We start from the raw sequence: 141928 nt of genomic DNA, 5'->3' as shown, positions 1-141928 counted from the left end.
TGCTCTTTTGGTATTTTAATACTTGCCCATAACCATAAAGTTTTTAGAAAGAGCTTATAAAGGTTTTAAAGGATTGGCGGTGAAAAGCACTTTACAATGAGTCATTTAAGCTTATAATAATCATAACGAGGCGGCATATGCCAAAATGAAATAAAATTGAAAGCTAAACATCTCAACCGTATTTTGCAAGGGCATTTTACCTGGACACTTTTGTCAACTAAAAGTTTCTGTCGAAAAAAAGGGCGCGCTAAACAAAATAGTGGTCTCGCACCGCGCGCGCCGGCCGCGCCGGAGACAAACGTCTGCTTATATTTTCTTTCAACAGACTCGTTATTTGGGAAACAACTCAAGAAATACTTCTGTTTATTATATTGAAAATTCGTCCAGTGATCGGTCATGATGTGTAACATTATGAGATTTCATGAGAAAACGTCAAACGATAAAAAATAATATGACTGAAACGTTTTAAACACACCACCGAATGAAAGTAAATTTTCATGGAACAAAAGCAACACATTCTTCTTGCAAATGACGAAATACCCGTTTTACTGAATTTGAAGTTCGTTTGCTTCAAGAGCAGTTTTACCCGTACATTTTTGTCAACTAAAAGTTCTGTCGACGGAAAAAAATGCGCGCTGAACATACTCTCCTTTAATTTTCGTTCAATAGAGGGCGCGCCGCATAAACAAAGATGGCGATATACATTCTCTAGGAAACGAAGTACACAACTTTCATATTGTCACGCCCCAACTATCGCATCGGTCCCAACTATAGTTGGGCCTGTCCCAACTATAGTTGGGCCTGTCCCAACTGTAGTTCCACAGTTGGGCTGGCCCAACTATAGTTGGGCCTGTCCCAACTATAGTTGGGACGGTCCCAACTGTAAGTTCCATTGTTGGGCTGGCCCATCTATAGTTGGGCCACTCCGATCTTTTTATTTTGCGGTGTCCCAACTATAGTTTACATTGATGTACAACCATAAAACGTTCCCTACAGCTCTGATACACGTCTGACTTTACTGGGGACAACTGAAATTAGCTATTGATGGGGCGAATCTATAGTTGGGCCACCCCAATCTTTTTATTTTGCGGTCCCAACTATAGTGTACATTGTAGTACGATTATAAAACATTCCCTACAACTCTAATACACATCTGACTTTACTGGGGACCAATGAAATGATCTATGGGTGGGGACCATCTGTAGTTGGGCCACCGCAATATTTTTATTTGGCAGTCCCAACTATAGTTTACATTGATGTACGATTATAAAACATTCCTGCTTACATGTCCGACTTAGGACCTTTGACATTAGCTATGGGTGGGGCCCATCTATAGTTGGCCGACCATGGCAATCTTTGAATTTTGCAAAATGTTGCTGGATAATAAAACCCAGCAGCTGGACAACTCGTCCAACTAGGCAGTACCACGTGACCGGCCAGCCTTGCGGCATGCATGCACGACCGTACACGGTGCCAGCGCGCGGCCGCGGAACATTTAATCCAACAAGATCTATCAAGCATGAAGCATCCGGTGCAATTCCAGTCCTAACTATAGTTGGGCCGACCCAACTGCCGCACTATAGTTGGGACAGTCCCAACTATAGTTGGGACCGATGCGATAGTTGGGGCGTGACAATATTACCGCGCTGCCAGCGATCGTCACTGTACGTCGCCGACTGTCATCGTAAGATTCATTCATCAAGTTCAAACGTTGGTAGGTTGAACAATGATCATTGCCTTTCATTTGACTCCTTGTTAATTTACATGTATCGATAGTCAAAGCCAGCCTAAAACCGATCATGCCGACTGCAGGATCCAACGGGCGCGGCTGTGACCGTGCTCCCGGCCGGCCATGCCGGCCGGCCGTCCGGCCGGCCGGCCGGCCGTAACGCCTGGCACATGCACGCCGTTGGCCTAAACACGGTATGTTGCAGCGGGCAAAAAATGATGCAGCCTCAAAAAAGGAAGCAGACCTAATGAATGTGATAGTTGACAGCTAGACATTTCCATTCAGACATTTAAAATTGAACAAAACATTTCTGCCCTTGTTGTTTCCTTAACTAAAGCATGTTATTTAACTTTAAGCTGTCCTTGAAGTTGAGCTACATACTGATATCTGGAAGCTTGTGACCATGTCATCATTGAGTAATCCTCCACAAATCTATGATGCTCTCTGGGAAGATAGAGACGTCAGGTTTGACATCAGCACATCGTAAGTAGTATTAGTAAAAAATAATTGGGACTCTCAATAGATTCTTTCCATCAATCGGGCACCTTGGAAGGTTTTAGATTATATTGAATGACAACTGAATGCGCAAGAGATCTACCCATGCATATATCCACATGGAGCAAATACCGTACCTCATCATAGATGGCTGCTATGCAATTTCAGTAGGGGTGTCAGGAATCCTCCAATATTTGATCATCAACTGAACATTTCAATAGCATTTTGTTGGTTTGAATATTCGAAAACAAAAAACTACGCACATACACACACGACTGTGATGTGATTTATTATAAAGTTGCAGGTTTTATTGTCAGGATCAGCTTTTTTTTTCGACGGTAACTTTTTTGTCGACAACAGTTCATCGTTCACATCCTTTTAGAAGGTTAAAGCTCTTTACAGTTATAAAATAGGACTACTTGCTGCAAAACAGTCCAGTGCCACATATCAATTGCCGCAGTGTACCATGTTCTAAAGGAAAAGAAAATTACAAATGATTATCATTATAGATAATGTCTTTTCAAATTAAATTTCAAGTATGATGATCTTTAATTGTTGTAATTCACAGGCAGATGAATATGCGATCTGGGGAGAAGCGGATTGACCTGTTAGACTCAGTCGAAGACACCAAAGGAAATAATGGAGACAGAGGTATATACAGATAACCCTGGTGCACTAAATGAACATTTGCAGGCACTTGGAAACAAGACTACAGTCACCCTGCCTCCAAGCACCCCCAACCCCAAACCTTATATTTGTAATATATTTTTATATTTTCTCCGACTTTATTTTCCGGACTTGTCTCACTAAATCACTGAAATGTAGGTTTTTGTTTGTTATTCTTAATATTTGAATGCTTTCGTTCCAGGTCGTTTGATTGTAACTAACCTGAGGCTCATCTGGCATTCCCACACATTACCAAGGGTTAACTTGTGTAAGTACAATGTAGGTAGTATTGATAATGTGGTGCTTATATACATGTAGCGCCTTATACCAAAGGTGTCGAAGCGCTTTACAATTATTACCCCTGTTCATCAGGCCACGAGACCACTTCTTCAGCAGCTCAATATCAGCGCACATGGCCCGTACCTTCGCAGGTACCCATTTACTCCTGGGTGGAGAGAAGCAATGCGTGACAAAGTGCCTTGCCCAAGGGCACACGCACCATAACCCCAGGCTGGACTCAAACCCTCAACCTGTAGATTTACCTGCAGACCACGAATCCAATGCCCTTAACCACGAGGCCACAACACTCCACAAAGTAAAAGTATTGATAAAAGTGGAAGAAGGCAAAGTCACGCTTAATTTCTCCTATTGTGATCCTTTGAGCTGGGAATTAAGTTCAAAGACCCATAATGTTCCCTCTTGTACAATAAACAAGACACATAAGGAACTGAAAATGACCTCGCTATCAGGGCTGCTCCTGTTGGATTCGAACCAACACATTTCAAATTAACAGGTTTTTATATTTGTTCATCTTTATTCATAGCGGTCGGTTATACATGCATCATCAACATCACTGTAAGAACTGCTCACTCGGTAAGTTTTGTAATTCTTTCTGTGTTTTTGTTTTTTTGTTTCTTTAATTGGAAATTACCAAATTATTGGAGATAAAATGTACGTTTCTGTGATTGCAATGAGACTGACTTGTGTTTTTTGTCTGACAGAAACTGCGAGGTCAGACAGAAGCTTTGTACATCTTGACTCGATGTAACAACACTCGGTTTGAGTTCATCTTCACCAGTCTGGTACCTGGCTCACCTAGGCTGTTCACCACTATCATATCAGTGCACAGGTGAGGTTTAGTGTGGTAGCTACCAGACTTATTTGTTAAACATTTTCCAAATTGTCAAATCAGTTTTGACTTCAGAAAGAGTCAGAACTATTTGACTGTAAAGTATGTTAATTTGTTCTTTTCTATAGAGCCTACGAGACATCCAAGCTGTATCGAGATCTCAAGTTAAGAGGAGCCATTATTCACAATAAGAACCTGCGTTTGTTACCGCTGGAGCAGGTGTATGATAAAGTCAATGGTGTTTGGAATCTATCTAGTGATCAGGTATGTTGCAGAGATACAGCTGTTGACTTAAAAATTGTTCTTTTTTGTAAGGGGGGTGCCACGCACAACACCTACTGATCTTAAATTCTAAAGTATTGAAATTGAAATACAAAAAAAATCATTCCTATTTTAGATTCATATGGAATTTTTTTTCTAAAATTAAAGAATCTGGGGGAGAAACAAAATGTCGAATTTGTAGTAGTGTGCAACAAACGATATCAGTCCAGTCTTTCTTGAGCATTTTATGTGCGTGGTGGTTAAGATGACTCTTTGAAATCTTGCTGAATTTGAAGTGTATGTGTTTTCTTTCAGGGTAACCTAGGCACCTTCTATATCACCAATGTGCGACTAGTTTGGCATGCCAACATGAATGAATCATTTAACGTCAGCGTGCCATATCTGCAAATGGTGAGTCAACCTTTAGGATGTAATTTTTACATAAAATAATCAAGTATGCTATTCCAGCGACAGCCATTTTCTGAGGTGCCACCAGGCTGGTGCAAGTTGCGCTCAGGTAGTTTGTGTGTTCTTGTTTACAGTGTGTGAAAGATTTTGATGTACAGAATTGAGTGAAATCACTCCCTCAATTTTCCTTTTATTACAGAAAAGTGTCAAGATCCGAGATTCCAAGTTTGGTGTGGCACTCGTTCTTGAATCTTCTGTCCAGGTAGGTGCGTTACGTATGCCTCAAATTATGCAAGTTAAGAGGTATTTTATTTAGCATAATCCAGGCTTATTCTTTCTCATAAAGCCCATCAATATTTCACAATTACAATAATTGTGAGCTTTTTATTTCTCCAGGAAGCTCTGAGAAACCAAATGGTCTGGTTAAATTGCAGCCAACCCCATTATTGAATACTCATATCATCTTGCTTTTCTTCTTCTGACAGAGTGGCAACTATGTCCTAGGTTTCCGCATCGACCCAACAGAGAAGCTACATGAGGTTGTCAAGGAGATTCAGAGCCTACATCGTGTCTACAGCTCAAGTCCCATCTTCGGTGTAGAGTTTGAAACGGAGGATCGTCCACAGTCACTGGAGGAATCGACTATTGAGAACCAGACAGATGATGTGGATATCGTCACTGAGGATGAACAGTCAGACGCGTTTGCTGTGAGTAGACTAATGATCATAATCACTGTCTACTGTCCTGCCCTTGATCAGCAGGCTTATACATACATTTTGTATTTCTGGTTAGGAGTTGATATTATGCCTTAGTTCCTTTTTTCCCGGCCACCTCCTTTTTTCTTTTTTATTCATACTTGTGCAATATATTTTGCATATATACAATGTATTGTCAAATATCAATATATTGTTTTTTATTTGTTTCCAACAAAATTGTAGCTATGTAGAAAGGCTTATGGCTCCTTTGGACGCAATTTTGTATCAGCAAAATAGTCAAGGAATTTTAAGAATCCCTCCACCATATTGGAAAATCCCCATCTTGGGGAGGAAAAAAGAAGAAAAAAAAAGCGCCCGCCTCCTTTATTTGTTTTTAAAAAGACTGGATGAGCAACTTCCATTTTTTACTCGGCCTTATTGAAGTGACTCAACTGTACCTTTCCATTTCCCACACAATTCTTCAAACCCCATTTAATGGAATGGCTGTCAGGTTGGGTTTGAGTTCATTTCTTGCAGAAGTTTTAACGCAGTCCTACTTCCTGTTTTGCTTTTTCTTTTGTCCACAGGCGTACTTTGCTGATGGAGACAAGCAGAAAGACAGGCCACCAGTCTACTGTGAGGAACTCGGCCTGGCAATTGAGAAACTCAAAGATGGATTCACGCTGTCCAACTTATGGGAGGTGGTGGAACAGAAATAAGTACATGTAGTTTGACCCAAGAAGCATTGAGTTTTTGATGCTGGTGTGAACACTGCCTCAAACACTCGGTTTCTAACTCATATTATAGAGTCAAGAAACAGCCAGTGTGGTGTTGTCTTTATGACCTCAGCATGGGGTCAATTTATTTACATGCACACAGGCACTGTATTTGATGTTTGTGCGCTTTAAAAAAGTAGGCCAATCCGATTTCAAGGAAGGCGATATCATCAAGGCACATTATTTGTGTCAAGGTAATAAATTCAGTTTTGCAAATACATGTACATCTACTAGGATCTCATTTGTTTGAATTTGTTTCTTGTCATCACCAGAAATACTTCATTAATTGGTAAGACTAGATGTATATGTTTTTATGTGCACATGTTCTAAAAGAGTGTATATTTGAAATTATGTGAATAACCTTGTAGATGAACAGTGAACAGTTAGATGCCATTTGCATATTGTGCCATAGGAAGCGGCGTAGTCAAGGGAGACATGGGGAGTGCTTCCCCCCCCCCCCCTCAAAAAGGGAGGCCCCCGTCACCCCCACTGGAAATTTGTTAGTCCTAAGTGACCATGGTTAAGGGGTCTAACATAAATTGGATGCCCCCCACTGTAACATCCAGGCCCCCCCCCTCGTCCCCCTATATGGGGAGAAGCCTGGCTACGACGCTAGTCACAGGAGTGAATTGGTTTGTAGTTAAGATCATATTTAACAAAAAAATAAGAGTTATGAGAAAAAGTGATCTCAATACCACGGTTTGTAGCAATGCAACCAACAGTTGGCAAAAAGATTTCAATCTTAAATTTTTATAAATATAACTTCATCTTATCACATTCAGCTTAATATCGTTACCTAATGTCACTTGCATGAAAGCGTTTCCTTGTGTGGTTGTGAACTTTAGTGTAAATTTGTATAATAAATGAATTGCAGAGAAAAGTATTGGCATGTGTTTTATTCACAGTATTTAATTTCATAATTCATAGATTACATGTCAACCATTTAAATGAAACATTCTTCTGTGAAGGGTATACTTTATCATGTTTCATATCAACTTGAATACATGTACATAATTTGTCATAAAATAATGTATTACTAGGCAATTCATATTTTTTTGCATAGATCTGGTGCAATTATATAATTGTGGCAACTTTCATTTCAATCAAACAAAATACAAAAATATTGTTAGAAACCACACCTTTTAAACGAAATTCGACATTTTGAACGTCTCTATTTTAACAACTTATTCACACATTTGAATAGAAAAATTGGAAAATATACAATAACTATTCACTACCTGATATAGATGTATAAAAATAAACCTCTGAAAGACGTACGAACAAATACTCAATACGTTCATGAAAGAGCAAAGTGTTCCAAAATCATGGAATATTTCAAAATCTCAACATTTGAGACACTCTCTTTAACTGACACAAATTATAAGCTGAAGACTTTAAGCAATTACTCCCAATTTACAACATATGTACAGTACATGTATTTACAACCTTAATATTTCTTGCAGATGAGGAATTTTAGAGACCAAAACAATTAACAACCCAACTTGAGAGGGCTTATTCCAATTTTGTGCATAGTATGAAACCTTTACTGATCATAACCTGTTTCATCATTTTTAACCTTTCCCTTGTTCATCCTCATTAACTGCAGCAGTTAAAGAGACTACACTTTCTGATCTCACATACACTTCTGTCCTGTAATCCTGTCCTTCACTAGTTTGCCCACGTCTATCCTGCCCAACCGACTCCTCACCGCCCCTATCCTTGCCACCCTGCTCCCCAATCCCATCTACTTGTGGCTTCCTGCTGGCCGCCTCCCCTTCTTGAACCTCCAAATTTCCATCACCAGCCTTTATCTTACAGTCATCCTCGATGCTGCCGTTCTGCAGGTCTCCATTTGGGAGGTCCTGCTTTGTCTTACGCTTACCCCGCTTTTGTTTTACATTAAGGTTTTTCTTTTCATTCCCCTGCTGACTCATTTGATCACTTTGATCACTTTGTTCATTTTCAACTGACTTTTCAGTTGGAGTTGCATCATTCAAAGGTTCTACTTTGCCCTGTTCCACCTTTCCATCAACACCTTTGTTCTTATTCTCAATGTCTGATTCCACCCTCTTCTCTCCTTCAAATTCCTTTTTAGACTCGTTTGTTTCACTTTGTCCCACTGTTTTGTCTTCATCTACCTCGTTCTCACTCTCCCTGCAAGCATTCTTAATTTCACTGTTTCCATCAGATGGGTTCTTATTTGTTTTATTACCCTCATCTTTAACATCCTTCCTCATTTTTTCATTATCCTCGCATTTTCCTTCTCTACTTGTTTCATCCATTTCATCTTCTCTGATTATCTCTTGATGGTCAGCTGACAAATCTTTCTCTTCATCAGTTACTTCTCTGGTCTCCTGTTTCTGTTCCTCTACCTCCCCACCTTCTCTTGCCATCTCCTGACATTCATCTGATGAATATCCATCTTCTATTTCTTCTCTAGTCTGTTGATTCCGAGGTCTGTCTGACTTGGCTTCTCTTTGCGCTTTTTCCATTTCTACCCTAAAATATGAACAAGAAAAAATATACAAAACGCATAAGACTTTTGTAAATTTATGGTGGACACATAGGGTGCTTTTTCTTAAATTGTGGTAAACGTTGGTATTTAGAAAACACAAAACCAAACAGCGCCCTCTATCAAGTCCACAAAATCTCAGAGGGCTAATTATAAATTATTTAGTGTATCGATTGGTGTCCGGCCTATTATTTCTATGTCTTGACTGGCTGGCAGCAACATAATTAAAGTGGAGTGAGCAGCAGGTGTAGCCACGTGTGTATTTGACAGTCATAGCCAAGGAATGCTCATGCAGTCTAACGTCGTGTCCATATTACTTGCCTACGGCTTGCATTTACACACGACTCATGGGAAGTGGCTGCAGCTACTACTATAGATACATGTACGTATGTAATTTCAAGCCATAGCCGAAATGTCATGAAACCAAGCTACCTTATTGCAGTGGATTATGAGATGAGGTGACCATTACCTGAGCCATAACGGAGTTCTCTTCCGTTGGCTTCCAGTGTCTTCTGCCTTCTCTGGCTCATCTCTCTGGTCTCTCTCCTTCCTTTCAGGCTGTGAGATTGTAGACGGGTGAAATGACAGCGATGTGTGAATGTTGAAATGGTTTCGTGTTTGTAACATAAAGTTTCAGTGAAACTGTTAAGGGTACTTGTCAAGAATATGAATGCTGAACCTGTGTGATTATGATCTACCTGTCTACTCCGGTGCATGCTATCGCAGGATCAGAGGATTCCATGTGGAAAACTGGGAAAAGCTCTAGAACACAACTTAAAACAATAAATTGTATGAAAGGCGCATAATTTACACTTACATCATTTTTCTCTTCTACATATTTTCTTGCTGCCTCACGATCATCTGTAAGTCGAATTACCAGACAACAAATAGAGCTCTTTAGTAGCTAACATTGAGCTTAAACTTATTGTATAAACTCTACAATAAAAGCACAATACAAATCTCTTTCTGCAAGAAAAGAGCGTTCATTCTTTTGACTATCTCTTACCATTTTCCTCTGCACAATCCAAGGCATGCTCCGTGTTCAAGATGGCGTCCACATGATGAGATACACGGGCTACTTTAATCTATGTGGAAATGAAAGTCTAAAAATTGGATATTGCACACTATATGTACTTGGATATTGTAAAAGCCAGCATTTCACAGGAATATACTGCACACGTATTCTTTAAATCACAGCCATCTGTGAGGCGATAGCAAACACCCCCAAAGATGGCTGCCATATGCAAATGGTCTACAATCTCTACAATCAGCCTGACAGAGAAGGAAAAAAAAGTGATGACAAACCACAAACACGGTTGATTTTGTAATGAACTTACTATGTCCAGACGCTCACTAAGTATAAGATGTGGCCGGTAGCGATGAACACTCTGAATCTTGTCCACTGAAACTTGATCCTAAATAATTAGAGAAAACAAAAACTACTTCTTGATATAGGAATTATAAAGTGTGGGTCCACTATAGTAACCCATGAAAGTAAATTGCAAAATCCTAGTTTTACAGGAAAAAGAAGTACCGAAACAACTGGAGACAAAATGCCCAGTTGGTAGGAAAGACATACTGACCAGTGTTGTCTGAGCGTTCTTTGTGATGCGATCAATCTCAGAACCTTTCACCCTGGATTTTATCCTGCTGTTTTTAGTCACTCTGGGTGACACCTCGGGTGTGGCCTCGTTTCCATCGTCAGGAGACTCGTTCTCCCTCGACTGACTTCTCCACCCATCTCCCTGCTCATCAGTAGTTTTTTGCTGACCATTTTTACTCTTCTTCTTTTTCTTGTTTGCCTTCCACTGTTGCTCTGCTGCTTGCAGATAACTCAGCTCTAACTGCACCTGAGAAGTATATTAATTAGTTTTTTGGGGATAGTAAACTGATGGGATATAGGTATTAAACTTAGGGTAGGCCTATATCCTTGTTGGGATGTACAATTGAAGCAATTTCAAAACAGCTAATTTGAATATAACAGTAAACTATGTTCAAGCTGTTCATTTCAATCTAAAAAGGCAGGGGAAAAACTTGTAAGTTGCTACCCAGCAAAACTTATGATTTATATTTTTAAAGGTTCCAGCCTACTTCTCCACAATGTGTCCAGTGTGTAGGTCTATCACTAAGTTAAGTAGAGGGGGGGGGGGAATCTACTGGCTGCAGTGCCAGTACTAGATTATCATCACTGTTTTAATTTAATTTAAAAATTAGGCCTTACCACTGCTGGTGTAGTTGTGTGAATTCCCTTCCCAGATGGGTCAAATTCATTCTCAACTCGCTGCCTGTTGAAATAGTCCTCTCTAGGTTGAAGTAAATAAAAAAAAAACCAATGATTTAACTTAAGTCAAAGTTGAACTTTGAAATGAAGCATCACAGTGTCATTTTACGGTACGGTACTTATTGGGTCAAAAACTTACAATTTCTGTTGAACAAGTTTTGCTACTGCTTCAGAATTCTTTGCCATATCATCGGTAACAATAAGATCAAAACCAGAACCACAGATTTTCAGGTTTTTGTAGATCGCAATTTTCTTTCACTTCGGCGTCACCATTGCCAAGTGTTGTCAAGTGGTTTAACCAGCTGGTAATCGATTATATTTGTGCGTCAAAATACAACACGGGTACCAGCTGTATTTAACCAATGAAATATAAAACCAAATTGATGCGGCACGAAGTTTAAAAATGGCGACTGAAAGCACGACAGTGAGTTCGTTTTTTTAGTCAATTTCGTTCGTTTTTTGTATTTCTCCTAATGAATTTTATAAGAAGTAGACTTAGTATATTTTGCTTGTTGTATGGTCTTCTTTAGGGCGTAGTCCTATCTCATAGTGGTGTGCAATACTGAATACTAGACTAGGCCTAGCTATTGTGTTCACGTACATGACGTACGTACGCAGTACGTTGCCTGTGCCGTGTGCAGCGCAGCATGTTCAGGGAGCCGGGAGGGGTGTCGGACGCTTCGCCCCATTTCCACGTCGCCCCATGTCACTTCGCCCCTAACCACTTCGCCCCATCCCCACTTCGCCCCATCCCCACATCGCCCCATCTCCGCTTCGCCCCATCCCCACTTCGCCCCATCCCCGCTTCGCCCCATCCCCACTTCGCCCCATCCCCACTTCGCCCCATGTAGTATGAAAAAGGTGAAGGCTAGGGGTGCAGACCAAATAAACTGCCAAAGACCCCAGATAATAAATGCTCCCAATTCTAGAAACTCAGGAAAAATACAAACGCTCTGATGAGGTGCTCGAGACACAGATGAGAGAAATGATGGCTCTATCCCATTCAGAGACGCCTCTCCTATTGGCTTGTGAATACAATCATCAGCCGCTGGATTCAAAGAATCCCGTACATGTGTATGGGTCAGTGAGTTAAAAGGAACTCACTGCCTTGAGGAAAATGTTCCGTCAAAATTTGTCTGATATGTGACACTTACAACTTCATTGATGAGATTGGTTCCTCCAAGAGTGAAATTAGGATGTCAAAGGTATTGTCGTTCTCAGATAAGTGGGAGACGGGTTGGTATAGCCGCCGGGGTTGGGAACAAAGTTGGATCTTTTACAAAGCTTTTTACTCGGTAGGGGAGAGCCTAGCTTGAGAGGTTGGTTATGAATTGTTCATTTGGTGATGGGCTAATTCTTTCCGTTGGTTAGCAATTAGTGAATCTATTGAAATTGGTTTTTTTAAGCCAAAAAAATAGATGAGAATTTTTTTTTTTTTTTACATGTAACGGCTGGGGCGAAGTGGGGATGGGGCGAAGTGGGGATGGGGCGAAGTGGGAATGGGGCGAAGTGGGAATGGGGCGAAGTGGGAATGGGGCGAAGTGGGGATGGGGCGAAGTGGGAATGGGGCGAAGAGGGGATGGGGCGAAGTGGTTAGGGGCGAAGTGACATGGGGCGACGTGGAAATGGGGCGAAGTGTCCGACATTCGCCGGGAGAACCGTTCTAGTTGGCCGCGCCGCGACACGGACAGGCCGTACGTTTGCACGTCTCAGAATGCTGGTCAACTCGCCCCAAGTGTGGTACAACAAGACTCATTAAATTTTTCATATCAACTTGTAGTCGTAACTCGCCCCTCGATGGGCGAGTAGGCCATGGTGCGTGTTGGCCTTTGACGTTTGGTTTGATTTGATTTGATTTATCGCAGTGGCTATTGTTACGGCAGCCGTAACGCATTTCCCATTTTCTATCGTTACGGTAGACTGCAACTTTTATAAGAAATATAAAATTACAAGGAAAAAAGTGAATTTGAACGTTATGAAATTCGGACTTTATTTCCCGTTTAAAAAAAATCCTCCAAAGCCTCAGGTTAGAAAAGGAAAAACATTCGAGTGCAAAACTGAGATTCGAACCCGCAACCTCGCGGTGCAAAATCCTACCTTCTATCGACTGAGCTGCCGCACTGCTCGCTAAAACGTGTGGAAACAAATAATTATATACCTGCGTGCGTATCAAAAAAGTATCATAGAGGGCGCTAAACAACGACTGCCGTAACGATAGCCACTTCGTTGATTTATTATTTGCAATTTCCACATTGGCCTAGGCCTATGGCATGGCATGCATATGAATGATACAGAAAAACAAATTAATTACTAAATAAAATTAGTCTGTTGGGCTAGTTAAAATTTAACACAACCACAAAAACGAAAATAATAATTATCGGAAAAAAATGTTGCAACCTGACGCCACTTTTTTCTTCATAGGGAATCTGGGACTGAGCCTTGAACATTTCCAATTTTTTTTCAGGAAATATTCATAAAATTTTCTTGACTCTCCATCTATTATACACAATCGCAGAAGTGGCGTCAGGTTGCAACATTTTGTTCTAATTATCTAGAACTGTAAATTAACAATTAAATATAGAGTAGAGAATCCCCCAAAATTTTTAAAACTGATTTCCATTGCGGTACCCAAAAAATTACCCTATAACTATAGGCCTACCTCTTAGCAGAAAATTATGTACTCTCAACTATTTAATGTCTATTTGACAGACTTCTTCACTTTAAAACTTTCCTTTGTGACTACTCAATCAATTTGTTTTTTCTTTGTTTCGTTTCAAAGGATAAAGACAAAGACACCATGTCACATAGCAAGGGCAACACCAGCATTGAACTGATCAAAGAAAAGATGAAAGAAAAGCGACGAAAGAAAGCTCTGAATGACAGTAATACATCGTGGTCCAGGTCATTCTCAAAACGTAAAGGTAGGAAGACCCGGATGATATCCAATACACGACAATTGGCTCCAATGATAAGTAGGCCTATAATTGGCCCAAAGTCTGTAATTCATCTCAATTCATTGTCAGCTCCAAAGAATTGTAATTACCTAAAACTAATATTTAAAAAGCAAATCAGACAAGTGTGAATGTACTCAAAGATTGAAATGTTTACAATGGTGCATCTCATTTTGCTCAAACTTTATGAAATGCATGGCTGTGGGTGTAGTAAAGCCCCTGCTGATTCCTTATGTTACTTGTAACAAACCAGTATTCTTTTGTTACCCACAGGAACAACTGCATCATACGTCCTGAAAGCCAGCTTGCGTTCTAACAATCAGTCCCTGGCCAAGGCCCTGGCTGCTTCCAAACACGATGCTCAGCAGGCTCATCAGAATATCTTGGAGCTGCAGCGAGACAGACAGTTCCTTCTGCAGCAGGCCAACTCTAAAAGGATGGCAGAGAAAGAATGCATTGTGAGCATGGGACTCTTAAACATGACTTGACTTCCAGAAAAATCCTACCTACTTAAAATCAGACAAAAATGAAAACAAACTGTTTTCCTGATTACTGACTAATAAGCCCTAATAGATTTTAAAAATGGTTTTGAACTGTTCTATCTTTCTTATCTGGCAGCAACGCTTTGGAAACATCAAACAAGTTCTGTCCAAAGTGACTCACAGCTTGTTGGATGGCGTGAGCTCGCTTGGACAAGCCATTGATCTCTGCTCTTCCTTACCCTTGCGGGAGAGTAGCTTGGGACTTATTCCAAGGGCCTCCTTGACATCAGATGATGATTCCTTCAGGATTGTGCAGAAAGCTGATCAAGGGTGAGTGCGGAGTCCTTGCAGGAACTGCGAGCTGCATTGAATGAATTAAGCACTTCACCAAGTACTTGGTGAAGTGCTTTTTGCTTTAGACAAGGGGTTTGCATTTACAGGTAGTATGGGATCAGGTACCCGATGGAACAAAACAAAATACAAAGTGTGTACAGTGAGCTGTGGAGCCTTGCGGTGTAAAAGGCATTTTCATAATCTTCATAAATGTGAATCTGTGGGTTTTTTTTCATGTAGCCTGGTTTTCATTTTGAAAATTTCCCATAAATGACATTCAAAACCTTTCTTTTTCATTGTCTGAGAAGTTACTAAGTAATTTGTAAAGTTGGTTACGGGAACTCAATTCCATAATCTGGAACTGGTTCCTGACATCATCGGTCGAGTTACCGGGTACCCGGTTCCGATGCACACCCCTACTTTAGACTGGATGACTTGTGATGGACTTGGGAGGACTGGCAAGGACTTGTGATGGACTTGAATACATACAGCATTGCACTTTACAAGTGAAAGACACATTTGGTATAAGGAATATTTTGTAAGTTAGACTAACTTTCAACTGAAGTGCAAAAACACCTGTGCATCTGACAGACAGACTAAATGTAGTAGGTGTAGGCCTCTTGAAAAGTACACAACTAGAGATAATCAAAAGAGTCCAAATACACATTTACAGTCACTTTTGTTCCTTCTCAAAAAGGGTCAATGATAAAAATTTGAAAAGATGGATGTTTTTAAAAAAATTTGTTATGTAGATCTGCCACGTATTGTAGGCAAGCTCAGCTCTCCTCGGCCATTGAGAGTGCAGCCTCTCATGTGATGCAGGCAGCGGATACCATGGCAACAGCTACCATCAACCAGTCAGAGCCGTCATCGGTGCGTCAGTCACAAAATGAGCAAGCACAGGGAACTAGCACATCAGAAGAACTCAAAGGTTCCGTCCAATCAGAGCCAGTGTGTGATGGTACCAGCCAATCAGCATCCTCGCTCATTGGGGTCCCCTTGTCAGACAAATTAAAGGATTTGGCCAATGAGGAGCTGGATTTGGAGTTTCCGTCATTAGATGACTTAGACATTCCTTTGAGATTTATCGATGAAACTCCTGATTCCAAAGGTATTTAGAAAAGAGTACGGTTACTGTAATAGCATGGTAACTGTAATAATCGCTTCTTTAATTTTCTTCTTTTGAAGAGAGTGTATCACAATGGTTTGAAGTACATTTTATTTGTTATACCCAAAATTATACAATTTTCTCAAAAATGATAAACTGTCATTGTGCCCCGTGATGTCATTGGGCCAATACAATGAATTCTAAAAGTGTCATTTACAGGTTCATGCTTAGGACGTGGGAATTATTTTCAAATAGTTTTTAATAAATGTTTATTCATGTTGTTCATGCCTCCTCAGTTAGTGGTAGTTCCAATGCCAGACGTCAGTCCAGCCGCCTGGAGCCACCAGTGAAGCGTTCCCGCACAGCAACACTCTTGACAGACCCAATTGCGATCCAAAAAGCCTTAGCAGAGGACGCAGACTATACAGCATACACAGAGGACCCGGATGAGAACAACCAGACAGTCTTAAGCCCAGAGCCTGAGCAAGGGTTCCGACAAACGCCAAGCACAACATTCCTAGATCCCAGCCCTTCAATCAACCCTAAAAACCAAACAGTCAAAAGCACCAACAAGCGACCTGCTGTAAAATCAAGACGTGCCACCTATAACATCTCCCCAGTAAGATCTGAAGCAGCTGGCAACAAAACGTTTGAGGTATCGGGCTCTCCCCAAACCCCAGGGGTCCCAGATCAACAAACAACTGGAGTGGTCAAGGAAAGATACGTATTTATCCATACACCACCGGGTAACGTCTCCAACTACAAAACCATGGACATGGAGCTAACTGGAGTGACTAACAACTCCACATCAACACAGGATGAACAGAACAAGAGCCTGGCCAATAAGTCTCGCTTCAACCATGATGAACAGGTTATCCGACCCTGGGGTAACATCCACATGGACAAACCAAAAAACTCTCCTGCGGCTAAAGTAAATAAACAGAAGAACAAAACTAAGCCTCCAACAAACACCTCCAAGAGTTTGCTACCAAAGCCTCAAAAGAAGATATCCAAAGAGTCTGGCAAGATCCTCACGGGCAAGGGCATCAAGAAAGCTGGCTCCAAGAAACCCAGCAAGAAGACCTGTCTGATGTCAGAATCCTTCAGGAATGACCTGGCAGTCTTTGATCTGTCGGCTGGGGATAGCTTCTCACTAGCTCCACCAATATTCAACCGAGTCAAATCTAAAACAACTGATGCGCTAGCAGGGTTTACTGGGACAAATACCGCCCGAGATGCTGGTAGCTGCTTTGATGATGAGGTAAACTTGATAATAATAATTTTCTCACGTAATTTTCAAGTTCTATATTGAAAATCAATCTTTTTTTTCTTTTTCTTTTTTTTCTCTTTTAATCCCCAAAGGACAGGACATCTCATCCCTTTCTGCTTTTTCTCCTTTGGCCCACTTTGTAGTCCAAAAAAAAACCCTTTAAGAAATATTGCCAAATGTATTTCATTTTCTGATTTGTTATGTCACGTGCAGAAATCTACAGAAATTCCCATCGTTTACCGATGTCCAGAACCCATGCCACAAGGGGAGCAACTCCAGCCAATCACCGACTCCAAGCCGAACACTGACCGAGATGCTGGTATTCACTCTGATAACGAGGTCATTTTGATACTTTTCTTGTGGATTTGGCGAGTTTCATATTAAGAAACATTCTTCACTTTTTCCTGGGGAGGGGGGCTCTTTCAATTCCCAAAGGACATGACATCTCAATCCTCACTGCTTTTTCTCCTTTGGTCTACATTGTAGACCAAAAGAAAACTTTCAAGAAATCTTGCCAAATGTACTTTATTTTTCTGATTGTTTATGTGGCTTGCAGAAATCTACAGCAGTACCCAGCGTTTTAAGATGTTCAGAACCCATGCCACAAGGGGGGCAACTGCAGCCATTTCAACAAGAGGAATTGCTAGATTCCTTCCCCCTGGAGGAGCATTTGCAAGCTGAGTCATTGAAACTAGTGGAGTCTGTGAAAACCAACAGAGGGAGCAAGATCAAGCGTAAGAGCAAGAAAGCCAAATCAGTTGAATCTCCTGGTGTGGACAAGATGACAGGAGGTGTCCTGAAGGCGAAGCCAAATGTGGCCATCGTAGACAGCGAAGTCAATGACATCTTCGAAGGGACTTGCCTAGCCAAAATGGGCAATACACAGCCCACCACTTCTTGGCAGCCTGCTGAGGATATCAATGATGCCATTCCAGTGTTGACATCAAATAAGCCCACTAAACGCCGCCCAACCAAAGAAAAAAAAGTCAAGGTTAAGTCCTCAGATCCTCCTAAGACTGAGATTTTGATTGAAGACACCAAATCTGCATTCATGCCAAAACAGCATCCTCACAAGACCCTGTCTACTGACAAAGCTGTGCCCTTTGTCACTTTTAACCTATCCAGCCCAGCACAGATGACCAACGATGATGGTGATGACATCCTAGGGGACATCGATGTTCCTAGCCGCAAGAAGAAATCTACATCCCCTTCCTCATCCACCGTGCCCATCTCAACATCAAAAATGGACACAGAGACAAGATGCAGTCCACCATCTATGGCCACTAAGAACAACTCACAGCCCCCCATTTCAATCCAGCCTGCCATGGACAAAGCCTCCTCCTCTCGGTCAAGGCGGGGCCAGAAGAGGATGGCTGATGCCCTCAAGGAGGAACCCACAGCAGAGATGGAAGAAGAGGGGGCGGGGTCACAGGAGACAGGGAGGACGAGCCGTAGAGCTGGACGAATCAGCTACAAGGAGCCATCATTGAGGGAGTAAGTAAACTTATGTTGTCTTGTACACAAGATAGTAACCATTGATCATCTGTTCCTCTCCCGTCCTTACCACTTTCTACTGGTAGCCCTCCTGGATCCCCCAAATCCATCTTGTGCAGTATACCTTATTCTGCAAGTGGGGTTGTATTCCATAAACTAAATTTGAATGTGTATAAAAAGACAATCAGATGTACATGCCTATTTCAAGCTTTTGTTTTCCTTTTCTGCAGCAAAATGCGGAATGATCATTCCTCGCACATGGGCAAGAAGAAGGCCACACAGAAAAAGGTGAGCACTCGCATTACTTATCAGTACCACATGTGCAAAAATGACAAACATGTTGATTCATATGTGTTCACTCGAATGCATTCAAAGTGGGCACGATCAAAAGAAATTTGGGAGGGAATACAATGATTTTGAGGTTCTTCGTTTTCGTTCCTAGTTTTCATATATTTTCTCTCGAAAATGCCTTTGGTATTGATCAGATTTCAATTTTTCTAATATTTTAAGTCGTCAACAATTCCAATTTTTTGCCTTCCATGTAGGTTAAGAAAAGCAAACGTGCAGCTCTCGAGACAGTGACAAATGTGACATAAGGTAAGGCTCTGGTTTTTTTAACATGCCCATATTTGTCAACCAAGAGGGTAAAAATTGAAAATATGTTAACACACTTGAAACGTAGTTTTAGCATCAAAACTATTTATATTTATGAGAAATGTAAAAGTTGGAGCTTAAATCTAACTCTAAACTTGTGAAACATCCATGAACATAACACCATTTATATATTTTACTACGAACTGTTACACATCTCAAAATGGTGATATTCAACACATGCTTTACCAACTTCTTTAGCAATGAATGTTAATGTTAAGAGCATGGTTCAGAGATTATTTATGCCAAGTTTTGAGTTTGCATCACAAAAAATTACGACTTTACATTGCTTGAAAGTCAAAAATAGACGAAAATACTGGGTTTCACCATTTAAAGTTTTTGTTTGGTATGGAAGAATGGGGTTTTCTTGGGTCAAACTTATTGCATGTAAACCATGGATGATACAATATAGTTACATGAAAAAAAATTGGAAAAAGTACTTGGCAGATAATTTTCATACCTGTGTCCCCTGCTATGTTTCGGACGTTACACTTTGTTAACATCTCAACTTGTCTCACATTTTATGGCTTTGCTTTGGTATCATTGCCCTGTTAGCTTATTTGCAGGCAGAAAATATACTAACATATTAACATTTATGCAAACTCTGTATCCAAATTGCCACAAAAATAGTTTAGCAGTGTGTTCTATCACCTTAAATACCGGTATATGCAGTACGGTACATGTACATGTATGCACTTGTTGCAAACTGGACCTGTCTAATTTATCTGTACTTCAGAACGAGTATGTTGCATATATGGAAAATTGCAAAATATGAACTTAATTGCAGTGGTAATCATTAAAAAAAACCCTGAAAACATACTGAACTGCATTTACTACGGTACAAAAAGACAATACATGTATGTCATTTTGTTTCGGATGTTACATAATGTTAACATCAGATCATCAGTTTCTGCAAACTTTGCTAAGGTTTGATCTGTTTGCTTTGTTATTTTTGACTAACCCACATCAGTACAGTTACAATATCCCATGTAATAATTGAAAATCAATTTTGGAATGAAACCCGTAGAAAACCTTGATATTAATTGTAAACTGATGTGATTCGTGCTCATTCCACAGTTAGTTTTGTTACATTTTAAGCAATGTAACACCACTGTTTGGATACGTATTTCAACATGGGTGGCTATCAATTTTCCATTTTTGAACTGTTAATACATCTTTATACAAGGACTTATAACACAATCATTGAAAAAAATTTGTATTTGTACAGAATTTTCACCTTTCTCTAAAATTCAAAACTTAAAACATAAATACCACTTAAGTTTTGCATGTTAAACAAGGTGTCAAACTTTCTACCAAAAAGCCATGATTTTATCAAAAAATACCAGGTTATTTTAACCAAAATTCACACTTTGCTTCATTTCAGCTTGCTGCAACACCAATAAAATAGATCTTGTTGTCTCCTTTGATTTGATACTACACTTATTGTTGTTATACTTGGAGTTCTAAAGATATAACAAATTTCATGTTTTTTATTTGTCCATCTTTTCATGGAATTTGCCTTTCAAGTTCTTTGAGCACTGCATATATATATATAATTTCAAATCAAAGAATTTACATGTGATTGAAATACTGATCAATTAGTGCAAACAATTACACCTACCTGTAAGCTGTATTCATTGAGGGAATGTAATATTTTACCTTAAAAGTCTCATTTTTGTTTGTTTCGGATGTTACATTATACATGTTAACAAACTGAACATGTCCATCAAAATAGAATGGTACAAGTACAAAGTAAATAGTCTCCCACCATACAGTACATGTGGAACTGGAATCATCCATTTTGTTAATAGAGGTGACCAGCATGCATGCAGAAAGTTATAATCTAGATCTAAATTCCGTGTACTATAGTGTAAAATTGCCATACAGGAATTGAGAAATAGACTTTACTTTAATATATTGTATAAGTTGGAATTACCTTCATAGAAACAAGACCTAATAAAATATAAAAACAAAACACAACAGTGGGACTTAAAATGTTGAAATCTATTTTTTTTAATGTAAGAGTTTTCCCTCATTTAACTTGTCAGACGTTAAAAATGTTTGTCAACACTATGCTGTAACATCCGAAACACGACAACAATACCCCAGAAAGTATTATTTATATGGCTCAAGAATTCTGATGAGTAGTTGTGGTTATCATTGTTTTAGTTTAAGTAACAGTTTATTTTTTAACAATCCAGCAATGCCATGCATCACATACAGTGTCTTTAAACATTTCATTGTTACCAATTTAATATAGTAGAAAGCTTAGAAAGTTAACAGTAAATTTGGATTTTGGCTTCAAATGCATGTTATATTTACTTTTAAAACTGAATAAAATGATTCAAATAGTTTTCTTGACAAGATAAAACAATGAAAGAATCCCAAAATATTGATATAATAAAAAAAAATGCATGAAAAATGGCAATTTTGTGTTAACAACAACTGTGTAACGTCCGAAACGAAGTTCCTGTGCTACAAGAAATTTGTTGGATATCAATGATCTAATTTATGTATAGATTTGTTTTAAAACTAACAGTGATTTATTTTATGAGGATTGATTCACTTCAGGTACCCTCTACTTTGAGAAATGGTATTTTTTTGTTTCGGACGTTACATTTGTTTCGGATGTTACAACTGTTAACAGAAAATTTGTTTTGCTGATATAATGATAATGTAACTAGATACTGCCTTATGTTATGCTGTGATGGGAAGCTGCCTTGAGTCTCTCCCAAAGTGAAATAAGAAATAGGTTCTGCGATTCCTTTATTTTTTGAGACTCCAAAATTAAAATTGTTTCGGACGTTACAAAACTGTTAACGGAAAATGAGATAACTTTTTCATTTGATGAAAAAAGTTTTAAACAACATCACTGCAATAAAACAATGTTACTTTCTTTTTAGGCATAGGAATGGGGTAACCAGAAAGTGTATCTTAATACTGATATCATATAAATTAATTGTAGTCCTAGTGTGTCAAATGAGGGGCAAGATTGTTTACGGAAGATGTAACGTCCGAAACACCATTTTCAATTGCACCATTCCATGAAAATAATCAAGATAGTTCCAATTAATGTTCGCTTTCTTAAAGTTCCACTCATACTTATTCATTATATATAGGAAAGAAAATTATTGTTTCTGATTTTTATTTTTTTCCAACCAAAACGAAATTGTTTCTTGTTTTGGTTGACAAAATTCCGTTAACATTTGGCTCACAGTTACATGTAAATAGTTACATATGCAACGTGTAAACGTTCAGTTAGTTACTATACTCCATATTGCTTTGTGTTGATAAGAAAGCCACAAAACAACAAAATGCAAGTGATGCAACTATGTGGATGGTGTAAATAATGTACATAAACAAAATGGTCACAATATGGCCTTTGTCAATGTAAATGTACGATGTTTGTACAAAATATGGGTTACTTTATTATTTATCCATAGTGAGAAAATGCGACAAGTTGAAAGATGTTCTGCAGTATTTTTATTTGGTATTTATTCATGGAAATCCCTTAACAAGTTCGACAATAAATTCCTTTGCTGTGTTACTCCATGGTGTTTTGACAGAATTCTATTATTCAGTACAGATAGAAACTGCAATGATGCAAGAAAGCAAGACATATTTGGAATTTTGGCAGTTTTAATGCCAATATAAATACCAAGAAAGGAAAACGATGACAAATAATAAGGTCAGTTCCAAAAAAAATGATGGTGCATAAGTGCAAACTCTTACTACACTGTTGTAACTTTTACCCCCCCCCCTTTCCTAAAAAATACAGAGATATCCAATATCAGTTCAATTTATACAGAAATGTAAATTAAACTGTGCATGATTGTACCTCGAAATAAACATCAAGTCATATGACCAATTTGTCCAAAAAAAAGTAAACCTCTGGTCCTGCAAAGAAGGGCTTAGAAGCGTCCAGTCTTATTGTGGCACAAAGCCTTAGCAGCAAGCCGTCTAGCCACAACGCTATCCACTCGACCAATGGCTAAGGCTAGGTCCAAAAGAAATTGACCACTGGATGTATTCAACATTTGTGACATCTGCAACAAAAAAGAAACAAAAATCAGCGAAATAGAAATTTAACCATAGCTAAATTGTTGCTCATTCTCATGCACACAAATTAATTTTTAATTATTAAAACACAGATTGTTAGTGGTACAAAGAGTTAAATTAAAAAAACTTAACTGACCTACTTCTTGAACATTTGAATTTTTGGCAAGGGATATGTTTGGATAATGAACCGACCATTGTGATTGGTGCAAACTGAAGCACCCCAGAGGCAATGTGTTCACTGCAGTGTATGATCTCTGTCATGAAGGAAATCACAAACTCTGTCCTCGGGCCAATCATGCTACTAGACATCAATGACGAAAACAGCTGAAATAAAGAAACTGACAAGACGACAAAAATTCTCACTTAGTTATGTTAGAATACGGAAAACCATGTGGAGTGGTTTTTTTTGGTCGGGTCCATACAAGTTCTCACAAGTCCATCACAAGTCCATCACAAGTCATCCAGTCGTACATCAAGTCGTAAGCTATTTAAGTAAGTGACAAGGCACTCGTTTGTTATCATCTTTTGTTTCTTGTGACTGTACTTGTTGACTCCAGTTTACTACGACACTGTCGTTGTTTGATACTAGTTTGTTGTATGATAGGTATCATCAGAGGTAACGGACATTGGACTGAGTAAAGGAAAGCTTCTTTTCAGGGAAAAAAAATGATATTTGTTCTCACCGAGGGCTCTGGGGAACGGTTCATTCAACTGCTGTAGAGTCTGAGCAACCAGAAAGCCAGTGCTGTAATTGACAGAGCCTGTGGGAAGAGATCAACACTGATGATAACCCAAACTACCAACAATCTACCAACATCCAGCAACTGGATGGCTGCAGAAGTGTACACGCCAACAGCTATTCATGCTTAAATACCTTAGATTATCTTGGGTTTTAGTTTGGCTCAAATACTATGCCATTGCTTTAACCCATAATTTTGAAGAATTCAAACTAAAAGAAGGCTAATAAATTGAACTATACATAGTTACATGTAGCTATCCACCTCGCAACTTCAAATATAAAGCATGGTTTTGTTTTGATGTTGGTTGGATGCCTGTTGAACTGACCTGTTAGTGTGCTCGTTGCGTTGTCTTCATCACCAACACTCAACAATCGTCTTATCTTAGATGGTCTGGCTTCATCCTTCAAAACACTGGAGTCCTGTGGGTTCAGTAACAGTAAAACACATTGTTGACTCTACCGAAGAGAATTACAGCAAAAGTTGTGAGGCCATTCCCATTTTGCTTGAGTGTTTTCTGTGAAGGTTTGGAATTGCAAGCCAACATCTTAAAATGTTAAGCCATCACACTAAAGGATTAAGTTTTAAAATGTTTAAAGCACGTCGATTAGAGTATATATACAACAGGGTGAGTCTAATCCTTGTCAGTTACTAGCCACTTATTTTTCATGTAAAGGTGGTGGTTCTTTAGGTGTAAGTCATGAAGCTTCTCAGACAAACTGACTTGGAAGTTGATAGCTGCGTCTGGGTCCTCCCTGTATTCCTCCCGCTTACCTCTCTGTCCAAGTCCATCCGAGGTCTCTTGCGTCCTCTCAGAAGACGGAATGGACTCTCCTTACACTTAGAATCTACAACAGTAGAACAAATTACATCATCAATATCTGTTGGGGACCAAGCTCCAGTGTAAATGTACTTTCCATGGAATCTCTTTACCTTCAATAATGTCCTCGCGCCTTGAATGGTTGAAAAGGACACGTGTGTTACTCTAAAAATTGAAAGTTTATGAAACAACACGAAGGTGTAACAAAACATCTGTTTCTTTTTGTGATATAAGTCGATGGGATTTGTACAGGCGGAAAAATGCCATGGACCACCAGACTTCCATTGTATACTGTATTAAATACCTCTTGAGCTGGTGTGGTTTGTCAGTGTTGCCGCAATGCACCACACGGTCAGTCTCGCCAACGCATGGCCTCGCGGGTTACTCAGCTTCTCAAAATTCAACGGGTCGGCGAGGATTCGTGGCAGAACCTTCCGCGTCAGCGTCAGGGTCAGCTGTTCGATGTCCACTTGGAACAGGGCAAAAGCCACCTCAACTACAAAACGAAAAATTCACCCGATGTGTTTAAGATCCACAGAATTATTTGTGGTTACTTGACATGTCCCAATCGCTTGTCTAGGTCTTTGATAATTGCAAGTAACTGGTATTAAACATGTTGACAAAAGACATAGCCATAGCTCTGGAAGCCCGTCTTGGAAATTGCCTCAAATTGTGAATTCATTTCAGGCTTACCAGCCATGGTGAGGTCATTCTTGCAATGCAAGGAGCAAATCTCCAACACCACCCCTCGGCAGAACCACAACACCCCTCCACAAGTAATCAACTGGTCCACCAGGGCCAGAGTCCTCCTATCAACACAACCCTTGTCCATGATCTCAGCAAAGACGGATGACAGCACTTGTGTAGCGGGGGTGGCAGGGGGCAAGGAGGGGACATCTCGACTGGTTTTGGCCATCGGGTTTGTGACAGGACTGGTGCTACACATCTTCCTGATGATAATTTGCATCATGGCATTCCTGTGTAATTAATAAAAACCAAGAAAATAGTCCCCAGCACATTACTTCATGCCACACAATGAGCTACACATAGTTGCATTGTTTCCCCCTATATTGTTTTAAACCATGCTTTCGTTAATCATACTTTTTAACCTTACAGGCATGCAACTTTTCCTCGGATCTGCCGATTTCCTCTTTTTTTTTTACTTATCATGAATGCCATTACAAATTGAAAAACACTGTACAAAGTCTTGTGTGGTCTGGACTTTCCTCGTTTTTCCTAATTTTCCAGTTGTATGCCTGACCTTCACTCACTCATATTTTTGCTTGAAGAATCTTTTAATTCTACACATGATTAAAAAAAACAGAAGAGAGATTGTGTCTACCTCTCATTGTCGTAGATTTGCAGCGGCACACCCAACTGACTAGAAGCCTGATGAGAGCAGATAATTTGTAGTAAGCTGAGGGCCCTGTTCCGCTCAGTAGATGCCAAGACGGCTATGTGACTACACAACCAGGCCACACAGCAGATGGGAAGACAACATAGCTTGCTAGCAACATTGTCAATCAGCTTCTGTGGATAGAATGGAAAATTTGTTCAACGTTTTTAAATGCAATGTTACTCTTCCTCATAACACAGAAACAAATGAAATTCTGCAGTTACATGTGCAAGTTTGAGCAAGAATCAGTGTGATTAAAACATTGTCCGTTACATTTGCTCTTATCCATGCTAAGCGATCACAGACTAACACACTGAGGTCAGTTGCATCGCTGTAAATGTTCACCAGAGCAGGGTGCATCATAGTGCACGGCAAGAAGTTTTGTTATGACATTTTGACCATTGTTTGAAGGTCTCACAAATATTAGACAACGAATGATCCTCAATGGAACCAGCTCTGTGAGTTCCTTGCCTATTCTGATTCACAAGTACTTACTTGTATCTGATCCACATTTGTAGCTCCATTCTCCCAGGCAAATAGGACCTCCTGCATGATGTATGGCATGGTGTCAATGACCTCGTTCCAACGAGCTTGCCTGCAACCAATCAAGTAAAAACAGCCTCAGTTGTGCATACTGTAGTGTTTTTGCCAATTCTCTGCTTAACTGGAGACAGCGACAGTATTTGCAGCCTCACGTGCTTGTCGGACAAACAAAGCAAACAGGTCCTTGAGTTCAACATTGGGTTTTGCCCTTTACCGACGTATTTGTTTTCATAAACACTGTCTATTCAGTGTTATCTGGAGTGATTGTGAGAAAATATCACTTGGGTGGGACTCGAACCCACGACCCCCTGCTTACTAGTGCAGACATCCTTGAGTATTGGATTTGCGCACATGACTGCCACATCACACACACATGTAATACACAATTATTTTTATTTTTAGAAAATTCATCTCTTTGTAAAGTGGACTGGACCAGATTTCACAATAAGCTCGCCCACTTTGGTTTGTGTACGTTTCTCACACTGCGTGTGTCCTGGTTTGACTGAGGTAACGTGGTCACCTGACCAAAAGTCCTGATCTAATTGGTCAATGTGCACTATTTGATTGACAGGCAGGTGAGTGTCGACGCCTACTCACATTGTCTTGATGTCCATTCCTGAGTGATACTGACTCAAGAGTACATCTCCCTTGGATGGCTCCACAGCTGGGAAGGATCCTAGTGGCTTAGCACCGTTATCATCAGGGATACACTGCTGAACCCATGTCTCAAAAAATGAATCGCCACCGTTAGACGTCACCATCTGATTGGAAAAAAAGTTCACTGAATGCTGTCGTTGTGGCCTTTTATTTTTTCAAAGGACCGAAGATGTGAATAATGGCAGGTCGTGCTATGCAGGATACAAGAACCTGACATGAAGTTCCAAAGTGCCGCAGTGGAGGGGAAATTAAACTACATCAGACGTGGGACTTTGGTTGAAGAATCTTTTACAACTGATGGGCCTTATGTAGGATTTACCTCGGTGCCGTAGAGTTGAGCGATGTGACACAGCATGAGGAAGGAAATATCAAACAGAGCTGCCCTGACCTGTGACCCCTTGGTGACCTCGGCTTGAGTCTGCTTGCATGCCTGCTCATTGAACCTTCACAGAAAATTGAAAGTCAACTCCACAAGATGACTACACAATTATTATGGTACTTGTATATCACTTTAAACTGGGGACTCAAGGCACTTCAAAATTATTGCCCTGTTCATCAGGCCACGAGACAAGTTTTCGGAAGCAGTTAAAAATCAGCACAGTCTGGCCTCTACCTTCATAGGTACCCATTTATACTCCTGGATGGAGAGAGGGAACTGTAGTCAAGTGTCTTGCCCAAGAACACAAGCACCATGTACCCTGTCAGGGTTCGAACCCACATACAAGATGACAATTGGGCCTCGGCACATAATGACATGAACAGTCAAAGAAGGAACCATCATCATTAGGTTTATTTCTTGCTTCTACCACTGAAACTTACTTGATTAGTTTGGCTGTGAATTTCTTCAGTTTTCCCGTCGTTGCCAGCACGGCAATGATTAATTCAAAACTCTTGCCAGACATCATGTGACCAAGAACCCCCAGAAGCTCATCAGGATTCTTGGAATAGTCCATGTCCCATTTCTACAGGGGGTTCAAAAAGAAGTCACATAAAAGTAAATGAGAGGACACTCTTCAAATACAATGTAACAAATTTTGCTTTTACTTGCCACTTGTATGAAAGAGTGCTGGCAGCAGTTTTTCTTTCAGCTTTTAATTGAAAGGGTTAATATAATGTCCCGGGTCAAATGATGTGTGGTTGACAGCGAGAGATGGTTGCGTGGGTATTTTCAATTTCATGTAACAGACACTGTGAAACTAAATTGCTGAATTGAGTTTGACCTTGAGTATGCTGGTTGAGGTAGGTTCTGCCCTGATGACCAGCGTACTGTTGGGAAGTTGTTGGGGTGATTCATGAGATCCATGGCCACTGCTTCTGCTCTGTACTGGGGCTCTACGAGTTGCTGATCTGCAAGCGATTTAAAAACAAAACCAAATGGGCCATAGTTAAATATTGTCACTCTGATCGCCTGCGTTTGTCTCAGGGAGGTGGGCAATAGTTGAACATACATGTATACAATTTGTAATGTGTTTGTCTAAGGTTGTGGGTAATTGCTCATTTTAACCCATTAGCACCTGAACTACTTTGTATTACATTGTGTTTATTCACTGAAGAAGCAACAAAAACGTAGATTGCTCAGATGGTTTGGGGCGCTATAGTGAGTAATTGGCAGGGTAGTTTCAGCACTACAGTGACTGAAAGGTTTAACAATAGGAAATATCTTCATCTGGTAGGTGGGCAATAGTTGAACATTAACAATCTGATATCAGGTGGGTAGGCAATAGTTAAATAGTTACCTTGCTGCCAGTAGTTCTCTGAGCTGGTTTTCTGTGATCAGTCCCAGCTTACTGCACTGTTGTAGTAACTGCTGCATGCAATCACAGCTGTACAAGACAAAAGACAATGTGCAGTGCACGTACATACAGATTGAATATATGCAAGACAGAACAAATGCAGTATCCGAGTCTAACTCTTCTAGCTCAAGAACAAAAAAATAAGGATATGGTGAAGTGGTGGACCTACTTGTGTTTAGTATCGGCCTGATCGATCAATACATTGAAGCGCAGCAACTGCTCAAAGCAACTGATGAAATGCAAAGCACTGTCTGTTGAGTCTCTGGGAGATGGGCTCTGCTTCATACGGGCAAGGATCTGTGGCAACTGTCAGAGACGGAGAAATGAAATACAAAGGTATCTACAACACATGCAAATTGTTGTCTGCTGTGGTGTGGTCCATGGTATGTTGCATCTCCAAGGGGCTGTCACATGCCCTAATATGAGACTGCTGGGGGGTCATTAACCATTGGCGTTTTCATGGAAACGGTATGCTTGTCCTACAAGAAGTTGGTGTGTACAAAGGGTGTTTTACCCATTGTTTTTTTGGGAAAAACGTGAATCTTAGCATCAATCAACAACAAAGATGTTGTATACTGCTTTGTACTGATAGTTTCTGGTCTTACCTTTATGAAAGTGAATGCGAGCCATTTCAGTTCTTCACACGTATCTGGTAGATCAATCAGGCCCAACAGACTGGCTTGGCATAACTCCAGATACACACTAGCTCTTGGAAGGTTCTGTCAAGTACAAATACTCTAAACTCTTGTGGAAATGTCAACGCAAACTCGATACTTTCATCTAACTGTGACAAATGATGACAGATTTTATCAAGAAATTTATATGCCAACGGACCATTCCAGATTCAGTTGAAGTCCTGCCCACCATTAGTTTGTTTAGATTTCTTACTGAGCATGTGACCGAGTTTGACTGAGCTACCACTGTCACCTGACAAAAAGTCACGATCTAATTGTTCAATGCTAAACTGTTTGACAGACAGGAAAGCTCCATACCACTGACCTGTAGTTGCTCTACTAACAGCAGCTGATCAACAAAAGGTTGAAGGTCACCAGTCACATTGAGGGCTGCCTCCATGAAGGTCATGACCCCTATACAGCTACTCATAGTCTTTAACTCAAGGCTGTTACTGCATGGACTGGGACTGCTGTCTAACTGGGCTAGCCTGCAGGAAATAAAACACAACCAAGTGAAGGTTTAAGGATAATGTTCGTAGTTGTGATATTCTCATTTTGCCCCACATAGCAGCCCATTGACTGTAAGTCTCCCTGAGCAAAACAGGTTTCTCTCCTACAGCCAACGTTTGCATAACCCTGCATATTATTTCCTGCTTCAGCTTCATGACTCGTGGCCCAGGTGTACTCCTACCTCAGGACTTCTTGTAGACTCCTTTCCAGTCGTTCTCTGATAGATTCTGTTGTGCGTTCTCCTTTGTCTTTCTTGTTAGCTCCTTGAGATGCATGTGTTGTCCTCGGTGCGCTGAGAAACTGGTCCAGTTGAGAACTCCCACCTCCCAAAGACATCGACAAAGATTTACAAATTATTCAAAGGTCATTTGAGTTTTGTCACTGCAATTTTGTCGGCTTTAACTGCAAAGCCAAATATTAAAGTGTACTTCTATGTTGCTTTACTTTGAATTTCATCTGTGAGCTTACTCCTAGTTGGTTGTTCTTGAGACTGCTGTGACTGGATTGCAAATAGTGTAGTCCTGATGCTTGACACTGTCTCCTCAATCTCTGTCCATGTTGCTGAAAAGGAGAGGGAAATGTGACATATAAGCATGAGAAAGTATCAATCCTTGTGACCTTCTCACAATGTGGCCTGCTTGTCTCATGTAAGAGCGGCATCTCAATTTTTGACACACACTAACCTTTGTCCTCAAGTTTGGCAACGAACAGCAGCAGTTTATTGACCCTACTGGTGCAAGTGATGCGTAGAATCTCACTGATGATGTCTAGATTGGAAGCCATGACTTGAAGATCTCTCATGTCTGGCATCTTATCCAGCATTAAGGTGATGGAATGAAGCAACCAATGAATGACTTGAAGAAAGGATTGGCAGAGGGTTAGACATTCCTCCATAGATCCCTGGCAACTGGACAAGAAAACACACCAATAGTTGCTGGAAGATTTGTCTCTAAAGCCCAACAGAGGCCAAAACTGATGAAAAGTGAAGCTATGGTGCTGAGTATCTACAATACTAAAGCAGTAAAATTACTGCCAAACCATTTGTGGGGATTTAGGGCAGTTCAGTCCTTTAGTTTTCATAATCTGATCCTAATAATACAGTTTATATGTTGTAATTGTTCACTGTTGACACTTGGAGAAAGTCACAACTTCTTAAATCAGGAATTGCTCTAGTTATATGGCATTGTACTCTGATGGGCCCATGCACATACATACTTGATTCTGTTGATACATCCATTCAGTATTTCCAACAGGCCCCTCATACAGTAAGGTCTGGTAATGCACACCGTTTCATATTCAATGATAGTGGAAAGCACTGCAGTGTGTGAGACAACCTGTGGAACGAAGGAACAACACTCAATGAGTTTAAATACAGGTTTTGATAAATGAGGCAGAGAGCTGACTTTTTAGAAAACTTGGGAGCTGAAAAAAAAAGAAAACCACAGAAAGACAGACTCATTTTCTTACCTGAGATACGATGATGTGTTTGAGATAGGACAGCATTAGACTGTTTGGGTTTGGTCCAACAAAGGCCTGCGTCAAAATAATATCTGTAAATGAATGGGGAAAAAAGCTTTGAACAAGAGAGATGTTTATAATTAATAAGTTGATTTGCAGGGATACACTTGCACTATTTAGTATTTGTTAAAAAATATAATTAATCAAGTATGTATAATGTGGAATGAGGAAGGGTCAAGATTAAAAACATAACAGACCCCTTGCATAGAGTGCCCTCACTGAGAACAAATCTTTGTTCCTCTGTGATACAATGATTAGAAGCTTTGTACTTTCATTGTCACTAATTTCAATAACAAAACTTGTCTTCAGTGGGAGATTTTGAACCAGAACATTAATAAAGGCCTATTCACACTAGACAAATCTCTGGGTTGATACGAGGTTGACGCAGGGTTGAAAATATGCAGCATTTCACACTTGAAAATGTTCAATCTTGCGTCAACCCTCAGCCATGAGATTGATTCCACCCTGGCTTGAACTCAACCCTGCTCCAGACCAGGGTTGAGATTTTCAACTAGGTTTGAAACTCTCGCCAGGGTTCAAAACAGTAGTAGCTGAGCGTGTAGTAGCTGAACAGCAGCAGCTGAAGAAATGTGAAATGAACGCGGGTTGAACAAACAAAAGCTCAACTCACGGCGGCACTGGGTTCACCCAGGGTTGAGTTCAACCTGGGTTGAAAGGCTCTAGTGTGAAAAGGGCTACAGTACAATGACTGTCCCCCACCTGTAAGTTTGTAAGCATCTCCTGACACCCCTGGTGGCAGTATTCGCTTCATGTGGGTGCTCCATTGGACATCAGACCAGCGTTCTCTCCAAGCTTTCAGTAACAGCTCTTTCAGAGATTGACTTCTCTGCTGTATGGTCTCCATGAATCTCAGCGATCGATGGCTGGAGGTACACCCTACTGAAACATTCCACAAGAGCCATATTGTACTTTGTTTTGAGTAGTTCAGAATTTTCATTTTCTTTGTCTTTCCCATTCAAAATGCAAAATAAGTCAAAAACAAGTAGGACATAGAGATAGACGTTCGCAAATATAATATCTATAACTGCACTATGGACTACCCAACCAGAGTGCTTTGGTAGCTGGATTGGTTAAATGATTGACTACCGACAACCATGACAAGTCAAAGACTACCAGGCCGACTCGGCGATTGTTGCTTGACTTTAGTACTGGGCTAGCTAGTCAACAATTGTTCCTTGATCCTTCACGATTCATGCTATCTTTCTTGATTCATTTAATATAAGCTAATCGGGGCAGAATAATAATTGCAGAAGGCGTGATCTTGTTCCTGTGATTATTAAATACCAATACTGAAAATCAAATAACTCAGATACTTAACCAAGTTACGATTTATTGGAGATTTTAACAGCGTTTACTCACACTTCAAAGCATGCAAATAGGAATAGGATAATGGCAAAAATCGGTACATGTCATGAATAGCGCCACCAAGAGTCAGACACTCCAACGTTCATAATGTAAGTATATTGAACGACTTTCAATTGTAATCCAGTGCAGGATGACCGTAAGGCCAAAACAAAAAAGTCTCCGGTTTCTGGTATGCGCGCGCGTCGCCGTAGCCATGCGCGTCGGCAAAATGAAACAGTTTTTTTTGTCAATGAAAGATGATGTCTCAAAACCGCCAAACTCACTGGTTTGACTGGAATCCTGCTGCTGCACAATTTTAACGTGTTTTTAGATTGGGTTATGATCGAGAATAAGCTTTATGGCCTCTCTGGACTCCCATATATTTGCACTAAGTTTAGTCGGACACCATTTGCAGTCATCAGGCGACATTTGAAGCAAAAAAGTCAGGCAAAAAAAAAAAAGCCGCGTGGCCGCACCACTTTTTTGGCAAGCTCCATACCAGAAACCGGAGACTTTTTTTTTGGCCTAAAGTATCTTACTATTTCTTAGAAGTAACCATTTCCCAATTATGGTAGAGATATTTTTGATCTAAAACGAGGAATATGAAAACCAAGTCCCAAAACCCATACAAGACGCCCTGAAAATGGGCACATAATGTATGTTTAGCATATAATCATTGGTTTTGAAGAGCGCCCCCCCCCCCCCCCCCCCCCCCCAACGAAGGAGATATTTGTAGAGCAAGCATAATGCGTAGCGGCGCAATTTCATCGTCGTAAAACACTGCTGGCTGGAACACATTTTAGCCCGGGTAGGAGTGCTGAAGCATATTCCAGCACCCCAATCCAAAAAGTTGGGGGTGTAGCCTTTCGCCCAGGCCATCGTGGCTTAGAGCGGCGGAGTTGCGAAGACCCGAAGCGACTGGAGCAAAGATTAAGTCAGCACGCACGAGTGGCAAAGCCTCGCGGCTTTGCCACTCGCATGTGTGGTCTCCATCTCCAGTCGCGGCTTGTTTTCGCCGCTTTGAATGCGGGCAAGTTAAAACACGATGGCCTTGGTGAAAGGCTATTGGGGGTGCAGCAGCAACCCCCCCCCCCCCCCCCCCCAATGCCTCCTGATGTAGTCAGGTTCGCTATTTTCCCGTCAAAATCCTGCAAACTTCTCTTTAAAAGAGTGGGGGAAAATACTCAAAAAGAGTTGTCCCGCCTGGCTCTGTACTGTAAAAGACGGGGTTTTTTTTGGCACTCTTTTACATTTAGAGAGATATATGCTCTCGGTGAGACTTTGTGTCCTCCGATATTCACGTGAGGAGTCTACAGCCCCCGCCCACTCCCACGCGACTCTCTCCAAAATGAGACAACCAATTTGTTTAGAGTGCTAGCGACTTGTTGATGGGAGCTAGTGCGATAACCTATAATAGTCAGCATCGCTTAAAGGGAATATACATCATTTGCTTTTGCTGTAATGTTCAGAAATGGATGGAATTGGGGGGTTGGTAATATATAGCAAATATTGTTACACTGACTTTTTTTAAGTTTTGGGTTCAAAAATGCTATAAAAGCCAAGAAAAACAATCATTTTCCTGTAGTCTGGTTCCCTGACTCCGTTTAAGAAGAAACGGAGCAGTTTATATACATTGGGGAATTGTAAGGTCAGGGAACCAGTCTAGCTAGCTTGTACCCGTTCATAGGTGTGTAATCGATTGCAAACAAATGCGATGGTCAATTGGGGCAAGTATTTGAAAAAAAGCCAGTTTTTTTCCAACGCTGATCGGCCGACCAGCGTTGGAAAATGATACAAAAAAACCACTTTTTTAAAAAAAAATGACAGTATACCAGGTGCCATGATTTTACAGGTTGCTTTACACTGTCTTTCACTAACAGTCCAGTGAGGTATTTCATAATAATTTGGTAGTTTTATTTTTTGATGTTTGCAAATGTTGTATATTCCCTTTAAGAGAGCAGAACGGGTCGTCGTCACACCGCTTCAGCCTCACTCAGGTTAATGAGTACTTTAAACTCATCACTTTCAGAAATAACTACTGCAGGGAAGCTTTAATACGTTCCATGCTATGTGTCGTCGCCCCCATCGGGTATCGGATTTGACAACCGTGCTTGCGTTTTCACAAACACAATTGTGAAAAAAAGTTGCGGCATCCCTATTTTTACAGGAATAATAATTCAGTAGCAGATGGCCGAAACACCTGTCTCGTCACAAGGCGAGCCAATGTCTAACCCCCCCCCCCCCTATCAATTGCTTTAATTCTCGTGCCGGGAGTTTATAAAGCAACGCCTATCTGTAGATTATTAACAAGTCGTAAAGCTATTCAAGTCACGTGCCCCTTAGTTCCGCGGCTGGCTGCCACAGAAAAGGATCGGCCCTAAAAAAGAAAACATAATGGATATTTCGCGCCAAGACATTATTCGCTTGGTTTCTCCAACACGACGAGAAATGAATTTCACACACTGGCCGTTTCAAGGCGATTTTTTTTAAAGTTGCTTGCACTCTAATCATTGACTCATTGCGCCGAGGACAAAATAATAGGCCTAGAGGTTTATAGGATATCTTCGGAAGACGCCGAGGTGCTTTGCCTATGCTTTTGTGAATTGACCAACTGAGTGCGGGATTTTTCTCCTGCTTTCTCACTTTTAAAATATCGTTTTATTTAAATATTTCATTATGTTTTTGTAACTGATACAAAATGCTGTCTGTCTGAAGATTAATGATATCAGAATCGCATGTCATAGAGAATCCAAACACTATAAGTGGAACGCGCGTGTCCCTCGAAACGCGATATACGCAACACCAGCATGCACGGTTTTCAAACGATGTTGCTTATTGTCACTAAATTTTATTAACGTGTCCCAGCACTACCATGCAAATGTCATTTTAGGGTGCTTTTGATTTTTGTTTCATCACCAGAAATCGGTGATTTAAATGATGTTCCTGCATGTACTTGTAGTCGTAGTCAAGTCCATCATTTTCAAGCGGTGGGAATTCTATGTGACACCGGTTGCCATCGATCGTGACAGCTGGTAATAAGAGGAGAGAGAGAGGGACGTTAAATTATTCCTTTTTCGTCCAGACTTCATTGATAAATCAATGACAGAAGCTGTTAACACACATGTACATCGTCACCATAAAACACGTAGTAGACTGTTAATAATAAAACTGTCAAAAGGCTGTAGGCAACTATAGCTACTGAACAAAACAAAAAACAGGCCTTTTTGTATTGAAAAAAAACCCGGCAAGCTTGAAGGCAACATTTTTCTATGAGACAGTAAACTCATAGGCCCACCCAAGATAATTATACTCTGAAGTTGTGTTTCTTCCCAGAACACAAAACTTGCGGGCGAAAGCAGTGTTGTAGGTCTCGAGACCGGTCTCGGTCTCGGTCTCGGTCTCGAGACCACTTTTTGCCGGTCTCGGTCTCGGTCTCGGGAGCTGTGGTCTCGGTCTTGATCTCGGTCTCGGTCCCCTTTGGTCTCGATATTTTGGCTGGTCTCGAGTCGAGACCAGCCAAAAAGTGAGGGGGGGGGCGGATTCCGCCCCCGGCCCTTTTAGGGTTAAGTAAAGAATCAGTTTAGGGCAAATGTGACTGCAGTGTGATGCTAATGGACATGTCTCTCTTCACTTTCTAGTGAGTGAGGCATAGTCCAATAACCATTGCTCCTCTTCTTATTTCTCGTTTTTATTGTTGGATGATATGTTGAAACAAGCACTATATAGCCATCCTCATTGATTCCAAATACAACTGAGATTTAAATCTTATGAATCAAGACTGAAACATTATTTTTACCGTCAGATTTTGTATTGTGAATATGGGGAACAATTCAACTCTTTTTCCCTAGAAATATTGGTGATTTTTTTTCGATTTTCCTTTTCAATTTTTCCTTTATTCGTGGAGGCGGGAAAACGTTTTTTAAAATTATATTTATTAATTGATATTCATCAATTCGTAGACCGTTAAATTGGTATTAGTGGTGGACAGCTGAATTTTGTGATCTCTTTATTAAACTAGTCACGACTTGGGAACACTCTAAAAATTAATTTGTCATTTTGACTAAAAAAAATTGTCCAGTGTCTCGTACGACTTACCTAAATTAGTCACAGAGTATTGATGACTAATGACTATAGATTAGTCAATAGTCAGACTCAGACTAGAAAATATAGTCATATGACAAGAATAGAAACCTGCTTGATACGACTAATCTGTAGTCAAGCGACTTGCGCGATTTGTAACTGAATTTCTGACTAATCACACTTTAGTCCAGACAATATCCACTGAATTAGCACTTTTTTGTGTCCGTTCTAGTGTCCTTAATGGTACACCATAATGTGTACATCTCCGGGTCACAATGGGGTCACAGCTGACTTGTATCTCACTCGTTGTGCAGTTGGATCACAGGGCCAGTGTTTAGCTCCTTGCATCTACCACTGCATGATCATGATCACACCTGCAAAAGAAACACACAGAGAAAATCTTTCTTTATTTGTTGCATATTATTTATTTTTCTCCTCGTGTCTTTTTTACTCAAAATTTAATGTCCATATTTCAAAATCAACAAAATCGTGGAATGTTCTTAATCATGTATAGTTCCCCTCCTATCTTTAGTGTATTTAGTTTGGGAATTGGTACAAGAATTGTTTGGCACAACAAACTCACTAGTGTGTTGCAAAGAAATTGCACAACGACATGGCTGATACGTATCTATTAGGCCTGCCGCATACGGTTTTGCAGCATAAAGATGTGCCTAAGTACAAGCATAAAATTTGTAAGAGTCTCACTCGGTATCTATAGGCTACAGCTTATTCTTCCCTCACAACCGTACTCTCATTTCATAACTCATGTCAATTAACAACTTCATATGATATCATAGTTTTCCTACCTTCGTCATTGTTGAAATGGAGGAAGGAAGATGTCCGTTTAATGGCTGCCTGACAAACTGAGTGTAACATATCCGTATACACGTACGCCTAACAAAGCATCATCGATGAGTCCCGCTTTTTTTAAACACATCAACGGCGGGAAAATAACAAACTTCATTAGTCAGAAGGAATATATGACTAATTTTGACAAGTATTCGATCTTTCTTCAGAGACATTGACTGCGCGTCATTTGTCAAAACCACCACTGATGGCTAATTTAGATTAGTCAAAGACTTTCTTATACACGTAACTAATGTACATTAGTCAAAATGACAACTTATTTTAGTCATCACTGACGGCAAATTAGTCTTCCATAACAGATAATTAGTCATTCAGCAATTACTAAACAAAGTTATTCATTTTGACAAACAAAGAGGCCTCAATGACGAATTAATTTTTAGAGTGAATAGTACGCAAATTACGTGAAATGTTCACAGTTACTACTCAATAACATGTTCTTTATCCCAATTATATTTTTTACAAAATGGAGCGTGCCATTTTTTTTTTTATCATACGGTCACTTTCTTTTTGACTCGCCATGTATTCATCTTTTCATCTGTGATAAACACAAATTGAGCTACTGCCATGGTCACACAAAAATAGAGTCTTATTGCCTGCCTCGTCTCCTTCCTAAATGTCAATTGCGTTTGCATGAGTCGAGAAGACTTTTGTTTCATTAATCGCTATATGCTGTTTACGGCCATCACAATAAGCGATTAGAATATTGGCAATGTCGTACTTGTCACTAAAATACTCATTCCGGCAAAGTAGCCAAAGTAGAGAGGCGTGCGCACTGAGCCATGCATCCTAAAAGTGCATCTCGCCCACCACATTCAGTTTGTTACAGCGCCCTTCTATTGTGTCGGCCATATTCTCTAAAAGGCTTATGACGATGATGACGGCGGGCAGATGAACAGAAGATAGATCAGGCAAATATGGTTCATCGATCTTCTGTAGTATATGTAACGTTATTGACATTAAAGAAAAATAAAGTGGCATTACATTTCAGCCTTAGCCAGGCCTTCTTCAGAGGTAAATGACAGAGGAACAAGAAACAAACATGTAGGGGACACACAAACATGCAGGGTTGGAAGGAGAATCACAAAGAGGGATGGGGGGGGGCAGACCTATCCATATCTGGCTACCATCTCTCAAATTTTTGGTCTACATGTACAAATCTATATTCCATGACTGAAATTTTAAAAAATAAATCAATATTTTCTTGCTCCAAATTGTTTTCGAATCAGGTTTACAAGGAGGTCCAATGTAAAATTAAAGTTGCATTTAAATATCCGTTAGTGGTCATTGCTGAAACCAAGGGCTGGCTCTGGAGTTTAGGGTCCGAGTTCCTATAACAGATGAAACATACACCTTTAACTTTTTACTTTTGTCAAGTTTCAACATGTTCAAGTTTTGCAAAAACTAGTACAAATTGTCGTACTCCTAAGTTAGAATCTCTTCATCAGATTTACACTTTATAGTAGTTAAACAATATTTTTTTAATTGATTGTGACAATAACAAATTCTGTTGCCATGTTGTAATTTATGGCATGAAGCAAACACGAAGAGCACTCGCATGACACAATTAAGTAGGTACAAGTGATTCCTAACTTTCAATCACTTCCTTCACATCCCCATGAACATCAACATCTAAAGGACAGACTGTTCAGCTGTAATTAGTGTCTTGTTGTTTATTTAGATTATTATTTATTATCCCCGGTCTCGGTCTCGGTCTCGGTCTCGGAACGTTTCGGTCTCGGTCTCGGTCCGCCTTGAAGGGGCTGGTCTCGGTCTCGGTCTCGCAGCTTCAGGTCTCGGTCTTGGTCTCGGACTATCCGGTCTCGACTACAACACTGGCCGAAAGCGATCGGCACTGTAAATTGTATAAAGAACATCCGTGATAAGTCTGTTCAAGTCCTTGTGGCCGGGTTAAGGGTAAAAGACGGGCATTATACTTTGCAAAGTTAACTCCATCCCGACATAAGTTATGCCATGATTAGTCACGTGATACAGCCAACTGAAGACAGCAATAGTAGGCGTACACTGACTGGTCACAATTTTGAGGTCAACACGTTGGGGGAATGCATTAGTTAACGCCAGATTTGCACGCCTGTTCAGGGGCGGATCCAGGTGTCTTTACAGGGGTCAGGCCCTTCATATTTTGTATGTCCGATTGTCATCATTTGCAGACGGGCAGAAATACAATACATGTAATTATTTAATTATGTGGGGTTTTTTTTTGGGGGGGGTCCAGAGCAGGGGGTGAAACACCCCCCCCCCCCCCCGATCTGCGCCTGCATGCTGTTCGACAGACTCAGCTTCTCGTGTCGACATTTAGCGCAGAATTACAGCACTGTGCGTATTCATTACAATTAACATAAAATGTATTCGAAAGAAAACGATAAATTGTCTGCATAATGCCGTCGTGTTTGAAGACAAAAATGGGTCAGCGCATGTTCATATCATGAACCATCTTACGTTTCAACAAAAGAAGGTGTTAATAATTTATTTCCATCCGGCATTTTTGTCGGAAGGAATCATGAATTACAAAAATATAAAGCTTCCCACCGACACTCGTCCATAGGGGCGGATTAAGATATAAAAACAACGTTACACAAAGTGCTTGTTCATCTACATTGGGGACTATACTCTATCTTAATCGATAAACGGTATACGTGCTGAACCTTTGAAACATGGGTGCATTGTGACCATCTGACGAAACCACTGTACATCTTGCTATCGTTCACGCTCTACCTGAATAATGCTTAATAGAGTTATTGAATTTTCAACCTAATGAAATTTATCATCTGGTTTCGTAAAGATAAAACAAAATTATAGTACTTTTAGGGTTTCAAAGTCCACGGGGTTGTTTTGAAAGAACAGACTCTGAAATGTAGATAAACAAGCACTTGCTTGCCCCGTTCCAAATGCAAACAGTTTCGGCTGATTGTACTTCGAGACACGAAAGATTATCAGGTCATGCGCCAAACACAAGAAAGGAAAATGGGATCGTATGAGTTCGAAGTTCATTCCCTAAAAATGATTTTCATCAGCTTTTCAAAAGTTATGAATATTTTATTAAGTAGCGATGCAAAGAATATGATACATCAGTTCTTTAAAGATAATGGAAAGTAAATGAGTTAAGAAAATGTTCGACCTAAACAAAATTAAAAGATAAAAAAAACTTGTTATTGCCTTAAAGGTTCATGAAATGATTTTTTTTCTCAGGTGAACCTTTTTTTTTCATCATCTACTCCTCTCAAATGAATAAAAACTATTTGAGATCCCATTTTGGTTTATTCTTAAGTGCACACTTTCAAACATTTCTGTTGCTGTGATGTCATTTCAGAATGACACTGTTCCGTTTAGGGCTTCTTTTCAAATTGTGAGCCCGAAGGAATTTGCTCATTAAAATCATAGTGAGAAAAGTTTGCTCACTGGCTTACCGTCATGTACTGACAGCGAATCACCAACACAGAACAGAACATACGACAGCAAAATATCCAACATTCTTGCAAGTTTTGTTGCTGAAATACATTAAGGTTTCTACCTGAAATGATATCACACTTTCACCGTGAATGTGGAAATTTTCATTAGCATAAAAACCAAAAAAGCACCAAAATTAAACAACTAATAATGTTACATGTGGATACGCAGGTGCATTTAAAAAAAACACACTGCACGGCCCTTTAATGGCACTTGGTTGACATGCAAACACGGAATATTAAAGAAAGCAGATGGGTCAGTTGTAGAAATACACACGACAAGTGTGCTTTTATTGGACGACATGTTTAGTTTCCAGGACTGAATATAAACTTTCATTTTTGTGTCATTGAATAATTTCGATGAATGTTTTCGATTTAACGGATATGATAATGGGTGTGGGTCTGAATACACTGCCGCTGGAACAAACTTTTGTCAGGGGGTGCTAGAATTTAAAAAGGACGGACAAATTTAATACGTAAGCTGAGCACAAAGCCCTTACGTCGTGGCTCAATTTGGAATATGGATGCTCTGTGGTGCAATCTGAGGCGATTCCTGGCCACTTTCATTTGACTTTTTTTAGCAAAAGTTTTTTGAGATTATAAAGACAATTTATTTTATTATTTTGTTTAGAATATACTGTTGCTCTTAACATGTTTAATTGTACTGAAAAGTGGAGAATCCTGTATTTTTATCTCCATTTTTGGTTCCATTTAATTCTGGAAAAAGAATTGTATCATTACGTATGACATCGCATGTAAATATTATTGTTGCAAGGCTGCTTTCTTACATTTAGTAAATTCCGTCGTGTATGTTTTGTTTTATTTTCCGAGCCCTTACGGCGTGGGGCCACAGAGCCAGCGGCCCGCTTTAAGGCCCCGGAAAATGTTGGATTCTGGATGCACTGTGATGAAATATACTGGTAGTATACTGAAACTGAAATATACTGGTAGTATACTGAAACTGAAATATACTGGTAGAATACTGAAACTGAAATATACTGGTAGTATACTGAAACTGAAATATACTGGTAGTATACTGAAACCCGAAAGGTTGTTTTTTGGTTTAAGTTAAAACAAATGGTTCCACTGGAAGCGAATGAATTTCTGTTCATAAAAATATTCACATAGTACTAACTCACCAAACGATGTGGCTCTCGAAATATTTGCAGTGTTATTTGTTTGTTACAGGGAATGGCAAATGTATCCTTATGTTTATGATCGGTAGATGGCAAGTTTGGGGCAATAGGCAGTGATTTATCGGTCTACAGAGTTTTTATGAAGAAAAACTTGCAGTGGCTAAAGCATGAATAGGCCTATGTTTGTTTTATTAAAACGAAACTACACTGGAATTTGCGTAAAGCATGACTGGTTTACGTTGAGTACAGAATGCTTGCAACGTCAATGCAACTTTTAAATGAAAAGAAAAAACCTTCAGGGGAAAGGTATGATCATTTGCCCCTATTGAAAGATCGAATGAAAAAACTTTGCCACCATCGTCATGGCCGAGGTCATTGCTTTCGGGTCAAAGCTTCCATAATGGCTTCCATATAGACATTGTCATGATTTTAGATACCTTGAGAGAAATATCGATTCTGCACTGCCTGAAAATCTAGAAAATACTTCCTCCTGATATATTACAGTGTTTGTGCTAGACTTTCGAAGCGCCGCGCTTAGCCGCTGGAACATATTTTTGCCCGGGAGTAGGGGGTGCTGAAGCATATTCCAGCACCCCAATCCCAATAGTTGGGGGTGCTGCAGCACCCACAACACCCCCCGTTCCCGCGGGCTTGTCTGAATGACCGGCAAGTGATAGTCTGTTGAAACGAGATCAGTTTTTAATGAAATAGATTATATTACTAAATGTTCCATTATAGGGAGACACCGGCTTTTAGGGAGATAAACTGCAAACCCTTCTGGGGAGGCAATTTTTTTGTCGCAATTAGGTTATATTTGTTGCTCGTGTTCTAATTAGAAAAAAATACCGAAATTCGTGGAAAAAGGACACGGGAAAATTGGGTTAGGGCACATTTCAGTTGGAAAAAATGTGTGCACAAGTCTATGGGAAAAGTTCCCTAATGACCGATTTAATCAACAAATAATAAACAAAATTGCTGGCCAGGATTGATAAATTTCTGCTGAACTTTTCTGACGTGTATATCAATATGGATATGCCATTGAAATATTAAAGAAACTGAAAACACTTTGAAACACCGGATTTTTAAAGAAAAATTAGCACAAACGTTCTGATTATTGGTACGGAGGCCTACACGAATCACACTTGTATAGACTAGCAATGACGGGTTCCATGCTTCTATCATCTACTGTCATATCTAGGACTTCCTTCGTGTCATCGCCCCAATTTTGCAATCGTGATCCCCAGTAATGGTTCATGCGCAAACCATTATCAGGCAGAGTTTTACTAGTCCCGTACTTGAGCGAATTGTGATGTATATCGGGATGTCGTATGGCAGCCGGCCTGTATACCGGCTTGACGAGGTGGTTGGCTGGCTTTTTGCTCCTTCTCCAAATCCTATCAATGAGAAGTGGGTGTTTTTTGACATCCAATGGCTTGCCAAGGTACAGATAGTTCGGCATGCTAAGCTCGGAGATGCTAGCCGCAGTGGGTGACGAGGAATCAAACGCCCGCAAGTATCGGGCCAGAAATCCAGGCTCCCGGTCTGCTGGAACGAAGGGGTATTCGTCCATATCTACTCCCAGTTGCCAGGAGGTGAGGTCACCCCAACGTTGGATACAATCGGCGTACGCACCGGCTTGCGTCCATCCCAGAGAGAAGGGTGCGGCACGGTGATGCCAATCCGTGTACGTCACGAATCCGCTTGCGATGAAGTCCTGAACGCCTTCTTTCTGCGATTCGTTCTGGTAGACGTACGCATCGTAAAGATACACGTGGTCCGCTCCGGCGTAGCTTACGTACCGAATCCACTGGTTGAGCTCCCGTGTGCTGAGTTTAGCCTTGTCCTTCCAGTCGTAAATCCGGAACGACAAGACGGCAGTGAGGAAGTACGGCTTAGTCTTAGTGCTGTCGTTCCGTTCGGTATGTTGGTCATGACGAGATGGTCGCCCGTAGCACCAGGACGGGCAGGATTCAGAGTCCACTCGTTTGTTTAGTGTAACGAGTTTCGTATAGTTGTGTGGCTTACCGTGTTCAGTTACGGGCTGATCACGACTTACAGCCCGATAGTTATTCCTGCCTGGCTCCTCATGATCACTCAAATCTACAGACCGTATTCCGAGATACCAATTCACAAAACCCACCAAAAACAGAAGCAGCAAAAGACATTTCTTGGATGTCCTCGTCAAACTGAAGAAACGGAGGGCCATCTTCACCATCCAACCCGGGGAATTCGCAAATTAATTATCTGGCTTCAATGAAATCACTATTAGGTGGGTTTTCACATGCGTAAGCTTCTAAATAAAGCCTATAAAACTGGTCATGCGCATTCAGTAATAATGCTCACGACCGTGTTGATACGTATCGTGTGACTGTATGAAACAGATTATATTCCATCCAGATAGCGGCATAATAGAACATCACCAAAACTACATACAAGCTCAAAGTGCAAAGTGATAAAAACAATTGGGGAAGATTATGTTGTTCATTGTAGATTGTTCATGATGAGCCCTGCTGTAAAACGCTGACATGAAACCGACCATTGAATACTCGCGTCGAGAATGTGTCATATTTTTTTTATACTCGAGCCCGCCCGCCACTTTAAAGTTAAACTTTAACTTGCTGCGTGCGAAGCGACGGTTTGATCAAGATGTAGGCGTGTTAGTGTAACACATACCGTTTTTTTTCTGATTTCGCTCGCATAAATTTGCACGGGGGGGGGGGGGGGGACAGCCATTCATTAGAATGCTGTCCCATTTATTTCATACCTGACAACTTGGGAGTCCATAATTATAGTGTGAGACACGTGCACAGATAGTATCAGCGATGCAAACAGACGGATGACATAGCAGAACGAGACCCCCCCCCCCTCCCGTATTTACGGCACTGGCTGTATATATAAAAGACCTAATGTGAGATAACTTCGACATTAGAGAAAGCTTTGAGAACCCATTACAAAATGGACCCCTGAGCATTTGGGCATGATCGATGCAACCATGAGAAGACTGTTATTAAGACAAGTGTAATGATGGGCGTCGCAAGGGGGGGGGGCGACACCGGAAAAGCACCCCCCCCCCCTAAAAAAAAGGAGAGAAAACAAAAACAAAACAAAGAAGAAAGAAGAAGACAAGGTGCGAAGTCATGTTGCTGTTAATGTAACACACATTTAATAACAACATGGGCGACATCAGGGTGTCAATGGGGGTGGGGTTGGCAAATGTCCCCGCCCACCCTCGAAAAAATGACAAACTGAGAATAATGCTAGAGAAAGTACAAGGATTTTGAGAGTTTTTCCCCCCTCTAGAAAAAAAATCCTGGCGATGCTCATGCAAGTTTCTCCATGGTGTAATTAAGCCCGTGTAACCACGTGACATGAAAGGGGGATCAGAAGGGGCGCTCCTATAATAGGCCTAAAGGCGGTTTCTAGGGGGTAAAAAAGATGAGAAAATACTAGGGGCTTCTGTTTGTCGAATTTCATAATTTATTGCGACTGGCGCAGGAAAATGACCTGTCGCAAAAACCAATTAATTCATAACTTTTACCAGGACCGAATCAGAAGATTAACAAATCAAGTCATTGGGTATCGATTGTAAAATAGCAGTTATTAAGTTTTTGTAGAGAAAATTCGTTCTTTGCAGAGAGAGTTTTTCTTCTCTATAAAATGGCCTTTTGAAGGCACCGTATTTAATCACCAAGTACACGTTGAAATAAACGCGTATGTTTAAAATACACGAACATACATTTCGGGGACGCGTTGCCCGCGTTACAACGGTTATGATTGGTTGGATGCAGTATTGTTGACCAATCAAAAGATTCGTCTGGGAAATTCAATGTTGATGTACGTCGGACGGGGACTCGATGTGGCGGATCGGAAGGAAAATCACGATCACGACAGGTCATATGGAAATTGGAATTTGGAAAATGAATTGATTATTTGTTTTCACTGTATGTTAGAATATTATTACAATAAATAAAATCATGCCAACGTCAGGTGAAGCTCGAATTCGCCCAACATCAACCTACAATCTCAGGTTTGTGCAGTTATCTAGGCCCTATTGTGTGCAGCGGAACGCAAATGTTGTCCAGTTTCCGGACGCGATTAACAATGTTCATCTGTGTTTTGATTTGATAATCGATAATTTAAAATTTTCTTTAATTAGGCAGCTGGTAATATAATGACACCTTCTTGGATCAGCAGGTTAAATTTTGTGGAAAGAGAGCTGATTTATGAGGGAAAAATGCGGGGGAAAAGACGACCAAGATGACGACAACCAGAAAACACGCTTGAATTTGAAAACCGAGACGGTGACAGTGCTAGTGGTAGTATAGCCCCACTAGTGTGGCCGTCGGTATGCTGCGCTGAACCCAAGGCCACACACCGTGGTCTGCGCACTACTGAGGACGTTTTCATAAATTCAACAGCGAATTTCTTACATATGGATTATGGTTGTATTCTACGATGTCCCAACTTTCACTTCTGGGATGCTTGGGTGTAATGATGTTCAATTTTCCAAGATATTCTTGAATCTTTCTGGAGCCCATATGCACTCGTGAAACGTCTGGTGATGGCAGCCATTTTGAATGTGACAAGAGATGACCTCAAGCTGTGACGTCGCGTTTATGCAAATTGCTTGTCGAGCGAGGGCGCGAGTTGCAAATGCGACGGCTGTTTCCTGTGCCGTAGATCCTGAATAGAGATCAGTGCACGTGGCCCCCAGACGATAAATGCATGGTACAGGAAACAGCCGTCGCATTTGCAACTCGCGCCCTCGCTCGACAAGCAATTTGCATAAACGCGACGTCACAGCTTGAGGTCATCTCTTGTCACATTCGAAAATGGCTGCCATCACCAGACGTTTCATGAGTGCATATGGGCTCCAGAAAGATTCAAGAATATCTTGGAAAATTGAACATCATTACACCCAAGCATCCCAGAAGTGAAAGTTGGGACATCGTAGAATACAACCATATGTAAGAAATTCGCTGTTGAATTTATGAAAACGTCCTCAGTAGTGCGCAGACCACGGTGTGTGGCCTTGGGTTCAGCGCAGCATACCGACGGCCACACTAGTGGGGCTAGTGGTAGTAGTGCCGAATTCCGAACACAGTGAAAGCTCGATGCTGATTGGCTGATAAAAATAATAATTTTGTAGTTTTTTGTACATTTTTTTATCAGCATTGTCAGCCAAATCAGCATCGGGCTTTCATTGTGTCATTGACCATGTTGACAGGGACAATTAGCACCGCTTCACCATGTTCACGCGTGTTCTAGTTTTCTTCTACCAAAACTGGTAAAAGTACGTGTTACATTTTCTCCCCATGTCCATTACGAAATGATAACAAATCCAGTGCTAAAGTAGAATGCATGTACATGTATGAAGATTCCCGAGTCTGAAAACCCTAATTTTGAAAAAATACTCATTGTGAAGAAGTTTCAAAATGAGCAGAAGAAAAATAGGTGTTCTAAAAGTATTGATTAATAGGGGGGCCTACTATTACGTAACGTTAGTACTCACTTTTCTTATGATACTTTCTTTGTAAGAGTTACGACAATTTTGATCATTTTAAATTTGTAATAATTCACATTAATCACGAAGACGAACAAAGTAAGTTAATAATAAACATATTCAGCATTCAGAAATGACATATAAAAAAGTAAGGAATCCTGTAACACTGTTATTGGTTGATAATTTGATAATTTAACACAGATCAAATCCCCTTCCAAAGACCAAAAGAGTCACTGCTGGTGTACGGACTGCTTCAAGTACCTCATCAAAAAATAAAGAGAACAAACAGCACTCGGCGGGTAAATACAAGAAAAGGTAATAAAAACTTATCAGTCAGGGTAAATCAATTCTCCATCTTTGTTTCCCATGTGATCGATCTTTCGATTGTTTATAATTATTTCTCATGTTAATTGAATACTTTTACACTGATTTGATTTATTTGTTTTTGTTGTCTTTCTCTAACACCTCCAATTTCCTTAAAGCCTTAACTGATTCATACTTGTCAATTTGACAGTCACATCCCGGTACCTGTCAAGACGACGCCCTCAGCCAAGATTATTAATAAGCCTGCAGAGGAGGATACTAAGACCAGCACTGGTGGCAAACCAAGGACAAGAGTCAGGAGGGTACCAGACTTTGCTAAGCTACACAAGTCATGGCAGCAATCCTTCAGCAAGGTTAGAATGATTCCAATCTCTGGTTAGTTAGTTGTTTATCCCCCTGTACATATGTCCAGTTCTGTGTTCCCAGGGCATTTTGCAATTCTTTGGGTTTTTTCATGAGGTGATTTCAAATTATTGTAATATTAAAGACAAGGACAAGGTTGGAGATTCTGGCAATTGCGTGCAGGCAGTAAAGGTGTTTATTTCTTGTTGTTGTGCCTAGGATGGACAATTCAAGTACCGAATGCTTTACGTTTTATTTTATGTATCACTCTGTCATTCTCTTTAACTCTATTCTAGGGCAAGGCTTGCACCAAGAAACAGTGTACACAGGTGAGTATCGGCATTCATCTTTTCTTCATAGTACAGAACTGTGAAAACATTTCAAGAATTTCATGGTAGTATGGTATTCTGCAATGGATCGCTTTTGACAAGTTTCTTTGAATTTCTTACTGCTGTTATTATTATTTTTCTTTGCAACTTTTATTTGAATTTATAGATCAGGGAGTTTGATCTAACTAAACCGGGGGCGGTTTTCCAGCCTAGGTACTTCAACGGCAAACAAGATGCTCCCAGTGAGGACCAACGGGGTGAAGACATCTTCCAATCTGATGATGAAGCCTTGCAGAGTATCCTCAATGCTGGCTTGCCTGATGCATCCCAGAAACAAGGAAGACTGACCGTTGCTGGCTATGGTAGGCACATGTACATAGAGATATATTAAATTACTATAGTGCTGACTCGATATACAAAGCGATGCCTGCTGGGCGCATCCGTGTTTGTGCGCAATGCTATGGGAAACTCGAAATTTTGTACGGCTTTTGTACGGCTATTTGCATATCTGCGTTTCTATTCTAGTGTGTTATCGAAGCCGATATGCCCAAAACCAATACGCAAGATCAGTAAATGAGCGTTTCATTTTGCTCTGTGCAAACAGCGTAAATGTGTGCGAGTATCCGCTGCAGATGATTTTTGCCATGGTGCGCTTAAGTTGTACACTTTCAAAATACACTTTCAAAATACACTCCATCTAATTTCATTATGGCTTCAAGCACATAAACTCAAACTGTCTGGGCTCAGAATGGCTTGAAAGTATCTCTGCGCATGAGAAGGAGTTAGCTCTCTATTAATTTAACATAGCTCTATGGGGAGGTACTACTAGATAAGCTCAGATGACTTTGGGCCAGAACTGAACAGAATCATTTCAAAACTGGAATTGGAATCCACTTTATTCCAGAGATGAATGGAGAGAAATAATTGAAGGGATCCCAATAATTCAGAAATAGAGCTGTATCAAAATATCAAGCTGATCTTTATTGTTGATGTTAACTGTATCTAACAACATACATGTATTTGAAGTAGTCAATAAAAATTTTGAGACAATGTATCAATCATACCGATTCACTACTACACCTCATTAGTAGATTTTATTGAGGAGTTTCTCCATTGTTGATTTGTTTTCAGGGGGAGTTGCAGTTACGCAACAAAAACCCAGTCGGCAAACCCTGGGTGCCTTGCCGAGCACATTCCAGGGACGGACCAATAGTGCCCACAACACCAGACACATGGGTAACCATCAGATAGATAGGGAGTCAGCTAAGCCTGGGAAGCAAGATTACCCCCTGGAACAAGAACAGCATAAAGGACAATCAGGACGGCTCTTGTCATTGGCTGAGCAGCAGCAGGGTGAGAGAATAAACATGATGTGTGTTTTTTAAGTCTTTGGCAGAATGAATAAGCTAACAGGCTTTAAAATACAATTACAAATGTACCCTTACATTTTCTGAGAAAAACCTCTATATAAGATTAAGGTAAAAAGAAAATTGTGGTATTGTTTGGTGTTCGGTGAGAAGAAAATAATAATTTCACCTTTTTTAAGTTATCTTTTATTCCTTCTAGAAAATGAAATTAACTTTGAGGCTGATGCCGGGGCACTTGCCAGTATTCTCAACAACGCTGGAGCCAACTTCCAGCGTCAGGCGCCAACAACGAGACAAACCATTGGTGCGGCCATTGGAGTAGCCAGGAACCAAGGGAGCTTGTTCTCAGGCAGACAATCACAGGTTAGGCCACCAATGTCAAAATGCAGTATAACTTGTCCTGTTTTTTGGAGAGTCATTCTGTTTTATTAGGGAAGAATGCGAAATTATACAGGTGGTTATTCGAGGTTTATTTTGAGGTTTTCTGGGGTATCTGATTTCAACATTGAGTTACTTCTTTCTTACTTTTGCATCCTTCCCTTACTGTTACTTCTCACAAGTTTTTTTTTTTTTGATGAGGGTGATTTTCAGCTTTGCTTTAAGTGGTTCTAGTCGTGATTGATGCAGGTCCCCAGCCTAAAAGCTTCATGAATCTCTACTTGTGTTATTTTTATTTCAGATTGATATGTATTTCTTGTACGTATATTTATTTTATACTTGTTGCAGGGCGCACTCAGAACTTCAATCTACTACCAGAGGCCTCGGAACATGAACTTCAACCGTGTGTACACAGATTTTGCCAACCACGTCTTGTCTCGGTTGAGTTTAGCTGAAAACATGGTTTCTTCAAGTAACAGTCAGCCACTTGAACAACCGACCACCGCAAGAACAACAGGTTTGCTTGCAATGAAGTCATAATTAAGTTTGAAATTAACCTGTTAGTCCCTGTACCGCCCCAAACCACTCTGCAAATTACTCTCTGTACCGCCAGAAACCGCCCAAGCACCCGATGGTGTTATGAATTTGTCAGGGATTAAACAGAATGTAATACAATGAAGGACAGGTGCTAATGTATTAATTGGAAACAGTTTACTGCAATATTTCATTCTTATTTTCCCATCCAGTTTCTTTTTTTTGGTTTTTTTCCAGAAACATTTAACTGTCACTTTTGCTGTTCGCTCAGTTCATATGTTCAACTTTTTAAATTCCTTTTCAGTTCCACCCCAGTCAAGCGCCAAGGCCATGAATAAGTCACATGTTATGATGTCAGCACCTAGGAGACTAATAACTCCTGGAACAGTAAGTTTTTTCCTTTTTGCACTGAACTCTTGCCCTGATCCAAGATAATCAGTGGTCATGGTCCTTCGGTGGTAAAGGGAGCTACATGAAGTGATAAATGCACGCACTTGAGGTATGCTCATAATTTCATCTGGATAGTGTACCTTTAGAGGTAAGAGCAATCTTTTGCTTGCCCTTTGGAGAGCAAGGCTGGCCAGAATCGTGGATTATTTCCATGACAGACATGACATTGGCTGTGTAGATAATGTTCATCGTGCATAAGAGAGGAGACACTGAAGAAATGTTCAGTTGTAGAGTTGGAAAGAAATCTCCTGAATATTCCAGGTAAAACCCAAGGAACCAGTCAGGAACTGAAAACCTAGTAAGCATGGGTGGAATTTTCACGGGGAAAGAACCTTTGCACCAATCTGACTATACCTACCCCCACCCCCACCTGCCACCACCCAGAGAATAACTCCAGATTTTATCTCCAACCACTGCAGGCAAGCCGTGTTCTCAACCCACGTCAGGAAGCTGCATTCAGGGGCCAAGACACGTCTAGTTCCCCAGCCCTCATGGCACCACCCTCAGCTCTTAAGAAGTCCAACGCTCACAAATCACTGTCGGTGAAATGGGCAGATGTACTGAGTCCTCCCAGTGGAAGAATAGCTACTGCATCCAACAAGGTATGCTCTCCTAATGTCAGTGCGACCACATTTAAGTAAATTTCTAACAAGTAGGAACCTAATATATACCTTTATTGCCAAGATATAAAAAAACATTGTAATTAATAAATTACTGTTTCATGAAATTTGCTGCTGAACAGAACTGTGTTTTGTACAGTAAGGAATAGTCTTTAAAACCCTTGTTCACTTTTCCTCTTGCTATAATTAGGATGAACTAGCAACCACACTATTTGCAGACGAGGACACTCAGTTTCTGGAGCCTTACAGTACGAATGAGCTTGCCGTTAATGAAGGAAAGCTACAGGCTGCTAGCCTCATGGCCAAACAAGATGATATTGAACAGCTAGAGCAGCAGGCAGCCATACACAGAAACCAACTACAGGTCTCTTATTTCCTTCCAAGTTTTGTTAATTCTAGTGTATTTTGGTTTTATAAGTAGTACGCTGGCAAGGGGGCTTCTCAAGATTTTGAACACTTAAAATGTTCCAGAAAAATAACAAACAATACTGAGTATACAGTGTTTATAAAATACGTAGGTGAAGGGTAAAACCCAATATGGAATTCCAGAAAAAAAAGAAATTCATACATGTATGGTCAACCTTCCTTTGGCTAACGCTCATTGAATGCACGCTTCTTGACTTTTCTGGACTAGATTCCCAATTGTAATTGTATTGCTTGCTGCTAATAGCTATGGTATCATAATGCAAACCATTGAACAACGTTTTTCTTTCTGTTTTTTATGTCATGGCAGGAAATGGACGAGATTGAACGACAGCTTGAGTTGGAGATTCAGAAACTTCAGCAGGATGACTACCTGCCATCTCCACCAACCACGAACTCTGAAGATCAGAAACAGCAAGAAAGTCATCGTGGTTTGGAAGTGGCTTCCCGCCCTCTCCAAATGATACCTCTACCTACACCAGGGAAGGTCCCCATCGATGATTCCTCAGAAACACGGCAAAGGCAATACTTTCCATTGCCAACGCAAGACTCTGTGCAGATTGCGGGTATAAGTTCAAGTGATAGAAGAGCCCCAGAGATGCTTGACGTGCCACTATCAGGGGAGGGGGCAATATCAGTCCAGTCTGTAGAGACAGCATTTAAGCACAGCCCAGGGAGTCCTTTTAAACAAAATGGACTTCCATTTGTCAGGAATCATGGACGTCAAGAGTCATCGGCAGTGCAACTGCAATTTCATCCTGGATCAGAATTTAAAACACACCATGGCAACAACAATTGTGACATTCCTGTGGCACTGTACCCTGAGAGGCTGCATCAAATGTTGAACACTCCTGAGAAGCCATTTGTTGAGATGAGGACATATGACCCTGTGACCCAGGCCAAAAATGAAAGTGAAGGCCTGCAATCCAGGGTCCTTGATTTCAGGAAGGTTGATGGTATGGTACAGGCACCACAGGTAATGATTAACAGGGATGGGACAAGAGACAGAATGGAATTCAAGCATCCTACACCTTCTGATGCTTTAAACTTCCGACAACCTGTAGAAAGTTTCTCCCAGGCTGCTACCCAGATGACATCTAGACGTCTTGACCGCAATGGAAGCAACTTTGTCGATGACGCTCCTAGACTTGGTGGCAAGGCTTCTAAACAGGATTCAGGACTAGAGACTGACCACAAGGAAACCAATCCACTGCTCCCAATTGGAAGAGTGTCGTCATGGATGTCATCAACCCCAGCTCACATCCAAACTCCTCATGCTGTCAAACCACATTCCATGATCAAGGAGCTTGCCCTGAAGCAGTCTCTGCCATCCTTGAATCTGCCAAGTAACCAGCATGTATCAATCAAACGAGATGTTCCTCCTATACAAACTCCTCTCGCAATGCGTAGTATGTCTACATGGGGCAGAGAAGCAGATATTGGGGCTTCACCTGTCCAGTTTGTGTCTCCAGTCCCTTTGCGATCAGGCCACACACTCCAGAGTGAGCACCCAGAATCAATTCATAATGGTTCTGCTCAGCACAAGTCTGATCTTACAGGTTCTTCCCCATCTGTTGGTTTTACAACCACTTCGACTAAACTGGAGTCAGGGAACATCAACCAACTACAACATCATTTGGGTCATAGTGATTACCCCACTTCTGCTACAACAGGAACCTCTGTATCTGAGCTGGACAAAACCAGTGCTTATCAATCTGGCACTTTGTCTTATCCCGCATCTGAAACTGCACATTTGGCTACGCATCCAGAGCCTCCACATCAACAAAAATCAAATTCTTTTTTGGATCAAACTCCTTCGTCAACTGTCTTGGATAGTGAAGGCAATCATTCTGAACCACACTTTAGAGAAGATCCTGCGAGGCCGCCAGGTCTATTGAACTTCAGAGGTCAAGGGTCATTATCTTTAGGAGCAGAGCTATTGACAAGTGGAGGAGCAGCTGCTTTCTTGAAGAGCAAAATGAAACCACTTTTGTCAAGTAAGTAATTTCGGAATGGAATTGTGGAAAACATCATTCAAGTAAGATTTTATTTAGTAGAACTTTGATAAAAACAAATTTCATTGGTAAATTGTATTGAATTAAGTAGACAATTGTTCGTTATAATTTGTAATTACATAATGTATATGTGAAATGATTATCTGGGGTTTTTTTTTGGGGGGGGGCTAACCAATATTTCATATTTAAGTTGGATGCCATAAAGTTTGAACCTTTCTTGATTTGTTCTTATCCCATCCTTCACTTGTAGCAACAACAAATCAACTGTTTCAGGAAGCGCTTCTAGATGAGGAGTGCGCCCTCTATGCCTGTCGGCTACCCAGCAAGTTCAGCACTTGTGTCACAGAGGAACGACAATGCTTGGACCCTGTTGCTAAGATACTGATGGATGGCGATGACATGGTGAGGCTGTCTTAAACTTTAGTAGTCTCGGGTTCAGACGTATATTGGATACATGATAACCGGCCGCCGCGAGAGGGCGAAATCAGGACGAACCACTATCACAACACGAACCGCTATCACAACGTCTTCGGAAATCTAGTAGAATATCCCAGCGAAAATGGGGGAAACTTGTGCACATGTGCTACTTCTGCAGGCAAATACGGTCCATTTTCTGTCGCAGGCGTACTACATACCACAAATGAGCTGCCATGAAGAAGTCTTGCTGCATCTCGTGTGCTACTGGGTGAAATTTAATAGTTTGGTTCGGAGCTAATTTTTATGAAAGAATTGGAATGCGCAATGCATAGATACATGTATTAAACAAAATAGGTGCGCGTGCATGACACAACCACTACAAGATTCCCAAGACGTAGTGATAGCGGTTCTTGGATGATAGCGATTTGTTGTGATAATGCCCTCTCACAGCGGTGGGTTATCACAAATCATGCATGGAATAACAACGTCTTGACCTAAGGCTAAAGCTTTAATAGTTAATCAACATTTTGAATGGACAAGATAATGGCAATTTGAACCTGTTCACATCTTTCAGCATCCTCATCCAAGGAGATTTTGAAGGAGTCCAGAAGGTACAGCACAGCCTGTGTTACTTAACATTAGACAAGATGCCCTATTAAACAACCATAACCAGTGCTAGCAATTGTTCATTCTACACACATTTAATTTGCCAGTAACTAACAATATGAGTGACAAGACAACAGGTCAAATGTATTTCTAAAGTTATTAATCAATCCATTTTTTGTTAAACGCTGAGTTCAGTGTTGCACTCTTTACTTGATCCGGTTTTCATGCTTCTCTTTTATCGTCTTTCTGTCAGCATTTTGTACCCATTCAGAGTAAAGGCAGAGTGTACATTGCATCACCTGTTGGCTCAGCGTTCAACACATACAGCAACCTTGCAAACTGAAGAGGCTATAGAGGGTTGGTATATAAGGCTGGTTTGTACCAAAAAGAATGTATTATGCACATCATGCTGATCTTATGGCGTTATGCATTGTTACGTCATTTTGTGAAAGCAGTATCCATTGCGGTATTGGTATTTTTTTGCGTTACAAGGATTAAGTCAAGCTGGCTATGATAATGAGCTCATTATTTACAGGTCAGTGCACACAGGCAGTTTAGTCACAATAAATTCATGAGGAGTGTGGGGTCTGCTGGCGGCCTGCTGGCAGCCTGCTGATGGAGTGTCCTTCACAAAGGATCCAATTACAGCAGCACTAATCCCTTAATTGCTCTCCAGCTAATCCCTTTCATGTACACTGGGGTTTTTGTACACGGGCTTGCTCGCACCCATTCAACAATGTAGGGCCTATTCAAACTTGAAATCTTTGACAAGCCTACTGGGCTTTTAATGAGCTCCACGCTCCATGTTTGACCTCATAAATATTCAGTTATTCAGGCCTGATGGCTTTCCATTCATCAGCCTGGTTTGGGGTATGGAGTGCGGTACCGCAAAGAATCACACTGGTACCACAATGGATACTGCTTTCAGCCTGACTGAAACGCTCCCTTACCGAGATTCCACTGTATCTGTTGTTCTCCTTTAATATACAACATTTGCAAACATCAAAAAACAAAACCACCAAATTATTATTGAATACCTTTCTTGACTGTAAGTTATTAATAGTCTCAAGCATCCTGTGAAATTGTGGCACCTGATGTGATGTCACCTGATGTGATGTCATATTATTTTTAAAGCAGATTTGTGCTTTGCAAACTGTTGATATCAACTGGTACGTGTTTAGGTACAGTTGACTCTCGTTAACCATAACCCTACCTAAAGCTACAAAATACTACCGGTAATACATGTAGTAGTAAATTAAAGTATGCAGTACTTTAGCTTATAAGTGGGCACATCATGCATAGTATTTTCTAGTATTTGATACCTACATACATAATTTTGTAGTACTTTGTAGTTTGTGGTACTTTATCTCAAATGAAATTTTTAATACAAACTCGGCCAGACTTTAATAGCCAAAATGTTTGTTATATCCGAATTTTGTATTAAGAAGAACATCAGTCCCTTTCATTGTGCACATGAATGCACAGTTGGGACCAAGGCTTCATGTTTGCTATCACCAGAATTTGTATTGACGAGAGTCCACTGTAATTAGTAATGGCTTACTTGGCCAATTACTAAGGCTTTCTGAGAGTGCTTGTCATTCTTTTGACTAATTTGTTGGATGCCTCAATCTGTTTTATACAAAAAATGAAAGACAATTTCACGAGTTATTTGTCAACATATTTTTTTTTTAGAATAATCAGAAAGTTCAGATTGAAAACGGTTTGATGTGAATTGTGAAAGGCTTGTACCTATCATCAGAATACCAGAAATAAAGCATGAGATGATGACGCTATTTGGATATTGACAGTTGCCCATACACAGTTACCAGACACACATGAGCTCCTATCACCAGAATTTGTATTGACGAGAGTCCACTGTAATTAGTAATGGCTTACTTGGCCAATTACTAAGGCTTTCTGAGAGTGCTTGTCATTCTTTTGACTAATTTGTTGGATGCCTCAATCTGTTTTATACAAAAAATGAAAGACAATTTCACGAGTTATTTGTCAACATATTTTTTTTTTAGAATAATCAGAAAGTTCAGATTGAAAACGGTTTGATGTGAATTGTGAAAGGCTTGTACCTATCATCAGAATACCAGAAATAAAGCATGAGATGATGACGCTATTTGGATATTGACAGTTGCCCATGCACAGTTACCAGACACACATGAGCTCCTCCAAAAGTCCCATGGGCACTGTTGCTTAGCAACAGCTTTATTCAATACAGCAGACGTCAAACCCATGCTAATTGGTTGCCTGACAACCATTTCATAAAACTCATTATGTGAGCCTTGCAATTAATTAAGTCATAAATATGTAATGCTAAAAGGGGAGCTTATATTGATTATTTTGGGGAAACTACAGTTCCTGTAGCTTTTTTACACGTACAAAATGTTGCACCTATTGGTGTTCATTTACGGGTAGTACAGGAACCAGGTTCGCTTTTTAAGTAAAACAAGGGTACTCGGGTACCCGTAAAAGAAGCCCAACCCCAAAATTCAAATCATGGGGGTTGTCTGAAGGGCTTTATAGACCCATGATGTAAACTGCAACTTTCGCGAGTGTCATCTATTGCATGTTAAAATTCACATACAGTAAAATCAGTTTTGATTATCAATGGGGATTGAATAGCTTGGTTTTTATTTTGAAAATTCCCACAAACGGCTTTCAAAACCATTCTTTTTCATTGTCTGAGAAGTAACTTAAAAAATTGACAATCAAATCCAACGTGTACAAACTTTGTAAACTAATTTGCCTTGTAAATTGATACAGATTGGGCTGAGGATTGTGTTATAAACTATGGTGTGGTGCATGGAGCAAAAAAAGTCAGATATTTCAAACAACAGAAACATGCTGTATGGATGAATTCTGCGAACAAAATTAGTTATTTTTGAGAGGGCACCACCTTCGCGCACAAGCCTCACGCGTTCTGAAAGACACGGTCCATTGCATTTCGTAACTCTATTGGATGAAGGAGCCCCGCGTGTGTACTACCTGAGCACAATTCTCACCAGCCTGCTGCAGGTGCCGTCTTAGAAATTGGCTGTCGCTGAATTAGTCTACAGATTATTTCGAAATGGATGAAATTGTAGTGTACGCATTCAGGACAAGAACATGTTTACTGACTTAAACGCCTTTAATTTTTTTTAATTCAGTATATTCTTTTGCTTTAATTTAGTGTAATAAGTTGTACGCCTTTTAATGATATCGCATATACAATTTTAAGCAAATAGGAATAAAGTCTATCTAATGACGTCACTGCCAACAAATTGTCACGTGTATCTGCATTTTGGGAGTCAATACGCCGGGAGTTCAGAACATGTTGCACACAGCACACACGACCTTGATGGCACTGAATACGCAGTTGTAATGTTCCTACGGAAATGGCTATCTATGAACGGGTTCTACAAATGTATTAGTAGAGTATAATTATGTAATCGATCCGAAGTGGGATGAACGATCGAATCTTTCAGAACTGAGGCAAGTGGATTGTAAATAATTACTGCATGTACAAATATTTACAGCTTCAATGGTCAATTATACATGTATTTACATTATACAGAAATAAACATGCGCTACCATGATCAAAGACTTTCGTTTTGCTCTTTAACAGGTTTTTTTTTGTACACACATCTTCATTATTGCTCAATATGACATTACATGTATTGCTTTTCATTGGAAATTTTACTATTCTTCACATGTACATGTATATATACAAAATGGGGCGTGGCCACGCCCTTTCAGCGTTTTCATACCCATCTGTACATTGATATTTCTGTTTAGGAACACTTATTTTATGTGTTAAATGTTGCTTAAAAAAGCCTAGTTAAAAATACATGAACACCTCACCATTGTTCTACGATAATACAAGAAATTTGTTCACTTTATGGGATGATGCTTAACGCTGTCGTTTAATTTACAAACATTATTTGGAGTGGTGTGTGTTACATTTTCTGCTCAACTGCTGCTTGGAAACACTCACTCTTGTTCATTCACTCCTGATAGGGATTTAGCAATTAAGGTTTAATCTGGAAAAAAACCACAAAATATTCTCCTTATAAACTGACAAAAATACATTAACATGCCCACTGTAATCTAACATGAAACATTTCTGTGCTTTACATTTATATCTGTAGCTGTTACGGAACCTTTTCTAGAGATTGACAGAGTCGTAAGTTTTGATGTTCTCGTGTATGTACTTAATTGTCTTAGTTTATTGAGTGGATTTGTAGCAGTTACGCGATGTGTAAAACCCGCGTAGGCATATTGAAAAGTGTTCAAGATAACGTAGCGGCATGGAAATGTTTCATGTTAGATTACAGTGGGCATGTTAATGTATTTTTGTCAATTGATGAGGAGAATATTTGGGGTTTTTTTTCTTCAAATTAAACCTTGCTAAATCCCTGAGTACATGTATATGACAAAAGCGCGAGCTGTTTCCAAGCAGCATTTGAGCAGAAAATGTAACACTGCGCATACAAATTTACGATTTTACAAAGTCCCGTAAAAACATGCAAGCAAAAGGTTTTCGTTTCAGTAATGAGCCTAAATTAATCTCACATGTATTCATCGATATGAAACACAACATTGCTTACCCGCATATGCGTTCCAAAAAACTCATCTCATCTACATCTAAAAAGATAAAACTTTTGCTATTGTTGTCAAATGATTCTCATTATTACGAAAGAAAATACATGTATCGCGAATTCGTGATATTGATACAAGTCCGTATCCAGATACGGCTGATCAAATCAATCAATCAAGCAAGCAAACAAGCAGCAAGCTATCAACTAACTGATGATGTCTTGAGGACTTCAGTACATCATCGCGTGAATATAAAAATTCACGAAGCCGCGTGGTTTAAAACGATGAAAATATCGTCATATATTAGGAAAAATGAAAAATAATTTGGAAAATGAATAAAACTGCTGCAAACTGCTCACTGACTGCATTGACCTGAAATATACAAATTACAAAAAAAAAACCATAAAGTGGCCTGATAGTTCATCCTTTGCAAGGATGTTTTTTCAGAGACAAAAGAAGTCCTAGTCCATGGAATAGACCATGACCTACACCATGGTCTATTACACTTGAGCAAATTCGCTGATTAATTAATGCAAGACAACCGCATCTTGACATCTAGATTTTGACCAATCAGCGGGCGCTTTCTATATCAGGTCTTCTGTCATGTCAAGTTGACTCCGATTGGATGAGGCGCGAGATCGCATAAATCTGCATGCTTAGATATATCGGACGTTATACAGGAGACTTGGCTCCGTGGATAACGGGCGATACTCAAGACTAAAGAAGTCCTCGCTACGGGATGAAATGTCAGGCACTTTATTTATTTTTTTGATTTTTTAAAACAAGTTTGAATTCCTGTTACAGCTACTTTGTACTCACCGTGTATATTTGTGTTTTCATGATTATTGTTACCGAAGTTATCAATATGTCACGCTGAGAGAGATGCTAAAGTTCAGGCATTGTCATGTTGGGTTTTAGCCAAGGGAATCGAAATTGACGTCATGGTTCGGACATCGATACCATTGCAGCGTCGTCAGATGGATCGATAAGCCCCGCCTCTAGGCGTTTTAACCAATCACAGACGTGATTAATGTCGGACATGCGAACGACGGGCACTGTTGCGGTTTCTCAGGTGTTCATCCACAATCTTGGATAAGGAAAAATCAAGGCTTCCTAAGAGTCAATAGGAGCCTTGTCCCTTCACCGACGTATAGACACTGTATACTCAGTGTGTTATAGAGTCGTTCACTCGCAATATTTTTTTCGACATGATTTTTTTGGTATGGAAATATCATCAACTCGTCATATTTCTTAATATACAGTTGGTTCGAACTTATGGCGCGTTTTGATATTGACATCAATTATTGACACAGGTCTATGGTGTCCCTGTCACGCCACCTGAGTGCCTCTGGTTGGAATAGCGAACAGCGATATTCGTTGACACAACCGGCATTCCATCTCCTTTGACTTCAGTAGACATCACTGAATAGTCGATGACCATCTCGGCACAAGGGTCATCTCTGATGCTTCCATCATGCATTGCGACTTTTGAGAGGTGCTTAGAATGCACTCTTTTGATAAGCTGGGCAGCTAGGCAGCTTTGGCCGTCACCGGCCAACTTAGTGCACACATCGGGAAACAGACCAATAATTGGCGGTTGTACGCTCTTCTCACACATGATTAATTTCCCCTCCGAACAACTATTAGCTCGCCACTGACCGGGCGAATCGACCCAGTTCAGATCAGGAAACCTGGAGCAAAGCCGGTGCGCTTGCTGGATCTCGGGCAAGTGGCTCGGTGACCAGTTCCGATACTGAGTATCGCTACTCTCACCATCTACGCAGCTCCATTTACCTGTTCCGTCTTGCGAGCAGTCAATCCACATGCCATTGGTTGGATTCGAAGCTTGATATAATCCCCAGATGAAATCGTTCTCAGCTTGCGAGGAAGGCACAACTAGGCGCGCACAGTGTTTCTTACAAGACTTTACGGCATTTATGTAGTTCTGTACGCCTACTTGATCAGGATCCATCTTATAAAGCGACTGACCCCACATAGTCCATTTACCGTGTATCGGACTTATTAGTGAGCAAATATTAATGCACACAATAATAAGTATCAATCTAGCGCCCATATTGACAGGTGATAACTCTTCCATGTGTTCTTGGTGGTTTTAACTTGACAGTTATTTTCAGCTGCAGTTCCGTAAACTACTTCAGTAAGTGGAGATTACTAGTTTAGTTTGTCTCATCGAACCATTAATACTTTGGGCGCTATTCGAGCAACTTGCCTCAACTTCGCTCGGTCGTCTTGATGTACGAGAAATTCTACACCGAGCGCTATATATAGGCCTATATAGCAACAGTTTACCTCAGTATGATTACCAAAGAGTTGGCTTTGAATGCAGGTGTCAGTGTAGGAGTTGATATAGCCGGTAGCCTGGCGCAGACGGCAGACCTCTAGTTCGGACAGAGCAAGCTATACCCAATTTATATGAACGTATAGATGCACCTAGGACACAACTGGCCCCTCTCAGCTGAAGCGTTCTCGTCACAATGATTTCCATAGAATGAAATGTCTAGAGAGAGAGAGAGAGAGCTTTACGACGGGGGATCTGGCGACGTACGATTGGTCGGTTTAGTGATGACAATACATGTAATGGCACATGTGCGCACAACTTTGGAATACTGAAAAAAATGACAAAGTGCTATTACGGCGGATGAACTTTGATGCAGATTGCACTCGAGTGTTCACAAGTATACCGATGATTCGCCTCGCTGGCTAGCTAGCTACGAGTCAAGGATTTAAGTCCCCGTCCGTCTCGAGTCGCAATTTTTTGTGACGTGACTCGGACTCGACTCGAGTCACATCGGGTTCTGGAGATAATCGAAATACAGATTAAGAGTAAGGGTTAACACACGTGACTGTAATGGCTCAACCATTTCTTGAAGGGGGAGATCGCGCAACTTGCGATGAAGTGTAGATATGGCGCACTGTTATACGGTCACTGCACTCTATACCGCCCCGTTTGCAGGTTACAAACAGGAACGTTTTGAACAGGCACAGCTAGAAACAATTCCGATGTTTCTAAACATCAGCTGACACAGGTCTACGGTGTCCCTGTCACGCCACCTGAGGGCCTCTGGTTGGAATAGCGAACAGCGATATTCGTTGACACAACCGGCATTCTATCTCCTTTGACTTCAGTAGACATCACTGAATAGTCGATGACCATCTCGGCACAAGGGTCATCTCTGATGCTTCCATCATGCATTGCGACTTTTGAGAGGTGCTTAGAATGCACTCTTTTGACAAGCTGGGCAGCTAGGCAGCTTTGGCCGTCACCGGCCACCTTAGTGCACACATCGGGAAACTGACCAATAATTGGCGGTTGTACGCTCTTCTCACACATGATTAACTTTTGATCCGAACAACTTGTAGCTCGCCACTGACCAGGCGAATCGGCCCAGGTGAGAAGAGGAACCCTGGAGCAAAGCCGGTGCTCTTCCTGGATCTCGGGCAAGTGGCTCGGTGACCAGTTCCGATACTGAGTATCGCTACTGCCACCATCTACGCAGCTCCATTTACCTGTTCCGTCTTGCGAGCAGTCAATCCACATGCCATTGGTTGGATTCGCAGCTTGATATAATCCCCAGATGAAATCGTTCTCGGCTTGCGAGGAAGGCACAACCAGGCGCGCACAGTGTTTCTTACCAGACTTTACGGCATTTGCGTAGTTCTGTGCGCCTACTTGATCAGGATCCATCTTATAAAGCGACTGACCCCACATAATCCATTTACCGTCTATCGGACTAATTATTAGTGAGCAAAGGTAAATGAAAACAATTGTAATAAGTATCAATCTAGCACCCATATTGACAGGTGATAATCCAGTAGTTTAGTAGTTTGTCTCATCGAACCATTAATACTTTGGGCGCTATTCGAGCAAGGCCTCAACTTCGCTGTCGTCTTGATGTACGAGAAATTTTACACCGAGCGCTATAGTAACAGTTTACCTCAGTATTATGACCAAAGATACCAAAGACTTGGCTCTGAAACCGTCACAGAATGTCTATCTATGTCAAAGCAGATGGCAGCCGGCGCAGATAGTTCAGAACCGTCGGACAGAGCAAACTTATTCACATGAACGTAGAAGCACTACGACACAAACTGCATGGGCCCTCTCAGCTGAACCGTTCTCGCTGTATGATTTTCCTAATTGAAATTCTTTACATTATAGAGAGACTGAATGACAAGATCAAATATCGAGGTGGCGATTCGGGATTGGTCGGGTAGGGTTTGTGATGATATTAATGGCATATAATAGTAATATTGAATAATTCAAAAGACGCTCATTTTAACGCCGAGTGCAGAGTAATCAATTTTTTATAAAATTTCACCTGAATGCCACAGCGTAATGAACTGCATGTACACAGGATGATAAGCCAGATCTGATCTATGTCGTTTTGTCATTCGATCGAGACCTGTACTGTGTCTAAATATAACTTGCCTCGGTATAAAATAAACGTTCTTGTTTACAACAACCTACACTGTAAAACAGTTGGGCAAAATGGTTGATAATTCGAACAACGCTGGTCGAATTATCAACTGCCTATACTCTTGGGAAAAATTCTTCCCAACAGTTTGACGTTTTTTACCCAATTCAACCCAATATGAGACAATTTCATACCAATGCTTGGTAAATTACATTGCCCAACAGTGTTTTATCCAACGTTTTTACAGTGTAAAAACAACCCTAATGCAGAAGTTTTTATAAGCTGTGTATATATAGCATAATATTAACGTTATCAACTAATTACGTGCACCCATACTGCTTGGCATGTAATAATTAACTCGCCGTTTTCCTCCACGGTGTATTTTTGTATTAAAGAGAGAAACCAAATGATTATTTCATAATTAAATGATATTTTCATATTCTAGGGAGGACCTTGGCTTCGCGAATGCGGAGGGATATGTAAGAGCGGGAAAAGTGGTCTATCCTCACGAATATTAATAAGGTTCCTTTTTGGTATCGTTTTGGTACCCCACAAGTTTTTCACGAAATAGATATATGGATTTTACTCAAAAACTAGTAATTTCCAAGGTGGGTTGATCCGTCGCAAATGGAAGAGTTTCAGAAAAGGGGGCCAAATTTCAGCCCAGGAAATAACTATGGTTAAAATAAGAGCATTTTGACATAAGTGTGCGACGTTGCAAAATTTTAGTACACGAGAACAAAGGAAGTACCGCCCACTTCTATATACCTATAGGCGTGGGTGTGCGTGTGTGTGTACCACTGATCTCTATTACTAATGGAGATCAATGGTGTACCATGATGTGTGTACACCCATGTTTGTTTTACATACGCTAGGTGGACATTCCTTTGTTTTCATGTAGTTAAGAAAACTCCTGGGTACAAAAAATAACTTTACTTAAACTGTGAAAACTCGGTCAACTCCCAATTTTTTTAAATTTTTTTTTTAAATTTCCTTGAATGTTTCTGCTTCATTCTGCGACACATAACCCTGACCCAAAAAATACCTCTAAACCTGTTTTCCAGAGAGGGCGAAACTTTACGTGGACACGGCTTAGTCCACAAACGTCAACATAACGTGCATTATGTGGGCATCTTTTGTTCACGTATGTGCACAGTCATTAGAAACACACTCTTGGAAAATATGGTCCGGTTAACTTATTCTTTGGACTTGCGGATTTGCCGAAGTCAATTGAGCGTGATCGGCTAACTGATAAGGTTTACGCACAAAACCCGTGCCAATGAGGTTTTGTATAGAAAGCTCGCCGAACCACTTTTTGCAAGACAGCCGGTAATGCATATGATGACTGTAGACAAACTCACAGTACACATACATAATGGCGCGGCCAGGCGCGCGCTGATCATGGGTGCAGACCAGTAAATCGGTCCGAAATTGCCTGGGTGGAAGCCGTGCACAGGAGCTTGCAGTTCTGTGTAATTTTGATGTAATTTGGACCCTAAAAGCGTTCTATTATGGCGATGGGCTTCAGGACTATTTTCAGGGGTGATCATCTTCAGATGGAAATTTCTCCTAAACGTCATCAGTTGACCCCTTGAAATTTGAAAAGAAAATGAAAGATGATGAAATAAGCTTTAAATTGATGTGTGTCTCGAAAACCTTGGAGAGTTGTGAGTATTTTCCCCGAATTTTTGAAGTGGGAGCATTTACCATTGGGGTCTATGGAAGTTTGTTTACTGGTCTGCTACCCCATGCTCCTTCCGCTCATTGCCCGCCCTCTATTGGTTGGAAGTTGTTCGCGCGTTTTTAGTCTGGTTCCTATAACATAAGCTCTTTAACGCTTGACTCTCTTGTCTGAATAAAGAGGTTTCAGACTGGAAACACACATGCAAAACGAACGTGATTTTGTAATAATAGCGAGTAGATTTCCTTAACTTAAGTTTGTGAAGTTGCCAATGTTCCGCTGATTTTCGTCATATTTTCTGAAGGTATGGCGGGTACAGATCTAAAAAAGGTGAGAATACATCGCCAAAAGCAAGTTTAAAGATTCGAACAATCAGTTCTTAATCTTATTCATGTTTAAAATACTTAACTTAAACTTTAAGTTTAAAGTCTTTAGTTTTGGAATGTTAATTGACACCATGACCACGTTGACACAACATTCTATGCATAGCCTAATTAATAAATAATTATGCCATTCCCTGTTACTATATGCATGGAGGTAGCCCCATAAATGTGGTCAATTTACTGGACTACTTCCGTAAATAAAGGCCACACTTCCACCATGTACAAACATGACAAACATGTAGCTGGAGTTACCCAGCCCTGAGTTTTATCATTGGGTTGTCATCTAGGGCTGGAGCGAGTTTTTCTCGTAACTTGTAGTATAGGCAAACATTTTTGGAAAATGTTCAATTTTGTCCCCGTTACACACTAATTGCAACTGCAACTCACCCCAAACTTGCCTGGAATAACCATTACACAGGTCCTTGAAGTAAAAAACGATCCACGATGAAGATTCAGCCTACAATTGCAGTGAAAACAGGAGGAATAACCGCTAACCTGACAACCTTGCTGGCATGGCCAGGACCGCAATTGGTTTGTGCACAAAAAAAATTGTGTACAATGAATGGCGGTCGATTAACAGGCACAGAGAGCGATCGCTGTCAACTACTCGGTTTTGCCGGCTGCGCTGGCTGTTGGCACATGACGTCACGCGGAAGTGTAACACCCAATGACTGTTTCATGCACTAATAGGTTTACCACTCGCATCACAGCTTTGGTACTGGAACCGCAACCAATAGTGCATGAAACAGTCATCCGGTGTTACGCTTCCGCGTGACGTCATAAACTACTAAGCCTAAATGTGAAAATCAAAATTGGAAGTGTGGCCTTGTGGCCTATGATTAGGTCACTGTTCTTGGGCTCGATAAGTTATCGCGCTGCGATATCGGTCGATCATGACGTATATCTTGGACTCCTTACCTTTTTAAAAAAATCCTCCAGGAGTGCAGAGAGCCATGAATTAGAAAGAAAGGTATTTGACTGGTTGCAGCGCGGTCGACTGATGATAGCGTCATTGTACACAACCAAAGAAGTGGCCTGGATGGATACTACATTCTTACCAAAATTTGTGACAAACATATTGCTGATGATGAAATGTGTTCTAACTTAAGGCTTATTGAAAGAATGCTTATTGCTATTGTTTATAGTGAGTTTTAGGACTAACATTAAGTAACGCGTTCATTTCATGGTGATTGTCATTTTCTGTATTCGTATTAACCTTAATTTAATAAATTAGTGTTATGTTGTTACTTGTTAATTAGGCCTACCTACACTTTTTTTCTTCACCTTAAAATGCACTCGACTCTCCATAGCCTTTTATACACAACCTAAGAAGTGGCGGCCGGACATGCCGGATACTACATTTTTTCCTTAAATATGTGTCATATTTACTGCATCTGATATTAACAATTTTTTTTCTTTGAACAATGTGAACAGGTTGAGGATTTCAAGAATAGACTGCTTGAGGAGGTGAGATTTGTGCCCCCAATTGGTCTCTGTGCATCATAACTCTTTGTCCAAAATATAGCATCAATTAGTTGTGCAGAGGGTTTTTTTTATTTTATAATAAATTAGACATTGAACAAAAAAATGTGAAGCAATTTGTCTGGTGGCCAGCATGGCCAGTGATCTCAACAAGCAGTTAATAATACATTATTTACCGCGCTGGTTACGGACCGAGTTGGTTACGGACCAGCATGGCCAGTGATCTCAACAAGCAGTTAATAATACCAGGCTCTTTCACCAAAGAAACCTGCAACTTTTTAGACTACCCTTGACATTCTGCCACTGAGCTAGATCCAGCACTTTCATTGGGGTCTCCCCGTTTGTCAATGTCTTTGTGCAAGGAACACCAGTCAGATTTTTTTTAGGCTGACATGTGTATTTGTGGCTTTTAACTCTTATTTTTTTGCCCCATATTAGGCTGAGAAACTCGTTCACACTGTCTTCCCACAAAAGATTGTTGAGCTGAATGAGCTGCATCAGGTATGTCATCCAAGTCTGGTACCAGGCTTTATGAGCTCCATGCCCAAACAAGAGAAGGCTCTTACTTACCCCCTTTGAGAGCCTCGATGATGGCACACACCGCGTGGGTGTACTTGTTCTTACAATACATATGGCACATGACTAATTCGATTCTGAATGTGCACAAAGCTGTAGCGTCTTCACGTCAGTAATGCATTCACATGTCTCTCCCAGTGGTCTCCCCCAACTCCCCCTCCTTCCTTACCGTTGAGGAGGTAATTGTGCACGGAGCCCATTCACTACAGTATGTCTTGGAAGACAGTTTAAAGAATACAGTTTGTTTTGCAATTTTTAATTTATAATTGATTGAATCCTGGAATATTTGATCTTGCTGAAAATCAAAATTTTTGAGTCAACAAAGCAACAGCAAAAGTGAGAACTTATATGCATAACCTGCACTTTCTAAAATTCTTTGTGTGAATATTTCTCGACGCACAACCTGCAATGTTCGCCATGTTCACGAATTGCAACGTAGTAAACAGTTGTTGACTTACTTGAGGTGGGACATGGTTTTTGATTTCTTTGAGTACGAATGCCACTCTTAGCTTTACAATTGGTTTGATTTCATTGATGTCTGCAGTCAGAGACTTTGTCCAGAAGTAGAATGCCTGAAGTTCACAGCAAGCTCAACATCCCCATACCAGAACCACTGGTTGTCATCAACAGTGAAGTAAGATGATTTCATCATAAGCTCATTTTGATTTATTTGTTCATTACTTGGCCTCTGAACTGTTTCTTGGTGTAAAATGCTCTTCCAAAAGTAGACAAATTGCATGCGGTGGATTTCTTTTTCTCTTTTAAAAACAACTTGTAGCATGCACAAGACTTCATCCAAAGTAAAAGCAAAGTTTGACTGCTCTTTATTTTTCCAGATGCCAGAGAGAAAAAAGAGGAAGGTGGATGAAGACGGGGAAGTGAATTCAGTCCAAGGTTGGTAAGAATTGACAGCAATAAACGTGTAATAATTGATTGCCTGTACAGCATTAAACACTGGAAGCATTACTGTCACTGACACACTTTAGTGCCAGTCCGATCAACAGAGTTGCAGTTGAGTATGTTTTTGGCAACATGTACAACCTCTAGATGTGTACGAGAGATGGTTGCTTTGTTTGAATAAAGCGGTTTGCACCAAAATGGCAGCACTAAGCTATTAGACTGGTGCTGTTTATAGGCATGGTGAGCAGGGGTAGCAATGCTGCTGTGCCTTGAGCACCTACCATGCGTGCTTACCAGTTCTTACTTTCATTACTGACATTTTTTTCAAATCTCATTCTCATTTGTCTGTCTACCACAGGATCCAGGGTGTTGGCACTACCTGACGGCTTAGCACCTTGCAACAAACACTTGGTGGATATTATCAACATATTGAAGCCTAAGGTTTGCCTGATGATTGACCACATAAACACACTCAAGATGTGGATCCAACTTCTCATCCCAAGAATCGAAGACGGAAATAACTTCGGTGTCTCCATCCAGGTACGTTTTCTAGGACCTTTTTTAAGGTGTTGGGTAGTATGGGCCCCTTGCAATGTAGGGCACTTCTGGATATGCAATGATTCTTCGCCCAATAGACACTGCGAACTTGCTGTTTTCAACATGTTATACTTGTGCAGTTTTGAAGTGCAGCGGGTACAGTAAACTCTTTAAGTCAAATACAGAAAACACAAAACTCCGTTTATCTGAAAGTAATACTCCATTCCTGTCAAGGGAATAGGATATTATGTTCATTGAATACTCCCGTAACTTAAAATGCCTGCACTGGTACTTCCATTTTTCTCGAACTTTTGTTCGGCCAGTCCATAGAAAATGCTGCCAAAACAGTCCAAAAAAAAAAACAACAGAGAGAGAGAGAAGCCTAAAAAGATCGCGAAACTTTTTATCACGAGTCGTTACTGCCCAACGCACTTCTCCTTTTCACTTGGGGATGGGATGCAGCATGCACGTACGCTGCATTGTGATCAGACTCCAGCCCTTAACTGCAACACATCCTGGCTTTCCTGTGAGCCGAAGTACTACAGTTGGCCTAGTTGTGGTTCGCACGCCGGCAGTCCAATCATGGATGGTCTGCACTTTGATCTTACCCCAAGTTTTGTTGTGACTCTAGGAGGACACATTAGCGGAGCTGAGGCAAGTTGAGAGTGAGACCGGTGCATATCTAGACCAGATATCCAGATACTTCATTACACGGGCAAAGCTCATCAGCAAAGTGGCCAAGTATCCACATGTTGTAAGTTTAAAAAGATTTCTTTCTTTACATTGTCCGTTTAGATTAGACATTTTATTGTAATTTGGAAAGTTCAGTTTACAGCTCAAACTTATTCAATCCAGGAAGGTGAAGTTGTTCAATAATTTGGTCACTTTTTCAAATTATTTCAGAGTGGTTTTCATTTTGTTTTTGCAGGAAGACTACAGGCGGAGTGTTTCCGAAATTGATGAAAAGGAATTTCTCAACTTGAGGCTTACCTGTGCAGAGCTCAGGAACACATACGTAAGTGATGTTATTACTCCAGGGTGTCTGTTGTTTGGGGGTTTGTTTAGATAGATTTATGGGGGTGTGTGGCCTTGTGGTTAGGGTTTGTGACTCGCGATAAGAGGGTCAGGGATTTGAATCCAGCTGTTGTGACTTTGGGAAAGCCACTTCACTCCCACTTGTCTCATGCCAACGAAACCAGAAACATGGGCCTAATGTGCTTTATTGGCTCGTGACAGACTTTACTCCTTATGTACTTTGAAAACAAATGAGAACATTCACAGTACCCAATTAGAAGAGCCCTCGAACATTTGGGACCAATTTCATGGTACATTTTCAGTTGAGCTAACTTCAGCAGATATACCGTGTCATGGATCTTACCATTATCACTGTTTATTTATCTGATTTTTCCTCTTGAAACTGATTCAAGAAAATGGCAATGTGAAATAAACAGATTTATTTCTTCTTCACACAGCTTTCTCTGTATGATCTCATCATGAAGAACAAGGAGAAAATTAAGAAGCCACGAAACAGCAATGCAGAAACACTCTACTAAAAAAAACACTCGCAGTCACATCGTCATGGCAACCTGAGGACTGGTGAAATCTCTTCAGTTACAAATAAACGTCCATCGGCAACAAAGTTATGCCACATTTGTAGTTGCTGTCTGTTTTTTTTTGGGGGGGGGGAGAGAGGATCTGCACATGTTAACTGCATTGGGGAGATACCAGTTTAAGGCTCAGCACAATCAATTCAATTCAGGTCAATCAATTCAATTCAGGTCAACAATTTCTCTGTAAAAATAAACGGGGGGAAATAAAAATCAGCAACAATATTTGCACAAAGATACCCACATTTAAACTTGTAAAAGTCTCTTTTTTTCCAGTAACTTGTGAGGTATTGAGGACAGGTTTTATTATTTGGACTCGGGCATGTTGTTTCATTTCCATGCTGCCCAAGGTAAGCACGAAGGTTTTTCTGTTAATCTTAAATTTCATATTGATGTGGTGTTTCATTCAGTTCATTTTTGTTTTTTCTTGTTTGGTGTGCAAACTGTTAAATTATCACTTGCATAAGAAGTCTACTTTATGTGTTTAATATTTATCATAAATTGTCATCTTTGACTGCAGGGAGCAAGGCAAAGGTAACAGAATTTAACTGGAATTTCAGTTAGTCCCCCTAAAATGTTTCAATGTTGATTAATAAATCCATAAGGTGTGGAGAAATTTTAAGAAAATCCCAAGGTCAAATCACAGTAACTGCATTTGATTATGCATGTATAAGTCAAGTCTGTCATAAGTAAATGTTGCTCATCAGTGTGGCATTTAATGCCGGTTTCAATAGCATGAATTGACTGAGAAGACATGTACATGTATTTCTATTCCCCCTGGATGGGATGCTAATTCATTACTGCCCAGCTAATGCCGGTACCCATTTAAACTTATGGATGGAGAGAGCCAAGTAGAGGTGAAGTGGCTTGCCCAAGGACACAACATAATGGCCAGTAGCTGGATTCGAACCCTTGACCATCTTGATTTGGTTACAGAAATGTTGAAATTTCTGCATAGTCTGGTGCTGATCATGGTGATGCTGATTTCATATTGCCTACCTTTGTACTGGGACAGGGTACTACATTCCTATATGTTTGAAGGACGAAGTACCCTTTAATCATGACATGTTTACTGTAAGAGTAGAGTAACCTTTAAACTAGTTACTTTTTGAAAGGACAAGCTAGGGTAAGAGGATAGTCAGTGTATAATAAATGTTTCAAAAAGGCTGTACACGAAAACCAAACAGCTTGGTTGAAATGGTTTTGTGTTTTGTTGTTGATCGTGTTGTAAAATGCGATGGAGCAGAGCCAGTTCAAATATGTGACCCAGCATAGTGGGGGAAGCAACAGACGTCAGTGAATACACTAGCTTGCCATTTATAAAAAATTAGTTCAGAACCGCACACTTTTTTCGAACCTCGCAAACTCACAAAAGAGATTTGTCACATGGTGCTGCCGTGGATCATTTTTTATTACCATTTATTGGCACATATTCAAATAATTTATTTCCTTTCAAACAAACATTTAATAATGCAACTTTGTATGTAATGGAGAATCATAAAAATATATAAAACCGGAAGAAAAATCTGTGCAATAGTGCACATGCACTGTAAAGATCTCAGTATGCAATACATTGTATTCAGGAACCAATCACCCAAAGATTGCGGTCTGGAGGATAATTTACTGCCCATGTGAGCTAAGTCCACTGCCTGAAATCCCCTCGGTGAGTTGCTGATCTCTCTCGGCTTGACCGCCACTGTGCAACTGGCTGACCCTTGACCTTAGAGGTGATGACCTTAGAGGTGATGACCTCTGACCTTTGCCTGACGGTACTTGCCGAGTGGCAGATGACCCAAGTAATAGACCTTCCAGAACCTGATGACAGTACAGAATATCCGAGGTAAGTAAATTCAGGTCAATTGAAAAATTCTTTGTTAATGTGGTAATGTGCTGCAGCGTACATACCATGTACAGAACTAAAATAGGAAGTGTTCAGACAGTTTTTTAATCAGTTTTGTTCACAGTGAACAATTCTTTGTTTTCTCCCTTTTTGGTCACATTTACCTGTTGTTTGTCAGCTGTTGGCGGATGTAGCCTATCTCTAGATCTACTTCGCTCCACGCTGGTACTTCTGGTTTTTCTAGTCAATTGTGTGGATCGAACATTTCTGACTGGCTCACGTCCGCGGTCTCGGACTGATCCTGGGGACGAACCACCTGAGGTTCAAAGTAATGGGGGGGGGGGGGAATAGTTGTAACCGGGTAAATAACAAGACAAGTTATTAGGACTGTTGATACCTTTAGGAGACAAGTTACCCTGCATTTGATTATTTCACATTTCTAAAGGATCTATCCACAAGTATTTCTTATATGTAAAGCAAAACTGTTATCTATGAATTTTGTGCTTGAAGAATTTGACAGTATTTTATTCACCTGCTGGCAAGGGAGGTCTGCCACTTGATGACCCCTCTACTCCAAATGGTGCAGTCCTCTGCCCAAGACTTGGTGCACTGGTACTCTGTTGTCGGCTGTTCCCTATTGGGGTCATAACACTCTCTCGTAGGAGGGGAATAGATGGGGCACTGGAACGGTCTACTAAGGGCTGTGTAGGGAGGGGTGGCTTTCTGTGCCTTGCCATGCCCCTGGAAGGGTGCTGCTTGGTTCCCTGTGTAGTGGTGCCTGGTAGGGTCAGGGTTTCAAGTCTTACTTGGACTGGCACCTGGCTATTTTCCATCCTAGTGTCTGTAGCAGGCTGCAAGCAGGGGATGTGTTCTGAGGAAGAGCTCCCAGTCCGATTGGGTAACTGAGTTGAGGGTTCAACCAGCTGATCTTGCCTTAACTCACTGGATCGTCTATCCAATTGAAAGTCTTGCAACAGCCCACTGTCATTGTTAGCACTTGCTGTTGCATTGATCGCATCCAGGTTTATCGCCATGTCCGACACCCCATTTATTTCTATATTTGTGTCTGTATGTGTTCTTGGAGCACGGCTGCTATTTCTTCTTGGCTGTACTCTTGCTCCCTCTCTGGAGTTTGCTGCCATACTGGGTAAAAATAAAAAGGAAATTTAGAATAAAATTTGTTAAACAAAGAAACAGGATATTCCAGTTTTATCCAGTCTTGTGCATGCTCTGGCCCAATTACTGAAAAATACACCAACAGCTTTCCTGGAGTGATTTGGTAGCAGGGTACTAGGCATTTGACCCTCAAGGTCAACTTCTCAACAAAGTGGCAGCCGCTCTTATTACGGCGTGCTGTACACATGAACTCTTACCTCTGGGTTTGACTTTGTGACACTATCCCAAGCCCTGTCAAGGCAAAGTCTGCTGTCAGTCCCTGAATGTCACCATTAGGGGCTCTCTCAACAACTCCAGACCTGCCTCTATGCCGTCCCTTAGCAACAGCATCACCGGATCTACAAGAGTGTTACAAAAAACATCAACTCCATTAATTAAGAAGGCAGCTCACAATGTTGGTATTTTGTTTTTCCTTTAAATATTTTTAAATATTTTAAATATATATTTGTTTGTAAATTAAATAAAAGATACCTTTTTGAGACTTTGGTTACAGAGCCCGTATCAGGAACTTTCATGCTCGATATTTGTTTGTATTTGCTGTTTGCACTTATAAAGTTCTTAAGTTTCTGAAGTGAATATAGGACTGAAGGGGTTGACCCCCAAAGTATATTGATCCCTTCATTAGAGACTTACTCTACTTTCTTGGATTGGTGCCAAATTCTTGGAGCATCAAAGTTTTTCTAGTATGAATCATGAAATCAAATTTGGTTCTCAGAGAGGAAAAAGCTAAGGGAGACTTGTCTCTACCTTTCAATTCTCACGGATGCCACTCCAATCCCAGGGATCTCTAGAGCGCCTTCAGAAGCAGCCTTCCCATTGGCTGGCTGTTTGTTACGCTGATTCTGATTGGTTGAGCTGGTCTGTTGCGCAGTACTAGGGCTCCAGACTATACTGCCATCCACAGGGCAGGTTGGATGTTGGTGAAGCAGCCAGGGATCGATGCAAGAAGTGTGGAACTTATGCCTGCATGGTAGACGTCTTAGCACTTGCCCAATACTGTAGCCTCGTAGACACACCCTACACTGCACACCTGGGTTCAGTAGTGTGCTGCCCTGACGTACTGTCTCCGTTGCAAAACTCTTGATCACCTTTTCAGGGATGTTGCTGGGCTGGTTGGCTGATTGGCTGATGAAAAAATGAAAACTGCATATGAATCGCTGTAAATCACTTGTATGTCGCCCTCAACAGGTCATGCACACAGTCAATTCAAAAGTCAATGTAATTATGCTTACCTGTCCAGCTGTAGTAAGAGATCATAGTCGCCATCAGATATGTCCCTGGCTAGTAGATCATCCATCACTGCTTGGGGTAAGGCTGTGCCAGAACCACGCTGGGCAGGACGCCAGCGCTGATTCATCTTCTGTAGTGAAACCCAAACAAGAGGAAATGTGAACCTGTGAACAAGTAAATATCCAAAGAGGCTACCCGAGGGCAACATTTTGTCAAACACACCAACTGACAATACCTTCAATGCACCAACTCTGTGGTATAAAATAAGAAAATAACGTTGCCAGTTCTATCAGCTAGAAAGCAGTTCTGTTTTTACACTTACCTGTCGGAATTTGAAGGAATGCTCGTTGTGAATATTTGTTAGGAAACAGGCATGGCAGAGACAATAATCAAAACACTCTGTGCATCTGCAAAGAGAATGAAAAACTAGTTTATAAACACCTCAAGTCCTTTGAAACCATTTTTTCTTCAGAGTATGTCACTACCAATGATATATCCCCCGCTGTACCTGTAGCATTTCCCCTGGATGGGGGACTTGTTGCAGTGATGACAACAAGCACCCGAGTGAACGTCCAGTCGCTCAGATCGGGTCTTCTGGAGTGAGGCATTACGATACTCAGCTTGTAGCTGCTCTAACTGGCCAAAGTCCTCCCGACACAGTGGACATCGGACCAGGGTCTCCCCCACTGATCGCTGATGCTCCGCCCACACCTTCATGCACTTGATGTGGATACTCTTAGCACAGCCATACCTGTCAACAGACAAAACAAGTGATTAAATGAGTCACTGGCAAAATAAAAAGCTTCCAATGTGCCACCATGCAAGACAATCTACTGCTTTTAAAATGATGATGTTCATCAGTGGTCATCCCAAATTTTACTTGAAATAAGTTTAAACAGTACTATCAAAAATAGCTGTTATTCTTGTGAAGTTTAATATCAGTACAGTGTAAACTTTAGGTTAATTCTTTAACACCTGTTATAAGTTTTTAATGTGGTTCTCGAAATTATTAGAACAAAATGCAAAAGATCTTAGAATGAACGTTTTTATGGAAAACAAAACATATAATTTGACTAAGCAAATATTTCCTCTATCTTTTGCTGCTCCAAATGGTTTCTGACAAAATAAAAGATGGAAATAAACCTGCAGTAAGTCACTGCTTCTCTGGCATTCAACAACTCATCCTGACAGATGGGACAGACATCGTCTGCTGTGATCTCTCGCTGTATTAAGACATCCCTCCCACCAGCTGATGAGCTGGTGCCTTGGGGTGGTTTACTGTGTGATACAGTGCGTTGACGGGGTACAAGACTTCTTTGACGGCTTGGATTGTTGATGCCACGAAGTATTTCATTGATTTCACGCTCAACCAGTCCCAATTGGAATGAAACTGATGAATTGTTACCAAAAACAAATAAAACAAATGGCATGAACATAGAAAGAAGAAGAAAAAAAGAAATACAAAATCGAAATTATGAATGATAATAACATTGAAAAAATATCACACCTAAATGATTTATAGGTACTTTGTCACTACCCCTGATCAGCAGGCCTACTATTTTTTCTGCAATATTCTCATTTCATTCAGTAAATTCAAATGATTGAAAAAGATTGCTTACTTGGATTTTCCCTCGGGACTCTGAATTTTTTTAGTAGCACCCTGAAAGGAAGGAGCAAAATAAATGAAGTGGCTAGTTACTACAATAAAGTCAAAAGAACAAAATTGGCTGGGGTGGAGGAAGGGGGAGTTTCTAAACGATGTAGACACATCTACAAAATGGGCTTCAAGTCTTGGGATATCAAAAAATGAAAGGACAAACTGGCATCAATCCCTTAACTTTTTAGCCTTGTTGCTCACTATCGAAAGCTTACCAGCAGATGTGCTTACAGAGATCCCTCTCCTTCTTAAACACACTACAGGTGCAGCTATGGGGATCTCCTAAGAACACCTGCAAAAAGAAAAAACAAGTTACTGAACATTACCAGTCAATTAACATTATAACATGAACCCTTGCCAAGCTGGTCAGGTGTATGTTACTGCAAATTGTCCTAGGATGTGACAAAGCTAAACCTTTACTGCATACTTGTGATCTGTTCTTGTGGGGACAATGCACCTTAAATCTCACCTTGACTTTCTTGGTCTCACCCTCTTCCTTCAAAAGGAATCCTGTGGGTCCTGTCTCCCTTAAGATGTAGATTGTTGCTGATTGTGCCTGGTCCTGATGCCAGGAGGCAGCATCGCTGATGGTTCGACGCCATGCAACACTCCGAGCCATCGCTGCAGTCAGTTACGTTAGTCTCCTCAAAATTGTTTACATCATGGCATCCTACTCGATCAATCTGTATGTTTCAACTTCAAGGGTGATTTAAAAACAATAAAATATGACTACTTCAAAAGCATAGCCATGTAAATCATGACTCATTTTTTGTCCTTAATTTTATACTGGAATCCTTTAACATGATTTAAAAACACAAAAGGAACTTACAAGAAACGGGAGTTTACTAGAGCATGTCGATCGAAGTCCACCTAAGAATTTTCACCCCGGTGCGGCGGTCGCGCCCGCCCTAGCCTAGCTCTAAAATTACTTCGAATTTTTTTTTTGATGGCGTCTCGTTTCTATAGCAGTGGTCATAATCCCCAACTTCTTGCGTGTATACGCACACGTAGAAAAGGGATACCAGACGACTTTACTGACATTATTTGGACGAGTGAGGGCGATATTCAAGAAAGTAGTCGGCGCCGACTTAAGCCCATTAATTTTTGGCACACGTCCTTATTTTTTTTGCCAAAAAGCAAAAAGTTCAAATTATAATAATGATTTTTATTTACTTATTTTATTTATCACATTTCGTTACCAAGGGTTTGCCCGAACAGTTTAAAACTGGTTTACAAATAATTATACAAATGACTTTATAGATATAAACATGGCAACAAAGATGTGGATACATTGTGCAACCAAAAAGTGAAGGCTTGATTATGATTCGCTGATTTACGTGAGGGGCGAAAACATCACAATTCTCACCCGGCTCCTGATACCAAACATGAAGTTTGTAATTATATTTTTTCCAAGCCATGGTACAGGCTTGCAAATTGCAAGCAGGGATTGAGAAAACCAAGTGTTGGTTGAGCTCTTTCTACACTGCTAGCTCATTCTACTGCATGCGGCTTGTTTGTCTTTCTTTTATCACCATTGACCCCAAAAAAATCGCTTTCCCTAATTTTTAAATGTTAAACATTAAAGGAGAATATGAAACAACAAACAACCCCCCTTTTTAAAAATTATTTTCGAATTCCCATATAAAAGACTGGTAAAAATGGTTCACAACTTTTTTTTCTTCCAACAGGCCTAATTTGAAAAAATATAACGTATTTTTGTTTTTATGTATTTTTTTACATTTTAATTATAAAAATTCTCGAAATTTAATAAACGCTTTTTTTTTTATTGAAAAAAAAACAACCCTAATTTGTTTTCCCCATTTGTCTTAGCTTGATATTAAACCAAGGGAAAAGGAAGATGCAAAACTTGTTTCTTTTTCGTAAATAGACCTTGTGTGTGTAGCAGCCATCTTAGAGGGCAATACCTTTGTTTTGCTTACGCAGGGTGAACCTTTTTGTGCAGTCATGATTGCTAAAATGGATAACAAACGATGCCCTCTTATAAGATGGCAGCAACGCATAATCTCAGTGCTTAACTTGAAAATCGGTTACCAAAAAGCTAGATCTCCGTTTATACTTCAAATTCTTTGCATACATTTTAAAAGGAAAAGAAAATGTGATTTTCTCATGAACTAGGACTGGCAATTGGCAAGTATCGTTTACCTTTATTGATTTCATTTAGATAGAAAAGAAACAAAACTCCTTTTCGACAGCAAAAACAAACAGTATCGAGAAGGGGCCGACTTTCCAGAAGGGGCTACTAAAAATACCACGAATTGTGAAGACCGCCCTCTGTGTTTATTTTTAGACAAGGCGTGACGCTTCCACGACCTTTAGCTCAACATGGCGTCTGTTTAGCTTTTCTGTCTGGTCTGGTCGAAAGGTTATCGGCGTATTTCTTCAAAATGACATCGATGTAACTGCACTGTGACATCATGAAAGTAAGCACTGCGAACCTGCATTCTTTGACGTACGTTTCCTGCAACTAGACGGGATGATATTCCTTGTGAAGAGGTGAGAATTGAGATGAAAATCTTACTTATCATTTTGTAGGCCTATACCGTGGCAGTGTATATTTTGCCGGAGAGGGCAAACCTTTAGTAAACGTTAGTTTGCCGGATATGCACTGAACATGCGCAGTTACTGGTTTTTTGTAAATGTGGCCTATTTACTGGACTACCTCCATAAACATAGGCCACACAGGCACAATTGCAGAATACCCCGCCACTCGATCTATCCACCTCGTAGCCGGCTACGAGGTCACGGTTGATTGACCTCAATAAACATTCTCAGCGCTACTTACTATGTGTCATGCTCCATTGCACTCCCACTTCGTGACCGCGTAGCCGCCAACAGGGTAGTTGGTGTGGACTTAGAATTTTTTCAGCAACTCCCATTCCTTTTGTGTTGCTTCGTTCTCAAGCATATTCAAGGGGACTCCCACTCCGTAGCCTCGTAGCCGCCAACAGGGTGGTTGGTTTGGACTTACAATTTTTTTCAGGAACTCCCATTCATTTTGTGTTGCTTCGTTCTCAAATAATGGACCCCCACTCAGTATCCGCGTAGCTGGCAATGGACTTGAATTGTTTCTTTTGCAGTGATTCCAACCTCGTAGCCAGTGATTTTAGGGGTGTATTTCCGAGTGGCGGGGTATTCTGCAATTACTCCGCCACACATCCACATGTACAAAAATGTGTCGCACTTTGCCAAATTTTGATTTTCACATTTAGGCTTAGTTTGTAGGTTTTTTTTGCTTTAGAAGCATACTCACCCTCTTTTTAGGATAATCAGAAAGTGCTGCCTTTTTCAGATGTCTATTTTTCGTGAAATTTCCAGATTCATTTGCACACGTTAATTGCGTATCAAAATTTCAACATAAAATTTCACAAAAATTAGACATCTGAAAAAGGCAGCACTTTCTGATTAGCCTATAAAGAGGCCTGGTCTAATCATTATTATTATTTATTTGACCTCAACAAAGAATTACAAAGAGTGGTACAAATCAAAACAAACATTACACAAAAAGTGGTTGAAAAAAGCAACGTATAAACATGTAATGAAAAATTCAACAATCCAAAAATCATGAAGTTGAGGGCATGCACTTTAGGCTTCCCTGTAATTGAGGTGAACAATAACCAATAAGGCAAAAAAACAAAACAATCACAATGAAAATGATTATGTGGGTCAGGGACCGCAAAAGCGAATCTAATCACTGTTGCTCTGAAGCATGCTGAACTTGCACATAATGACAAACGAACAGGACAAAAAAGGCAAACAAATACACAAGAACAAAATTATTACAGCAGGGAAAAAACACAATAAAGGGAAGCCCGAAGATAAAACTAAAGATTAATCAGTTCTGGATCAATCCAAAAAGCAAGAATCATGCAAGCTTTTTGTGCTGTACGTTTCGCTGGAATTTGCAGTCTCCCCAATGTAAAAACTCAAAATAAACCGCATATTCTGGACAAACTGTCAGTGCTGAGATTTACAAGTAGTTTGAGGAATATGGTCCAGAGAACGCCTTGGAAAATTTGGACTTGGAACGCCTTGGAAAATATGTAGTCTTTACCGTCTTTAACTTTTACATTGGATAATCATTATAATTATCGAACATTCTCGACATTGGATGCTCTATATATCGACTACAATGTATTTACAATTCTGACATTGAAGGTGCTTACAGAATTGACTGTAATAATTTTTTTTTTTTTCTGTGCGTGTTTTTTATTTAGTTTTTCTTTTGGCCTTTTCCTTTCACAAGAATTTTCCATGCAAATCACTCTACCGGTATCTGTAAACGTGTGTTGAGTTATTGGAGATGACTTGATTCAGAGAGACGAATGAATGATCTGAGAAATTTTGTTTTTATTCCTACGTAAATTTGTGTGATCTGAGCCCGTTATAAAAATAAAGTGTTGTTCATTTTCCTGCAGTTTACTTTGATAAAATTGTGCAATTTAGTGCAAAATTTGTTTCAATAATTGCTCCACATTTGTCAAGTTTAGTCATTGCTCATCTTTGCAGTAAACCTGTTGACAAAATCTTGGCAGACGTTCCTTTTTGTTCTCCCGAAGCATACTACATGCACTCTTTCTGCATACTCACCCTCTTCCCACAACGTTCCCTCCAAACTTGTTTGTGTTACTTTGGGTCCCAGCTCTATGCTTCTACCAAAGCCTTGGCCTTGTGCACACAGTCACAAGTGCCAAGTGCTTAGTGGTCTGGTGAATTCACAGATGTCCCCTCCAATGCAATGCCAGGTTGCAACAAGGGATATGATCTGTCGCTGAATCATGACAATGTGCACATCCTGAGGGACACTCATGTTGGCATGCTCAAGTCAAAGGCATGCTCAAAGGCAGATGCAACCAGATGACAGAAGTGCTAAACCTGCTCATTGATGTCATGGCTTCAAGTCTTTCCTCAAACTAAAAATTGTTTGTTTTGGCAGCTGCTTTAAGTTTTGTACAAGTACCAATAGGCCTACTGTAAAATACTTTACAGGTGTGTTGACATGTTTAACACATGGTGCTGAGTGACATTGTTGTATTACATGTAACATGTACAGGACTAAGTTTTATGTAGGCAAGTTGAGTCGCTATCCAGGTCAATGCAGTGGGGACTTTAACTATTGACTTATAGTAGCCAGTGTAGATTTTAGGGTTAACCTTTGTATCATAGTAAATCATGCATCTTTTCCCTTAAGGAAAGTGCAGTTGCCCTGAGTAATTTTAGGGAGCCCCCCCCCCCCCCTTGAAGATCAGATAAATTAGACAACTGGGTCCGCATTTGGCTGTGGTTTTATCAAATTCAATTTGCGGTTCAGTGTCGGGGCGCTTGATGTCATGATAACTTGGGATTTCCTGCAGGTCTATAGCTGAACATGTGAGGTCACCAGTGCCGATGGGTGTATCACGTCCATGCAGTGTTTGTACATGTATACATCTGTAGCCCTACACAATGTATCTTCCTCTGAATTTATAAAGGAATCTCTTTTAATCTGCCACACTTTACATGTACATACAACAGTGAAGGGTACAATTCTTCTGAAATACTGAACATTTGGACATCGAGCTTGTTGAGTACAACCTGAGGAATAGAATGAGTTATTAACTTTTAACTGATGTAGACTACAGTATTTTTGGTCATTGCATAAAAGCTCAGCCCCTGTGTTACATGAAATTGCCTCCTACACTATCCATGTGTGTCTGCTGGTACTGTTGCCCACACTAGCAGTGAGGTCATCCAGGATTCATACTCCCTCGCCGCCGCTGTCAAACAAAGTCTGATGGGTGGGGTACCCACGCATGCACATACCAGTGCAAGTATTGTACTCGTGATTTCAACAGTGATTGCACCAGCATGGCAAGAAGAATTGACAACATGGTGTTGATATATTTTGTCAACTGCTCTGCCAACATGACCTAGTGGTATGTGTTTGCAGAGAGGTTTCTTGTTTACAAATGTTTACATCAAGTTTGTTTTAAAAATATTGAAGCAATTTTCATGAGAATTTGTGTTCTGGATTTCTCCTTGCTCCAGGAAACTTTGTGGCTAGGGACCTGCCAATCGACGATACAAAGTTTGCTTGTGTGATTAGCTGCTCAACAGAAACAAAATGGCATCTGCTGTCCAACCAAGATCAACAAGTGAGGTAAGACTGCGTGGAGGTTGCAAGTACCCCAAAAACATCATTTCTGCTGTCCGGCCAATTGAGGATTCATGGATTTTTAGAGATGTTGTCTTTTTTGTGGGTAAATCTACACGTACATTTACGTGCATAATTGTTCAGCATTTTCAGGTTCTTTTTACTATTTTTTCTTCAAACATTTTGCGATCCCTTTCACAGGAAAACATAAAATGAAATTCCTGTGCTCGTTTTCAGCATAAAGAAGAAAATATTTTGCATGGGTTCAAAAGTACAGGGTCGTTCAGTTGTCCACATTGATGCACAGTGTACAATGTACCATTCAACTCTTTTTAACAAAATAATCTGGGGTTAAAAGTAGATTCTCTGCGCAGTGAAAGGAAATCCTGACCTGTCTGGCATTCTGTCTGGAAATCTATTAAACTTTCCGTCTCCTCTCAGTTTCAGGGGATTTAAATAAAGGAGAAAATAAAAGAAACGTCACTCAAAAAAGGAACATATTTTGCATATTAAGTGCACAACCAAACGGACATCCATCAAAGTGTCAAAACCAAACTACACGGTATGTACCGTACACTGTGATGTGACCTACACATATTTTTTGAGTTACTTTTTTGGCCAATCCAGACGTCAGACAGAATGGTATGGTACAGACTAAAGCTGGCATTTTTGCTTTGCCACAGATGCATCATGTTCTTAGCAGATACAATGTAGATGTGGGTAACAATTTTGTCAACTTTTCCTCTCCGTGTATTGTCCTTCACCTCTTGCTACAGTGCGCCAGGTCATACATTCAAGGTTTTGTAGGAAGGGGGAAAGGGAAAATGTATTAAATAAATAACTCTCTGCAAATCTGCATGGGGACCCTAGTCAAATTAAAGAACTATTCTGCTTGGCCAATTCTATTTTGGTAAATAAATCACAACCCATACTTTGTACGTTAGCCCTTAAAATGCCAGCATATTGTGTGATATCAATTGATAATTCAACCAAGGAGAGTTTTCCCATCCCGTGTATTTTGTAGAAACCTGCTTTGGTCGATGTATACCCTCAAGCAAAAGTCTGGGCCATGTGCAGAGATAATTAATATCGCTGCCTGGAATTGTCGGTTGGGGTCAAATTTCAATTTCGATTCCCCCCCCCCCAAAAAAAAAAAACCAGTGCAAAATACAGCACAGTACATGTATCTAGTTCATTTTGAGGCGCTGTCATGTTGCAATTTGTTTTTTTAACACTCTTGCACAATGAAAGGTTATGTGTCTTATTCACATCTTGAGGTAAGAAACTGCATTTACCTGCCTGGTTTCATCTATTGTGTAAAATCCAACAGGCCTCTTGCACTCCATGTGCTTGTTATTGATTGCATTTTGTAAGAGCACTCAAGATCAAATATTTCAAAAATTATGTGGTGAAATTGCAGCTCAGCGAGTTATTTGTGAAAATGTCAGTTAATATTTAATGATTTGTGTCTTGTTTGTCAATCCTTAAAATGAAAAAGTAATGTGAAAACACTTACAAACTACATACATTTGTACATTATAAACAGCATGACCCATTTGATTGGTGAATTGCTTCCATTAACCAACTGAAAATGTCTCATGTTAATTAAAGTTGAGTGGGGTGAGTCTGAGTACATGTGTAATGGGGAACCTGGTGTGTTAGGCTTTGACAGATTTTTTCTCCTTTCAGCAGACAGACGAAACTTGCACAAAAGACACTCTGTATACATGTACGTACTGTACATGCATGTCTACTGCTGTACATGTCTGGTTCATGTTGTACGGTAGTTCTGTGGGGTACCGGGATGCTCCAATTTAACACACTTCCTTTTCAGTGGTCCCAACCTCCCTGGGCAACATCAAGTTAGACTTGCCCAAGTTCAGCAAAGTTCTTTCCTTTTGCTCACGAGACGAGCATTGTACATGTAACTCAAGTTTTTGTTTTGGTATGTAAATATTGTCAAGTAAATGAAAGGCATGCCTTTGTTTTGATATGAGACAATAGCACACTGTATGGACTACAGTACTGAAGGGACTTTGTTTCAATCATCTTGTTCCTGTTTTGTAGATTCAGACACTGCATGAACAGACTGCAAGCCAAGTTTAGATTTTCACTCTGCACATTTCCTGATTTGACATTTACAATGTAAAACACATCTGTTGCTTCCAGAAGTGTTTTTCTCAAAATGGACTTGGGAGGATATTTTATTGACTAATCATGCCTGTGCACGTACTGGTAGTTTCTGTATGTACAACACACTTTTAGAGTCACAATGTACATTGTACACAGAATCTCCTAATTTTCAGTCCAAATAAAGTACACAGTTTAGGTTAAGGAGAATACACGAGATTGTGTGGATTCGTAATTTAAGAATTCACGAGGCGCAAAGCGCCAAGTGAATTCGTAAATTAAGAATCCACAAGTTTGCAAGTGTATTTTTCGACTTAAACCATTGCGTCAAAAGAAGTCCAGTGAGTGGAGATGAAAAGACTTGCATATCTCCTGTACTCGAGTCGTGGCCATTAGGGTAATTTACAAGGGAGTTTGTAGAGGCTGTTATACGTAATCAAGCATTGTGGCGTGTTTAGCAGATGTATCGTCACACTTGTAAAACCGGAGAGAAAGTCATTTTGTGTGTAGGTTCCTGTTCCTTGTGTAAACATGGATAGTTTATATGACGATTTTCTTTCTGACTCAAAAGTAGGTTTTGCAATGACGGCGGAGAATCTGACAGTGACAGTGAAGATGCATTGGTAGTTAAGGAAGGAAAGTTTTCCTGCAGACGGTCCTATTAATGCTTCGTCATGGAGAACAATTACAAGTACGACATGTTCAAAGTGTGGATTCCTTATTCCAAATCCACACTTTACTAAAGATTTGTCATTCCGAATCCACACTTTGTGACCAGTGTATCAGATTCGTAGTTCCAAATCCACACTTTTAACAATAGTGTGACGTCACACCGGGTAGCAATGGTTTAATCCGAATGAAGTACGCATTTGTTTATTGCAGCAAACATGCAACTTTTGCTGGTACTAAAAGTATACATGTAGGAAGAGTGGACCATTTGACATCAAAAAAGCGCCCCACCAAATTATTATTAAAAAGCTTACTTGGTTTACAATGCAAGTACATGTACCCGGTACATGTACCGTAGTATCACACTTAACTGAGTAAACTCCTTGTGAAATTATTCCTTCTGGCATGCTGTCGGTAAATTGAGAAAAAAAACCACCAAATAATTTTAAGAAGGTCTATTCCAAAGATGTGTCAAGTGACGTCTTTTGGAAATTTCCATCAATGGTAGTTGGTTTGTAATTGGATGAATCTGTGAATGGCTGCATGCAAGCATTTACACAACACACATGCACGCAAGGTTGCTATATTAGTGAGAATTGAGGATTCAGTGTGTGACATCACTTAACGGTGTACACATGTATCGGCTGAATGAGAATGATGTCTCATGAGAGGGCACAATTCAAAATACATACATTTTATATGACTCGGCAAATGTTGAATTGAAATTGAGATCCAGAATATTGTGCTTTTTTGAAATATACAGCATTCCCAAAAACTTCATCAGGTTTAGTTGTCAAGCACCGGTCTTTAGATTTTAGGCACTTTTGTTGACTTGAAACGAATAAAATACACAGAATGACAAATGGTCCATCTTACACATGTGCTTGATTTCTAATGGCAAAGTGTACTTTATGTACACGTTGTACATGCTGATTGTACGCTTTGTGCGTAATCTCATCAATTTAAATGTATGTAGTCAGTGCGCAATTACACGCATGACCTTCACTCTATGGGAAAGAAACAAATTAATGTACGATATTAAATGTACCATGCTGGTATGAAGCACACGCACAATGTACATTGTACACGTGCATGTTCCTTCTGGTAAGATAAACATATGGAATTACTGAGTATTGTGCTTTTCAATAAAAGAAAAATTTTGCTTTTAAAATTGATGCTGGTACATTTTTACAACATGGTTGTTCAAATTTACTAATTTGCCAGGAGCTATGTGAGTTTCAATACATTGTACATGTACCGTTTCATGTACCGTACCCGTACATGTAGCTGTAACAGGCAAAATGGAGCTAAACCCTTAAGATCAGACCGGACTGGTCTGTGCTGCTTATAAAATTGTTTGCAGTTTGCAGTGCAGTCCTTTCAATTTTGTTATAGAATTGTGATATTGTGAATCCATTAAAAAGTTCACACTATTACATATTTTGATTGATTTAGGACTCTCTACACGTATACTGTCACCTATACTCAAGTAATAGACCTTAAATGCGTTGCGGCCGATGAGGATAATGTTATTTTAATGTAGTAACAGTGAATGCACAAACGGTTTACATGTACATGTACTTGTGCCTACACGTATCAGGCGATACAAACGCCAATCCCTCCAATTTCACCTTAATTCATATAATTTATCAAGGTCTATTGGTTACATTATGTATTTCATGTAAATTTTAAAATCTACATTTGCATGATACATGTCTCGCTCGCTAGATACACGCGCACAAAAATGCTCAGTTTTGATGTGTAGATTTACACGTACCGGGTATATACATGTACATGTATACGTACATCATGTACATGTAGTAAATAACGTTGCCTTAGAGCAAGTTTCGTGTACTTGTAAGTTGTGTTGTAGAATCGCTGTACAAGTAGTACACAAGATCAAAGCACAGTTTTCACACCTGACCACAAGCAAAGCTTTGACACCCACATGCATGTACAGCAGATCAGAGTGTACAATCCAGCACTTGACCTCTGACCCTGTAAAGAAAACAGTGCACCTTGGTTCACACCTTCCCAAACACCTTGTCAATGTCATCCAGGGCGGAAATGTGAAAAAAATATCCTTGTTTGAACTCTAGGTTATTGATTTTGCGAATGTGGCTATTTGAAGGAAAGAAAAAAACGTTCGGCAACTGTAGCCAGAGTGGCTGTCCCATTGCACTAACTGACCGCAAAATATTTGTTAGTTGTTATCCAGGTTCATGTCAGTGTGAAACCCAGTCAAGGTGAAGGAATATTGGCATAGTCATGGCTCACTAGGAGGGGAGCGGTGCTGGGTGATGTGATGGTTGATATCGATTTATTGGTCTGAGGTGTTGTCAGTTGGCAGTTAGTGTAATGAATTGATAGATATGATGCAGATTGATCCCTTGAAGGTGACAATATTGGTGTAATCACAACAGGAGGGCTAAATCAGTGTTGGGGATGTGATGGTTGATATCGATTTGTTTATTAGGGGTGTGATCGAAATCCAATAGATACCGATATGTGTACAATTATTATCTACGTTTGTACAATGTTGTCAATAGTGATGAAATGTACATGTAATTTGGCAACTGATATGGGAGGGCGAAAATGAGGGAGTCTGAAGGGAATTCAACCCCCCCCCCTGTTGCCCCAAAAGAAAACATTGTGTTGTCCAGATATTAGTCCCACAAGAACCCACAAGAACCCACAACAACCTACACCCCCCTCCTCCCCCCAAAAAAAAAGAAAAAAAGAAAAGAAAAGAAAACAAACCAAATTTTATTTTGTAGCACAAGCAAGCTAGGTTTCAGAAACCATTCAAATCAAAAGTGTTATTTTGTGTACAAAAATGCTCTAGATGGTATTTATTGACCAATAAGAGTACCAGTACTTTCTGACGACATCAAGCCAGGTTGAGATGGTGGGTCATTTAACTACGTTGTACTAGTATGCACAATGTTTCTTTTGGGTAAATGTGAGAATTAATCAACGTCCGGTATGTACACGTACATACAAAAGTAACTGGGTGCAAATCTACAGGTCTGTACATTTTGCACTGTCTTGAATACCATCATCACTGAATGTTTGAACAGCCCCTGGGGTACATGTACATGTACAATACCTTTACAATATGTACCTTTGAGATCAGAATATTGTTTGACTCTCCAAATTTTTTACCATAAATTGTATAGGACATATGTGCATTGTGAGGAGAAAACTAGCAACCTGGGCCTCTTTTGGACAAAATAAGACCAACTGTTTAGGCTTGCTACTTGTATCAAGTTCCCACCAGTCAGAAACCCTGAGTGGGTGGGACCAAATTAACGATAGACAGCCAACAGTGACTGGCAGGTACAATGCAACACTACCACTGGAAAAAAATCACCTATTTGAATGACAATCAGTTGCTTCCGTATCAAAAGAGACCATTCTGCATCTGCTGTGACAGCAGGGACGCCAGACTGGGGCATTCTGGTTCTCTGTGCTCAACCGACCAAAACATTCGCTGTGACAATCAGTATCAGATGCGGTGGGAAAAAAGAACAAGAACGGATGGCGTGTGTGTACTGTAGACGAATGCTGGAACTATGAAAAGGATTTGGAGGAGAGCCAAGCGCGGTGGGAGAGTAATCTGTTGGATTGAGCAATTGGATTAAACATTGGATAGATTTGGATTGTGTTGATGAGTCTCTTGTCATTGGTTGGATCTGATGAGAGATGCTCTCTAAAACTATGGATCAGTTGTTGATGTAGCAGTCCATGCACAGGATGAAGTAGTGATGGTTGAAGAAGGTAAAACCATACACAGATTAGTGATAGAGTTCATGTATTGTGATGAGAAGATTCATTCTTCACCACTGATTATAAAACAGGCACTCCATAGTTCTGTATGAACTTGTATGACACATACATTTCAGTAAATGCCTATATCGTTTGGTGAGTCCTCAGAAAGAAAAGTCGTGTCTAAAATACTCACACAGCCATTAATTGACTGAAAGCATGCTCACGTTGAAGGCCTTCTTTGAACAACATCAATTGAATTTTGGAGGTAAAGACGTCACCCGCTTTGCTCAGGATGAACTGATCTGTTTTGAGGAAATGACTCCAGTGCATTGGTATTGTCTGTGAACCTTCATGTTGGTAAAGCAAACACCGTGATGAATACATCAGATTGTGAAACGTGCCCTACAGTCAAGCTTATTATGACCTATCTTGCATTGAGCGTGTCGATTGTGTGCAGAGTTAATAGTGTAGGCTCGTGTTATTCTTTTCTTTTTCATTGCGGATGTCAGATATCGGTCACGTGCATACGTACCGTACACATTGAATCTGTGAAACCGCAAGTTGAGGATCATATTCAATTCTGGATCCTACACATAGATTGGTGTATTAAAACCTGTACATTTTATGTAACGTACTGGTAGCTTGTCACACTTCCCATCAAGGAAGTTGGGGAAACTGGTGAGTTGAAAGTTAAAACATCTACGGGAACAGGTCAAATTTTTTTTTTTTTAGGGTGATACTTGAGATACATGTACCGTCACAGTGTACATGCACATGTACACATGCAATAAGGCCAGTTTGAACTTTATCAAATTTCCAAGCTCTTCAAGGCAAATACGCTGTCCTCTGTTTCGTAAAGAGATCTGTCTTTTTGAGGCATCTTGATTGATCTGTCCCATATACCGTATGTGCCCATGTGTCTGACAAAAATTGTCATCACCTCTACAAGGTCTACCCCTCACATCACATGCTCAGTAACCGTCGTGGAGCCTGACCCAGCACAAATCCGGGGAGGGGGGGGGGGGAATGAACCCCTCAGTCATCGGGGACCAGCTATCACCCATGCAGTCTAGGATAGAGTGACCGGTGCCCTGCTTTATGATTAAACGCTTCCTGTATTACTCTCTGCTTTCCTCTGCAGCGTTTGGCAGGGTCAGCCCCCTAGGCTCCTGAGATGGTGACATCTGAGCAGCCACTGTCAGCTAAAAATAGCTGCCTCATTACTAGCTGTGTCATGTAGTCCACTTGTAATGTACCGGTATGTTAATAGAATGTAGTCAAAAAGCAATGACCACATAGTGTTCATTGTAAATCTACATGCATACATGTATTTCAAAGTGATTTTAATTTTTAATTTTCTGCTAATTTCACGTCAGATGTAATGAGCCCACAAGATCGGTTTTGGTAATGGCTGCGATATTGGAACACAGGCCATAGTTTAACCTTTTACTTTGTCATATTGACTTCTTTTGTCGATGAATATGTGTGTGTATGATTGCTAGTGGCACAGGCACGGTACTGTACATACCATAGTTTGATTATTAATAGGCTCAATAGTTTGATGACTGTATTATATAACAAAAGAGAAAAAAGTAAGGTCTTGACGTCAAACTTGTAATCAAACATCATGTACCGGTACATGTTACGGAAGTTGTTGACTTTTTTGACAATGTGTGGAGTTGTCAACAAAAACCCTTGACCCCAATGACTAAATTCAAGGTATTTGATGATAGTAATACCACAAACACAATGCATAGTGACATCATTGAGTTAAATGCATGTCGGTATATACAGTATTGATATAACATTGAACTTCACATCCTGTCTGTGTTGACTGGTTTACATTCCATAGGCATGGCATCATCATTGTGCCTCATGCTGATATCTCTGCATGCAACTAAACCGGTACTCTGCTGAGGTCAAATCTGTGGGAAGTGGATCCTATTTTTGTTATAGCGTGGAGTTCTGACTGTTGAGTACTTCTGAGGCTATCAATGTAGGGAGGAACTGATACTAGCTGCAGGATTTGGGTTTTGTTGTGTTTCTTTTTGAGAGAGGTTTGACTCTGAAGAAGGAAGTGTGGGTAATGCGAGCCAGGCACATTGGGAATGAGTTGAAAGCAAGTGTACAATAATTGGGGAAAGAAATGAGTATTGGGTATATTGTACATTCTACTCTGTGTTAATAAAAACCCTTGGCAAGTTTTGTATTAATATTGTTTAGGGGTTCAGATTAGAAGAGCAGAAACTGTACAAACGAAGTAGGTATAAATTTGTTTTCAGTATGCCTGCTAAGAATTTGAAATTGGTGTGATATATTTACATGTACTGTTGGTAGAGTGTACCGGTATGTTCAAATGTAGAATGTATTTTTTTGTTTGATACATGTAGAAGCCATTTCTCCACACCCAGAACATGTTTGGACAATGCAGTGCCTCTTTCAACAAGAACACCTTCTCCCTTTATAAAGGCTTTACATATTTTTTAACACCCAAGATCATGCACATTTACAAGCATTTTTATCAAAAATAAAATCAGTTTGGGCAAGCATAGCTTTGAATCCATGGAGCACAGGAAATGCTTGTATTACATTGTATTAAACATTTTGTTACAAAATTAGGGCCGGCTTTGCGCTCGCATTACTTCTGAAGCCTAACCCCCTTGTACCGGCAGGAACCCTGCTAAATCCAACAGAGTCTAATGGGAGTTTCCTACTCAATCCACTGTGCTATATTTCAGTTGTCTGCTAAATCCAACAGAGTCCAACTTCCAAGCGTTAATAATGCGGTTCACTTGCCTGCTGAATCCAGCATTTTGCATCAGGAGTGTAACCGTTTACTGCTCAATCCAATGTTCAGGCTCCATCGGGTATATGATATACATGTAGTTGGATCCTGTTGGATTCAGCAGGATTAGAGTTACATGAGCTCCATCGCCAAATTCTCACTCTCAGCTCTTACTCAAAGTTGGCAGCCCTAAAATTGTAACTTGTGCACAGTTTGTGTTGCATTATACTTTTTGTTCTCAGAGAACAAAACTACATGTACCTCATGCCCTGTAAAGAAATAGTGGTTTTAAACGCTGTACACACGTACATCACATTCCATAAAACCTAATCTTATTATTTTTGAGGATTTAAAGTTAGTTTAGGAGGGAGGATAAGAAGATTTGGATTGTAAGGAATTCCAGGCCATCTTATTTGTTGGCAAATCTTATTTTGTTGAGTGTTGGACACTTGCTGAGTCTGTCTGCACACTAAAAAAGAAAATAAGTTGTAATGCTTATATGCTTTCCATCATGTCAACGTACATTTTTGTATCTCAAAGTGCTTTACAATTACCCTATTTTTCACTGCCTTTCCTCCTCAAATTTTGTTTTAAAATGTAAATTTAACAGGCAAGGTTTCTTATTATAAGGCGTGTGTCACAGGAATTAAAATGACTGTGTTAGTAAAAATTAATACGGAGAGGAAGTGTTGTTCTTTCTTTTTAATTTTATAATGCCAAATCTGTATTAATCCTGCCATTGATCTTGTTAAATTCCTTCATACTCATGTCCGGTACCAACGTGTTGGCTAAAACAAGTCATATTCTTGACCAGTCTTTTTAAGGCTATTTAAATTTGTGGGGACAGACCACTTCAGCTTAAAAAGGATTGAAAAGCTGTTAAAAGTTACAATTTTAATTACATACTGTACATGTACATAAATAGGAAGAATAACAGACTTTATGTGGTCATGTGTGCAGAAAGAAACAAAATGTGAAATGGCTCAGAAAAAGACAGTTTTACATGAATGGATCATAGTACATATGTAGACGTACTGCATTTTGCAATCTGGTTTCATTCTTGTAATCCCAGTGATTTCAATTGCTGGTTTTCAAGGTTGTGACTTCACTGCCTACCATTCTTACAGTATGAATAGACCATGGCCATGTATTTTCACTGGTCTGACCACGCTTATATGTACACGTAGTACAAAATCGTTTTAAGTTAACAAAAGGGACTAATCGTCTTGATTGTACGGACATTTAAGTGAAACCATGCAAGATTTTTCCTTGAAGTCCTCCAGAGGTTGCGCTGTTACTGAGAAAACAATAATGCGAGTATAAAGCACCTAATGATCATTTATCAAATTGCATTGGGCAAGAGCTGTTACCCAAGATTTGAGTTTCCTTTACACAATTGACCTACATGTACATGTATTGCGGTAGAATCGCGTCAATGCAGCTTGTGAAATATTGTCCAATTACATGTATGTACATACAAATGGACGCGGAACGCGCAAAATCTGAGACAAACAAAATTTAGTGTACAAAAACTCCATAGGGTTGTCTAAGGGGCGTGACTAACTCGCAAACAGCGATGTACCTAGTGTATGGTGAATTGTACAAAATTGTACAAAAGTTTAAGCATTACTTTTACATTATACATACATAGAGTAAAGGTATCAAAACCTGTCAGATTTTCACACACAAAAGTTCAGTGTACACACAAGTAAATGTACAGTGTGCAGAGTTCATCAGCAGAGCCATTCTTTTGCACACATGTCAAAAGTTTTTCCCCATGATGTTTGAGGTCTTTTTTTGCTCTTTGGACACTCTGCTTAAATGGTGTTTTAATTTTTTGATAAATTGCTGACTCTCTGCCCCCCTTGACCCATATTGTGTGAAGGTAAACGCTTTTATTGTCACCCTATCACGTAATCAGTCACTGCCAGTGGACCATGGAGGAGCAAGATATCAGCCACAAATACGTCCAAGGGGAATATCGTGTCACGGTGGGATCAGTGTGAAATTAAAACCACCATGTGAATATTTAATTCCTGCATCACGTGTATCAGGAATATGACAGGGTAGACTTCTGGTAGCTTATTGGAGTGATGTACGTACGGTACACTGTCATACAGGAATTACACGCAATAAGATGCACTTCATGTATGTAATAAATTAGATGACTTTTAAGAACCAGTCTACTGGGGTTACCAACAATGTATTGTGGTGCAGTCGCATGGAAAAAGTTAAATAAAGTAAGTGTATTTGAAGTGCTGATTTAAGATTTCTGCTTTCTATTTTATTTGCATCATCAGGCTTCTGACAAGTCGGAGTCGCGATCGCCCTGGCCTGGGCCTCGTAAAGTGACCCTCCAACGCAATGCAGCGGGCTTCGGCTTCACATTGCGACACTTCATTGTCTACCCACCAGAATCAGCTGTAGCCGAGCTGAGCAGGCAAGAGGGTGTGGCTAGCGGAGATGGTAAGGATTATGGGGGAGGGTCATAAAGGATGGTTGGTTGACAGAGGGTTGTAGAGAGGTCTTCAGCTTCAACCTTCGACATTTTATGGTCAACCCCCAGAATCAGCCATAGCTGAGCTGATCAGGCAGGAGGGTGTGGCAGAGATATTTAAGTACATGTAGGATTGTTTTGTTTGGGGGGGGGGCATAGTGGATGGGGTGGAGGAGTCTGAAAGGGTTTAGAAATTTAAGGGACGGGGCCTGAAGATCACATACATGTAGGTTGATAAAATTCTCTTGTGTCGAACCTCTGTGATGTACATGTTTTTATGTTCATGTACAATGTACATGTTGTTGTATGTACATGCATGTACATGTATACTGGTGCGTGTATTCAGTCACTTGTTCATTTGGATTGCACGGTTGTTTTTGCAAGTGTCTGTTCTTTTTTTTTGGAAGGTTTCCATCACCAATCTGTATGTTCACATGATCTCACTGTCAGTGCCTTCTACCCTTACTGTGAATATGATATGTGCTTCCTTGTTCACACGACCCCCTGACCCCAAATTCTAACCTCACAGAGTGATCTACTGAAAGGAAATGTTTGCTTGCTAACATGTACCGGTAGGTGAAAGCTAGGGTGTACGTGCAATAGAATAGGAAATAAGTGCTTGTATTTGTACAGTATGTAGTCACTGACGTACTAATGCCCTAGATTGAGTTTTACCCAGTATGTTGTACTGTGTGATGTAGTTTCCATGATTTAATACTTCATTTTTTTTGAAATCTTTTTTTTTTTATAATGTAGTTAGTTTCAGTCATGACTGTAGAGGTTGCAGATGTCAAGTGACACCATTAAATTGAGACAAAAAGCAGTAACATAGTATGTGCAAACGCTTGAGTTCTTGACAGGATAGTGAAATTGTTGTTTGAGTTACATGTACATGTACAGTAGATATTTCTGTACCGCTTCCGTGTGACACTGTGTCTCTCAAAAAACATAATATGTGCGTATTTAAAAAAAAAATGTACATACAAGTGTAGGCCCAAAAATATTATCCTTACCACCTGGTGGATAGCTTCTCCCTGAAAGAAATTTTCTAAGAAAAGTAATCCCATGCCATAACACAAACACTTGAGACTCTGAAACCTCAGCATGGTTCCTCTACTAGAACATGATGGTAGGAATGTCAACAAACAGAACAACCCTTACCAGTAGATGTGTCACTTGACAAGGCCTTAATCACTCCGGCACAATGATAAATGGTGATTTAAGCCCCATTATCCACTGTCCCAGAGAACTAAGTTGGAATAATTTATTTTTACTGTTGCCAGTGAATATAATTTGTAAACAGTTTGTTGGATTAGCTGTGTTGATTTTTCTCTTTTAACAGGGCTTAATGGGTGTTTGGTTTAACCTGGCATGCTTTGAGATGTCACTTTTGAAGAGGCTGTATATTTTTTTTAATGGGAAGTAGAGAGAAATGGATGAGTGGGAAGTCTTACATAACTCTGTCATGCTTTACACGGTTTTATAGGAAAGAGTCCCATTTTGCGTACATAGGTGTACACGCATACGTTTTATGTTACATGTACATGTGCCGGTATATGTGTAATGTGCAACTTTCATTTTTGTATGTGAACATGTAGTTAAGGAGTTTTTTAGATTAACATGTGGGTTTTCCGTGTGGCCATTTTTAGCAAACTGAATCAAGTCATAATTGACAAAGAATTTTGTCATGTAGAATAAACCACTGGAAAGCATATTTCTCTCGTCCACTGCATGGCTCACGGGAATAAAATTTCTTGAATGCAATCAACCATGATTCCATGCGTGGTACACAATATATAGCCATGACTGTGATGTACATAACCGATGCTCTGCAAAACACCGGTACCCTTTTCAGCCCGAATGATTCAATAGTTTGGAACCCTGCACACACATCATGGGGGAGGAAACGGTTGGATCACAATGTGTTGTTGTTGTGGGCAATATATCCCTCAACGTTGGATACACATGTGTAAACCCAATCAACCTTGAACTATAAATTGACCAGGCAATTAAGTTTGTGGCTGTGTGCGTGGGGTGAGTTTAAATATTTTTGAAGAACCAAAAGTGATAACTGGCAGTGCGTGAATGGTGTTGACTTTCATAACGTTGGTTTGTTGTCATTTTGATGGGTGGGAGAATGAGTCACAGCAGAAAGGTTATAATACCGGTAGATATTTCATGATTTATCCCTGCGGAAACGTTGTGCTCTGTGCTCTATGCTGCTTGCCTACAACTCATGGTCTGTTATTTGGAACTCCACCCATCCCCCCCCCCCCTCTGAAAAAATTGTGATAACATAACATGTGCATGAAGCCTTCTAACAAACAGCTTTGTTTTCATCAGACCAACATTGAGAATTTATCACTTTGTACATTTACAATTAAATATGATAGCGCAACCTTAAATGTATTCCTTGTTGGTGGAGGCTTTGCCCTTTCAGGTATTTTCCCACCAGAATTCTAGTAATTCTTTGACAGGTTTCATGGCCTTAAAGGATCACAGTGCACTATCCCTTAAAACCTTGATCAGTTTATGAATATTGGGCTAAAGCTCTGCAGCTACATTGTATTCTCAATCACTAATCTCGACAATCATTAGATACTTTGCTCTGCAGAAATCCTAGCGTGGGAAAGAACTTCTGTATTATGATGCGTGCACTCGCTTTCTTTTTGTGCATACATTGTACATGTATGCCATTGGCAAAAGTACAGTTTGTACCAAATGATTTTTCTCTGTATTTAAGTTTTAGAAAAACTAAAAACTGTGAATTGGTTCTCCTGAGTAGATGTACGTGTACATGTACATGTACCGGTACATGTGAAAAGCTGTTTCCAGTTCCCGGATAGAATTCATAACCCAAGAGGAAGCTGAAAGTAGAGCTAGCCCCACAATTTTTGGGGGCTAGAATTGGGGGTATGTAGCTCTGGAGCTAGTTCCAGAGGCGGAGTTAAGTTATGTTAACTTCCAATGACAGCTATTTTGGGTGGAGCTACACTTTAGCTACCAGTAGCTTCAGAGCTACCTATATTCCAGAGATAGCCCTCCATCTGAACATAACCTACATGTACACATGTTCTTATGCAACGACACCATGCCACGGTTGACCTTGAACATTAAGCAACAGTCATGATTCATGTTTGAGATCTAGGTCCACAGTCCACACACCCAGTGTGTGAACAGAATAAGCTGTGCAATCAATCTTGTCATCTGGGACAGACTTCTGCTATGAAAAAAACCGAGAGTCAGACAGACTTGAGGAAAAGTCAGTTGGCATTTAGCAATGTAATGATACGCCTACACCTAACCCGCCAAGATCCTTGAACCACATCCACCAGACATGTTTGAGGATTTTGTGGGATTGAGGAAGGAACAGGATCATGTACATATATGTATGTGTGGAACTCAGCCAGAATTACTTTTAAACATTGCTTTATTTTTGTCTTAAAAGGTTTTTTTTGGGGGGCGTGGTTCACAAAGAATCCGTTGCATCCTACTTGGGGTGTATGGGATAGAATTTAAAATTGCATCTTATGAACCTGACCCAAGGACCCTGTGCTAATATTTCATCAGACATGCCAAATTAGTCTTGAGCATACAGCCTGCAGGACAGTCAAGTCACATGTCAGACTCATCAATGACCAATCGCTGTCTCTCGAGAATTGTCAACCCAAATATTCAAGTTATTCCAATGTATTTCTAATCCAGCCTGCCTCAACTACATCCACATGTGAGCTGTGTTTGGCGGATTCTTGACATGTTTATGACATGGCTGGAAAAGATTCTACTAATGCAGGAAATTACCATGGGTCATTTCTCTGCTAATAACTCTCACATGTAGACGCTACTGTAGCACTCCTCAGCATCATGCTCGCATCACGTCATTGTAATTTGATTTTTTTACCAAACATGAGAAATAGTATTTGACCTTTTTTTGGCAAATCTGTTGCCCTTACTGAAAAAGAAACGCCACTAGAAACACTCTAAAATTTACCTTCAGCGATAGAATTCCCAGGAAGATGACACAAGATGTCCTTCTCATCCAATATTGAGTTAGTTGACTTGTGGTGAATTCATGGAAAGGGTACAGTATTTACCATCATACCTCAATAATGCAATTACATGCATACCAACTTTCATACAATTCAAATCGTTTAGGCCTGGACCAAATGTCACTGATTGATCTGTCAACCATGTATCCTGTTCTTATGATTACCATGATGTGCAACACTTCACTGAGAGCACAAAAACAAAGTATTAAAGGAGATTATGAACATGGAACGGTATGCACACAAGCCAGAATTCCTTGCTACCCCATGAAATATGCTAGTTTTCTGCTACAGTTGGTGAAGATTTACAGTTGGTGAAGATTCCCATGATTAACAGCGCACTCCTTCAATATTCCTGTAGACACAAAGCGTCCTGATTTGAAGAGTAGTTTGGATGCCATTTGCTACAGTGATGTGAAAGAGTCCAGATCGGACCATGAATACTAACCCAGATGTTTACATGACAGTCGACCTGTTCTATAAACAGTTACCCTCCCCAGCAGTGATTGATGCCAATTATTTGTTGAAAAATTTGCTGTAGACGAACTGGCCCTTATGACCAATACACATGTGAAATACTTATCATGCATTTTTTTTTTTGAACATTTTAAAAAATATATTCAGAATAACCCAGCAAAAATACCAGTTGGTATCATATCAAGATTTTAAAGAGATCTATTCAGAATTGATTTTTTTTTATTGAGATCCTTTTGCATGAATCCATCTTTTCAAGGAAATTGTTAATAACATTCAGTCACAGCCAGTCTATCCTGCTCTATGTAGGCTGGGAGCTCTTAACTGTTAAATTAGTCTCTTGATTGATTTTGACTGAAAGGACAACTTTGCAGAAAATGCATGTCTGCATATGGGGTTGTCTTTGCAATTCATTTCAAGAACTCTGAATGTTAGGCATGAATTTTTCTAATTATAAAGAAACAATTTACTTCAATATTTTTATCACATTTGCTTACTTACAGACCACAACAAGAAACAGCACAAAAGAACTTGACAAAAAATCCTTTAAAAAAACCCTGTATTTTTCCTTCCCCTTTGCTTACACACCAAAAATGACAAGATGGAGTTGTAACCATGAACTTTTTCTAAAATCCAAAGTCTGATTGACTGTATTTGTTTATCCTCCATTGCTTACAGATCACAACAAGAAGCGACCTAAGATCACGGCTTTGGAGCCAATGGACACCATCTTTGTCAAGCATGTCAAACCAGAAGGTAGTGCAGAGAGTGCGGGGCTGTCTACTGGTGATCGCATCGTCTCGGTCAACGGGGAAAGCGTGACAGGAAAGACTTACTCACAGGTGGTTGGACTGATTCAGTCTAGGTAAGGCTGTCAGTTATGTGAGTCATGACGTGTGCTTTAAAGGGGCTAGGCAGGAGACTGGGAAAAGTTTCCTTTCAGAATTGTGCTTAGCACAGAAGTAATTTGCTTAGCAAAACAGGTCATGAGCCAGAATGAGAATAATGAAACTGACTGGTTCTCTACTTGATTTAACTTACCAAAAGAACTTGGAAAGCAATCTTTTCTTTGATTTTTACAATGTATGCTCTTTAGTGAATTGTTGATAGACTGGTGACAAGCAACCATATATGATTGTTTTTTTTAAAGTGGCCTAAGGTGAATTTTAGACATTGATAAAGCGTGCAATGAAGTTTAAAAATGTGCAACCACAAAAGTTTGGAAAGGGTGCTCAGCTGATTGACTGCTATATTAAAGGGATTATGAAGTCCTTTTTTAGGGGGTTGGGTAAACGATTGGGATTTATTTTGTTCATAAATTTCTATTCTACACTTCTCTCCCTTTTCAGTGATTCTTGCCTGAAACTTCTTGTTGTACCACGTGAGGAGGACATTCTTCAAGTAGCCTACCCAACCTCAGCCTACAAGACGGCAGATGGATTACCTATTTCCCAACCGGAACCAGACTCTCACCACTTTAGTGGCAGAAGTGGGATCAGTGATCCAACGTCTTCCAACCAGGCCCCATACCCATCTCCCATCCTGCCTGTGGATAAGACAGAAGAGGGCCATGACACGGTGATCTTGCGTCCAGAGCCAGATCTTCTTAGTCACCAGCCTCGACACAAATCAGAAATGGTTATGTCAGTTGGTTCCAAGCCCATCAAGACATCGACCCCAGTCTATGACAGTTGGACCTCTTCAAGAGACACTCTGGACTCCAACAACAGGAGTACACCAACAACAGGTGGCCACTTGGATTCAGGACGGACAGGATTTTCAGGACAAACAAAACAAGTAGTTGACTCAAGGTATGGCTATCACCATTCCAGACCAGCTAGTGGAATCTCTGTAGCTTCCAGTACCTCCTCTGCAGACAGCAGTGTATCGGGACAAAAAACAGGGCGGACTTTCAAGATAACAAGTATTTTTGGACAACACAGTCGGGCCCAGAGTCAAAGGGTTGAGACTCAGAGAGTTGAGAGTATTGCGCGCAGAGGGACAGGGGGGAATGAGTTGCCACCAAGACCAAGTGGCAAATTTGCGAGAAGCAACATAGACAACACCACTGCAATCTCTCATCATATTTTACATCAAAAGGCAGCATCTCTTGATCAAGGGCCAGTGGTGAGGTTAAGGACTGGGACCGGACCCAACGATTACATAACCCTCACGGGACAAAGAAGAGGGGATCATAATAGTAATAAACCTGTGCCCAGACAGAGCAATAGCATGGACAATTTGGCTTATGCTTCAGAGCATCATGATGTGAGAAGCAGTAACGGGGGGCAGGTGTCATCATCATATGACAATCTACACCTGTCAGGTGCAAATGGCACTGAATGGGAAGTGAGGTCCGGTGACCAAGTGATGGGCAATCCAAAGCTTGGGAGTGACAGCCAGGTAAACAGACAGGACACTGTCACCAGACGCTTCTACAAGACCAAGCAAACAGAAACATCAAGCACATCCTCAACAACCAGTGACCTCAACGCAAGGAATATCGTTGAGGTACAAGGCTACAAAGAGGTTGCAACAGACCCTCACATGAGGGACCTCTTTATGAGACAAGCAAGGCATCAGCGTAATCGGAGAGGTTATGAGAAGAAGGAATCTGCCCTCTCAGGATCTAAATCAGCAGATAGCATCCGATACATTGATGGGAGGCCGATGCGAAGCAACACTGTGTCCTCAGCTGACACTCGACCTCCCATCTCTCCAACGGATAGAAGATACTCACAGTTTCCAGACAAAAACATTCATGCTGGTTACCCATTAGATCAACCAGCCAGACAGGCTGAGACACGGGAGTTGTACATCTCAGAACCTGTGCAACGCTTTGCTAGCAGCCAGGAGCAACTTGTCCAAGACAACAATGGTTATCCTGGCAGGCAGATATCATCATCAGATGAGGTAAAATATAGGACACCCTCGTCTATAAACACAGTGAAAATAATTGATTTGGACGGTACTGTTAAAACAACGAATGTATCTGAGGGAACTGAGGACAATGCCTCACCAATAAACAGTGATATGAATACAGAAGAGGAGCCACTCTCTCCTACCAGGGTCCAGGACAGGATTAGTTACTGGCACAAGAAATCGATACAGGGTTCCTCTACAGATACAGTGGATGGTATGTCCTGGAGGAGAGGGAAGAATAATCCCCACAACAACCCAGATCCTCCACCTCCTAACCTTGCCTCCTCTAGGTACCGGACCACGGCTCATGTACCCCTTCCAGGCGGGGGACGGGAAAAGCCTCCAGTCCCCAAGCGTGATAGTAGCCGAGGGAGGGTACGCGAGCGTAACATGGAGAGGGAACGTCAACATGAGCGCAAGATGTACGAGCGTCATCGAAGTAAGAGCTATGATCGCTCCAGCCAACGCTCAGCAACTTGGTTCCGGTCAGCACGTCGGCAGACAACAGATGATATGTCCGTGGATAGCTTGACCAGTGATGGAGCTGTCTCATTGGCTAGTAGTAGGAAGGAATCTACGGCCAGTAGTATAAGTGATGGATGCAGTGTGGATGATGATTACCCACCAGGTCAGTTCATGATTGGTTTCACTCGCATTCTTCTAGATGTATCTACATGTAGCTATGTTTGCGTATGTGGTATGTGTGTCAGATGTGCCAGCTTGAAAGTAAACAGTGAATGTTTGCTGTTAAGCTGTAATTTAGGGGCTGATGTAACACCAGTAAGCATTTAAATTGGTGGTGTTTGTTGTCTTTTTTCGTTGTTCTTGGACTACGTTTGCACTGGACTTTTAATCAAAATAGATTCAATTTAAAGTTTTTTAACTGAAAATGTTGCACTGATGAAAATGTGTGGAACTACACATTGACTGACAGGATAGCATTTCATGATTCGACAATAGTGAAAGTACATTGTAAAACATAAATAGATTTTGTTCCCTCAAGATTTGTTATAATTAAAATGTGGGAATAATCCATTCGCTGCATTTCTGATGGAAAATCAACTGTGTTGAAATTCATAGACTTGTGATTGACGTTTGCATGCACATAATGTGTGTATATGTACATGTACAGTGTTATCGTTGGTGATTCGTCGTCCCCGAGCGTGCTCAGAAGCTGGTTACCGTGGTAATCGTAAAGGAATGTATGCACCACCACTTGACAATATTCCATATACCAGTAGGCGGCACCAATCCATTGATGAAGGTTTGAATCGCGACATTTTCAATATCAACGCCAAAAAAGGCGTTCAATTTAATCTAGTGCAAGTTAACCATAATTTGCCATTAAATTATATTCCTTTTGCTGATTAATTATTTTGATTCAACTTATTAATTTTGCAGTTCATTCTTTTATAACAAAATAAATGTACAGTATATTACCACAGAGCTACAGCTCTATGATATTACATTGTAGCAAAATGATTCGTGGAATTGCAAGTTAACCAACCCTTTTTGTTGTTATAATGCTCTGACATTCATTTGAAGTACAGTGTAACTGCATTTTTTTCAGTGGGGATTGGTTAATTTTCCAAAAACCCAGGGTTTTGTTGTTAGAACTACATGTACCGGTACATGTACAGGGTACCATTACGTGTACACTGAAACTTAACCCTAACCCCAACGGGTTTTCTTTAGGCACCCTGCCAAATGCAACAAAATGCAACTTGGCTGATATAAGAACCATGTTAAATGCAACAACATGCAACTTGGCTGATATAAGGACCATGCCAAATGCAACAAAATGCAACTTGGCTGATATACAGTAAGAACCATGCCAAATGCAACAAATTGCAAAGTTCAGTGCATTCTGTTGTATTGCCTTGGAAGTTGGACCTACCGTTATGGGCAGTTACCCTGCTGGGAGCATGGGGACATGAGTTGACTGCTAAATGCCACAGTATGCAACAATGTGTTGCTTTCTGTTGTTAAGATACCGGTAGTACTGGGTTAGTGTTATTGGATTGGATGTTGGAAAGAACAGCTCAGACACTGTTAGTCTACCCATACGTGGGGGGCTGAAGTTTGGAGGAAAATAGGAAACAGAAATTGCAAGGGAATTAGGAGTTAATGACAGCCATGATACCAGGAAATACTTTTCTTTTTATAATCTGCATATTATACATCATGATGGAAATTTAAATACCTTTATTGAAAAGATGCCACAGCAGATTACTTGTACTGGTACCAGTACCAGTACATTTTTTTCCGGCACATAATAACTTGTGCCAATATGCTTAGCCCCCGGTATGTGCTTAATATCTGACACGTGTGTTTGTTTGTACCGGTATTTTATGCGTGTGTTTTGTTGTGTATTAAACATGTTGTGATTAGTTTCCACGCAAACTAAAATAACGGTCACACCAACAGGCATTTCAAGCATTTCATACATTCTTTATTTCCTTTATATACATAAGATTAAGCTTTTAATTTCTTAACATTACATTTTAAATACCAGTACAAATCACCCCGCTCATGATGTTTGCCAAGTGTACTTCAGGAAAATAAGTTCAATTTATCAGGCCTTATTGAAATTGATATTGTCGTTGTTTTTAGTAATTGTCTTTAATTGGAATGTCTGGTGCAACATTTCACTAACCTTAACCATGGCTGGTAATGAATCCTGAATTAATTAGCTTTCTCACAATGAATATAATTCATGTAACTTCAGTTACTTTCTTGACTTTTTCTTTACCATCATTACATTTGTTATTTTTATTATCATTATCCTCATCATTGTTGTCATCATCATCATGTCACCATGTACCGGTAACCATTTTTATTGTCATTGTCTTTATCTAATAGTCATAATCAGTATTATCATTAATGTTGTCTTCTTCATCATCATATTTGTGATATTTTTATCCTCTTTATTTTTGTTGTCTGACTTCATCATCACTGTCAACATCGACATCCTCATCAACCATGAGCAAGTTCAGTCAAGGGCCATTGGTTAACTAATACATGTATTATTGAATTATCTTGTGCTAGCACAGTAGAGTACCGAAGTGAATACATCACGCGCACAAAATTTGTGTAAAAGACATTATAGCATGTGATTCAAGCCGTGAACCAACATGCGCGCGTATTCCATTTGTTTGTACTACACTTCTGGTTCTAAATGATGTCACACTTTGGTACTCTAAAAGTTTGATGAATTCCGAGTACACTTCAGTCAGATGTCATCATGGAACCTCATGGGCTTGGGTCTGTGCTGTACATGACTAATACAACCATCCTGAACTGAAGTTGTCTTGATGGATGTTTGTCAAGCTGTGATCAACTAGGATCTTGACCAAACTTGCTCATTATCACCATGATCATACTTAAGATGTTCATATCAAGTCAAATATTTTTATTCCACAACAATTGTCTTTGTCCCTGCATAGGTACCAGGCAGCGCCTTGTAAGGAGGACATCTTACTTACGTGCTACCTTGAGTGATGACGATGAAGAAGGAACTAAAGATGCATCATCGGTAGCCGATACCACGAGCATATCATCTATGTCTGCTCATGGAGGCGAGGGCAGTAGTCCGGTTGTATTGTAAGTAGTTGATACCATCACAACCTCAAAGTGCCACCATTTGTAAGAATAGTCAAACACTGAGGAATCAAAGGTTAAGACACATTACAGGCCATAAACAAGAATCAGGCTGATAAACCTTTTTTTTTTTTTAACAGACGAAGGAATGCCACACCAAGACGCAACCCTAGCATCAACAAACTAAAGCATATGTTTGGGGAGGGAACACCAATCATTACAGAGGCCATGCACAAGCCATCAGCAGGTAGCAGCAATCAAGGAACAGGTGCACAGGGTGGTGAGGATCCTGAGATTACTAAGGAGGGGCCAGCTAATATCAAGGTGGAACAGAAAGAGTGGAAGGTATGGAGACATAGAATGGGAGTTTGTGACATTGTAGAATGGTTCTGTTGTAGGGTTGTGCATTTGGAACGGTTACTATCATCAACAATGGGGCACCCGGCCGAGTACCTGAATGCTGATGTTAAAAACTGTTTCCAGAATATGTGATCAGGTACCCGTAACCAACTTCGGTTACATTGGGTTTCTTTGAGGGGTACTCGAGTACCCATGTTTTTTTGTCAATTGGGTACCCGTAATTCGTAAATTAAGAATCCACACTTGCGAGTGTATTTTTCGACTTAAACCATTGCGTCAAATGAAGTATTGGCATTAACAGTGAGTGGAGATGAAAAGACTTGGGAAAAATGTTGCAACCTGACGCCACTTCCGCGATTGTGTACAAAGTCTATGGAGAGTCAAGAGAAGAAAAAAACCAATTGGAAATATTTCTCAGTCCCAGATTCATGTCTTATCATCATTTTTGCAATGAATGACCTTCATTGAGATGATATATGAAGAAAAAAGTGGTGTCGGGTTGCAACATTTTTCCCGGCTTCTTCCGTCGACATATGGATAGTTCAGACGATGATTTCTTTCTGACTCGAAGTAGGTTTTGCAGTGACGGCTGAGAATCTGACAGTAAAGATGCATTGGTAATTTCGGAAGGAAAAGTTTCACGCATACGGTCCTGTTAATGCTCATGGAGAACAATTGTCTGACATGTTCAAAGTGTGGATTCGTAATTCCGAATCCACACTTTACTAAAGATTCTTCGTTCCATATCCACACTTGGTGACCAGCGTAACAGATTCGTAGTTCCGAATCCACACTTTTAACAATAGTGTGACATCATAGCAATGGTTTAAATGTACAGAACAAATGATGTAGTGCCGAAATAAACCATTGCTATCTAAACATGCATAAATTCCTTGTGTACACATATAATGGAAACTGGTTCTTACATCGTTTGTAAATGTTCGTCTGATCCCATGCTTGTTGCTTTGACAGCGTGCCAGTGATCGTTCCTGGAAGCCAGTCTGGATGTTGCTCAAGACTAAGACTATGTATCTCTTGAAGGAGAGACGGGATACCAGCGCTGGTCCCTCCACCTCCTCAGATGATCACCCAATCAGCATCAAAGCCTCCATGGTGGACATTGCCTATGACTACACTAAGAAGAAGAATGTATTCCGCTTGAGCACCAGTACAGGGTCTGAGTACCTGATACAGGTAAGGTCCAGGTTTTTTTACTGACTCTGTACATCTGTGGATGGAGCAATGTAGCCTGGCTGTGAAGGCATGGGAAGGGCAGTTATCTGTTATAGTTCCACATTCCCTGTTTATTAATTTGCAACAGATAGGCAAGGTTAATCATTGTGACTATAATGGTGCTTTTTTTTCATATATTTTCATATTTTTTTCACAGGTTAGCGACACCAAAACAATGCTTGCATGGATCACAGCCATCCAAGCCAACCTGACGCCTGGTGGCGATGTAAGTATGCAATTACGGTATAACCAAGATTGACGGCAGAAAAAATCCTGTTACCAGTGTTTCATTCATAGGTGTTTATTATGGTCACGTTTAAAGAGGGTGGTCATTTACTGCATATTTCTAATGGAGGTGTTGCGTTTTCTTCTGGCAAAACCTCATTTTAAATCACCAAATTGTAACCCTTGCTTCGCAGGACATCGTGAGTGCCGACATCATCATGCGCAAGACACAGCATCATGATTCTGGCTCAGGCAGCCAGTCGACTTCCAAGAACGTCCTGTCTCCACCCAACAGCCGTAAGAAAGGCAGTCGCAGCCCCTCACCAGCCCTGCAGCCACCTCAGCCAGCTAAGAAGCAATCTACGGGCCTGGCAGGAAAGATGAAACATAAGATGAAGAAGAAAGGGGGCGGGGCTAGTGCCACGGTGTGGGGGCAGCCAACAGCAGAGGAGTTGAAGAGTTTGACTTTTGGCGTGCTACTTGAGAAATGTACACCGTCAGATACTAACGAGGTACTACACCTTAGCTCCATTCTTGTGGTGAAAACAGTCAAAGTCTAATGTCTGTTTATTACTTTATTTCAAAACTGCATCCTTTAATGGGAACAATTCAAATACTGATGTAAGTTAAGGCCAAGTTGGCACAACTTTCTGTCGTGTAACCAATCTTATGCGTGTTTTTTCTCATGAGAACTATGGCACCCCATTTTGTGTGCATTCAATTATGCAGTTTAAACTTTTTTGTTTTCCAAGTATTCTATTCATTGTAATATGTTTACATCTTTGCTCCCCTCCTCCAATTCCCACAGTTTGTTCCTATGTTTCTTGACATCTGCTGTAACATCATTGAGGACCTTGGTCTGGACACCGTTGGTATCTACAGGGTACCAGGCAACACGGCTGGTGTGTCCTACCTACAGGAAGACCTGAAGGCTGGGCCTGAGGAAGCCAACTTTGGAGACAGTGTCAGTGTCTTGTACTCCTCTGTTTTTTTTGTTTTTTTGTTTTTTTTTCTTTAAAAGATTTATAACATCGATGAAGGGCAAAACCCTTGCATTGAAATTAACTCATTAGAACATGTACTACATTGGATATCATTGTATTATTCCCTGATGGACCCAAAAAATCATGAAGTGCTCAGGCAGTTTGGAGTGATACAGGGAGGGCCATTTGGGGCAGTACAGTGAGTAACAGGCAGGGCTATTTGGGGCAGTACAGTGAGTAACAGGCAGGGCCATTTGGGGCAGTACAGGGAGTAACAGGCGAGGGTGGTTTGGGGCAGTACAGGGAGTAACAGGCGAGGGTGGTTTGGGGCAGTACAGGGAGTAACAGGCAGGGCCATTTGGGGCAGTACAGTGAGTAACAGGCAGGGCCATCTGGAGCAGTACAGGGAGTAACAGGCAGGGCCATTTGGGGCAGTACAGGGAGTAACAGGCAGGGCCATCTGGAGCAGTACAGGGAGTAACAGGCAGGGCCATTTGGGGCAGTACAGGGAGTAACAGGCGAGGGTGGTTTGGGGCAGTACAGGGAGTAACAGGCAGGTCTGTTTGGGGCAGTACAGGGAGTAAAAGGCGAGGCGGTTTTGGGCAGTACAGGAATTTATGGGTTATAATCAAATTATTTATTTGTTTTCACAGCGATGGCATGATGTCAACGTGGTTAGCAGTCTTCTTAAGATGTTCTGCCGCAAGCTACCTAATCCCTTGGTTCCCAGGGATCAGTACAAGGACTTTATTGCAGCCAATCGTAGCAAGGATCCAGCTGAGAGGATGTGGGCCTTAAGACGTCAGATCCATAACCTACCAGACCATCACTATGAGACATTCAAATGCCTGGCCAGTCATCTACGTCTGGTGTCTCAGAACTCAGATATCAACAAAATGGAGGTGACTTAATTTTGTTTAAAGAATTTGTCACACATTTCCATTGCATTAGGGGGGGGGGTTCAATGTGAAATTGAAGGGAGAATTGATAAATCATCCAATCATTAATCATTGCATCACACAATTGGAATAAATATATCACCCGGAAAAATCTCACCATATCATTTATTGCTGACTGCTTGAAGGAGTAATTATCAAGAATCAAGTTTGTCTGTCGATACGTCATCTGTCAGTGAGTCCAGAACAAAGAATGGTTCTACAGTTTTTATCAATCCCTTTTTTTACTTCTGAGATTGGAACAGTGTTCCTTTTTTTTTCACCGTGCATTCTTTCATCACTTTCTAAATTGTCTCTCTTATTAACCTTTATCTGAAAGGTTCGTAATCTGGCCATCGTCTTTGGGCCGACTCTAATCCGTTCAGGCGACAACAGCATGGTAACCATGGTGACAGACATGTCGGATCAGTGCTGTATCATTGAGAGTATCATCCAGCATTGTGAATGGTTCTTTAGTGATGATGTGGAGAGCCAGCAAGCTGTACCCAGTGATGCAATCCCCGAGGCTGAGTTGATGTCATCAGATGCTAGCGAGCTGCTCTCCAAGGCACGCAAAGATGATCAGTCTGGTCAGTAAAATCAAGTTTACTTGTTCGTCAAATTCACAATGTTTATTTATCTTCAAAATATAACTATAGAAGAAAGACTGGGATTACCTTTAAAATATGCATTAAAACTTAGCGAGCTATAAAACTTGCAATACACTGAATCATATACATTTGATGAAGCACAGAACATTTTATTTTAGCAAAAACAGGTTTACTAGACCAAATATGATATCGCATTTAACTGGTTGTTGGATGGTTTTTGTTCAGCATGCTAAGCCATATTCAGCATGCTAAGCCATATTCAGCATGCTCAGCAGTTTTATTCAATTAGCCTCTGCTCCCATCCAATGTTGTTTCACTTCAGTGAAATACACTAGCTGTTACACTGAAAGGATTAAATTGTCATTGGAGGTTACATTTGTTCATTAATTTTGTTCTTGCACACAGGTGAGTCGGGAAGCGATTCGTCCAAAGGCAAAGACATCAACGCCATGGAACTCATGTCATCAGTCATCTCAGCTGCAAACCGCAAACTCAAGGGTCGTTCTGCCAAGAAATCCCTGCCCAGTCCTGAAGAGAGTGATGGGACGGAGTATGGATTCCCTAGCAAGGGTGCAGAGACCGAAGTCAAAGTACGCGCCATTAGGAACCAGACTACAGACAAGGCAGGAGATGATGAGGAACTGTCGAACCTTGGGGGAGCCCAACAGCGGAGTGCAGTGAAGGTGACGTTGAGGAGAGACTCGCAGAGCTCCGTGGAGACCAACCTGGAAACCGGGACAAACGTGTATGATTCAGAGAGACTTGCCAACGCACCAACGTATGCGGCTGCACGCCAGCAGCTTCATCCACCCAGAGGATTCTATAATCAGTTTGGTTCCCGTGGACGATCACTGTCTGGATCTTCGGACACCAGCAACAAGGCATCCACATCAGTCCAAGGAGCTGTTGCAAGACCTCTTAAGCCTCAAGGAGGTGGTAGGAAGGCAGTCCTGACATCAGATAGAGACTGGAAATCAGAATTTGCTAGGGAAAGGGAACGGATTGAGAGAGAACATCAGAAAGCTGTCCGTGACTATGAGAAGGAGGAGGCTACCAATGTAGAAGAGTTATACCGCCCAAGGGATTATCTGCGTGAGATATCGGCTGTGTCCAACAAAATCGCTGACTTTACATCACAAGGACATCGAGAGGACAAACCAGGCAGTAGTGATAGGCGGCCAGGTCGATCTGTTGACACAGACTCTATGATGTCAGGTTTTTCTACGGCATCTTCTAATAACAACAATACGCTGCATACTGCACGATCAGACCCGGTGTTCAACACCAGACTGGAGATCAGGGAGTCTGCATCAGAGAGTGAGAGTGATTTTGTTCAGGCTATGAAGGCCACGTTTGATGAACGCTTGCAGCAGGTGGTGCATCAAGAAAGTGAAGATGATAGATTATCAGAAAAAAGTGCTGCGTCCTCAAAAACTGCATACAATGATCGGCGACCAAAAGATGGGGTGTATGTAGCGACGCCGTACCAAAGGCCTGAAGACAAAGACGCTTATCGAGTCCGGACTGGTAGTGGAACATACATGAGAAATCTGAAACAAATACCCAACAGAACACCAACAGGGGGCGCTTCAAGCAGCGCTCAGCCTGTCTCCTTAACGTCGCGTTTCAACGAACTGTCCATCGCACCTCAGAATGAGGAGCCAGTGAAACAATCCTTCTCTACCCCCACCTCAACAACATCTTCACCAACCCGAGGGGTTAGGACACCTCGTAAGACAAGTCGCTTTGAGGTAACACTTACTCTTGAGAAGAAAGGTCGTACACCGAGCGAGAACGTGCCAGCAAATAGGACCCCATCGTCAGAACCTCCCCCAGCAGTAAAGACTAATTCAGCACAGGAGTCAACGCCCAAGAGGAAGACCAGTGTAGGTAAACAGCGCCCTCATGCAGCAGCAGCAAAAGACACTATGTCAATCAAAGAACAGCATCGTGAGAACCGACGGAGAAGGCATACAGTAGGTGGTGGCAGGGATGCACCAGAATACAGGAAAATTATGGAGTATAATCTGAACAAGGCGAACGAGCCACCTCGCAAAATTAGTGCATTTGACAGACTCAAACCCTTCGGAAAACCTTCCAAGGATTCCCAACCACAGAATATGAAATCTTGGATGGACAGTGAGCGTGTCCGGACAAACAGTAGCCCTAATCTTCTTGCCTCGGTCGCCATGTCTGCATCTTCGTCAAATGCCCCTCTGGCCAAACCAAAAAGCTCAACAAATTTAGATGGTGCAAAGTTGAGCCTTCCCACCCGAAAAGATGGCCATCCTCAGAAATTCAGCTACGTCTAAAAAAAAAAAGCAAACACACTGTTGAGACTTTTCACTTCCGTGCACAGTGTGGGTAAAAATGTTGATTGTAAAACCTTTGTTTTGTTTGGTGCACATGTATTTCTTAACAATGCTTTCTTATCGTTTCTTCAGAATCATTGTTGTTCCCAGTTACAGCTTTGTGTTTTTGTGTATCATCTTTGTAGATAATGGCATGCAGGAATGCAAACACATGATATCAATTCTGTTACGAAAAATGGTTTGAGGAGCATGTAAATAGTCAAAAAGAAATTTATACTCGTAAACCAAGTAATATTGGAAAGTATTTTATCTGTAACATAAATACAAGTAGGAGCATGTACAGTGTGTATATAGACATTAAGTGTATTTTGCTTTAGCACACACAAAACATTGAGAGATGTGTTACACTATTCAGATTATTACGATTTTTGACTAGCATACTATGACCCATGAGGGCACAATTTATGCAATTATGCTGTTAACAATTTGGTATTGAAAGCTTAGCCAAAGTAGCTGTTGATCATTATTGGTGGTCTTGTATTGCATGAATGCAAGTGAGGCAGTGAACAAATGGACATTCTCTGCATGTTTTTTTAAAAAATTATTTGTAGAGCACATGTTTGAGGTATAATTTTCTACTACATTTGCATTTAGGTCCAGTATGTGATGGCATAAACCAGTTTTAACAAAGTGAATGATAAGTTTTATCTATGTGTTCATGTGTACATGTACTGGTGCATGTAATATTCCCCCAGTATACTACGTCACCTTGACATACAAAGTTTCATGAAATAATAACCTTGACACGTTTAAATTAAAACAATTTGTATAACATGATGTGTATGTCTGCCTATCGCCCATCACCAACCTACATGGCATTTGTTTTATCAAGGAACCCTCCTGCATCCTCTCAAGAACTGTGCAGTATTCAAACCTCTTTTTTATAGCTCCATGGTAAAAGCAGTATTTGTTCATGGGATATTAAGCTCCATTAGATAATCTTTATCCAGAAGTATTCCCTGTCAACTCCAAATTATCTTGTTCACTCTACCAATGCTATTACAAACATGTGAATAATTAGATTTGTCAAGTGGACCAAAATGGAAATGCTTGGGCTGAATAAACCAAGTCAGACTCATATTTAAAATAAAACACCTCAAGACCTAGCAGGACAAGTGATGTATATGTGGTGCAAACATTAGTGTAACCTTGGATGAAGCTTTTTTAACCCCAAAACTCGAAAAAATAATTCATTTTTTCCATTTACCCATTTGAGAACGTAGACTGCAGAAAATGGCAGCTGGTTTTGCACTTTTCTTTATTGTTCGTCTAAGGCCAACCATTGAAGAAAAGATCAAATATTCTTATCATTTTGTAAACAACTGAGTGGCTGTCGAGCAGCCAATAAGTGCTTTCGGTTTCGACTTCAAATGGAACAAACTGAAACATGGAAAACTTTAAAACTCCAAAAGCTTTAGACGAACAATGCTGTTATCTTTTCAGTAATACCAATAATGATACATGAAGTTTGCTGCAGTCAGTAATTTGAATATATTCAGAGACTTCACCAGGTAATTATGAAGAAATATAAAACCAAAAGAAAATCATGTATTTGTTGAAAGTGGTGCAGAATCTGAAATAAGATAATCATGCTAAGAAGGAATCGGTTTTGTTTTGTTATTTTACACCTTGTAAATTCATACATTGTATTTTAATTGAACAACAGTTATCATATTTAATGCAATGAAAGATGGTATTAAGATTTGCTATGAAATTAACGCATTGATCATAAAAGCAGCACACACAAGTAGCAATTTCAAGTTTTCCCATTGTAATATTTCGATTCGTAAAGTGATGCAACATTGATGTAAACATGTTTTTATTTCTTTTTTATTTGTTTTTTATTTGTTTTAAATTTGTTTTAATAAATTATCTTAGAAACTTAGTTTTATGTCTCCTTCAGAACAAAACAAAAACAAAAAGAACTATAAATTTAGGGGACAAACAGAAGTGGTGAGATTCTCGTTCTTAAACGTGAGTGTATAGAGAACTGTGCTGTCAAATTGCTTTGAAGTTTAATATATATGGATTTGTATGAGAAAAAACCCAATATAGTTGAATAAACCAATACAGGAACAAAGTTTTTATGTTTTGTTTACCATGAGAAATTAACAGTGTCATACTCATTTTCATTTAGTATCCATGACAAAAACTGTATGTTAATTAGCAGGTTGAACCCCCCCCCATTAACCCCATCACCCCTCCCCAATTCTCAATACAATATAAAATAATATTTCAATTCAATTATTTTATTTCACCACAATTAAAAAAATACTTTAAAACCGAAATGCATTTTTCCAATGTGCACAAAAACAGTGAAAAGAATATTTAAAACAAGAATTTACATTAGACATAAATATAGGTCAAAAATATATAGAAATATAAAACACAAATAAGCTTTTTATTTTGGAATAAAAGATAAATTTAAAAACAAAAAGGTATTGGATCTATCATAAAGCTTCTCATTGTATAAAATTACAAGCAGCTTTCCGATATACATGTATTAATTAAATTATTTTAAAAGTATTAATCTGATAATATCAACATGCAAACGGTATTTATCTGATAAGACATGTATTTTACTTGTAGATGAATTTAAAAAAAAAGTGAAACGGTTTGTGTGAGTGGGGAGTGCACAACATCTTCCTGTGCGGAGGAATGGAGAGGATAAATTTGGTCCTGAGTTATATATAGTCTGTACACTTTACATGAGAACGTTTTTAAAAATATATTTCTAATTTTACTACGAGAGAATGCTCCGTGTTCAGACCACTCCAAAATGTGCTGAGCACGTACAGAGCTGGGAGACGTACAGAGGAGACAAAACGAACCACTAACTGTCTTTTTTTGGGGGGGGGGGGTGCCGTTGCTCCCCAAACCCCCCAAATCGGCTGGCCCGCCGCGCGTTCCTTCCTCCATGGTCTGATCGACACATGGTCTGAGCAGTCTGACATTCGTTTCGCAACTTTCCCATATCGCCCTCTCGTGGTACAAACGGCGGCTTAAATTTCGCTGGTCTACACAGCTTGTCTTCGTATACTTTATTCACATCATACTGGATACCAGTTGCGCGATCATACAGTACGCATATTACACGTATTATGAGTTGAGGAGTTTGGACTTCGCAAATATTTCACTTTTTGTTCAGGTATTTCAACAGACAGACATGCCTTGACATGTTAACGGATCGCACTGTGGACTGACATACATGTGGCAAGCAGTGGGCTTGGGAACAGCTAACGGTGAGTTAATTTCCATTTCCCCCCAATTCAGTTCCAGATCCAGCGGCAGCGTCCCTACAGACGACTCAACTGAAGGGAAACCATAGTGCAAGCTTCGTACAGGGAGGGGCGTGGCGGCGGCGCGCGGCCGGCCGGGCGAAGCCTGCGTTGTCAAGATCTGGATCTGAATCATTTACTGCAAGCATGCTGCAAGCAATGGGATGTATAGGTTGCAGGTTAAGGTTAGGGTTGGATGATCATGGACTGATGGGCAATCGTGTACTTAACACCATAATTGTGGCCAATTTACTGAACTACATCCGTAAATAATTAATTTTAAATAAAGCCTTAAAGGCCACACAAAAAATACTAACACTAGTAACACTAAATCTAAAGTAACACTCACAGTAACATTTCACAGTGAGACCATGGAGACTGAAACACTTCATGCAGAGTTGATTTTAATGTTAATCATTAATAATAATATTAAATTCAGAATTTGCCGCATTTGTCAGTTGTCTAACTTTGGCTTAATTTCCAGCTGAATGTGGATGTTTCTTGGCATCAGTTTGTGTGTAACTCGATTGCAACCGTGTTCCAGCTGAACGATACCCTCGCGCAAATCCTTCCTGTATAGAGCGCCCTCATGCGTGTACCGTCGACCAGCTAGCCGTACGATGTATGCACGATATACGTACCGGTACGTGCATCATACGGCTAGCTGGCCGACGGTACACGCATGAGGGCAACTATGTACAGGAAGGATTTGCGCGAGGGCTTTGGAACATGGTTGCAATCGAGTTACAAACAGCCTGATCCCAAGAAACATCCACATTCAGCTGGAAATTATGCTAAAGCTGGACAACTGACAAATGCGGCAAATTCTGAATTTGTTATTAAGAGGGTGAGTGTGTTATGAAAGCATAAATCAACTATGCACGCATTCTGAAAATGTGAAAAAAAAATTGTAATAGTTTCTGCCGGTGTTAGTAAATTTGACAGTGTGGCCTTTATTTACGGAGCTCCGAGGTAGTCCAGTAAATTGGCCACTTTTATGGGGCTGTTGTGTACTGTAGTTTTATAGGACTCCCCTGGTATGTTTTACAAGTTCCATTCATATATCAAAACCCTGTTTAAATAACCATTACGTTAGAATTTGCTATCAACTTAAAGACTTTCAGTTGAAAAATAAAGAAGTCTTTAGGCCAAGTGAAAAAAATAAACCAGTTTCTTTTCAAAGCCCCCTCCATTTTCCCCCTCTCCTATTTTTTTTTTTTTTTTAATTTATACATTTGCAACATACTTTGCAAAGTCAATGTACAATTATAGGCCTATTGTCTGTTTATTTGTTTCCAAAACATTATAAGAAAATTTGAATTTCCTCTTTTTTTGTGACTTCCCAGTTGCATGCCTGTTTAAGCATACGGGTAGCCTTACTCAAGTACATGTACATTCCAGAGCAAAGTTTATACAAAAATTAGCCAAATTTTCTACGAAATTACATGTACATTGTAATTTGTGTGCGTTACTTGTATACATGTATACATTGTAAGTTCTGCTTCTCAACCAAAACAAGTCATGAAACATGTATGTAACTTAGTATTAAGCTAATTCCCTTGCCTATCCCCTTTTCCTACCAGAATAACCTACACGTGCACAAAGCATATCCTCCCCCAATCCTCCCCATTAAAATACACAAGTGCACTTTCTGCTGTTTGCAGAGGAGGAAAAACCCTTAGAATTTCACTGTGGCATGAAATTGCTTTCAGCATGTGGATGGAATAACCCAGAAAAAGAAACCGGTACTCTGAATGAAAAATGCCTGCTTACAGTACAACAAGGTCTGAAAGGAGGGGTTGCTGGACTGTAGGGACTTTGACAGTGCTCTGTACACACTCACGTGTTGTGGTTGAAGTGTGTTGTAATGCTTTATGCAGGCAACTTCCTCTTCTTTTGTCAGAGAGGTACTTGTTAAATTATGGGAACTAACATTTTAGTGCATGCTCATTTGGCTAGTTTGTGGTTTGAAGTGCTTTCAAAATGCACACAGTATTATCAGAACTGTACTGCATTCTGGCTAATGTATACACAAGAGTACATGTGATGTACTGGTACATGCAGTACACTTTTTGTACATGTATGTAGTTTGTTCTTCACTAATGAGATTGAGTACATGTACATTAACCTCAACTTTGACAGTTTACTTAAATTTGTAAAATTGTCACATCTTTCCAACATGTACGTTGTAAAATTTGTAATCCTGTTTTGTGATAGTGGGTCAATGTCTATGAAGCTGATGCATGTGAATTAATGTGGCAGTAGCAGTTGCTAGCTTTTACATATGGTTCATACATGTACATGTACATGTACACAACAAACATCACAAATTCAAAGAAATCTCACAATACTAACACGTTGCAAGCCTGTAGGGCAAATATGCCACTTGTAATGGCTTTCACATTTACCCCTATTTGTTGAGGCAAGTTCCTACATTGTACAGTATGTATGTACATGTAGACTGATTGACTGAAACCTTTCCTCATTCTTTGTCGCCTCTCTGCAGATTAGGGTTTAAGGTGCCAGCGAAACCAGTCTGTCATTCCAGAGCACTTGATCACGATGATGCAGCTCGGAAGTGATCTTATGCACAGACATGCTTTTTGAGCCACTTTGTTGAGAGTACTGTAGGCCTACAACAGGGAGATCACTGGATTGATTTGCTCAGCCAAAAAAGTGAGTCTTTGTACTGGGTAAGTTATATTTCCGAATTGTTTTCTTTTTGAAAACACAGCAAAAAAGCGATTTCTAGTGACAGAAGATCACTTTAATCAATCAAAGTTTGATACATGCTTAAATGTTCGCTTATTTATAACTTCAAACAATGTAAAAAATTGTTTTGGATAAATGTTTCAGGAGGGACCTAAAAGGATTGCTTCAATCTGAAATGAATTAAAAACAAATAGTTTTAACCTCTGGCTCCCTTGTTTTTCGATAACCTAATTTATGCAGTTTTGAAGTTTGTTTTATAAGTGCAATTCAGACGCAGCTTGTTGGTCATCATAAATTCACGTTGACTTCAAAAGCATGCTCTCTCTCTAGTGCTTGACATGTTTTTTTTATGGTCCTTCAATTTGCAGTCATGCAATAAATGCAGGAAGTGCATGAGATGCATTTAAAACACTTGGGGTGTTTATTTTTAAAATAAATTTTTTTTTTGGGGGGGTGGCTCTAAAAACAGCCATGACAGCATTCAATGCCTTACCCAATCATGCCTGATGGTTAGGGTTAGGGGGAAGTACATGTAGTGGTACTCAAGATGTCTGAAGAGCCTCAAGCTTTGTGGATAGTCAAATGTACACAGACTCCAGTCCCTGTAGGGAAAAGTTTCAAATTACAACGCTGTTTGCGTTTAATGAACATTACATAAAATGAGATTGTAATAATACATACCGGTACATGATGTACTTTTTAATTTCATATTGGTGTGTTTGTAGAACTTTATTTGGCATACTGGAAATTTGTGTTACATGTGGGTTTTGGGGGGTTTACATTGTACATTATAGGCCTAAATGTAATTTGGCGAATATGAGGGCATGTACATGTACATGTAAAGTGGAAAATAAAAATAACTCTAACCCTACAGGTGGATTAGGAGGATTTTAGAGGGTTGGGGCTACGGTAAATGGCAAAAAGTGTCCGTTGATTTTGGAGGATGCATTGTGTGGAGGTTGTAGGCTGTGCCCAGCATTGTTTATGTTCAGCTCTGCATAATTGAGCCCCCCATTATGCTCAATATCATCCGCACTGCTTCTGAATCTGAATGTCATTGGCACTGCCTCAACCCATAGGCCTAACAGTGATCTTTAGAGGATTTTGCAGGATTGAGGATAGTTCCTAGCCAAAAGGGCCTAGGGGTTTTGGGTTAATAACGATAGTGTAGTGTGATACAATAAAATGTTGATTGTCATTGCAATTATAATTTCACAAAACTTGTTCACTGCCACCTCATGATAGACCATAGATAGACCTACAGGGCTTTTTCCTGGGGGGGGGGGGTGTATATGGCTTTGCAGATTACACTAGACCATGGAGCAATGACTAGACATACATGTACATGTACTGTGGCCAGACGATGGTGGTAGACGATGGTGGTAGACGATGATGATTATTTCCTGGAATTGTGTCATTGATGCAATGGGTATTGCAGATTGTCTAAGGAAGATTGATCTGATGTGCTTTGTGGTTGCACAACGCAGGAATGTATTTGGCTCTGAAAATAAAAGTGGACAACGTTAGGGAAAGAAGGCACATTAAATGTTAATTCATGTGCTGTACACAATATACTACATGCATGGATTAACTTCAATCGTTTGACATGTACGACAACCCGTACATTAAAACATGTAATTTGTCTCCATATAAGAAAGAATATGAATTTGTCCTTAATGACAGGACTGCATAAATGTCTCACATCCTTCAGCATTTCCTTCAAAGCAAAACATACCCGTTTCAACAACCCAAATGAGCACTGAGGGATCATGATATCAGTTTATGTGCGTACATTTACTCCTCATGCTTGCTTTCTTTTCTCATGCAGACTTGCAGTGTACCCACTTCAGTTTGCCCCCTGCCTTCTGTCAACAACCCCGATTTCCTGTGGCCACAACAGCTCAGCTCAAGAAAACACACTGATCCCGGGATCCAAGTAGGTCACAGATTCTCTGGAAAGCACTGAATTTTTCACATCAGTTCTTGGAAGGATAAAGAGATTTCTCTACGAGGGAGGTAAACAACCGGATGTTGTTTGTAATTTCAGTTTGGAATCTGTGGTTTTATTCACCAAGCATTATCCTACGTCTACACGAGGGAGTTACAGTGGATGGACTGTGGAAATGAAATGATTCCCAAGCAATAGATCAGCTTGATGCTCATGCGTAAGTCTCATTTCCGCATCTGGTAAATTTTTGATGCACTTCAAGAAAAATTTGGAACACACTGGCAGTGATGAATTAATTTATCAATTAAATTTCAGTGCGCATCACCTGGATAAAACTTCAATTATTTTTCTGGACATGAAATGTCAATAGCTACTTAAGTGGGTAGTGGAAGATTAGTAATTCATGACAGAACTCAGTTTCAAATCCTTTGTTTGCTGCTTTTGGTGACAGAACTTGAATATTAAACAAATACCTCTGCTTTAAATCAGAACAGTGTATGGCTCCACCTTCATTGAGACTATTTAAAGGTCACCCATGAACACTATTTCCACCGGCTGTAGCCTTCAATAAAAACGACAGGCGTTCCATCAAAACGTCTTATCTCTTGTCAGCAAAGAGACATTGATTTATGCCTAAAGGAACTAGCAATGAACAAACCAGATCTGATCTGGAAATGCAGTTGAGCACTTCAATTCATCATCTGAGGAGACTGTGAGATTGGTAAAAAATAACAAATCTTAAGTCCCTGTTCAAAAGAAATTGACTACCTTGAACTTGTACCTGTAGTAATCGCGTGAGGACTTGCCAAACAACTTTGAAGACAGAAAATGTCCAACGCTTTGCAAGATATGTCTCGGGACAATCTGACGACATACAAGTTGGTGGTTGTCGGGGATGGAGGTGTCGGGAAAAGTGCCATCACAATACAGTTCTTCCAGAAGATGTTTGTTGCCGACTACGACCCGACTATCGAAGATTCGTATATTCAGCACACAGAGATTGATGGAGAATGGTGCATCCTAGATGGTAAGCATACAGTCTCCCTTCTGATTTTTTAATACATGTAGCTCTAACAGTCCTGAATCGTCTACTTTTAATATGATTTTGCATACCCCCTAGGGAGTTAGGGTTAATTAATTCTACATGTAACTACCTGGGAACTTGATTGGGAACCTATCTGAATCCTTTACGAAACCCACCAATATGCAGGAACACAAATGTGTGTCCTCTGAAATGCTGATTTGGAAGTGTGTTCCTCATTTTCCTGGTTTTGAGACTGCCTGAGCTACATGTACATTTTGTACATTGTACATTTCGTAATGAACTGTAGGCTTTGATTCCTAATTTTGTAAAGGTACATACATGTAGGTACCACTGGTTTTACTGCATGGTTTGGTTTTTGTGGATTACCTAGCCAAAAAAACACCATGGATTTGGGGTTAAGGCTCACGAATGGATGTGAGCTCTGTACAATACTTTTCAAATGTTTTTGATGTGCAAATCTGTTGTCTCCATTTGCTCATTCATGTAACTAAAGTACATGTAAGCAAGGTAAAGGTCGGTGTCTTCACAAAGTGTGCACCTTGCTTTTAAGCAGAGAATGCACATTGTATACATGTACCGGTACAGTACCGGTATGTACATGTAAATACTGTACATATGTATGGACAATTATTGAGGTTGTCTCATTTTGCATTACAAAGTTCCTCAGCAAATTCCAGTGAGGTTTTAATTGATACAAGAAAAGTCTGATTTTACTGACTTTTCTAATTTAAATTTTGTATGAGTGCTGGTTGAAGGTGTGCTGTATGTCAAGGCTGCATTTTTGTCTATTGGGCAATTCCGAGGTAACGGAAGGACGTTTTCACTCATTAAACAAAATTTCAAACGTGTGTGTCACAGACACTGTTCATAGTTACAGCAAACAAATGTCACAATTGTATTGCTATAATGCTACTTTCATTTTCCACACTTTTGGGGGGCATGAATGCCTCCCGTTTATGAATTATGAATATTAATGAGGTCGGTAACGGAAGGACGGTAAAACGGACAAGGGTTTTCCAACTTACTCGCGTTTTGCGTAAACTCTGTGAATTTTATGGGGCAATTATATTTAAAAGGTAGGAAATGGAATCCCTGAAGCTTTATCTATACTGTACCGCCTTTCATTTGACTTAAAGTGTTTCAGTAATATAATTACAACGTTTTAAGCAGATTATAATTTGGTAACGGAAGGACGGTAACGGAAGGACAAAAGGTTTACTCAATTATAGCATGAACAAAATGTGAATTTACACTAATTATACAAGTGAAACAAATTGCTGAAATGTGTAACTGAATGTGAAATCAACAATATGCAGACCTGGCATAAATAGTTATACCCAAGAAACTATTGAGATAAAGATAGAAGCCTGCTAATTAATAACAAAAGAAAAACGAAAACAACCCCAAACACATAATTCACGAACACAAGACAACTACAGAAATGGACTTCAAACCCATCACCTCAATCCTTAAAAGTTTAAATACACAGTATTTGAGCACTTGAGTATATTGGTTACATGTTCACCAACAACTTTTAATAATACCGGTAGGTTCAGTGGTTTACCTAAAGGGTGGGGGGGGGGGGGCGGCGACCAGCCTACATGTACATTTAAGGTAAAAACATCTACCGGTAGAACTGATGGCTTCAGTTAAGTGTTGCTTTTAATTAAACTCTAAAATCAATGTTTGAAATCAAATTACAATGATTTAGAGTAGTAACAATTAATTTATAAACATCCAAACTGAAATTGTTAACTTGGGCATAATTTGTCAAAGATTACACCTCACATGTCTTACACATGTAAATTGAATGAAAGTGCCCCAAAGTACCGGTACTTTCTGCCATCTCATTTTTGACTTAATTTGCTTCCGGAATGGCTTCACAGAATTTGTATCTTTCTCTATTGTCCATGAATGCTGATGGCAGCAACTTTATGATTTGATTTTCTGCAACAACTCCATACATGTACAAGTACTGGTACATCGGCATATATGTACATGTACATTGTACATGTTGTATATGCCTGTGCCATCCTTTGTAATAAACACCTTGCCCTGCTTATCCCGCTTTTGTGAAGGTGGGTCACATGAATGTCCTTTCAATGCTGATTATACATGCATGTATTTGCAGTGATTTTCATTTTTCAAACATGAGCGCAAATGTCGTAACATTTGATAAAAATACGATTTGTCCTTCCGTTACTGTCCTTCCGTTACCAATTTGGTAACGGAAGGACGTGATTTAATTAATTGTAATTAAAAAACGAGAAGTACAGCAGTGTCAGTTATAATGTAATATTGAAGGCCTACCTAAACTTGCTTTGCACAATAACTTTCAATGCATTCATACTGCAAGTTTTAAAAATAAATTAAAAATATGTATTTTTTCGGTAACGGAAGGACATTTTTGAAGGCTGAAATATTAGAAGTCACTGAAGCGAAACAAATTACGCAAAATGTTAAAAACAAGTTTTAGTCGGTTTTTCAAGACCAATACTTTCTCATGACAGAAACTGATGGCATTAGTACATATTTTTGTGTGTGTACTGGTAGAATACTTTCATATCACTATTAATCACATTTTTAGGATTAAAACAGGATTATGACATAATCCTATTTTTTGGTACTGAATTGTATAAAAAATAAAATTCCGACTTCAAATCTTGAAAATATAGACTTTTAGCTTTCATTTGATGCCAAATTTGTTTAAGTCACATGTATTTGAATTTTTTGGTGTCATGTCCACTTTGGTGTGGAATTGCCCTATTGATTACTTTTTGAATCTAAAATAAAGCTTTGGAAATTGGTTCAAATAACCAAGAATAAGATTTTCAAAAGACCCACAATCTCAGGAATGCAAACCCCCCATTATTTTTTCATTCTGACAAACTTTGTACCGGATTTAACAATAGGGTTGTCTGCCTGGTGAGGCTGTTGCCCTGACAAGGAAGTACAATATGGGCATTGTGCTTCAGTCATGTGACCTCCTGACACTTGGTATTCACTCACTTCCCAAGTGGAATTGTACAGAAAATCAAACCTGCTAAACCGTTCAGTGGCAGAAGTTCAGTACCAAAAACAAAATAAACAATTGAAAATTCACAGTCTAGTATACCGGTACTTTGTCTATTTACAAACAAAATGTACAGTTAAAATACTTGCTCATGATTTTGATGATAGTCTTTTTTTCAATTACGGTATCTCTTGGTTTTTAACTTTTTAGTATTTTTCTTTTGTGTGACTTCCACTTGTTTTGCCACTAAATTTTCAACTTGTGAGGTGTGAGAAACTCAAAATTTCAAGATTTCAATTGGGTGACAGATCATTACATGTCTAATGAATTGCAGAACTTTACAAATTGTTCAACTCATTTCCCTCCAAGCTAAAAACTTGGATTAATTTCCTTCATCGGTAGAAAATATGATCCACCCAAAAAAAAAGGAAGAAAAAAAAAAGAAGTTGGTTGTAAGCCCCTTTCCTGATCAGGTCAGATTTCCGGTTGGAAAGCAATCTTCCTGGAGGAGTGGAGGGATTAAGTTTCCATCACGTGCATGATGTTTGTCAACTACATGTACATGTACATGTACTGTAGTACACAGGGACCTATGTCATTCAGAAACGAATGTACATGCATCTATAGATACACGTGTAACAAATGTAAGGTACAGTACAGTTTGCTACATGTTTCATGTAATTTTTGTGATTGATGAACCTTACTGTAAGGAATGATTTACATAACAAAAATGATTCAGTTGAGATTAATGACTTAAAAAAAAAATTATACAAACATATGTACCGGTACCATACACTGTACCACTTAATATATCTTGATTTAAAAAAACTGGAAACTTGTGCCTTATGTATGTACATACATGTACCAGTACAGTATTTGTTGACTGAATAGAGCATACAGTTTGCCTTGGATGACTTGTGACCCTTAGGATTAAAATTAAAAAATGCCAAATGTTTCAATACTTTGATTATGATAAAAGTTCACGCATATTCATCCAAAGAAAAAAGCCCTAAGGAAATAAATATTTTATTGTTGATAAAAACCAAGCCAGAAATTCACTTAGTCAGCAGCACATAGTATTGGTACAGTACATGTAACTCTAGTAATTTGGGGGCTAAAAAGATTGTACATGTAAAGTATACCCGGTATGCATGTCTATTGTTAGAAAACCTTTTGAATATTGCTTTGTGCTGAACAAACCTGGTATGAACAAAATAAAATTCCAGACATGTCTCAGTCAGTCATGTGGAGTCGTTGGAATTCTATACAGCTTCTGTCAGCTAGAACTTACACAGTCAAATTTTGTAATGGCCTTGAAATAATTGAAATTCATACTAGGCAAGCTCTATGTATTTCTATTTGTAAACATTTACTTTCCCTTTTGTTGGGTGTGTTTTGGTTATCATTCACAAAGGTTTTTCTTTTTAGTTACAGAAAAATGTACAATTTTTTTCAGATAAAAAAAATATAATCTAATTGACCCTACTGAAAAAGAATTTGTTGAAGTGAACCCCAGTTTTGTACCCATCACTTCAATATATGTATTTCAAGGTATTGAAGTATTTTGTTCCTAATCTACCGGTATGATAAAAAAAAATTAGAACAGAAACCTTAATTCCATTCAATTTGTGATACAACTAAACACACTCCTCTATTTCAATTTACAACCTATTTTACATGTACACACATACCTAATACATGTACATGTATGCACATGTACATGTAGTAACCCTCATGAAATACACATGTACCTGAATTGAATTTGAACCGGCTGTCTCTCTCTCTCTCTCTCTCTCTGATGGTACTCAAGATGATTGATTTTTCCCTCTCCTCATTGTGTGCAAAAGAAAAGGAAATTCAATCTCATCCTTGAACCATTCATCAGGAAATGGAAATGACATTTCATCTCACCCCCCCCCCCCCCCCCCCCCTCGTGCCATCAACCTTTGAGATGGTGTTAATGAACCCGAGGTGAAATCTCCATTCAGTTTATGCACAAAGTTTGGGCATTGGAGACTCTAAAGCCTTTTTGCTTGCAACCCATACACATGTTTAATGTACATACATGTATGTACACGTACATGTACATGTACATGTACACCCATGTACATGTACGGTACATGTACATGTATATCATGTAGCCCCAGATGGCCTTCTAAGGGCACCCACTATTCTGTTTTGTGTGACCTTGCCAGATCAATATCTGCCCATAATAGATGTTACCATTCATGACATCAATACTCATGACCCCGCTGTTATCATCTGGAGAGTAATCGATTATCACCTTGCCCTCTTCTTTCTCTTGCAGTGGTCAACTTTGGCTAACTCTGGTTACCTTTACTTGTGCATAGATCAGTGTGATGAAGTTTATAACATTTCATGTGTAAAACCATTTACATGTACTTAACTTTGTAAGTACTGTATGTGCACCTGTATTAATTAATGAATCTTAACAGATATTAAATCAAAAGAGTGTGGAGAAAACTTCAAAGCTGTTATCAAGCACAATGTATGTATGCATGCAGAGAGTGAAATTATACCAGTAATTAGTATGGAGCCACGAAAACTGCTGTGACTAAAGTTAGAAGAACTGTCAAATGAGTTTTTAGCTGTCACAATCCAATTACGATTACCGGTACCCGGTACATGTAACTTGATTGCAAGGGTAACCGTTTTGGTTCCTGAAGACAATTTATCAGACAATGTCTCATGTTCGACTAAAATTTACACTCTACATGTATATGTGTGCACACAGATTTTTGGTATGATTTTTTTTTAAATTATACTTGCACTTACACGTATACAGTACACTGTAAACATAAAACAGAATATTCCCACTTCCTAGAATTATTATTACATTGTGGTTTATGACCCCACCAGTGCCCACAGGTGTTGCTAATAGCCTTATTAACCCATGGCTGCTCTATATAGCTGGGGGCATTATCATAACATGGGGTCCTTATTATTTGTGAGGATGTGGGGGAAAATCATTGGGCCATGAAACTTCCGGTGCCTTGTGGAAGGTCACTCAACAGTGTGATTCTGTGGGACCAGAGAGAAGGAAACCAGCCAATTTGTATGCTGGGCTGCAGTGACCACAATTCAATTATTGAATGAAATGCTGGCAAATTAATTTTGTAATTGGAGTAGTTCATGCCCGACAATAGGTTGTGCACTGACAATGTACATGTATAGTACATGTACGGGATTTTTTTTGCTGAATAGTTCTGTTTTGTGGGTGATGATATTCAAATGTGATAATTTGTACAGTTTTTACACATGTTGGCTAGTGGAAATTGATGCTAAATGTATTAAATACGGTAGCTTCCAAAATTGGCCAGAACCAACACTGTCCAAACATCAATGCCACAGCTACACAATTCAGTTAATGCTTTATTGACCAGATATTAAAAAAAGGGGAAAAGGACGGGGGGGGGGGGGGGGGGGGGGGGGGGGATCCTCCAGCTTTCAACGCCATTCCTACCATGTAATGTATGCTGAGTCTTCTGTTATTCCTGTTCCTGAAAATCATTTTGAGACGGTGAACTTTCCCTCTCGAAATGTCAGAAAATGTCATCTGTTAAGAAAGTGTTTTGAAGTTTTGTACATTTATTTTAAAGCTTCGTTGTAACTTGTTGTTTTTTACATGTAGTACTGGATACTGCTGGACAAGAGGAGTTTAGCGCCATGAGGGAGCAATACATGAGGAAAGGAGACGGTTTCTTGATTGTCTACTCAGTCATTGATAAAGCCAGCTTTGAGAATACCAAGTCTTTCTACACGCAGATACTCCGAGTTAAAGACAGGTATGTAGGGCGTGGACTCTTAATAGTACAGTTACTGGAGATGTGCTGTGCATCATAAAGCCTTTTCACACTGGACAAAATGTCGGGGGGGGGGGGGGGGGGGGCAGGGGGATGTCCCCTGGGCGACTCAGGGTGAAAATAAGCCATGTTTCACACTTGAAGTTCTCACCAGGACTCAACGTGCATTGTACATTCAAGGATTTAATGAGGCACGTTTTGTTGCAATTTTGATGTTTTTTTTTTTTTAAATATATATGAATTTGGCAATTAAGAGCTCAACATTTTTTATATGAGTGTTGCCTTAAGGGTTAAAAAACTGAAGTGAGAAACGGTCGTGCACATCCCTGGGGCAAGATACATGTAAACACGGTTTGCGCAAAACGAGTCTGAAAAGGTGCGGGGTTGAACTCGAGGGTGAAAAATCAAAAGTTGCTCCGGGATGTGCCCGGGGTGAGTCTGCCGCGGGGTTGGGTGTTGTAGTTTGAAAAGTCCTCTCTGACATGAAAGCAACTAAAGTCATCAGTCACTGCACATACTGAAATCCCAAACCGGCCTGTTTGTTACATACATGTACATGTACTCCTAGTACCACCCAAACCACCCAAGCAGTCTCTGGCTTCATGGATTCATCAGAGAATAATACACCTGACATGTTTCAACTGTGATGCACTCATGTACATGTAAACAAACTACCCTTTCAACCTCCCAAGTTTTCATATTTTGTGAGTTTGAATTCAATTCAGAGAGAGACAGTTACACGTACATGTGTGTACACTACCCATGTACATGTATGCATGCCAATACGTAGTGCTCCAGAAACACAACTTGCACCTGAAAATACTGACTGCATTTGTCTAAATCCTTTTCATGTAGAAAAATCACGATTGGCTTAATCAGGGCCGCAGGTCAAACTGTCAATTACCCAGCAAAATGTCACATTGATAATACATCCCTACACAGAGCTCAGTCAAAGAAAGGTCATGTGTTTCATGTCCAGAATGGTGAACTGGGAGATTTCTGCAGGAACAGTTAAGAGGATTCTGTCATGCCTGGAGCCAGGATGGGACTTGTTTTTCTTTTCTGGCCCCTTTTTATCAAGACCACTTTACCTTTGACAAATACATGTGTGCCAATATTAAGAAACACTTGATTGCTGGATGGTTGGTTAGTTGACATTCATGAGTTTTAAAGGTTCAGCAAACTTGTACTTGTACAGTAGGTACCTACGTTTTACATACAGGATTACCCCCCCCCCCCCCAATGCAATCCTGAAACATTTCCGTTTTCAAAAACATGATCTGTGAATTTTTATGTGTTGGATATCAGAATTGGCATTTTCTCGGCAAACCAATGTGCTATTTTCATGATTTTTTCAGTATTTGAATGAAAAAGCTCTCAGCTTTGAGTAAGTTGGCTTTGAGCTGATATCCAAAACATAACAATTCACAGATCATGTTTTTGAAAAAAGGCAAATGTTTCAGGGTTGCGTTTTTGTGGGGTCACCCTGTATAGTGAATATAACATTTGACTTACATGTAGCTAATTGACACAAAAAAATCACATCTTGTTTGAAATGGACCTACATGTAAACCCCAACAGAGTATACTGTGTACTGATGACACCATTCATGCAAAGGCAAGCTACCTGTTATTTCAGACACATTTTACTGTATTGCAATTGTTAATCAACATTTGCTATTTTATTTTCTTCACTTTTATCTGCAGAGATGCCTATCCCATGATTCTCGTTGCCAACAAAGTGGACCTTGTTCACCAACGGAAAGTGTCGGAAGAGGATGGCAAGGCATTAGCAGCAGAGCTTGGGGTGAGGTCAAAGGTCATGATGTATCTTAATTATTGTTGCGAGCCAGTCAGTGTTGAACCATGACAAGTTTATTACTTTACTGAAATGTATGTGTACGTGTACATATGCGGTTTGAGATACTTGTTTCTGGTTATATGGGTCAGGATCCTGAAGGTTTTGATGAGGAGGTATGCTGACCAAATGCAAGAAGTTGCCCAGTGCTTTTCTAACTACCGATATTTGTACATTTGTTCAAATGTCCTTGTCAGCTGTGTCCAACTAGTCATATTCGTGCTCATTGAAATTACTCATTAAACACAGGTTTTTGGTGTTTACGCTTACAATGCTAATGATGAGGGATTACCTTTTTAATTTTCATTGTAATTTTTTCCCTTGCAGAAAACGTCCTACATAGAGACAAGTGCCAAGGACCCGCCGCAGAACATTGACAGGGCTTTTCATGAGGTGGTTAGAGTCATCAGGTAAGGTGAAATTATTTAACCCTCCTGCCATGCCTGCTGTCTGAACAGTCACAAAACAGTCAAAAGAGCAATCCTCTTCCCCTGCAATGCCTTTTACACAGGCTTGTCACCAACAGTCAGATCATTTTTTGGAACAAGCACTTTGACTAGTCAAATTCAGTCAAAAGCAAGTTCAGACAAAAGCAGGCAAGTGGTAGGCACAGCCTGCTTATCAGTCACGTACAGTCAAAGCATATCTGTATCAAGCTACATAAACAGCCACAGCCAGTCGATCCTGCTTCATGTTAGCTGGGAGCTCTTAACTGCTACAAACCAGTCACTTGACTGATTTTGACTGAAAGGACCACTTTGCAGCGAATGTATGTTTGAATAGGAGGGTAAATGGACAGATCACTTCAAGGTTGGCACAAGAAGACTTGTGTGCTCCTGGGAACCTCTTCTTTTCCACGATTACCTCCAAGAAATCCCTGATGATATTCTTGTCTATTTTCTTACCTGCAGGAGGCAACCAGTGGATCGAGCCGCTAAACGTCGTAGCAGGAGAAGCAAGCGTAGCACCAAGCAACAGAAGTGTGCCATCTTGTGATTGCATGTTGATAAGTAGTCATAGGAGTGCATAGAGTAGTCTTGGATTACTGCAGGTCCCATACTAGACCGATCCTTTAGACTCTACCCACTCTGCACATGGGCAAAAACACATGCACCGCTCCAATGCATGTCAGACATTTGTGCAGGGATGTTGGACATGAATCTGTGATTGGTCATAACATCAGTGGGCAGGGCTTAATGGATGGGTCTGTTGACTTATTCTGTGAGTATGGGTACAGACATTTCTTGAGCACGAGTACAAGTTTAACTTGGTTTCCATATTGACGTTAAGCTTATGCAGACTGTACAGACTGCGCAGGAACCATCGGCAAAGTTGAACCAGGTTCAACTTTGCCGATCCTCTGCGAAATAGTTTGGGTCTGTCTGGGTTGTCGTGACATTTCCGGTTGAAATGTTTCCATATGTCTGCGTTGCAGTTTGGGGTTTTGTTTGCTTTGCTCTCTGCGCTTCTTACGTCGATATGGAAACTAGGCTTTAGTCACAAGTCATCCACTCTCAGGTCATGTGACAAAGGCATTCCATGTACTTTGTTATTGTTCATACAGGTGACCTGACCCGTGAATTGACTTGTTCTGGACTTGACCTTCCCTCTCGTTGTTTTAGTCCTTGGCTTGATGATGACTACAGACATGTCGCTTCGAGTGCATTCATGTCAGCCATTAATTATACTTAACGGTTGGGCCTGGCCCTAAACATACACGTCTGATTTTTATTCACTTTAAATTGAAGAACTAATTCTTCAGACGCAGGTTGTCTTTGTGTGTGATTATGTTGCCTAGGAAACGGGGTCCATGATGCTGGGGGAGGGGCTCCACCTCCCTGCCACAAAGGACCTAGAATCATACCTATGTGAATTGCACATGGAACAACACGGAGATAGCATGTAGATTATTATTAGGGATGTCTTGTTCGTTCCACTTTGATCTTACAACTCATTTGCAGTGCTATGGAGCCAACGTGTGTGTATTGTCGCATCGATATAGATTGTGTTCTTATCCAACTCTGCAATGCAACCACTCTTGTTAAATTAACATTGTTTATTATTTGTAGGGATTCACACTTACCAGTGCAACGTATTAAAAACTCTCAAAGTAAGTTTTGTGCAGTTGCAGTATGATTTGGAAATTCAACAAGCTGCCCATTTAAAAAGCTGGAAGAAAGTGTGCCATCTACATGTAGCTGTTGTGATTTTAATAATGTGTGATGCCTGCTCTGAAGAATTTTTAACATTCAAATTTTTTATACCTGCAATTGACTCCCCTGGTGGGAGATATTTTGTGACTTTTTGAAATTGCTTCAACTGTCAAAAATTGATAATGACTGTGAATATTTAGTGATGGTACATTGTGGGTGTACATGTAATGTGTAGAAAAGAACTAGTGTTTAACTTGTTGAAACTTGTCCATGGAATATCCAGTAATGTAAGTTGTGAACTCAAATTTCAATGCACAAAGTGAACATGTTAAATTTTGTTCCTCAAATGGCACTTTAGGATTCCTGAAAGGCAGAATTGAAGATTTCCCCCTCGCCTTAAACATATTAAACACATCACAAGCATGTACACTATTATATGTGTACTGGGGTAATTTGTATAAAATTTGTAACTCTTCTGAAATTTTACTCTGTTATTTCTTATCAATTTGTTGTAGTATCCATCTCTTCACTTGCCTTCCAAATAATTTGGCCGTCTTGAGCATTAATTCAATCTGTAAGTATAGCAATTGATGTAAATTAAATAATTGTATTCGCATCACATTTGTTTCTTTGAGATGGTGCTTTGCATTGAACCATTTTTATAAAATGCAAATTTTTTTATGTAGCCTCAAGACGTCTGACAACATTGCCAATTCTATTTTTAATTGTGTAATTGTGGCAACATTTGCGGTAACAATGCCAGTGGTGTTTTGACTGGTCTGAAAGAAACCTAGCCAGTGTCCCATATTAAATGGGTAGTTTACATCTGAACGAATGGAGCCCATTCATATCAAATTGTGCAGTAATCATAATGAACTATTTCTTGTGTAAAAATTAATTTATTTTTTACGTAAACATATTGGTACAGTTTTGTAATATATTTCATTTGGTAACTCTAAATGGTGAACATGTAGGTACATATTGGTATCGTTGGTACATGTTATCTGCATGTATTTTAGTAATCAAAGAAAACGTTTATTTCCAGTAACTGTTTCTTGAATTGAAAATTCAGGAATAGTGAAAAACCTGCTCTTATTTTGGATTTATTTACCAGAGAGGCTTCTCAGACTTGCGGCATTGTGCTTTTTCACGTGTTTCTGTGTAAAGCCAACAGTTTCATTTTGCAAATAGGTTCATTATATATCATTTACCATCTACATGTACATGTATACTGGAAACAACTCTACAAATCCTGAAATTCAGAGCAAGTTTTTCACTCGGTGGTCTACTGGAGGATTGAATATGATAAAGCTGAATGGTCCTTGCAGATTGTCAATGTTGCCAGTTTTAGAACGTGGTCCTCTGAGAAATAGCATGTACCGGTACATGTACAAACCTACATGTACATGTATATTGTGTACATTTTTCATGGTTTTGGAATGAAACCTCTGGAACAAAAACTGAGCGATGGGGAGGCAAACAACCTACATGTATGCAGCACTGGATCTCAGAGCTTACAGTAACCATTCTGCAGGTGCCAGGGCTTTATCATGTTTGTCATGTTTGTCAGGGAACGGCTGTATTAGGGGCGTAAATCCAAATCCGTTCTTCGACCAAGACTGCTTGTGGATTATAGTCGACTCTCGTTGATACAAAGTCAGCTGGACCCATGAACCAACATGCCCACGTACTCCATTCGTTTGCACAACTCTTTCTGGTTCTAAATGACATCACACTTCGATACTCTATAACTGGAATTTGTATTAACAGTGTTTATATCAACAAGAGTTGACTGTTTGCCCTGTTGCTTGGTGTATATCTACAGGCATGTTGTGTCGAGAAGTGTCAGCTATCCTTCAAAAAGAGTATAGAACGCCAAAGTTCAAATGCTGAATAAATGAACCTTCAGCAAAACTAAACTAAGGAGATCCATATCGTTTCGGTTTGCAGTAACACCATGTGGTAATAACTACTGCTTAGAAGATTTTTAGTTCTGAAAAGAACTTGTCCTGCTTATTATCAAATTTCGCTAAGTACATAAGAACAGTCCTAAAAGAACTTATCTTTTAGAACTAAAAGCAGGACGTTTGCCAAGTAGCTTTTGTTCTGATAAGAACAGTCCTGCTTTAAGTTCTAAAAGACAAGTTCTTTTAGAACTGTCATGTACTTACAATCTTTAAAGCAGTAGTTATTACCACGTGGTGTTACTGCAAACCGAAACGATACCGATACTCCATCATGCAAAGCCTCGTATCTTATAGGAGATCCAGTCACAAGCTGTCAAATGGTATAGTTTGGCTGTTTAAGGCGTTGTGGATTCTGTGCTTAGTAAACTGCCTTTAGTTGCTCATTGACATAAAAACGACATGATACATTGCTTTGAAATGTAATTAATACAAATCGCAATTTCTATTTATGTGTGTTAGATTTGTACATCTACATGTATACTGTATTCTGCTCACATTTGAAATAAATGATAACAACTTTTTAATTCCAAATATCTGAGATATATTTGTGCTCATCAAGTTTTACCCCTTTGCATGCTATTTTTGTGACATTTCGGATATTAACATCTTTGCCCAATTTGTATTGCAAGTAAATTCTAGGATATCTTACAAAATTTATATTTTGTCCAATTTTTAACCAAAAAAGCAAGGTTAACCCCTTGCAATTTAATTTTTAGGACATTTTAGAAAATTGATATTTTGTCCCATTTTTAACCAAAAAAGCAAGGCTAACCTTTTGCCGATTAATTTTTAGGACATTTTTGAAAAGTTATATTTTGTCCCAGTTTTAACCAAAAAAGCGAGGCTAACCCCTTACCGATTAATTTTTTGGACATTTTAGACAATTGATATTTTGTCCCATTTTTAACCAAAAAAGCAAGGCTAACCCCTTGCAATTTAATTTTTTGGACATTTTAGATAAAATGATATTTCGTCCCATTTTTAACCAAAAAAGCAAGGCTAACCCCTTGCAATTTAATTTTAAGGACATTTTTGAAAAAATCTATTTTGTCCATTTTTTAACCGAAAAAGCAAGGCTAACCCCTTGCAATTTAATTTTTAGGACATTTTTGAAAAGTTATATTTTGTCCCATTTTTAACCAAAAAAGCAAGGCTAACCCCTTGCCGATTAATTTTTAGGACATTTTTGAAAAGTTATATTTTGTCCCATTTTTAACCAAAAAAGCAAGGCTAACCCCTTACCGATTGATTTTTAGGACATTTTAGAAAATTGATATTTTGTCCCATTTTTAACCAAAAAAGCAAGGCTAACCCCTTGCAATTTAATTTTTAGGACATCTTTGAAAAGTTATATTTTGTCCCAGTTTTAACCAAAAAAGCAAGGCTAACCCCTTGCAATTTAATTTTAAGGACATTTTTGAAAAGTTCTATTTTGTCCATTTTTTAACCAAAAAAGCAAGGCTAACCCCTTGCAATTTAATTTTTAGGACATTTTTGAAAAGTTATATTTTGTCCCATTTTTAACCAAAAAAGCAAGGCTAACCCCTTGCAATTTAATTTTTAGGACATTTTAGAAAATTGATATTTTGTCCCATTTTTAACCAAAAAAGCAAGGCTAACCCCTTGCCGATTAATTTTTAGGACATTTTTGAAAGTTATATTTTGTCCCAGTTATAACCAAAAAAGCAAGGCTAACCCCTTGCCGATTAATTTTTAGGACAATTTTGAAAATTGATATTTTGTCCCATTTTTAACCAAAAAAGCAAGGCTAACCCCTTGCAATTTAATTTTTAGGACAATTTAGAAAATTGATATTTTGTCCCATTTTTAACCAAAAAAGCAAGGCTAACCCCTTGCAATTTAATTTTTAGGACATTTAAGATAAAATGATATTTTGTCCAATTTTCAACCAAAAAAGCAAGGTTAACCCCTTGCAATTTAATTTTTAGGACATTTTTGAGAAGTTCTATTTTGTCCCATTTTTAACCAAAAAAGCAATGCTAACCCCTTGCAATTTAATTTTTAGGACATTTTTGAAAGTTATATTTTGTCCCAGTTTTAACCAAAAAAGCAAGGCTAACCCCTTGCCGATTAATTTTTAGGACAATTTAGAAAATTGATATTTTGTCCCATTTTTAACCAAAAAAGCAAGGCTAACCCCTTGCAATTTAATTTTTAGGACATTTAAGATAAAATGATATTTCGTCCAATTTTCAACCAAAAAAGCAAGGCTAACCCCTTGCAATTTAATTTTGAGGACATTTTTGAAAAGTTCTATTTTGTCCCATTTTTAACCAAAAAAGCAAGGCTAACCCCTTGCAATTTAATTTTTAGGACATTTTTGAAAAGTTATATTTTGTCCCATTTTTAACCAAAAAAGCAAGGCTAACCCCTTACCAATTAATTTTTAGGACAATTTAGAAAATTGATATTTTGTCCCATTTTTAACCAAAAAAGCAAGGCTAACCCCTTGCAATTTAATTTTTAGGACATTTAAGATAAAATGATATTTCGTCCAATTTTCAACCAAAAAAGCAAGGTTAACCCCTTGCAATTTTATTTTTAGGACATTTAAGATAAAATGATATTTCGTCCAATTTTCAACCAAAAAAGCAAGGCTAACCCCTTGCAATTTAATTTTAAGGACATTTTTGAAAAGTTCTATTTTGTCCCATTTTTAACCAAAAAAGCAAGGCTAACCCCTTGCAATTTAATTTTTAGGACATTTTTGAAAAGTTCTATTTTGTCCCATTTTTAACCAAAAAAGCAAGGCTAACCCCTTGCAATTTAATTTTTAGGACATTTTTGAAAAGTTATATTTTGTCCCATTTTTAACCAAAAAAGCAAGGCTAACCCCTTACCAATTAATTTTTAGGACAATTTAGAAAATTGATATTTTGTCCCATTTTTAACCAAAAAAGCAAGGCTAACCCCTTGCAATTTAATTTTTAGGACATTTAAGATAAAATGATATTTCGTCCAATTTTCAACCAAAAAAGCAAGGTTAACCCCTTGCAATTTTATTTTTAGGACATTTAAGATAAAATGATATTTCGTCCAATTTTCAACCAAAAAAGCAAGGCTAACCCCTTGCAATTTAATTTTAAGGACATTTTTGAAAAGTTCTATTTTGTCCAATTTTTCACCAAAAAAGCAAGGCTAACCCCTTGCAATTTAATTTTTAGGACATTTTTGAAAAGTTATATTTTGTCCCATTTTTAACCAAAAAAGCAAGGCTAACCCCTTACCGATTAATTTTTAGGACAATTTAGAAAATTGATATTTTGTCCCATTTTTAACCAAAAAAGCAAGGCTAACCCCTTGCAATTTAATTTTTAGGACATTTAAGATAAAATGATATTTCGTCCAATTTTCAACCAAAAAAGCAAGGTTAACCCCTTGCAATTTTATTTTTAGGACATTTAAGATAAAATGATATTTCGTCCAATTTTTAACCAAAAAAGCAAGGCTAACCCCTTGCAATTTAATTTTAAGGACATTTTTGAAAAGTTCTATTTTGTCCAATTTTTAACCAAAAAAGCAAGGCTAACCCCTTGCAATTTAATTTTAAGGACATTTTTGAAAAGTTATATTTTGTCCCATTTTTAACCAAAAAAGCAAGGCTAACCCCTTACCGATTAATTTTTAGGACAATTTAGAAAATTGATATTTTGTCCCATTTTTAACCAAAAAAGCAAGGCTAACCCCTTGCAATTTAATTTTTAGGACATTTAAGATAAAATGATATTTCGTCCAATTTTCAACCAAAAAAGCAAGGTTAACCCCTTGCAATTTAATTTTTAGGACATTTAAGATAAAATGATATTTCGTCCAATTTTCAACAAAAAAGCAAGGTTAACCCCTTGCAATTTCATTTTTAGGACATTTTAGAAAATTGATATTTTGTCTCATTTTTAACCAAAAAAGCAAGGCTAACCCCTTGCCGATTAATATTTAGGACATTTTTGAAAAGTTATATTTTGTCCCAGTTTTAACCAAAAAAGCAAGGCTAACCCCTTACCGATTAATTTTTAGGACAATTTAGAAAATTGATATTTTGTCCCATTTTTAACCAAAAAAGCAAGGCTAACCCCTTGCAATTTAATTTTTAGGACATTTAAGATAAAATGATATTTCGTCCAATTTTCAACCAAAAAAGCAAGGTTAACCCCTTGCAATTTAATTTTTAGGACATTTAAGATAAAATGATATTTCGTCCAATTTTCAACCAAAAAAGCAAGGCTAACCCCTTGCAATTTAATTTTAAGGACATTTTTGAAAAGTTCTATTTTGTCCCATTTTTAACCAAAAAAGCAAGGCTAACCCCTTGCAATTTAATTTTTAGGACATTTTTGAAAAGTTATATTTTGTCCCATTTTTAACCAAAAAAGCAAGGCTAACCCCTTACCAATTAATTTTTAGGACAATTTAGAAAATTGATATTTTGTCCCATTTTTAACCAAAAAAGCAAGGCTAACCCCTTGCAATTTAATTTTTAGGACATTTAAGATAAAATGATATTTCGTCCAATTTTCAACCAAAAAAGCAAGGTTAACCCCTTGCAATTTTATTTTTAGGACATTTAAGATAAAATGATATTTCGTCCAATTTTCAACCAAAAAAGCAAGGCTAACCCCTTGCAATTTAATTTTAAGGACATTTTTGAAAAGTTCTATTTTGTCCAATTTTTCACCAAAAAAGCAAGGCTAACCCCTTGCAATTTAATTTTTAGGACATTTTTGAAAAGTTATATTTTGTCCCATTTTTAACCAAAAAAGCAAGGCTAACCCCTTACCGATTAATTTTTAGGACAATTTAGAAAATTGATATTTTGTCCCATTTTTAACCAAAAAAGCAAGGCTAACCCCTTGCAATTTAATTTTTAGGACATTTAAGATAAAATGATATTTCGTCCAATTTTCAACCAAAAAAGCAAGGTTAACCCCTTGCAATTTTATTTTTAGGACATTTAAGATAAAATGATATTTCGTCCAATTTTTAACCAAAAAAGCAAGGCTAACCCCTTGCAATTTAATTTTAAGGACATTTTTGAAAAGTTCTATTTTGTCCAATTTTTAACCAAAAAAGCAAGGCTAACCCCTTGCAATTTAATTTTAAGGACATTTTTGAAAAGTTATATTTTGTCCCATTTTTAACCAAAAAAGCAAGGCTAACCCCTTACCGATTAATTTTTAGGACAATTTAGAAAATTGATATTTTGTCCCATTTTTAACCAAAAAAGCAAGGCTAACCCGTTGCAATTTAATTTTTAGGACATTGAAGATAAAATGATATTTCGTCCAATTTTCAACCAAAAAAGCAAGGTTAACCCCTTGCAATTTAATTTTTAGGACATTTAAGATAAAATGATATTTCGTCCAATTTTCAACAAAAAAGCAAGGTTAACCCCTTGCAATTTCATTTTTAGGACATTTTAGAAAATTGATATTTTGTCTCATTTTTAACCAAAAAAGCAAGGCTAACCCCTTGCCGATTAATATTTAGGACATTTTTGAAAAGTTATATTTTGTCCCAGTTTTAACCAAAAAAGCGAGGCTATCCCCTTACCGATTAATTTTTTGGACATTTTAGAAAATTGATATTTTGTCCCATTTTTAACCAAAACAGCAAGGCTAACCCCTTGCAATTTAATTTTTAGGACATTTTAGATAAAATGATATTTCGTCCCATTTTTAACCAAAAAAGCAAGGTTAACCCCTTGCAATTTAATTTGTAGGCATTTTTGAAAAAAAGAAGAGATTTTGTTTCATTTTTAACAAAAAAAGCAAGGCTAACCCCTTGCAATTTAATTCTGAGGACATTTTAGAAAATTGATATTTTGTCCCATTTTTAACCAAAAAAGCAAGGCTAACCCCTTAGAATTTAATTTTTATGACATTTTAGCCTGAGATAAAATGATATTTCGTCCAATTTTTAACAAAAAAAGCAAGGCTAACCCCTTGCAATTTAATTTTAAGGACATTTTTGAAAAGTTCTATTTTGTCCCATTTTTAACCAAAAAAGCAAGGCTAACCCCTTGCAATTTAATTTTAAGGACATTTTAGAAAATTGATATTTTGTCCCATTTTTAACCAAAAATACAAAGC

The 141928-nt window shown here is 39.7% G+C and overlaps 10 protein-coding genes across 22 annotated transcripts; 6 read left to right on the top strand and 4 right to left on the bottom strand.

Moving 5' to 3' along the window:
- The first annotated feature begins 719 nt into the window (after positions 1-719).
- LOC119746214 (Bardet-Biedl syndrome 5 protein homolog) lies at positions 720-6618 on the top strand. 2 transcript variants are annotated; one of them, XM_038223030.1, is made up of 12 exons: positions 720-733; positions 1636-1714; positions 2086-2212; positions 2793-2875; positions 3093-3158; positions 3714-3763; positions 3892-4019; positions 4148-4283; positions 4596-4691; positions 4888-4950; positions 5174-5395; positions 5971-6618. In XM_038223030.1, exons 3-12 carry the CDS (start codon positions 2133-2135, stop codon positions 6100-6102), a joined length of 1056 nt encoding a protein of 351 aa, XP_038078958.1. In that variant the 5' UTR covers positions 720-733; positions 1636-1714; positions 2086-2132; the 3' UTR covers positions 6103-6618. The 2 variants fall into 2 exon arrangements, with proteins under 2 accessions (XP_038078958.1, XP_038078957.1); XM_038223029.1 differs by lacking the exon at positions 720-733 and having other exon boundaries at positions 2067-2212.
- A 459-nt stretch (positions 6619-7077) lies between these two features.
- LOC119746213 (M protein, serotype 2.1-like) lies at positions 7078-11247 on the bottom strand. The gene is made up of 8 exons (XM_038223028.1): positions 11092-11247; positions 10893-10974; positions 10255-10521; positions 10009-10086; positions 9678-9756; positions 9489-9532; positions 9141-9229; positions 7078-8658 (listed from the first exon to the last, which is right to left on the bottom strand). Exons 1-8 carry the CDS (start codon positions 11136-11138, stop codon positions 7731-7733), a joined length of 1614 nt encoding a protein of 537 aa, XP_038078956.1. The 5' UTR covers positions 11139-11247; the 3' UTR covers positions 7078-7730.
- A 48-nt stretch (positions 11248-11295) lies between these two features.
- LOC119746211 lies at positions 11296-22784 on the top strand. 3 transcript variants are annotated; one of them, XM_038223027.1, is made up of 12 exons: positions 11296-11376; positions 13732-13873; positions 14177-14361; positions 14522-14715; positions 15471-15829; positions 16123-17087; positions 17310-17435; positions 17653-18339; positions 18430-18590; positions 18821-18878; positions 19136-19187; positions 20626-22784. In XM_038223027.1, the coding sequence occupies exons 1-11, from the start codon at positions 11356-11358 to the stop codon at positions 19184-19186; spliced, it is 2949 nt and encodes a 982-aa protein (XP_038078955.1). In that variant the 5' UTR covers positions 11296-11355; the 3' UTR covers position 19187; positions 20626-22784. The 3 variants fall into 3 exon arrangements, with proteins under 3 accessions (XP_038078955.1, XP_038078954.1, XP_038078953.1); XM_038223026.1 differs by having other exon boundaries at positions 15489-15829; positions 17653-18590; XM_038223025.1 differs by having other exon boundaries at positions 17653-18590.
- LOC119746210 (mediator of RNA polymerase II transcription subunit 24-like) lies at positions 22707-33434 on the bottom strand. 5 transcript variants are annotated; one of them, XM_038223019.1, is made up of 24 exons: positions 33329-33434; positions 32669-32848; positions 31898-31980; positions 31646-31764; positions 31114-31337; positions 30875-30991; positions 30612-30753; positions 30246-30408; positions 29852-29965; positions 29416-29552; positions 29190-29276; positions 28674-28800; positions 28273-28415; positions 27773-27896; positions 27394-27557; positions 26749-26848; positions 26200-26387; positions 25551-25834; positions 25162-25353; positions 24812-24885; positions 24366-24459; positions 23984-24061; positions 23493-23638; positions 22707-23287 (listed from the first exon to the last, which is right to left on the bottom strand). In XM_038223019.1, exons 1-24 carry the CDS (start codon positions 33375-33377, stop codon positions 23153-23155), a joined length of 3264 nt encoding a protein of 1087 aa, XP_038078947.1. In that variant the 5' UTR covers positions 33378-33434; the 3' UTR covers positions 22707-23152. The 5 variants fall into 5 exon arrangements, with proteins under 5 accessions (XP_038078947.1, XP_038078949.1, XP_038078948.1 ...); XM_038223021.1 differs by having other exon boundaries at positions 30899-30991; XM_038223020.1 differs by having other exon boundaries at positions 32669-32845; positions 33329-33430.
- Positions 33435-43762: 10328 nt separating this feature from the next.
- LOC119744399 lies at positions 43763-45244 on the bottom strand. Its single transcript, XM_038220315.1, has one exon. It carries the CDS (start codon positions 45073-45075, stop codon positions 43972-43974), a length of 1104 nt encoding a protein of 367 aa, XP_038076243.1. The 5' UTR covers positions 45076-45244; the 3' UTR covers positions 43763-43971.
- A 1364-nt stretch (positions 45245-46608) lies between these two features.
- Positions 46609-57961, top strand: LOC119744938. Of its 2 annotated transcripts, none has more exons than XM_038221159.1 (14): positions 46609-46751; positions 48565-48678; positions 48878-49040; positions 49326-49358; positions 49525-49720; positions 50490-50711; positions 50925-51088; positions 51452-51620; positions 51942-52024; positions 52507-52689; positions 52898-53071; positions 53441-55127; positions 55396-55547; positions 56422-57961. In XM_038221159.1, the coding sequence occupies exons 1-14, from the start codon at positions 46687-46689 to the stop codon at positions 56509-56511; spliced, it is 3495 nt and encodes a 1164-aa protein (XP_038077087.1). In that variant the 5' UTR covers positions 46609-46686; the 3' UTR covers positions 56512-57961. The 2 variants fall into 2 exon arrangements, with proteins under 2 accessions (XP_038077087.1, XP_038077088.1); XM_038221160.1 differs by lacking the exon at positions 46609-46751 and adding an exon at positions 46771-46887.
- Positions 57962-67015: 9054 nt separating this feature from the next.
- On the top strand, positions 67016-73541 carry LOC119745282 (proteasome activator complex subunit 3-like). Its single transcript, XM_038221526.1, has 9 exons — positions 67016-67202; positions 68690-68722; positions 69176-69238; positions 69858-69947; positions 70150-70207; positions 70572-70753; positions 71382-71504; positions 71679-71765; positions 72223-73541. Exons 1-9 carry the CDS (start codon positions 67179-67181, stop codon positions 72301-72303), a joined length of 741 nt encoding a protein of 246 aa, XP_038077454.1. The 5' UTR covers positions 67016-67178; the 3' UTR covers positions 72304-73541.
- A 201-nt stretch (positions 73542-73742) lies between these two features.
- LOC119745281 (E3 ubiquitin-protein ligase Zswim2-like) lies at positions 73743-79241 on the bottom strand. Its single transcript, XM_038221525.1, has 13 exons — positions 79090-79241; positions 78730-78956; positions 78476-78552; positions 78223-78263; positions 77747-77993; positions 77112-77354; positions 76926-77010; positions 76606-76733; positions 76121-76498; positions 75571-75711; positions 74730-75340; positions 74362-74513; positions 73743-74172 (listed from the first exon to the last, which is right to left on the bottom strand). Exons 2-13 carry the CDS (start codon positions 78877-78879, stop codon positions 73978-73980), a joined length of 2448 nt encoding a protein of 815 aa, XP_038077453.1. The 5' UTR covers positions 78880-78956; positions 79090-79241; the 3' UTR covers positions 73743-73977.
- A 1322-nt stretch (positions 79242-80563) lies between these two features.
- On the top strand, positions 80564-116132 carry LOC119745280 (rho GTPase-activating protein 21-like). Of its 3 annotated transcripts, XM_038221522.1 has the most exons (15): positions 80564-80774; positions 84306-84417; positions 96067-96232; positions 101462-101648; positions 102133-104333; positions 104838-104969; positions 107152-107308; positions 107446-107650; positions 108638-108859; positions 109056-109124; positions 109318-109635; positions 109932-110087; positions 110760-111008; positions 111382-111631; positions 112058-116132. In XM_038221522.1, exons 2-15 carry the CDS (start codon positions 84382-84384, stop codon positions 113962-113964), a joined length of 6255 nt encoding a protein of 2084 aa, XP_038077450.1. In that variant the 5' UTR covers positions 80564-80774; positions 84306-84381; the 3' UTR covers positions 113965-116132. The 3 variants fall into 3 exon arrangements, with proteins under 3 accessions (XP_038077450.1, XP_038077451.1, XP_038077452.1); XM_038221523.1 differs by lacking the exon at positions 104838-104969; XM_038221524.1 differs by lacking the exons at positions 80564-80774; positions 84306-84417 and adding an exon at positions 90583-90990.
- Positions 116133-117085: 953 nt separating this feature from the next.
- On the top strand, positions 117086-136352 carry LOC119745255 (ras-related protein M-Ras-like). 3 transcript variants are annotated; one of them, XM_038221487.1, is made up of 7 exons: positions 117086-117266; positions 119809-119978; positions 121843-122989; positions 129673-129826; positions 131551-131650; positions 132029-132111; positions 132613-136352. In XM_038221487.1, exons 3-7 carry the CDS (start codon positions 122791-122793, stop codon positions 132695-132697), a joined length of 621 nt encoding a protein of 206 aa, XP_038077415.1. In that variant the 5' UTR covers positions 117086-117266; positions 119809-119978; positions 121843-122790; the 3' UTR covers positions 132698-136352. The 3 variants fall into 3 exon arrangements, with proteins under 3 accessions (XP_038077415.1, XP_038077414.1, XP_038077416.1); XM_038221486.1 differs by having other exon boundaries at positions 119809-119995; XM_038221488.1 differs by lacking the exon at positions 117086-117266 and adding an exon at positions 117415-117487 and having other exon boundaries at positions 119809-119995.
- The last annotated feature ends 5576 nt before the right edge of the window (positions 136353-141928 follow it).

Source organism: Patiria miniata, unplaced genomic scaffold (assembly GCF_015706575.1).
Source record: "Patiria miniata isolate m_02_andy unplaced genomic scaffold, ASM1570657v1 HiC_scaffold_7, whole genome shotgun sequence".
NCBI lineage: Eukaryota > Metazoa > Echinodermata > Asteroidea > Valvatida > Asterinidae > Patiria > Patiria miniata.
The sequence above is the reverse complement of the archived record's forward strand: the minus strand, read 5'-3'. Positions and strand labels throughout refer to the sequence as shown.

What these genes read in the sequence shown, in the direction of transcription:
- LOC119746210 (XM_038223019.1), bottom strand. Translation starts at nt 33,377, where the DNA reads ATGTACCGATTTTTGCCATTATCCTATTCCTATTTGCATGCTTTGAAG. An exon ending in GCTCACAGATGAAATTCAAA is followed by an intron (nt 30,754 to 30,874) that starts GTAAAGCAACAT and finishes TGTCTTTGGGAG; the next exon opens with GTGGGAGTTCTCAACTGGAC. An exon ending in CGCAACGAGCACACTAACAG is followed by an intron (nt 24,062 to 24,365) that starts GTCAGTTCAACA and finishes CTCTTCCCACAG; the next exon opens with GCTCTGTCAATTACAGCACT.
- LOC119744938 (XM_038221159.1), top strand. Translation starts at nt 46,687, where the DNA reads ATGTTGATGTACGTCGGACGGGGACTCGATGTGGCGGATCGGAAGGAA. An exon ending in TACACAGAAACCAACTACAG is followed by an intron (nt 53,072 to 53,440) that starts GTCTCTTATTTC and finishes ATGTCATGGCAG; the next exon opens with GAAATGGACGAGATTGAACG. An exon ending in AATGAAACCACTTTTGTCAA is followed by an intron (nt 55,128 to 55,395) that starts GTAAGTAATTTC and finishes CTTCACTTGTAG; the next exon opens with CAACAACAAATCAACTGTTT.
- LOC119746211 (XM_038223025.1), top strand. Translation starts at nt 11,356, where the DNA reads ATGGCGACTGAAAGCACGACA. An exon ending in TGAAACTCCTGATTCCAAAG is followed by an intron (nt 15,830 to 16,122) that starts GTATTTAGAAAA and finishes ATGCCTCCTCAG; the next exon opens with TTAGTGGTAGTTCCAATGCC. An exon ending in GTAGCTGCTTTGATGATGAG is followed by an intron (nt 17,088 to 17,309) that starts GTAAACTTGATA and finishes TGTCACGTGCAG; the next exon opens with AAATCTACAGAAATTCCCAT.
- LOC119744399 (XM_038220315.1), bottom strand. Translation starts at nt 45,075, where the DNA reads ATGGTGAAGATGGCCCTCCGTTTCTTCAGTTTGACGAGGACATCCAAG.
- LOC119746214 (XM_038223030.1), top strand. Translation starts at nt 2,133, where the DNA reads ATGTCATCATTGAGTAATCCTCCACAAATCTATGATGCTCTCTGGGAA. An exon ending in GCGTGCCATATCTGCAAATG is followed by an intron (nt 4,692 to 4,887) that starts GTGAGTCAACCT and finishes CTTTTATTACAG; the next exon opens with AAAAGTGTCAAGATCCGAGA. An exon ending in TTCTTGAATCTTCTGTCCAG is followed by an intron (nt 4,951 to 5,173) that starts GTAGGTGCGTTA and finishes TTCTTCTGACAG; the next exon opens with AGTGGCAACTATGTCCTAGG.
- LOC119745255 (XM_038221487.1), top strand. Translation starts at nt 122,791, where the DNA reads ATGTCCAACGCTTTGCAAGATATGTCTCGGGACAATCTGACGACATAC. An exon ending in AGAATGGTGCATCCTAGATG is followed by an intron (nt 122,990 to 129,672) that starts GTAAGCATACAG and finishes TTTTACATGTAG; the next exon opens with TACTGGATACTGCTGGACAA. An exon ending in ATACTCCGAGTTAAAGACAG is followed by an intron (nt 129,827 to 131,550) that starts GTATGTAGGGCG and finishes TTTTATCTGCAG; the next exon opens with AGATGCCTATCCCATGATTC.
- LOC119745282 (XM_038221526.1), top strand. Translation starts at nt 67,179, where the DNA reads ATGGCGGGTACAGATCTAAAAAAG. An exon ending in CGGGTACAGATCTAAAAAAG is followed by an intron (nt 67,203 to 68,689) that starts GTGAGAATACAT and finishes CAATGTGAACAG; the next exon opens with GTTGAGGATTTCAAGAATAG. An exon ending in ACTTCGGTGTCTCCATCCAG is followed by an intron (nt 70,754 to 71,381) that starts GTACGTTTTCTA and finishes TTGTGACTCTAG; the next exon opens with GAGGACACATTAGCGGAGCT.
- LOC119745281 (XM_038221525.1), bottom strand. Translation starts at nt 78,879, where the DNA reads ATGGCTCGGAGTGTTGCATGGCGTCGAACCATCAGCGATGCTGCCTCC. An exon ending in ATTCCTTCAAATTCCGACAG is followed by an intron (nt 76,734 to 76,925) that starts GTAAGTGTAAAA and finishes GTTTCACTACAG; the next exon opens with AAGATGAATCAGCGCTGGCG. An exon ending in TCACAAAGTCAAACCCAGAG is followed by an intron (nt 75,341 to 75,570) that starts GTAAGAGTTCAT and finishes ATTTTTACCCAG; the next exon opens with TATGGCAGCAAACTCCAGAG.
- LOC119745280 (XM_038221522.1), top strand. Translation starts at nt 84,382, where the DNA reads ATGGCATCTGCTGTCCAACCAAGATCAACAAGTGAG. An exon ending in AACCAAGATCAACAAGTGAG is followed by an intron (nt 84,418 to 96,066) that starts GTAAGACTGCGT and finishes TTGCATCATCAG; the next exon opens with GCTTCTGACAAGTCGGAGTC. An exon ending in ACGCAAAGATGATCAGTCTG is followed by an intron (nt 111,632 to 112,057) that starts GTCAGTAAAATC and finishes TCTTGCACACAG; the next exon opens with GTGAGTCGGGAAGCGATTCG.
- LOC119746213 (XM_038223028.1), bottom strand. Translation starts at nt 11,138, where the DNA reads ATGGCAAAGAATTCTGAAGCAGTAGCAAAACTTGTTCAACAGAAATT. An exon ending in GGATTGTGCAGAGGAAAATG is followed by an intron (nt 9,533 to 9,677) that starts GTAAGAGATAGT and finishes TTCGACTTACAG; the next exon opens with ATGATCGTGAGGCAGCAAGA. An exon ending in ATGTAGAAGAGAAAAATGAT is followed by an intron (nt 9,230 to 9,488) that starts GTAAGTGTAAAT and finishes ACAATCTCACAG; the next exon opens with CCTGAAAGGAAGGAGAGAGA.